The 144179-nt window shown below is 45.4% G+C and overlaps 1 protein-coding gene across 1 annotated transcript; it reads right to left on the reverse strand.

Annotated features, from left to right (window-relative positions):
* Window positions 1-11743: 11743 nt before the first annotated feature.
* Window positions 11744-81560, reverse strand: LOC144824318 (uncharacterized). The gene is made up of 4 exons (XM_078683436.1): window positions 81524-81560; window positions 70328-70419; window positions 49026-49793; window positions 11744-18736 (listed from the first exon to the last, which is right to left on the reverse strand). The coding sequence occupies exons 2-4, from the start codon at window positions 70410-70412 to the stop codon at window positions 13968-13970; spliced, it is 5622 nt and encodes a 1873-aa protein (XP_078539562.1). The 5' UTR covers window positions 70413-70419; window positions 81524-81560; the 3' UTR covers window positions 11744-13967.
* Between the last annotated feature and the right edge of the window lie 62619 nt (window positions 81561-144179).

Consider the following 144179-nt stretch of genomic DNA (forward strand, 5'->3'; position numbering starts at 1 on the left):
GGTAAGCCCACCCACTTTGTAAGGATCTGCCACAGTGATAGCAAGGGGTGAAGGAACACAGCATGGTCCTAGCCCACATCTTCCCTGAGAAAACTGTAGCTAGACGATGATCCTGGTGGCACCCACCACTCCATGCTCCATGTGCCAGAGGAGTAACTCACCAGCAACGAGGAAGAGAAGTTTATGATCTCATATGATTGGGCAGCGCAGAAGGATGTGTGCCCACTGCCAATATGCAAAATCCTAGTTGCGGGGTGTAAAGTCAGTGCCATGATAGACACCTGGGCGTTATTTAATGTTATTCACTGGCATCAATACACATTGCTGGCACCAATGCTACCACTGTCGCCCAGTTCAATGAAAATCTATGCAAACAGGGGGCAGAAGCCGCTGATGCTGGTAGTGCTTTCCAAGTGGAAGTGGCCAACGGAGTGTCAGGTAGATACCTAAGCTGCATATAACAAAGGAAGGAAGAGGTACACTGCTAAGCTGCCACGTGGCAGAAGAACTTGGAGTTAGTGTTCTTTGCCAGAGGCATCCATGAGGCATAAGCCCACAAAATCGTGAAGTACCTTCCACAGCTACTCCAAGGACTTGAGTGCCTCATGGGCACCAAGGTGAAGCTCCACATTGATCAGACAGATAAATCAACTGTACTGTGTCATAAGAGTGCTGTTTTACCTCCACCTGCTGGTAGAAGACGTAATGAGTAAGCTGGATCAACAAGGAGTCATCAAGAAAGTGTTGGGGCAACACCATTGGTCTCTCCATTGGTAGCTGCACCCAAGGTGTAACAGCCAGGGGCCATCAGGCTGTGTGGACATGAGGCTACCCAATAAGGTGAAGGATATATGGCGAGAGTGCCATATATTGTCCGGTATGGATGATGTCATCACCGAACTCACTAGTGCCCACTGGTTCTCCAAACTTGACCTAAATGCCAGATACCACTAGCAGGATCTGGATTGGGAAAGCAGGTATATCATGACCTTCTCCACACAGGTCAGACTGCGGAGGTATGGGCACCCCAATTTTGATATCTCCTCAGAGGTGGAGGTTTTTCAAAATCCATTTGTGAGGCACTGTCAGAACTTGAGGTTGTACTCAACATAAGAAATGGCATCCTTGTCTACTCCACGACCTCTGCAGAGCATCACAGCAGGCTCCAGGCAACACTCCAGAGACTGGATGAGAAGGGATTGACCCTGCATAAAAGCAAATGCTCCTTCTTCAAGTCCACCATTGAGTTTCTTTGGTATGTCTTTCAAAGGGAAATTGCAATTGCAATTGTATTTATATAGCACTTCCTACCCCTGACGAGGCATCTCAGTGCTTTTTCAGTGAGTAGCACGCTACTCTGGCATCCACACAGAATTAATGGGAAATTAGTATAGGAAAATATGAGATTAATTAGCTGTTAGCTGGATTGAAAGGATAGTGGAGGGATAGAACAGGGAAGCTGTTGCATTTAATAGTGCTTGGTACCCCTGATGAGGTGGTGAGGCACTTTTTGGTAGGTAGCACGCTACTCCAGAACCCAAACAGGATTAGAGGGAAATTAGTATAGGGAAATATGAAATTAATTGGAATGGTGGACATGTTAGTCTGTTAGTTGGGTTGAAAGGATAGTGGAGGAATAGAAGAGGGAAGGTTTAGAATTTATATAGTGCTTGCTACCTCTGATGAGTTGTTAAGGCACTTTTCGATGGGTGGCACGCTACTCTGGAATCCAAACAGGATTAGTGGGGAACTAGTAAAAGGAAATGTGAAATTAATTTGATTGGTGTACATAATAGTCTGTTAGTTGGATTGAAAGGATAGTGAAGGATCCACATAAAGCTGATGCCATCCAGCACTCCACAGACCTCAGATGCCAACAGAAGGTGCGAGCTACCTAGTGATGGTGACATACTTTGGAAGGTTCATGACGAACCTTGCAACCATATCGGAGTATCTTTGAGTGTTGACAAAAGCTGAATCTGTGCTGATGTGCACTGAAGGGGCTGAAAGGGCCTTTGAAGAAGTGCAGAGAGTTTTTCTCAGCGATACAATCATGTGCTACTTTAATCCACGACATCCCAGAGGGTTAATTGTGGATGCCAGACCTGTAGTTCTCAGGACAGTACTTACCCATGAGCAAAGCCCAGGAAAGTGGCTACTGATCGCATCCTCCAGATGGGTGTTGATGGTGAACGAGACCAAGAATGCCCAAATTGAGCATGAGGCCCTTACCATCAGGTGGGGGTGGGGGGGGAGGGTGTAAGCACTGCCACTTATACATGTGTGGGCGAGGATTCCATGTGGTGACTGAGCACAAGCCGCAGCTGTAACCTTATGACTTTTCCAGTGCTCTACTGACCTGGTGCCAGCAACCTCATGGATTACCTTACCAGACACTCTCCACCCAAACAGGCAGTAAGTGATCAGGATGCCACATCTGCAGAACAATTTGTTAGCATGGGCCAGTAGGCAACCGGCCCTAAAGCCCTGTCCATAAAGGAAATCAAGAAATCAAGAAAGCCACAGCTGTCTGCAAAATGTAGTCAAGCCTTTCAGAAGTGTCAATTGAGAAGATTCCTAGGGGGAGCCAAACACCGGAGCTCGGTGGACCAGATGGAAATTACACAAATCTGGAGGATAAGGGATTACCTCAGCCCCATAACTGAGGTTGTCAGCTTGTGGGGGCGGATCATCATTGTGCTCTGAGCATTCTGGGAAAGGTTGGTAGACCTAACTCATGAAGTCAACTACAGAGCAGAAAAGACAAAAGCCAGGCCGGTTTCCTAGAATGGATATTAGGGTACAGGACATGGTTGTAGCATGTCACACATGCCATATCACTGGCCTACCACCGGCCCTGGCTAGGATTCAGATGGGAGAGGCCAACACAGATCCATGGAGTGTGCTGAGCATGGACTTCGGCAGTTTCTCAGATGGGCGCGACAAGGTGATGATCATAAACAGCTATTCAAAGCACCCAGTGGTCGAGGTGACCGCTTCACTGCTTTTTGTGCCCTCCAGCCTATACTGGAAAAGGCCTTTGTCACTTTTGGGTTGTTGAACATCAGTAAGACTGAAACAGCCTCCCCTTTCCAAAGCCAAGAACTCAATCATTATCTTCAGTCCCTCAGGGTGATCCACTGGAGATCCACCAGTGAAGAACGACTGAGGGGCCCCATGCCAAAGTGGAGGCGAACGATTAATGAGGATCTTGAAGAAATCTCTACAGATTGGAGTGTCCCAACAGGGGGAACTGGAATGGTGTCCGCACAATTTCTGAAAAGCTACCACAATACACCTCATAACAGAACATCCAAGTCACCTATAGATAGTATTCCAGTTGGGTCTGGTTGGAGGCTCAAATCCATGGATGCTACCACTGGGAAAAGCCACCAAAGACCCGGTCAGTGAGGCCATGTGGGCTTCAGATGCTTTCCTGCATGTGGAAGACATAGTGGTGTTGCATGACAGGAGTCCTAGGTAGAAGTTTAGAACCCCCTTTGAAAGAGGTCAGAAATTAGTCACGAAGCAGAAGGGTACCATAGTAACTGCTGCATGAGGGCAAGAAGTGGCCAAGAGCAACGCCTCCTGGTTTAAGCGTGTGCCAGCTGGAAACATACCACTGTTACTCCCGCGTTGGGACACAGGAGGATGGAGATGAGGACAGTGGAACGAGCTAGTGACCAACCCGCCAGTCCAGGAGACAGCACCGTCCCAATGTGAGGAAGAAGATAACATGTCTTGGGGAGGGGTGTCGAGTACCACACGGGCCATACAGGCATGGTGGTGACGAATGTATGCACCTTTTGGCCGGCCCCGGCCGAGAGTATAAATAAAAGACAGTAAGGTTGCACTGGGCCGCCGTGGACAACACAGTGTGTGGGTATTTGTTTTCTCACCTGCAATCTTTATTGAGGCACAGTACCCCCATGCCGACCGAAGTTTATAGCCAGCAGCATTGAGGGCTGCCATGCGGCAGTGAACCTCCTATCTGATTGAGTGTGCCAGCTGGGCTGAAACTTTGAAAAGTTGCAAAAAAGAGGATACACGGGCAGGGCACAAGTCTGGGGTACAATCAGGTACACAGCTTCCACCCACTATTTTCACAGGATGGACACCGTCCCCCTGCCAAGAACTTGGGCCCCACAGAAATATGCTGAACTTGTCCCGGTGTAATTTTCAGACACCGGGACACGTTCAGCAGCGCCTGTATGTTGTTTGCTTTCCATTCCCATCAGCAACATGCAGACATCGAGGGAGTTTTTTTTCACCTCCAGCTGGGCCGAAGTTAAGGGGCCTTCAGGCCTCCTTTTGTTTGAACATCCTGACTGGAGGTGGCCTGGAACCTCACATTTAAATGTAAATGCCATGGTGGGGAAACAAAGGCGCACAGCTTGTTATCTCTTCACAGGTACTTAAGAGAGGCATGCTTTTGCCTTTATTCAGTCCTTGTATATAAGAAATGCATGCACTGTAAGAATGTCAGGTGTGTCAGTCTGTCCCAGTTTTCAAACAAATAACAATTTAAATGACACAATTTTAATTCATTTTATAGCGCTGCACAACCCAATGTAGAGTGTCACAGCCCTTAATGTAACATACATTATACACTGACGATAAATCATGCACATGTGTATATCAATGTACAAGATGAGTTACATGAGACAGGGTTACAAGGTTTCAAAGTTGTATGTCCTCCATACCTCACTGCTATATTACAAGGATTATAATTTATGAAAAGGATCTCTGTGTTAACCGCATCGCTGCGGCGGCTTTTCCCGCTGTGCGCGGCGGTTTTAAAAAACCCGCGGTTCATGACGAGCTCAGCACGTCATGAGCGCACGGCAGGTAACACTCATGACGAGCTGAGCTCGTCATCAGCCTGGAAGGGGTTAAAAGCAGTAATCCACTTTACTATCTACAAAAAATGTAAATCTGTCATCTGCATGTTACATGATTTGCTTTGCAGGAGATATATAAATGCGATATGCTACTTTGATTCATATCTGGGACTTCACAAAACACAGATCTCTCCAACAAATGCATTAACCTCCAGAGTTATATCACCATTATTTTTATTCCTGGAGATGTAATGCAGACTTTGCAACCAATTAAGCAGAACAGATCTACTTTCATGTTTCTCCTAGTTGCCAATTTCTTTGTGACCGGGTTTAAAAAATAAATATATTAGTTGAGGCCCAGCTCTCGTGTTGGGATTCCACCACTTTTTTGGCACAACCCAATGCCAAACTTTATTTGTCAAAACTCATAATGTGCTTAAATGTACTCATGATATACTTGATAAACATGTGTGAGGTCTTGATGTCTGATATAACTTCTTGTGATGTCACACCTAGTGAGGTCACTTCCTTTTATGTCACATGCAATGTCACACTTCGTGACATCATGCACTGTGATGGCAGGCATCATGATTTCACTTACTTACTACCTAACCTGGTTAGTCCCCCCACTTCTTTCATTAGGAATTTTGCCCTGTACAGAGGCGACAGCAGCCAACAAAGACCAAATGCACTTTTATTTGGAGCCAGCTTGGAGGGAAGGGTGTGCTCATCCACAAGTTGGTACCCCAGTCGGGGACAAGCACGCCCATGCATAAAGCCTGCATACACACATGGTTAGAATGAAGCGGAGGGCTCAGGATCCGACCCGCTCTATGGAGAGCAGCCATTGGACAAACAACAGGCAGATAACAGAGAATTGCCTGGAGTCCAGCAGTGACTGATAAGCTTTGTCGCCCAACAGTGGTTTGCAGCCCTCGCTGTCACGTTCAAAATATGTCAACGGAGTAGAAAATGAAGGGATCTGAAAAAAGCTCAAGGTAACAACAAAACTAGGCCACAACCGTGTTATTTTAGAATTAAGTGTGAGGAGTGGGGGATAAACTGTGTCTTTTAACAATCCAAAATGTAAAATTACATCAATATATTGTAGAATTTGGATATATTTAAGTATTCAAAATCTCATCCAACCTGAGTTTCAGTGCTAGAAAGTATAATAACTAAGCATGGGCGGATTTTGCGGATCCACGATCCGCGGATTTGCGGATTTGCGGATCGTGGATCCGCAAAATCGGCGGATTTTGCGGATTTGCGGATCCGCGGATTTGGGGCGGGGCTTCCATGCGAGTGAACATGCCTCTTGTGTGTTTAAAAGGTCTGGGACCGAACAGAGCAGTAGATGAAGAGACAGAAGTTCCTGGTCACAGGAACAGCAAAGGGATTGCGCTCGTGAAAGTCAAGGATGCAAAGGCCTCTATCCAGCATCACAGCTGATTTTCGACTGTAGATTTGGGAATAAGGCACACCTGCCCAGCCTCGATGACGAGAACGATTGTTTTTGGGCTGATAAATGAGTCACTGCATTTGAGCTTCAACTAGTTCCAGCGACCATGTGTGTGTTACTATGCAATCGCCCCGAAGGGCGCAGGGGTCCCTTGGGTGAGCTGTCCATCATAGTGGGTCAATGGCAGGAAGACGGTGCACACCGCGAGTGTGTGGGCGGGGCTTCCATGCGAGTGCACATGCCTCTTGTGTGAATAAAAGGTCAGAGAAAGGTAAAGAAGCTCCTGGTCACAGGAACAGCACGAGGATTGCGCTCGTGAAAGTCAAGGATGCAAAGGCCTCTATCCAGCATCACAGCTGATTTTCGACGGTAGATTTGGGAAGAAGGCACACCTGCCCAGCCTCGATGACGAGCATGATTGTTTTTGGGCTGATGAATGAGTCACTGCATTTGAGCTTCAACTAGTTCCAGCGACCATGTGTGTGTTACTATGCAATCGCCCCGAAGGGCGCAGGGGTCCCTTGGGTGAGCTGTCCATCATAGTGGGTCAATGGCGGGAAGACGGTGCACACCGAGAGTGTGTGGGCGGGGCTTCCATGCGAGTGCACATGCCTCTTGTGTGAATAAAAGGTCAGAGACCGATCAGAGCAGTAGATGAAGAGACAGACCCTCCTGGTCACAGGAACAGCAAAGGGATTGCGCTCGTGAAAGTCAAGGATGCAAAGGCCTCTATCTAGCATCACAGCTGATTTTCGACAGTAGATTTGGGAAAAGAAAGCACACCAGCCTGGCCTGTTGTAACTATTTTACGATGGCGCCAGCAAGCTGCCAGCGCCATCCTAAAATCGAGCACCTGCTTTATTTTATCTATTAGAGCTTCCTGTTGAAGCTAACTTAGTAACTATTTTAGGATGGCGCTGGCAGCTTGCCGGCGCCATCGTAAAATAGTTACAACAGGCCAGGCTTCAACTTTTGCCCCCGGATCCGCCGATCGCGGATTTGCGAATTCTCGGTAAATTCGCGGGAGTTCGCGGATCGCGAATTTACCGAAAATTCGCAAAATCCGCGAGTGGAACGGATTTTGCGCCCATGCTTAATAATAACGCTCTATAGAGGTCCTAACTTCCACATTTCAAAATACTTCAAATTTTGGTGTAGGCTGTCTATGCTAGAATTGGTGGTACCCTCAGCAGCAGTTGGTGGTGCAGCCCTTGCTCTATCAATTGTTGATGTTAGGGTCTTATGAGCTGTAGTACATTTCTGCTTGCCCTGCTCTTTGTCTTTAATATAGCACTATAGGGCCAGATGTGCTAATATTAGGAATACCTCTTTCCTAATTGTGATTCTCTCCGACTAGTGATTAGGAAATTGGTATTCCTAATGTATGAAACTCTTTTGAGTTTCATTAGCGATTCCTATTAGGTAGAAATTGACCTACCCCATGCTTATTAATGAGGTAGGTGGCAATTTGCGACCCATAAGGAATCACAGCCATCACACAGATGATGTCCTGCTGAGGCCAGCAGGCCTCCATGTCTGTGACTGATATTTAATTAAGTAATCTTTTTTTAAATGCAGCCTATTTTCCTTAAAAGAAAACAGGATGTGTTTAAAAAGAAAAAAATTAAACTTTGCAGTTTCATTTTTTAAAAGTAGGCTGACCACTGCCTGCTTAAAATAAATATTTGTATTCTATTCTCAAAGGGGAAGAGGTCCACTAGGGACCTCTTCCTATTTTCGAATGGATTACCATCTCCTTCAACGAGTCGGTAAAATATGACTGTTTTGCAACTGTAATTCAGTCGAAAAGCATTTATACATCCCATCCAGGGCCAGATGGGCATAAACCATATGATAAGTCTCATTATGAAGAGGATTGAGCCTTGAAAAAGTCGCGGGACAATTTCCCCTCTGGGGACGAAACACGTGTTGGCTGGCTAAAAATTCAACACAATTACAGAAAAAGGAAAAAAAGAATAAAGAAAAGAGGAACACAACAATATTGATTATTTGTTTATATTACACTGCATGAATATCAAGGGCAATTTTGAGCGTGTGCTGGAGACTGTGTTTTTACATTGGAACATACTGTGTTGTCTCCAGTGCTGACAAAGTAGGTGTCTATGCAGGTTAAAAGCAGTGTCCATTGGCAGAAGTGTGTGTGGGTCCCAGTAAGGCAATAAGATGGGATGCTGTGGTTCACAATTGAGGTTCATTGAAATAGCTCATCGTGGGTCCAGACATTTAGAATAGTCGCAGATGGAAGCAGCAAAGTAGAGCGTGAGGTAGCAAAGGACTGCGGTTTATTGACAAGGCTTATGTGTTTTGCCTCAATACTGGAGTGCTAGGGCCTGCTGTAGGTTAGGTTTGGGTTGGTTGGAGAAGCTGTTTTTGGGTCCCAGCGATATTAATCTGCGGAAATGGTGATGGTTGTTTCATGTACATTTGGAAAACTAAAATATAACCGGCAGGGTGTTGTTCCTGGTCCCGGAATTTTTTTTTGTGTGGAGCCATGTATTGGTTTTATGGTGCTTCCATGTAGTAGTGCGTGGGTCTTGGTACTTAATTTGCCACTTCATGCCTCTTTCTTCTACCACCCTATACTTCTTGTCCCTAAATCTCACTCTTGCATGGGGTTGGGCCCATAATATTGCCGGCAAAAAGTGTCCTAAATGGTATTTAGAAAAATATTTTTGGCCCATTAAAAGTAAATATTTAGATTCTCAGGACTCGCTATTTCTGTAAGATAATATTTTTGCTAAGGAAATTCTGTCATACAACCGTTTCCTTATCTTTCCGAGCCTTCTTGTTTCTTTCTTGTGTCTTTCTCTTCTTCTGGGTAAAAGTCTGACCAGGAAAATTAAGTCCTGATTCCCAAAAAATGAATGCCAGACCTACTACCCGCAACTACTGGAACCAATGAAGCACTGATTACCAGGAAGCAAGGTGTCCTTCATGCAGCATCAGGATTGGCGCTGGGGATTCTGGGAGCTTGTCCCTGCAGTGCACTGTAACTGTGACGGAGCCAGAGAGGAGTGTCAGAGAGTCGAACAGGTAAGGTATTTAATTATAATTGTGTTGTTGTTGCTTGTTCCGGTCCCCCCCTCTCCCTCCGCCCTGCCACTTTGTCAAGAAACAGGCTGCTACTGGTATAATGGTTTTAATATAGGAACATGATGAGGTTCTACCGGCATTTGTGAAGCTGTGTGTAGTTTTCTCTGTGGAAAACATCTGTCAATAACAAGGGATGGGAGATTGATGGCATGCGGAAATAGTGCTGAATTCATCACACATTGGGCAGTTGTACGTAGGTAATTGTTTGCGATGACCAAATAGCCAATTTTTGCGATTCACTATTTGGTAATCGCATACGCCCATGTCCAAATGCTCGCATTACACATTTTGCAATTCTCATTGGGTCTCCAATAGACCTATCTCATAAATATTGATGAGGTTGGTCTCGGTTTGTGACCCATTGGGAATCGCAAACATCATAGAGATGGTGGCCTCCATGGGGCAGCAAACCATCATATCTGTGATTGCTTTAAAAAAAAAGCATTTTTTCTTTTAAAATGCAGCCCGTTTTCCGTAAAGGAAAAAGGGATGCATTTTAAAAAGAGAAATGGAAACTTTTCTTTTCATTTTTGAAGTGTGGGCAAAGGTCTGTGGGACCACTGCCTGCTCTTGAAAAATATTTGTGCAAACATTCACAAAGGGGAAGGGGTCCAAAGGAGACCCCTTCCCATTTGCAAATGGGTTACCACCTACTTGAAGTAGGTAGTAAAATATGATTTTTTTGTGACAGCATTTACATCGTAAAACATTCACACATACCCCTTCGATTCGGGATTAGGAAGTGACGCCCTTAACACGCCCCTTCATAATACCGAATTGCAAACCCAATTTGCGATTCTGTTATAGGTTACCGAATTACAAAAAGGGATTTGTACATTTCAAAAAGCCCTTCTGCATTCGCAAAACGTCCTGGTTCTGCGAATCGCCTGTTTGCGAACAGAAATACTGTTTATTGCATCGGGCCCATTATCTATAAATAAATAGCTGCAGGCCGGGATTTAAGAAACTTCAAAAAAGACAATGTATAATCAAATGATTTTACAATCAAACAGGTAGATGAAGGAATAACATAAGGGTTAAAAGCAGTCATTGAGTAAGTGAGACATGTGAATGTCTCACTCACGAAGATGGTAAACTGAGCTTGAAAATTGCAATTAAGGTGGATGCAATATAATGGTAAACTGACTCTTTGTAGGCCATCTTCAGTCATCATTTCTTTCACCAACTGTGCTGAGCCTTGTTAGTGCACAACTACAAACTGTAAAAGCAAAACTACAAGACCCAGAATCCAGAGTGTAGTTGGCTGGAACTGGCTCTGGAGGACCATCATAATGCATGGATAAGCAGAACTACTGAGATGAGTTTTGTTGTGTAGCTGATTATGCCTCCTGCTATGGTGTGAATAAGTGTCTAGGGTTCTTCAAGGGATAGGTGGACAAGACAAGGCCATTTGTTAAGTGAAGCAAGGGAAGCTGCATGGAGGAAAGTTGTAGCTGCCACGTGATCCTGTCTTGTGTGGCTCCTTCCACCAAGCCTGACATTTTCTCCATGAGCACTCTGTATGCTGGGATTTATAATCCCATTCCTATACTGAGGGAAGGGAAACCACAAGTCCTAGAATGTAAAGAACAGGTATCAGTCTTTCTACCAAAAACACTTGCTTTGAAAAAACTCATAGACTTACATGTGAAACATGTGTCAGCTTATTCACGTGCATGCGTTTGAAGAACCATATAATTATTTTTTCACGCTTTGCAAAGAAGAAAATTGAGTTTTATTTTAAATGAGGAGTATTTCAGCCTTGAATTTAACAGAGTGATTGATTGAACTTTTCAGCACATGGTTCTGCAATCTTAATAGATGAGCAGTGCCAAGAGTGGCAAAAATACTTCTAGCCTGCATCACTATCATAACAGCACCGATGTCCTATGGAACCGGCGACTGATGTGCTACAAAAATAGCCAACTTTACATTCACATGTAATGTTATGTGTTATGTTAGGCTATCTTTGCATCTGCACATAACACCATGAGAGGCACATGGAAACAAACGGTTTCAAAATGTATCTTTTTTAACAAAAAAAAATTTCAGATGTATTGGACATTGCTAATACATAACATTAGTTGTAAAAGGAAAACAGAAAAGATTGTTAAACTTCTAACTAGAGAAAAATGCCTATAACATCTTCTAATCACTACAGTCTTAAACCATTACAAAGGCTTTCAATCACAAGAGGCACCACAGAAATTAGTACTATGAGCTGGTTATTGACGGCCAAGAAAGAGACCGCAGCCCTTCATATATGATGCGAGCCCAGCAGAATGCACAGATCTCGAATCTCCCAGGGATGAAGTGGTGGAAGATTCCAGCCAGCGTTCCAGCCATGTTTAGGTCCGAGTGAGGAGTCCCGCGTGATTTCCTGTGTCGCAGTCGGGGTCTTCCCAGCAGCTCTCCCAGTGGCTCTGCAGAGGTGAATGTTCAGTCTGCTGTCAGGTGTCACCGACAATGCACATTTCATGTGTCTATCCGTGAGCCTCGTGCAGTGGACATTTCCGGTGACTGTGGACGTTTCCGGTGACTGTGGACATTTCCGGTGATTGTACGTGTCTCCGACTGTGACGCTGCAGGTGTCTCGAGCAATGAGTGTTTTATGTGACTCGAAGTGTCTCAGTCAGTAAGTATTTAGTGTGAATCTACAGGTGTCTCAGAAAAGGACAATTAATTTCCACGAGCCTTATACAGGGATCATTTCACGTGACTCCCAGACAGTGGAAATGGCATGGGTGTCTACAAGTGTCTCAAACAAAGGGCATTTCATGTGTCTCTCCATCTAGCTCGGACGAGTGCGGGGGGGGGGGAGAGTGACTTTCTACTTGAAGGAAGATGTTCCTTGTGGCAGTGTTTTCAATTCGAAGTCGTGTTTTTTTCCTGGTTGAGAGTTTTAGCAGCGTGGGTAAAGATGGTTATTAGCATGGATTGTCTAGGCAGCTTTTTTTGGCAGGTATTTGTAGGGAGTGTATTGTTTAAGGATGATGGTTTTTGGTGGGGATTACAGTATCAGATCGATTTGTGAAAAGAACTAGTTGAATTTCTGGCTTTTTTATGTTTGAAAAACGTTTATTGATTGGGTCTGTACTGGGAGATGCTTGTCACTGGAAGAAGTTTTTGACCTAATTATATGGCATCTTGGTGTTGAAGGAAAAATATTGCTGGTGGGTGTTGTAGATCTATTTTTTTCTGATGATGAAAATTGGTTTGTGGACGGCACTGTTTGGGAGTTTCTTCTCGAAGTAACACACTTGTTAGCGCACATGTAGGACAAGGGGGTTTCATGCAGCAGAATAGTTTTTTTGTTGGAAAGGAGTTTAACAGATGTTTATTTTTGATAGAAACCGTTTCCCACTGGGTTTTGCAGAGAGTGTTTCATTAGCACTTTCTTGATAATGGGATGCATGGGTGGACGCTACTATGAGGGGAGGCTTGTCACAGGAATGTTGATATGTGTCTATCTACAACTCACTTCCTGTGTAATGGGTGTAGAACGTAGTGAATATGGGTCAGGAGCACTGTGGAAGCCACGAGAATGAACCAAGGTCTCCCAAACCTACACATATTGATTTCAAAAATAGTTTTCACATATATTCCATACATTCTGTGCTCTCCTCAGTGTTCCTGGACTTCAAGTGAGATGGCTACGTTTGATTGCTGGGTAGTGTTGGCAGCAATGAGTATACATATATTTCCAGTGGGCACAAATAGGATCCCTAAAGTGGTTTATGGAATTATCAGACATGATTATTGCGCTGGATCACCAGACGATGGCTGCAGAAAATACTACACAACTATTACTTTGCTCTGGTCTGCATAGACCAAGTGAGCCTACACTGAGAGTAATCTCCCACTGTGGTTCCCAATTCAGGAAAAAGCACCAAGCTCCAGTGTGCATATCTGCACATGGCTTGAATGTGTGTATTACTTCCATTTTAAAATGAGCCATGAGTGGCAATCTCAGCCCCAAGCACCTTTGTGGCCAAGATTTAGAACCCACTTGAGTGCATTTAGCAAATGTCACTGGTGCAGGTCAAGGATGTGCCCTTCAAGCCATGCTATTTTGACATACATTAAGCATCTTGATCATCACAGGAGAAAGGGGTGATGTCTGTAATTGCACCCATCCGGGAGGCTCCCAAACCATTGCTTTCCTTCTTGAACATTTTCTTCACGTGGAACACGCTGCTAAACTCTCCACTACAAACCAACAAACACACTCTCTTAAATGTAGTGGGATACAAAGTAACTCGGTACACTGGGTATAACCTAATACACTACAAAACTGCTTGCAGCACAGTTGTCTGATCTGAACAGTCTGCAGCACTTGATTCAGCAGCAGTAGGACTGACTTTGGTCGAGGAGTCTTTAGTGGCAGGCCAGTGGGCAGCACTTCATATGTTCTATTGTAAGGGAGGCAAGTGCACATCAGCTGGAGTTTTGTTTTGGCTCATGGGTAATAGGGTAACAAGCCTGGATTGTGTGATGTAGTGTTACATATTGGTCTAAGAAATTGCGGAATATGTAGGCTCACAATGTATTTAATTTGCAGGCTCTGTTGTTGTGGACTCGGGGTTTGGAGACTTTAGATAGTTCACTAGAGTTGTCAATTGCTTAGTGACTGTGGTAGTTGTTGTGATTGTTTTTGTGCCGTCCTCTACTGGAGCTGTGGTTGTCTCTGTAGTTGTATTTGATGAGACTGGCTCCTGGATAAAAGGCAATGGAGGCAGTGCCCAGTTATCAATGTTATTATTTGGCGTCTCTTGTGATAAATGTGACTGCTCTGATGAATTTCCGGAGTCCACAGTCACAGATGTGTCTATTTTTACGGTTGTGGTGAAACAAGACTTGGAGCTGATAGTCGTTGTTCTTGTGACCTGCCTAGTCATTGTTGTTATGGTGGAGGTAGTTGTCGTGGTCTCCTGTATGGTGATGATAGTGATCAGCTTCCCACTGACATTTCTAGTTTCAGTTGTTGTTATGCTTTTAGTTTCGCTTTCCGTTTGGATTTTTGTAACAGTGGGTTCTCCTGTTATCGCTGAGGTACTTGGCACTGTGGGTGGGTATGTGACTAGTGTTGTTGACTCAGATATGTGATCCTTTGGTGGCATAGATTTTGGAAGCACAGAAGTACTTGGCCCAGGAGTGGGAGACTTGGGTGTGGGAGGCTCAGGTGTGGGAGGCTCAGGAGTTGGAGGCTCAGGTGTGGGAGGCTCAGGAGTTGGAGGCTCAGGTGTGGGAGGCTCAGGAGTGGGAGGCTCAGGTGTGGGAGGCTCAGGTGTGGGAGGCTCAGGTGTGGGAGGCTCCGGTGTGGGAGGCTCAGAAGTGGGAGGCTCAGGAGTTGGAGGCTCAGGTGTGGGAGGCTCAGGTGTGGGAGGTTCAGGAGTGGGAGGCTCAGGAGTTGGAGGCTCAGGTGTGGGAGGCTCAGGTGTAGGAGGCTCCGGTGTGGGAGGCTCAGGAGTGGGAGGCTCAGGAGTGGGAGGCTCGGGTGTGGGAGGCTCCGATGTGGGAGGCTCAGGAGTGGGAGGCTCAGGAGTTGGAGGCTCAGGAGTGGGAGGCTCAGGTGTGGGAGGTTCAGGAGTGGGAGGCTCAGGAGTGGGAGGCTCAGGAGTGGGAGGCTCAGGTGTGGGAGGCTCAGGTGTAGGAGGCTCCGGTGTGGGAGGCTCAGGAGTTGGAGGCTCGGGTGTGGGAGGCTCAGGTGTAGGGGGCTCGGGTGTGGAGGGCTCAGGTGTAGGGGGCTCGGGTGTGGGAGCCTCATGTGTGGGAGGCTCAGGTGTGGGGGGCTCAGGTGTAGGGGGCTCGGGTGTGGGAGGCTCGGGTGTGGGAGGCTCGGGGGTGGGAGGCTCTGGTGTAGGGGGCTCTGGAGTTGGAGGCTCTGGTGTGGGAGGCTCTGGTGTGGGAGGCTGGGGGATGGGAGGCTCGGGTGTGGGAGGCTCAGGTGTGAGAGGCTCAGGAGTGGGAGGCTCAGGAGTGGGAGGCTCAGGTGTGGGAGGCTCAGGTGTGGGAGGCTCCGGTGTGGGAGGCTCAGGAGTGGGAGGCTCAGGAGTTGGAGGCTCAGGTGTGAGAGGTTGAGGAGTGGGAGGCTCAGGAGTGGGAGGCTCAGGTGTGGGAGGCTCAGGTGTGGGAGGCTCAGGTGTTGGAGGCTCAGGTGTGGGAGGCTCCGGTGTGGGAGGCTCAGGAGTGGGAGGCTCAGGAGTTGGAGGCTCAGGTGTGGGAGGCTCAGGTGTGGGAGGTTCAGGAGTGGAAGGCTCGGGAGTTGGAGGCTCTGGGGTGGGAGGCTCTGGGGTGGGAGGCTCAGGAGTTGGAGGCTCGGGAGTTGGAGGCTCTGGGGTGGGAGGTTCAGGTGTGGGAGGCTCAGGTGTGGGAGGCTCAGGAGTTGGAGGCTCAGGTGTGGGAGGCTCAGGTGTGGGAGGCTCAGGTGTGGGAGGCTCAGGTGTGGGAGGCTCCGGTGTGGGAGGCTCAGGAGTGGGAGGCTCAGGAGTTGGAGGCTCAGGTGTGGGAGGCTCAGGTGTGGGAGGTTCAGGAGTGGGAGGCTCAGGAGTGGGAGGCTCAGGAGTGGGAGGCTCAGGAGTTGGAGGCTCAGGTGTGGGAGGCTCAGGTGTAGGAGGCTCCGGTGTGGGAGGCTCAGGAGTGGGAGGCTCAGGAGTGGGAGGCTCAGGTGTGGGAGGCTCAGGAGTTGGAGGCTCAGGTGTGGGAGGCTCAGGTGTGGGAGGCTCAGGAGTGGGAGGCTCTGGAGTGGGAGGCTCTGGAGTGGGAGGCTCTGGAGTGGGAGGCTCAGGTGTGGGAGGCTCAGGTGTAGGAGGCTCCGGTGTGGGAGGCTCAGGAGTGGGAGGCTCAGGAGTTGGAGGCTCGGGTGTGGGAGGCTCAGGTGTGGGAGGCTTGGGTGTGGGGGGCTCAGGTGTAGGGGGCTCGGGTGTGGAGGGCTCAGGTGTAGGGGGCTCGGTTGTGGGAGGCTCGTGTGTGGGAGGCTCAGGTGTGGGGGGCTCAGGTGTAGGGGGCTCGGGTGTGGGAGGCTCGGGTGTGGGAGGCTCGGGGGTGGAAGGCTCTGGTGTAGGGGGTTCTGGAGTTGGAGGCTCTGGTGTGGGAGGCTCTGGTGTGGGAGGCTCAGGTGTGGGAGGCTTGGGTGTGGGGGGCTCAGGTGTAGGGGGCTCGGGTGTGGAGGGCTCAGGTGTAGGGGGCTCGGTTGTGGGAGGCTCGTGTGTGGGAGGCTCAGGTGTGGGGGGCTCAGGTGTAGGGGGCTCGGGTGTGGGAGGCTCGGGTGTGGGAGGCTCGGGGGTGGAAGGCTCTGGTGTAGGGGGTTCTGGAGTTGGAGGCTCTGGTGTGGGAGGCTCTGGTGTGGGAGGCTGGGGGATGGGAGGCTCGGGTGTTGGAGGCTCAGGTGTGGGCGGCTCAGGTGTGGGAGGCTCTGGAGTGGGAGGCTCAGGTGTGGAAGGCTCGGGAGTTGGAGGCTTTGGAGTGGGAGGCTCTGGGGTGGGAGGCTCCGGAGTTGGAGGCTCAGGAGTTGGAGGCTCTGGGGTTGGAGGCTCAGGTGTGGGAGGCTCAAGAGTGGGAGGCTCAGGAGTTGGAGGCTTGGGTGTGGGGGGCTCAGGTGTAGGGGGCTCGGGTGTGGAGGGCTCAGGTGTAGGGGGCTCGGGTGTGGGAGGCTCATGTGTGGGAGGCTCGGGTGTGGGGGGCTCAGGTGTAGGGGGCTCGGGTGTGGGAGGCTCGGGGGTGGGAGGCTCGGGGGTGGGAGGCTCTGGTGTAGGGGGCTCTGGAGTTGGAGGCTCTGGTGTGGGAGGCTGGGGGATGGGAGGCTCAGGTGTGGGGGGCTCAGGTGTGGGAGGCTCAGGAGTGGGAGGCTCAGGTGTGGAAGGCTCAGGAGTTGAAGGCTCTGGGGTGGGAGGTTCTGGGGTGGGAGGCTCAGGAGTTGGAGGCTCTGGAGTGGGAGGCTTGGGGGTGGGAGGCTGGGGTGTAGGAGGCTCAGGTGTAGGAGGCTCTGGTGTAGGGGGCTCTGGAGTTCGAGGCTCTGGTGTGGGAGGCTCTGGTGTGGGAGGCTGGAGGGTGGGAGGCTCGGGTGTGGGAGGCTCAGGTGTGGGAGGCTCAGGTGTGGGCGGCTCAGGAGTGGGAGGCTCAGGTGTGGAAGGCTCGTGAGTTGGAGGCTCTGGGTTGGGAGGCTCTGGGGTCGGAGGCTCAGGAGTTGGAGGCTCGGGAGTGGGAGGCTTGGGGGTGGGAGGCTGGGGTGTGGGAGGCTCAGGAGTGGGAGGCTCTGGTGTGGGAGGCTCAGGAGTGGGAGGCTCAGGAGTTGGAGGCTTGGGTGTAGGAGGCTCAGTAGTGGGAGGCTCGGGTGTAGGGGGCTCAGGAGTGGGAGGCTCATGAGTGGGAGGATCAGGAGTGGGAGGCCCAGGTGTTGGAGGCCCAGATGTTGATGTTGCTGGTCTGGTTGGTGTTGACATTGGTGTGGTTGTAGTCGGTGGTTTATTGGTAGTTGATATGGATGTTAGCATTGTGGTAGCTGCTGCAGTGGTTGTTGTAGTTTCTGCTGTTTCTGAAGTCGTTGTTCTTGGTGTAGTGGTAATTATTTGTGGTGTGGTATGTTTTGCAGTGGTCATTGTTGATTTGGTTGTTGGCATTATAATAGTAGTTGTTGTTGCTGGTGGTGTTGTAGTTGTGGCAGTTGTCATTGGTGCGGTTGTTGTTGGTGTTGTGGTAGTTGGTGGTGTTGTGGTTGTTGGTGGTGTGGTGGTGGTTGTTGGAGGTGTGGTGGTTGTTGTTGTTGGTGGTGTGGTGGTTGTTGTTGGTGTAGTGGTAATTATTTGTGGTGTGGTATGTTGTGCAGTGGTCATTGTTGATTTGGTTGTTGGCATTATAATAGTAGTTGTTGTTGCTGGTGGTGTTGTAGTTGTGGCAGTTGTCATTGGTGTGGTTGTTGTTGGTGTTGTGGTAGTTGGTGGTGTTGTGGTTGTTGGTGGTGTGGTGGTGGTTGTTGGAGGTGTGGTGGTTGTTGTTGTTGGTGGTGTGGTGGTTGTTGTTGGTGTAGTGGTAATTATTTGTGGTGTGGTATGTTGTGCAGTGGTCATTGTTGATTTGGTTGTTGGCATTATAATAGTAGTTGTTGTTGCTGGTGGTGTTGTAGTTGTGGCAGTTGTCATTGGTGTGGTTGTTGTTGGTGTTGTGGTTGTTGGTGGTGTTGTGGTTGTTGGTGGTGTGGTGGTGGTTGTTGGAGGTGTGGTGGTTGTTGTTGTTGGTGGTGTGGTGGTTGTTGTTGGTGTAGTGGTTGTTCGTGCAGTAGTTGTCAGAAATGGTATTGGAGTTTGTGGAGTAATAGCTGGATCTAGAAGGAAAACAGAAGATGAATCATAAATTAATGATGACTCTCCAGCATTTTAAATAATAAACAATGTTAATTTCTATGCCTTCCTCATCCAAATCTGGACCACAAACAATCTCAGACTTTGCAATTGCTTCAAATATCAACAACACTTCTGTAAAGAGTAATCAAGGACTGTGGGGTACTGAGAGACAACATATATTTGGTGCTGTACCTTTAATTGAATGGGTACTGGGCAACGCCAACATTGGAGACTGTAATATTGTGAGCACGAACAAACATAGGGAATGAAGTTTTTTAAATAGTGGTTAAGAATAACATATGGATAACAGCCTGTAATATTGTGGGCACTGTCCCATATCTAGACCATAGTCTTTAACATCCGGTCACTGATCAATGTCTGGAGCAGAAGACTGAAGATTTTTGGAACTGAATTACATATTGCATTGGGTACTTAATATCATGAGCATTGATTTTCAAATAGATCAGAGCTATTACTACGCTGGGAATTGAGGACATCTGAAATGGAATGTTTTATATTCTTAACACTGAAAATATGTAGTCTATAATCTGTAATGAAATGGGTACTGATTAACAACTGTATTTGAATTGGCAATAATCTTAGCCATGGTTCACATCTGGATTAGAGCCTGAAATAACTTGAGGTCTGGTGCATGTCTAGTTCAAAGCCTGAAGGGTTTTGGCACTGGCTCCCATCTGAAAGTGCTTATTGTCCATTAGTCCAGCTGCAAGATTTGTTTATGTATTCTGAACTCTGAGAAGCTGCTATTACTTTGCTAAGTGTACGTGTTTCAGTTTCCATAATATTATATGATAGGCACTTTATTTTTGAATTTCTCATTAGGCCTAAGTAGATTTGGAATGGAAATGTTCCCTGCTTGATATGTGTTTTATCGGGTCATCTCTGCAGGGTTACCCCATATTTTTGCCTTGCGCTGCAGAACCTATTTTTGTTGGCTTTTAGGAATGTGCACTTTTCCCCTACTAATCAGTGCTAAAGTGCTTGTGCTCTCCCTTTAAAAAAGTTTAAAATTGGCCCGCACTTGAATAATGCATATTCAAAATTATTTGGTACTACATGCTACCAGTGGGCTCAGCACTCATTGTGCCACCCACTAAAGTAGCTTGTAAAACATGTCTCAGGCCTGCCACTGCAAACTGTAGTGCAGTGTGAAACTCTCATTTCAACCTGGCAAAATATACCTTTGCGAGGCCTAAATCTTCCTTTTCCATTCTTATGTCCCTCCAAAAAAATCTCCAAAGTTTCATAGATTTTAGTGCGTGGTATTTAAAAAGTGGAACATGTGTATTTAAGTTTTGCATGTCCTGTCGTTTTTCACTGTTGTAAGGATATCTCTCTCATAGACTAACACAGGGATACCTTATTATAATCATAATAAAGAAAGTGATAACTTCATTTTGGGACCAGATAGAGAAATGCTGTTTACACTCAAAATATTAGTAATTTAAGTTCCTGTCTGATTTTAAGTCACTATTTTGAAAATGACACTTTTAGAAAGTTATAATATAACAACAAGAGAGCGAGGAATTGGCCTTTGTACTTGTCCCTTTCCCCAACAATGTATAGAAAACAACATGGACAAGTCCCTTTGCAGGTGTAGATCAGGGTTGTTCCCCTGTCACCAGTAGCGGAATGCTGACAACAGCTCGTTGTTTTATGAAACCTCTCACCCACCTACCTGGTAGGTGGCATGCTTCATCATCGGGGTCCATCTGGATTGCCGAATGCAACCCAGCTGTGCTTCTACGCCTGTTTACAGTGGAGCGGGATTTGATGTGAAGTGAAGTGCTATGTGAAGTGTGATTAAATGCTAAAAATGCCTATAGGAAATCCTCTTGTAAAAGTTTTAATAGAAGGGTCCTATGGCATGAGTAAAAACATAGGCGGGATATGTGCGATGTAAAAATGTGCCTCAATATCCCTAACAAATGTGTAGGTCAACTAGTTTCAGCCTTCTGTGATAATCGTGAGGCTTTCTTCAGGACCCTAGGAAGTGTCAGTGACCAAAAAGGTTAGGGGTCACTGTGGTGTATATATCAGCGCACACCCTAAAGTTCACTGTGAATGTGGTGGATCAGCGAGACCCGGTCCATGTACTAGGTTACGGCGGAAGCACATGGTGACAAACGGTCCCCATGCAGAAAACCCCAGTGTGACCGGGTCTATGTATCCTGACACACGAAAAGCGAAAATGCTTTTCTCGTCGGATCTGTAAGTAACCTGATCCACCACACTCACAGCGCACTTTAAGGTGTGCGCTGATATATACACCACAGTGACCCCTAACCTTTTTGGTCACTGACTTTTCCTAGGGTCCTGAAGAAAGCCTCACGATTATCGCAGAAGGCTGAAACTAGTTGGCCTACACATTTGTTAGGGATATTGAGGCACATTTTTACCTCGCACATATCCCGCCATAGGACTCTTCTATTAAAACTTTTACTAGGGGATTTCCTATAGGCATTTTTAGCATTTAATCACACTTCACATAGCACTTAACTTCACATCAAATCCCGCTCCGCTGTAAACAGGCGTCGAAGCACAGCTGGGTTGCATTCGGCAATCCAGCTGGACCCCGATGATGAAGCATGCCACCTACTTTTAGAAAGTTGCCATTTTTCTACCTAAACCAAATGTGCCTTTCTGTGAGTGTACAAGGCCACATGACTGTGAATGGCTCTCCTGTGGTGATTTGTGTATTCCTTCCACACATGAAAACAAAAGGGCCTTGGGCGTGGAGCAAGGTGTTCACCTCCTGAGCAGGATATCCGGGCGGATATCCTCAGCCATTCTTGTGCTTCAAAGGATAGCTGCAGGGCTTGCCCATCCCGTTTCTGACTTCTACAACATGTCTTCCCTACCACTGACAAATGCAGCTCACACCCAGGCCTGTCTGCTATTTGTTGCACTAGACGGATTGGAGCCAAACCAAGGAAATGGGGAAGATTAGGCAAAGGTTGCATCCGCCACCCACAGGCTCTTACTGCGGAAAAAAAAAAAAGAATATGAATGGCACCTTGGGAATATCTCATCATAACACTCCTGGACTATGGAAGATTCAGAATAAGGACTGGCCTGCTGTCTGAAAAAGGAAAATCTGACCTACTTGACTTCAGCCTCCTCAGAAGTGACTACAAGTGTCAGTGGCTGACCTCTTATTTGAGCTACAGGGACACAACACGCTTCCACAGCCCTCCCTGCAAGTGCCCAGCTGACCAGCACCAGCTGGACCTGCCTGAACCCTGTTGCTGGCCACTGCTGGAGTGAGTACTCATCTCCAAGAAATGCCTCCAGGTCCTGAACCCTTCACTGACATCAGAGGGTACTCCTTCTGACCTCTAGATGAATATACCAATGTTTTGGGTTCCTCGTGATCGTAAAGTGATCTTTTCACACCAAGAAACGACTGTGCACGATGTCCTCCAGAGTGAATCTTCAACAGAATCTACACTTTGCCCCAGCAGTGACCATCTGCGACAACCACCAATGCAGGTCTCCAGCGAGACCTGCATGAACCTGGTCCCTGTATCCAACCCACACTCCATCATGGTCGGCCAGAACTTGTGCTTTTATCCAGGTCTAGATGATCGCATGTGGCACTTTTTACTGTTTGGCAGTATTTTCACCAAAATCCTTAAAACTCATACGTCTGGGTCTACTGATTTGATGTTTGTCATAATGGGGTCACTTTATTAATAAAAATGTACTCTATATTTCCAAGTTGGCTTACGACTTTTTTTGTGTTATGTTTGCACTTCATTACTGTTTGAGTGCTGCATGAATATTTTACGCATTGCCTCTAAATTAAGCCGGACTGCTTTTGTACCAAGACACCAGAGGTTTAAGCATGTGTTTATTTAGTGAATTGTGTGATTCACCCTCACAGGGATTGTGTTTATTTTTTAGGTGGGGCTGAGATCCCTCTCAACTAATAACCAAATGTCTTCCCGTATGTGGGCATGTAACGCTGCCTGAGTGCCTGAATATGTGTGTATCTTCCACGCTTACTTTTATTTTGGCCCTGGTGTCATGGTACGCTAACACTAACTCACATGCCCAGGACTGTCTTTGGCTAGGTGCACCCCAGGACCTGTTGTATGACCTGGAGGGGTGCATTAAGCATACCTTCATAGTGGATCAAGGATTAGCGTCTGTCTCCTGGGTTTATTAGTTAATGTGGTGGTGGCAGCATACTTTTCTTTTGTGATATCATATAGCTGCCAATACTTTTTTTATCAATGTCAGAGAGAGTGTGGCTTAATTGCTCTTTGTTGAAACTGAGTTTATAGTTGGCACAGGTAAGCACCCTGTCCAAGCAGGAACCACCAATCCAGTTAGGGTAAGCTAGATACACACTAAAAGATATCCTGTGTGCACCCTCTGACAGCTTTTTTTTCCCAGAGTTTTATATAGCGCGAACTAGACCCGAACCGAATCAGGTATCAGAGCGCTTTACATGTTTTCCAGTTACGTTACATGAGGACACACTTTTCATTTTAGGCACGGGGAGATTAACTGATTTGCCCAGAATCACAGGAGGTTTTGGCGTCGTTACCGAGACTCGAACCCAGATCCCCAGTTCTGAGGTCGAGCGCCCTAGCCGTTAGGCCAACTCCTCTCCCCTAAGACACAGAGCAGGCAGGCTTATCTAAAGAGGCAATGTGTTAAGTATTTGTGCAGGACATACACACAGTACCACAGTGGGAGAAAAAAAGAGAAAGATTATCTGAGTAAAATAGGACCAAAATCACAAAGATCGGATAAGTAGAAGTCGAGATAGGAATTTTTTAAGAATAAACCAAAAATAGTGCTTAGAAGTCAAAAGCGCTAAAAGGTTACTTGATGTCACGCTAGACCAGGATAACTTCAAAGTTCAGGCTGACTGTGATGGCGGGCAGGCGGGCTACAGGGCTCAAACAGGTTGTGCTGATAAAGAACCCTTGATGGAGCAAAGCGCTGTCATCGAAAGTCCAATGCGTTGTTTCCGATTCAGATAGTCGGGTCAATATGTCGAAGTCAAGCCACGCAATCAGGACCTCGGATCGGAGCTGCGTCATCACCAAACCTCGCTGTTGGGTCCTGGGTCGTAATTGAGCCACTCAGGTATGTCTTCCGATCGGCATTGTGTCAGCATCGAAGGGTTCTATGTGGTTTCGATCGGCGCAGTGGTGACAATGCTTTGAGTTTCTAGCAAATGAGCTTTAGAGCCAACTTCTTAGGCCTTCAGGCAAGGGTAGGACAAACAGATGGCATAGACCAAACAGCACCAGAAGGGTTGTAGAAAGTCTTTGATGACCCTGAAACATCACAAAAAAGGAAGCAAGCCTGCAAGCTCTTGGTGTGAATCTGGTTCAATTCAGATGGGTTCAGTCCTTTGTCCTCAAGAGTTCTTCACAGGTCTAGGAGTGTACTGATTTGGTAGGGTCAGAGCCCCAGTACTTATACCCAAATGTGCCTTTGAATTGGGGGGGGGGGTGACTTCAAAGCAGCTCCTTGAAGTGACAGGTCCCCTTTTAATTAAGCCATATCAGCCAGGCTATCTGTGGGAGTGGGGATGGGGGTTGTGGGGGTAATCAGCCCATTGTGTGGGACACTATAGCCAGATGGATGATGTGGCTCTTGAATGAAGCCAGTATTGACAAATCTGTATTTGACGCCCACTCAACTTGAGGGGCAATGGCTTCAAAATCATTTGCTTTGGGTTCTAGTTTGAATGATATTTTAATGGTGGTAGATTGGTCATCGGAATCTATCTTTAAATCTTTTTATTATAAGCCTACTGTTGATGTCGCTCTGTGGTGGTGGCTCAGCTTTACACAAGCATAATTGGAGGCCCTGGTCATGACATTGTACAAAAACAACTCTAGCATTTGTGACAAGAAATTTCATTCTATTAAGGACATGAAGGCGAGGATTATCCCACCCATACATTGCATTATGTTTGTACATACTTATGTTTTTTGCTGAATTATATATCCTATGTAATATTGTTGGTTTGTCATACATTTTACTTTGGGGATCAGTGTTTATGACTTGCTTTTCTACTCTCTCCGTAGGAAATGTAGACAAGTGACCTGCTTTTACGGAGTTTCACCTAAAGTTGAGGATGTTCCACACTATTTTCTCGAGTTCATCATGGATGACGATATTCTGCTGCTTCAGGTTCTGGTTTCGACTGTTATTTACTGCATTGGACTGGTGCAAAGAAAGTAGAGTGATATTGGTTGTTCTAAGGTTATATAGGGTTGGGCATGTGTTAGATGTGGCATCATAGGAAATGTAGTGAATTTGAATGTTCTCACCACTGACCACGGACCCTGCCGGAGGTGCATTGCCAGCCTCCACGCTTGCTTCCTGTGTTTATCTGGACACTCTGCCACGCCTCGCGGCCCCCGCTTCGCGGGTGCCGCTCGCAGGCTTGCTACATCGTTAAAGAGCCAACTCCTGGGCTTTTTTTCTGTGCACCTGGGCACCAACGCGCACTGAGGGAATTTGCTGCTGACCCCAGGAACTGAGGCGGGACTGCGAGGACCAGCGTGATCAGCGGCGCTGATCGGCCGCAGCTGGTCCTCTTCCCGCCCCCTCCTCCTGCAGTCAAAATCAACGCGGAGTGAGCTGTTCCTTGGGACTCACCACTGACCACGGACCCTGCCGGAGGTGCATTGCCAGCCTCCACGCTTGCTTCCTGTGTTTATCTGGACACTCTGCCACGCCTCGCGGCCCCCGCTTCGCGGGTGCCGCTCGCAGGCTTGCTACATCGTTAAAGAGCCAACTCCTGGGCTTTTTTTCTGTGCACCTGGGCACCAACGCGCACTGAGGGAATTTGCTGCTGACCCCAGGAACTGAGGCGGGACTGCGAGGACCAGCGTGATCAGCGGCGCTGATCGGCCGCAGCTGGTCCTCTTCCCGCCCCCTCCTCCTGCAGTCAAAATCAACGCGGAGTGAGCTGTTCCTTGGGACTCACCACTGACCACGGACCCTGCCGGAGGTGCATTGCCAGCCTCCACGCTTGCTTCCTGTGTTTATCTGGACACTCTGCCACGCCTCGCGGCCCCCGCTTCGCGGGTGCCGCGAGCAGGCTTGCTACATCGTTAAAGAGCCAACTCCTGGGCTTTTTTTCTGTGCACCTGGGCACCAACGCGCACTGAGGGAATTTGCTGCTGACCCCAGGAACTGAGGCGGGACTGCGAGGACCAGCGTGATCAGCGGCGCTGATCGGCCGCAGCTGGTCCTCTTCCCGCCCCCTCCTCCTGCAGTCAAAATCAACGCGGAGTGAGCTGTTCCTTGGGACTCACCACTGACCACGGACCCTGCCGGAGGTGCATTGCCAGCCTCCACGCTTGCTTCCTGTGTTTATCTGGACACTCTGCCACGCCTCGCGGCCCCCGCTTCGCGGGTGCCGCTCGCAGGCTTGCTACATCGTTAAAGAGCCAACTCCTGGGCTTTTTTTCTGTGCACCTGGGCACCAACGCGCACTGAGGGAATTTGCTGCTGACCCCAGGAACTGAGGCGGGACTGCGAGGACCAGCGTGATCAGCGGCGCTGATCGGCCGCAGCTGGTCCTCTTCCCGCCCCCTCCTCCTCCCTTACTCCTGATAAGCAGCTACAGCCACGCGCACGCGGGACGCGCGCGGGGCAACGACCGGGGCGAAGACCGGGCAAAGAGCGGGCCGTTTAAGGCCGTTCAAGGACGGCAGAGGACGGCCCAGGCCCTGAACCCCTGCTTCATCTCGCCTAAACCACCTAATTGTTAAGGTAGGCGGAACTGTGTCCTTGTGTGTCGTATCATCAGGGGCCGCCTTTTTAACTTTATCATCATCATCTTCTATTGTCCTTGCGCCACAGATGTCAGCTATGCGCAACAGAACTAGAAGTTGTACTAAAAAAGCTACGGCTGTAGCACAGGTGACCGGACCTATAGACCTTTTTATTTCACGGGTGAATGAGACTATTGATAAAAGCATTGTTTTATTGGAAAAAAGAGTTTCCATGGATCTGGCGAACGCAAAGCGCTCGTCTTTGGGCTCTCTTGCTAACGCCAAATCGCCCGCCCAGCAGTTATCGAACAATTGTTCTTTGCCTTTAACTGTTCCTTCTATTAGTGCTCCGACTGTACCAAATGCTGTTGATTTATCAGTTGCACTTTCCGACTCAGATCCGTCTTTTGTCGATCTGGAGACTACTCCAGATTTAGAAGCCTGTCAATCATCTAGCAAAGCGGATCCGAGCCTGGGTGGGTTGGTTGATGTGGAAACGGCACCTATACTTTTAAATTCAGGGGGGAGGGTTATCGTTCCTCCAAAAGATCAAATTAATTGTAAAAACAAAGTAAAAGTTGCAGCTAGGAACCACAATCTGATATCACCTACCCCGCAATTGGCGCCAGGTATACCTTGTTGGGTTCAAAATATGGTAACAGATCTTAAATTGGATCTTGAAGCCACAATAGCAGCACAAATCAAGCCCTTAATTTCAAAACTTGATAGGCTCACGTCTTTAATGCATTCGAAGTGGCCAAATAAGACGAATGGGCAAGGGCCTGTTCAGCCACAAGGGTCTATAGAAGCAGTTTCTAAATGTTTATCTTGTGTCCAACTTTCTAAAGATGTATTAAATAATGCACAGGTTATTACTGCTCCTGGGAATTTAGTTTTAACTAATTTGTCGCAAACAGGGAATAATCATGTTCAATCCACAGCTTCATTTACCCCGAAGGCTATGGGTTCTACTTTGATTCACCAACACTCTGTTGCTACTAACCAAACTATTACATCTCAAGTTAAAGATGATGTAGGTAAAACTAAAACCCTTTTAGTACCTCCCCCTGCACATAAGATTGATGGCTCTAAATCAAAGCAGGCACGTTTTTGGTCAATTAACCTGCCACCAGAAGTCTCTCCTTTTGTGGTCGTGCTGACAGCTGTTCCCCCACTGAAGGAGGGAGTAAAAGAAACCTTTGTTGAGCTAAGAAATAAATGTGCTCAGTGGCTCCATCTACATAAACCCTTACCTAATAATATGAACGGTGAAATTCTTACCGTGCGTAGAGGGGACTGGGTGGGCAGAAGCAAGAAAACAATAGTTGGGGATGTAATTACAGTTAATTTTAGGGATGTAGGGGCAGTTAGTTACATATGTAATGCCCCCAATAGTGGTCCTGCTACACAAATCAATCCACTCCCTCTTTCTTATTTTCTACCGGCGCCCCCAAGACCAAACCCATTGAGTTTTATTAATTCAAGTAATAGAAGATCTGTGTATCCTTTGCAACACACCACTAAACCTTGGCAGCAACCACCGCATCTTTCTTCATTCTTTCCACACCACGCCAGTTTTCAGCAGCAGCCATCACATGTTCCATTTTTTCCCCCACACCATGTTAATCCTCACTGGCAATTACCTCCTCATTTTCCACCACCACCTCATTTCCCACCACCTTCATACCAGCCTGCCCATCAGTGGCAACAACCTCGTCAGCCCCTACAACCAGATAAACCTCATTGGCAACAATCATGGCAGGACTTACCCTCTTCCCAAGAGCTCTCGTACTTACAATTTGCCCATCCTAACAGATATGCTGTGTTGGATGAGGTAGATTGACTTAGCTCTGCGAATGAACTAGACTTAAACATCCCTACGTTTAATTTGGAAATGGAATGCGTCCCATAGGCTACTTCATCAATCACACCATATGTACTCCCAACAAAGTTATCACCTACATCCCTTATGTATACAGGAAGTGGGGACAGTCTTGGTGGATGTACCGCTACTGTTACCCCCAGTTTGGGTTTAGTTGCCAACCTCGGGGTAGATGGTTCAATTCTGCCACGCTTAATAGAGCCAGAGTTGAGGATTGGTGACCCTGGTAAACAAGCAGGACTTTCATTTATTTCCTGGAACATCGCTGGCTTAGCCAGTAAAATAGGTACGCCCTTCTGGTCTAGATTTATTGAGGAGGGTTTTGACCTAATTTTGTTGCAGGAAACGTGGTGTCTGTGATGAAGCAAAGCTTCGCATATTTTGCGGCTTGCCGAAATCAAGAACCTCGTTTATGTGTAATAAGGTAACAAAAATGTATGTTTTACTAACCTTTATTTTGTTTAGGCAAAGTTCCCGAAGCTTGCCTATGCGTATTTCTAATGAATTAATCCGTGTCCTTAAAAATGGCCGCCGCTTGTATTTTAGTTACTGCGCATGCGTCAGCCACACTCACGTGTCCTGACGCGTCTGCAGAAGTGGAGGGAAAGTTATGCGCATGCGTAATTCATAGCTGTGCTTATCATGTGGTACTGCTCGTGCCACTGCTCTTGTGTCCGTGTCAATGTAGCTAACATTTTATGCAATAAGTTTATTTCTTGATGATGATTTAAAAGTACAAACCCTGTGATGTGTTTTCATAATGACATTATTATGTATTAATTTGTTTTCGCTTACTTTTCATGTACCGCGGGAAATGGGGGTCTGAGTGAGAGGAGAGCCATATTGGAGGTCCCTTCTGCGCCTGTGCGACATTCGGCAGCACGAGGGACCTTGGCTGATGGAACATAGCCAGTTGGCAGTGATGGGCGAGATGCTCCTGAGAAAGTCACCTCTGCCCTGCAAGAACAGCGAATGTGGCTCCTTATATGATACATTGTAATGTTGCGCTATTGTTTGCCGTGTAACTTCTCATGGGAACCCCAAACCTGCTAGGCGGTACCCAAATATGTTAATGAAGGCTTCAAATCGTGTATTGTGATTGGTGTGTTACCCAAACCCTACCTTAGGACCAATCGAAATTGAGGGATTCTGACACTTTGCAACATTGGGGGGTGGTACACTGTCCCCAAACTGTATATCTACCCTGGGTTCACCTAGTGAACCGTCCGACTTGTCTGGTTTAGCTGACCTGTCACTGACCCAACGCACTCAATAGGTGACTGAAGATACAGAGCGCTGCGGAGCACTCTGTCCGAATTTGACCATAGACTAAGGTTCTACTGAACCTTAAAGTGCTGGCAAGGCACTTAGCTGGGAGTTCGCTAACCCAATCGGGGTCTTGATCGATAGCTGCAGAGCGGGTGGAGCGCAGGCGTTGCTTCCGAACTGTGGGTTCCGGTCCTGTCCTGAAGAGGGTCCTGTCCTGAGGGTTTGCTGTCCTGTCCTGAGGGTCCTGTCCTGATTCGTTTTCCGAGGGTATCCTGTCCTGTCCTGGGTGTCCACTCTGCACCTGCTGTCCTTTGAGGGGTATCCTTCCTTGAGGGTTTCCTGTCCTTAACTGACCCGTGGCCAGGGTTTGGTTTCCACACTTTTCTAGGTAAATATTGCTCTGAACCTCTTGAAATTCTTGCACCTTCTGAATTTCTAACTTTTGCTTTAATAAAGTTCAACATTGCATATGTGATATTTTCCATGCCTTTCTGCAACTATTGAAAGTCATTTATAATTTTTGCCAAGTTATTCCTATGTCTTCTCATTTGTTAGAAATTATATTTTGCATAGCAGTGTGTCATTTCCTGATATGGTCTAGAACTTCGTTGCCTAGATTGTTCAAAGGCCCCTTCACCTTAAGTGAAGCGTGTTATTCATTATAAGCTCTCCTATAGTCACCCACACTTAGTCTATCCCTGTCTAGATAATACTGACTTGCATAGTATTTTCTCGCTACATTTTATTTAGTACCTTGATGATTACTCTGTCATTATTTCTTTATGCCTATGTGATTTACGTTATCTTGATTATTGATTGCCTTGTTTTATTGTACCTCATGCAAGAAAATATTGAACTTTAGATAAACATTTTAAAACTTCCAGTTGTCCGTGGTCATTTAAACAGTATTTGAATGTTATTGGTTGGGTTTGTATTTTGCTGCCTTTCTTTTACAGCTAGCTCCCTGATTCATTGTAGTCATTAGGCACCCGCATCGGTGGATGGTAAGTCGGGTGCACCGAAAATTGGTAGCAGGGAACACACACACACTCAACCTGGTAGAGCTCGTGAAGTCACCCGATCGATGTATATGGTGATTTGGAAAGTATATGGGCCCTGAAGCCGGAAACGGCGAAAACTATTGGCCGGGTGGCCTCGCGCGCTCTATCAGTTTTCTGGTAGCTAGAGGATGGTTAGGGACTAGTTGAGAGTAAGGCAGGGATTAGTTGGACTAGTTAAGTCGGAAGCTGCTATTATATTAATGCTGCTATAAGAGCGGCTGTTCTGAGGGAACTGATCACTCTCTTGTGAATACGCTGCTGAAATTCATGAATTGCTGTATTGTTATTATTCTTGTTCTTATATTGTTATATGTACTAATCCATGCATTTGTAAATCGAATTGTTACGTGTTGTCCGAACTCCCCGGGGAATTGAAAGGGCAAGTGGTGAATAGAATCCATTGTCCTGAGGTCACAGGTTCGAGGAAAGTTAGGTGCAGGTTAGGATAACCGGGAAGCACTAACTAGGGTTTTCTGAATACATGTGTGAATAAATGACAGTAACGGGGTTCATTGGCAAAATTCCCATAGTGGCGTAACCTAGTAAGGGTCACATCGGAAAAGTAGCAGGTTCTTCGGAGCTAGCGTGAAAGCAGAGGGGTCCGCTGAGAAACCTTAAACTCGGAATATATCCCGGAAAGAAGTGGATGAGTTTAGGGGAATAACAGGTTCACCGATGCTAGAGTGAAGGGTAGGCGGAAGAGATCTGCCCGCAGCGAGTGAAAAGTAAATGGAAGTAGTTTACTTGCAGTAAAAGAATTCTTTCTCTGTCTAGACACTTGAGCACTGTGGCGAATGTGTATTTGTTGTAAAATAACCAAGCACTGAGCACTTTAAAAGAAAGAAAGTTTCCGTTACCTTGTGAAGGGAGGGAGTCAGTCGCGAAGCGCCTCTGACGTCACTCTGTGCCGCGCTGGGATTGGTAGAAGCAGCGGGCGGGTAGCGGAGCTGAAATTGTAAAGGAGGGGTGAGCGCCGGAGCGTGGGAACTGTCTCACGAAGGGGCCGCGCACCCATTGGCGGAGCTTATTTTGTGTCGCGCACCCATTGGTTGCACGAATTTTCTGAAGCGCGTTTTGATTGGAGGTAGTTTGTAAACAAAGTTAGCGCAGAAGTCGTATGTGGCACTCGCAGACTACAGAGACTCGACCTGATCCAAGGCATCTAGGGTTTGAAAGGGATCAGTGGAAGGCTAATAGATACGATATTATGTACGGAACCAAGAGAAAAATGTCCCTTGTAAGTAAGGTGAAAAATTATTTTAAAACGGACAAACCGATTAAATCTAGAGAAGGTGTTCTTGTCCCAGCACCCAATACTCCCGCCTCATTCATGATGTTTGACCGAGGGTACAATACCTGTGTGTGGCTGGAGAATTGGGTGAAGTACACAAAAGATGACGGAGTATTGGCTTTTCCGTTAGATGGTACTTTCAATGGTAGGATCTTATTTAATTTAAGAACCCGAATGAATGAACTGCATCCCAGACCAAGACTAACGCAGTATGAGGCATTAGAGGAATGGGAGATTGAGGCTTTTGAAAGAGAAAGACCCCGAATGGACAAGGGTTTGACCAAGTGGTACCCCAGGCAGAAACAGGAGTCCAGGGATAAAAGGATGAAACAGTGGAGACAGAGCATGATTGTTGAGGGTCTGTTTCCCATGATGCCGGCATGTCATAACATTGGAGCGGGTGAGAAAAGTACTGAAAAATGTAAGCATTGGGGGGCCCTGGGGGATTCAGATGATGACCTAATAGATGACATCTGTACCAGAAGTCCGCCACCTTACAATGAGGGAACCCGACCTTCCAGTGTAGGAGATGTTCCCCGACGCCACTTCCTAAAAGAAGAAGACAGGTCCCTGGGACTGGGAGGGGGTGGTCAAGTATTGCCCTATCCTGAAAAACCCGAACCGACGGAAACAAGGGATATATATCCCAAAATGCCCGCAAGCCAGGAAGAAAAATATTCACGTACGAAAACCTTTTTCCCCCGACCCTTGTATGAAAGCGAAGAGAAACCATCGAATTCAGGACTGCCTTTTGTTCAACCTCCATATGGGGAAGAGCGCAGGTCCTTTATTACTGGAACTTTATTCCCGAAACCAAATTATGGGGGAGGACCAAGTGAAACGCATCCTACTGCCCCGAGTTTTACTCCTCCATTGACCCCCCAGATATTACATGACACAACTTTAAGAAGGGTACTAGTGGAAAAGGAGCAAGAGGCTCTAGCTAGACAAAGAACAGAAATAATTCAGAAAATTTCTCAGTTAAATACCAGTCCTGAGGCATTGACTATTCCAGTAACTATTGGACCGGTGGTCCCGTTATACGGAAATGGTCAGGGAAATCCGATTACTCCAGTTATGACCCCAGTCATGGCAACCCCGAGACAGGAACCGATCATCATAGATGATCAGTCCAGTGAGTGCGAGTCTGAAGTTGCGTTTTTGGAATTGCCAAACAAACAGACTGGAAAGGGAATACAGCAGAGGTATAACCCTTTTAATACAAAAGAAATTAAATTAGAGACAGCAACAGGTACTAGGAATGTCTCTCTGGTAACTCCGGATGAAATTGAGAGTTGGAGTCGTGAATTAGAGAAGCAGACTCCGCAAACAAAACCTTTAGACCTCTACAAGCTGAGGGTCGAAATAGAAGAATTAATGGCAGGAAATGTGGGGTTGGATCGATTGAATACCTACTCTGAGGAAGAATTGTCGTTCATATGTAAAAGCTTTACTAGGAACACCAGAGTGCTCCATGAAAAACTGACCGAAACAGCAGTTAGTATGGGGGTAGATATCTCAAAATCCAAGCCCTTACAGAAACCGTACAGAGCAGACTTCTCAGACAAAGATATAGAACACCTGAATGTGGCAGGGAAGAAGTTGCAGATTAAAGAATTAATGGGGGTACTGCAGAAATGGGGAGATGTGGAAAGATGGAGAAGCAGGTGGGCGAAAAAGAGGGAAGAGGTTCGCTCCCGACAAGTGACTCCCGAGTTTGCTTTAAGAGAGGTAGAAAAGCCTGAGCAGTTATGCCCCATGCGCGAAGTTCCAGGGGGGAAATATGTGCATGTCCCCTGGTCTAGGCAGGATATTGTGTCCTTCACGAACGATTTTCCCAAATTACGAGAGAAACCAGTTGACTGGTACAGGCAGGTGGAGAGGTTCGTGAAGGTACAGAAATGTCTGTGGAAAGACCTGGATGGGTTTTTCGACATTGTGGTTCCAGTAGATTTATGGACCCAGTGTAAAATAAACATAGACTGGCCAAGTGAGGAGTACCCCAGAAACAAGGAAACTGGAGAGCCATCAAAGGATGTCATGCGAAAATATGAGCAGGTAATTCAGCATTTGAAAGAAAAGGTGCCCGCAAAGGAAACTGATTGGACAAAAATAGATAGAACAACACAGGAAAGGGACGAGACAGTGCACTCCTTCTATGAGAGGTTATTGCAGGTATTTAAAACATACAGTGGTATTGACAACATCGACCTGAAAGATATGACGCACTTTATTTACAGGTTTGTAAATGGTTTAAGACCTGAAATTTGTCAGTGGATAAAAGACAATAAAATCTGTTGGCATACTAAGAAAATGGATGAGGTCCTGCGGTACGCTAAGTACTGCGAGGACGAGATGGCAGAAAAGAAAAAGGCCCTTAAGGAGAAGGTTATGTGGGCTCAGGTGAAGCTCGCAGAACAACAGGAAAAACAATTGAGTAACATGGTTAAAAATGCTGAGAACAAAGGTCCTGGGGGAGGGGGTGGAGGAAAGCCCCGGCCCAAATTTAGCAGGGAAGAGGCTATGAAAAAATTTCCCTGCCATCAGTGCGGCGAAATTGGACACTGGCGAAACGAGTGTCCCCAATTAGTCGATGTTAATGAGAAAACTCCTGATTTAACTCCACAGACGCAGAAAGAAAGACCAAGAAAGACTCAACCCCAGGTAAAAACAGTTCAGGTGCCTCGAGCACCCAAGCAGGTATACAGGGGAAGACAGGCAGAAAATGAAGAGATAGAGGTTTGGGAAAGCGGGGAGAACAGAAATACAGCAACTTCGCAGTATCTGCTAAATGATACCTTCCTTTGTAACGATCAGGACTGACGGGGCCTGAGAGGGGAGGACGAGGAGTGCGTACTTGGCGCTTCCTTGCCGGTAGACCAGTCTGGACCATATATTGAAGGAAAGGTTGACGGAAATGATGTCACCTTCCTGTTGGACACTGGCGCTACCCGTTCTACTGTAAGAACAGTGGACGTTCCAAACCTACCCCTCTCGGGAGAAAATATCCAAGTAGTAGGTGTATCTAATCAATTGATTAGTACTCCTGTTACCGAACCAATGGAGATTTCAATTGGAAATTTTAAACAGATGCATAGATTTGTCGTCTGTGACACCAGTCCAGTGAATCTACTGGGACGTGATTTGCTGTGCAAAATGAACTGTACCATCTTTTGCACACCAAAAGGTGTTGAAATACAGACCCCAGATGAAGACGGCATTTATAAATTATTGTTGCTTAGACCTGACTCAGAAATTAAAAGATTGACCCTGCAGGACTTGCCCCAAGAACTACAGGAAGCTGTAAAGCCAGAGGTGTGGGATTTCACTGGAAAGGATGTGGGGTTGATGAAAGATGTGGACCCCATACAAATAGCCATCAAGGACAATGCAGTATATCCTAACACTAGGCCCTACCGAATGAATGCTGAAGTGAAAGCAGGTGTCACTCTGGAAATACAAAAATTATTGGAAGGAAACATCATACAGGAAGTGATGAGCAGCCCATGCAACTCACCGATTATGGGCATCAAAAAGCCTAGTGGCAAGTATAGGGTAGTGCAGGACCTAAGAAAGGTTAACAAAATTGTAGTTCCTTGCTGCCCTATTGTCCCAAACCCTGCAGTGATATTGTACCAGATTCCTTGGGATGCTGAATGGTTCACTGTGATTGATTTGTGTCACGCATTCTTTTCGATACCCCTGCACCCCGACAGCAAATTTCTTTTCTCATTTGCTTTCGAGGGTCACGTGTATTGTTGGAACAGGGTCCCTCAGGGGTATACAGAGAGCCCCTCTATCTTTAATCAGATCTTGAAGAAATGTCTAGAGACTTTGATCTTACCTGGGAACTCTGTGTTAGTGCAGTACATAGACGACCTTCTACTGGCGTCTAAAAGTCACCGGGACTGTGTAGTTGACACCATTGCCCTCCTAAATCATCTGTGTGAGAAAGGGCATAAAGTAGCCCCTGACAAACTACAGTTCTGTGCGAAATCTGTAAAATATCTGGGACACCAAATAGAAAAGGGTGTCAGAAAAGTCACATCAGAAAGAGTGAGAATAATTCAAAAAATGCAGTTGCCCCGTACTCAAAAAGATGTCAGAATGTTCCTGGGTGTATTAGGGTACTGCAGGCAGTGGATTCTGGGATTTGCAGCCTTAGCCAGGCCCTTGATAAAAATGACCACGAGAGGAATGCCAGATGTTGTACAGTGGGACGATGAAAGTCTAATGGCTTTCACAAGACTGAAAAACTGTCTGTGTACAGCCCCTGCGTTGGGAATGCCAGATTATTCCAAAGAGTTTGCCCTTTTCTGTGACACTCGCGATAATTGCGCATTGTCTGTCCTGACTCAAGAACATGGCACGACCAGAAGGCCTGTGGCTTATTTCTCTGCCACACTGGACCCAGTACCTGCTGGGTTACCAGGCTGTCTGAAAGCAGTAGCTGCTACCTGTGCAAGTTTGGAACAGAGTGAGTCCATTATCATGGGACATCCTGTGACCGTATATGTTTCACATGGAGTGGTAATTCTATTGACCAGAACTAAAACACAGTATCTCACCCCTAGTCGGCTGACTAAATACGAGAGGATTCTTGTGGGTGCAGCAAATGTAAGCATTGTTAGGTGCGGTATTCTGAACCCTGCCACCTTACTCCCCGACCCCTTGGAAATGGAAGGTGGGGATGATGATGAACATGATTGTATTGACCTGACAGAGTTCAGTACTAAGCCACGCCCAGACATAAAAGAAGTACCATTGCCTGAGCATGATAAAGAACTATTTGTGGATGGTTCCTGTCTAAGACATGAATTAGGAGGCTTGAGTGCTGCCTATGCAGTAGTATCTTTCACAAAAATTGAACAAGCAGGTTACCTATATAACATCAAGTCTGCACAAGTAGCCGAATTGATAGCCATGATAAAGGCTTGCAAAATTGGGAAGGACTTACGCATAACAGTGTATACTGACAGTCAGTACTGTTATGGCGTTGTGCATGACTTTGGCCAATTATGGCTACAGAGGGAATTCATGACTTCCTCAGGTACTCCCATTCGGAATGCAAAAGTTGTTCATGACCTTTTAGAGGCCATCCAGTTGCCCAAAGAACTGGCAGTGGTAAAATGTACCGCTCATCAAAGGAGCATGGACAGAGTATCACTGGGAAACGATTATGCTGATCGAGTGGCTCAATGGTGTGCCAAAGATCGGTATATTGTAAATCCAAAACGAGGGGGGCCAGGAACCAGCTGCCAGCTTCAGGTGTTTGAGGAAGTGCCTACATGGGATGAGGTGAGAGAGTGGCAGGAGTCGGCTCCTTGGCAAGAAAGAGAGAAATGGAAGGAGGATGGATGTAGACCGAGACGGGTGGATGGTGTCATCTTGGGCCCAACTGGTATGCCTGTGTTACCCCGACACTTGCTTGGCACAATGGCTAGATTAATACATGAAGGATCACACATTGGTAGGGATGCCATGATTCTGGTATTTCAACAGACTTGGTACAGTAAAAAGTTCAGGAAGGTAGCAGAGTCCCTCTGCCAGAGGTGCCTGTCATGTCAACAGATGAACCCAGGCAAGAGGACAATGGTTGAACTGAGCAAGATTGGGAGATCAGGGGGTCCCTTTATAAGGATACAGGTTGATTTCATCACCATGCCCCGTTGTGAAGGGAAACGATATGTCCTTGTCATTGTTTGCGTATTTTCAAAATGGGTAGAAGCTTACCCTACTCCTCAAAGTGACGCACTGACAGTAGCGAAGTGTTTACTAAAAGAACTGATACCTAGGTTCGGAATACCATGCATTATTGAATCAGATAAGGGTGGACATTTCCAGAATGACATACTGGCTGAACTCTGTAAGGCCTTTGGAATAAGGCAGAAACTCCATTGTGCATACCACCCAGAGGCTTCTGGAATAGTGGAACAAGTAAATGGAACTATCAAAAACAGACTAGCAAAGCTGACAGATGCTACTGGCATGACCTGGGTGAAGGCCCTGCCCCTGGTCCTGATGGGACTGAGAAGTGTTCCAGACCGCAAGACAGGCCTAAGTCCCCATGAAATCATTATGGGAAGAGTGATGAGACAAGCATGGGTGCCAGGAAGCAAACTGTTGAGTATTACTGATGATTTGGTGCTTGAATACTGCAGAAGATTGGGTGACCAAGTGCGTTCTATCTCTCGCCAGATTGGAGACGACGGCATCCTCAATCCAACGACTCCTCTCCACAGCTTGGTTCCAGGAGATTGGGTCAAAATAAAGAAGCACACTCGATCAAGCTGTCTGGCACCAAGGTGGGGAAAGAAACGCCAAGTAATCCTGGTGACAACCACTGCAGTGAAGGTCGCAGGTGTTCCTCAGTGGATCCACGCTGGACACACCCAGAAGGTATTGCCAGACAAAGGATTTGAAGAAGAAGGGCAACCAGCAGAGGACCCTGAAGGAGCCAGACCAGAAGCAACTGACAACGAGCAGCCCAGCACCAGTCAGGTTGCAGGAACAGCAGACGTTGGCCCAGGAGTAGTTGACTACGAACTGCCAAGAATCCAGCCTGCTGAAGAGGTCCAGGAAATTGAGCCAGGAGTAGCTGAAGACGAGCTGCCAAGCATATGGCCAGAAGAATGGATACCGATGATTGATCTGACTGAAGATCCTATCAGAACAAGAGAACGACTTAGTGAAGGTAGAGAGTGGACTAGTCAGGAAAAGCAAGGCACAGGCGAAGAACCTCAGCCGCTTGAGATTCAAATCAAAACTGAGGAAGGAGAAGGTCAGACAGGGACAGAGCAGGTATTTGATACACCACCGCGCACACCTGATGCAGATAAGGGAGAGACTAGAAAAAGAGTGATAGTTCGAGCAGAAGAAAATCAAGAGATCGAAGTGCTTGAACAGGATCAGAGAGGGTTAGAAGAACGGGTTCAGGAAACAGAAACAAAAATAAAGACAATCGAAAGCCAAAAACAACATATTCCTGAACAAGGCCAGATTAACAACCAGGCAGAAGAATTTGATGCTAGCCCTGGAACTAGCCAGATAAGGGAAGTAGGAGAAGAAAGTGGAGAAGAATTACCACAAGATAGAGAGAACAAAAAGATAAGAAAAGAAAGTGAAGTCCAAGTACCGACTAAGAGACTAAAGAAAAGAAACAACCTTGAGCCTAGGTTTGTAAAAAGATTGAGACTTAGGATAAAGACAGTGGAAGAAAAACGTGCAGAGGCAAGAAGAAGTGCTCGGATAGCAGAGCAAGAAGAAGACTCTTCCAAAAGAAGGAGTGAGCGAATAAAAAGACAAAACAAAAAGTACAAGTCTCCTGAATGGACACTGGTTTTGGAGGAACTTGAAGATCTTGATATAACTGACGTGAGCGACGGGGAACCTGTCCCAGAGTACTCAGCTGAAGAGGAAGACGAACCACCGTGAATTTGTAAAAAGTAAGCTAGTTGTGTAAAAAGCCAAAAAGAGGGGTGAGAACACTCCTTCTGAGCCAAAATGTCTGATTCAACAGTGAATGGTAGACCTAGTTGCAGCCGTTTTAAGACGTGTTGCAAGGTGTGTATATGTAGTGTAGTAGTACTGATAGTTATCTGGATAGGATTAACAATTTTCATTCCCTTTGCTGTAAGTAAAGATACTAACATTGTCCCTGCTGAAACTGTAAATACTGACAGTGAGGAGTTGACAACACAGAGTGTAGAAAGACATGAAAGAGCTTTGAGACAAACCAAACAGAACTTAGAAGCATCAGATGAGGGAGGACTACATTATCATGGAGTTAAGAACAAGACACACTTAAATGTTTTCGCAAACTTGTTAATACACTATGTAGAGACTATGGAAATTGAAGATTGCTATGTCTGCATGAAGCTACCTACTTCTGTGGCTGAAGGCGTGACATACCATCATCTGCCATTGACATATGGAATTTCCTGTAGCATTTTAGCTAGTTTATTTTACAAAAGGGGACCGTTACAGTATTATTACTCTAACAATGACGTGATTTTTTCTGAACTTCCTATACGTGGGAACTTGAATCCTGTACATACCAAAACTGACACCATAAGATATATGGGAGACTACTTTCTGACTATAGGGAACATTGACATAGCAGACGCACACAGAGATAACTTGACTTGTTCTTTGCGTGAGCAGGAAAAGATGTTCCTGAACATGGCAGAGAAAAGGAGAATTAAAATTCAGAAGAAGGCTAATGACGAAAGTCAGAAAAAGCCAAAGTGGGCAGAAAACATGGAAGGCATCTCATCTGGTGGAGCGGGTCCTGCTCTGTTGCTGGATTTTGAAAAGAAAGGCAAGCTATGTCTTCACCGCGAGAAGACTAGCTATTATAATAATGTTTTCATTGGTTCCAGTGAATGCGAACATAATTACAAGGTAATTGGAGGTTGGGGTTTCAAAAATGGGTCAGAGCCTGTGTTTCCTGGAATTTATTACATTTGTGGGGACAAGGCTTATTTCAAATTGCCGGATCACTGGTATGGGAGCTGCTACTTTGGCATTGTTTTCCCGAAAATATACCATGTGAATGGAAAAGCTGGAAGCAATGAAGATACTAATGGCTTAGTGCGTAGTAAAAGAGAAAGTATAGGTGAAATTATGGGTAGTATTTTCAGTGCACTGATACCTGGAGTGGGAGTGGTTCTGAATACTCACAGAATTTGCAAATTGTCTACTATAGTAGATGTGCTGTCTACTGAAACAGCTCATGGATTTCTGCTGGTCAATACCGAAATGGTTGCGATCAGATCAATGGTTTTACAAAATCGACTTGCTCTTGACACCTTATTAGCGAAAGAGGGCGGAGTCTGCCGGATGTTGAAGGCGCAACATTGTTGCACTTATATTCCGGATAAAAGTGTGCAGATCAAAAGATATGTGAAAAACATTACTAATTTGGCAAAGGAACTCAAACCACTCGAGGTTGATAGTGCCTGGAAGAGACTGGTAGATGGTCTCTAAAATGTAGGTCATTGGCTTGCTAGCATAGGTAAAAGCTTATTATTCAAAATTCTGATGCCAATTGGTATTATAGGTCTTATTATACTTTCCATTTTCTTATGCTGTAAATACCGCAAGCGCACCAAAAAGCACGAGGTAAATGCAAGAGGAGTGAAACGAAGTGTGGATGAGATGGAATTAGAGGAAGTGAATGATCAGATATACAAAAAGGTGAAGACTTCTCACCCTGCTAAAACTGAAAGAGAAAAGTTAGAACGGTTGCTGGAAGAAATAGAACTTTATAAAGTGTGAAAGAAAGTTGGCATCTGGTTCCATTATAATTTGTGATGATAGTAGATATCATCAAAGAGGGGATTGATGAAGCAAAGCTTCGCATATTTTGCGGCTTGCCGAAATCAAGAACCTCGTTTATGTGTAATAAGGTAACAAAAATGTATGTTTTACTAACCTTTATTTTGTTTAGGCAAAGTTCCCGAAGCTTGCCTATGCGTATTTCTAATGAATTAATCCGTGTCCCTAAAAATGGCCGCCGCTTGTATTTTAGTTACTGCGCATGCGTCAGCCACACTCATGTGTCCTGACGCGTCTGCAGAAGTGGAGGGAAAGTTATGCGCATGCGTAATTCATAGCTGTGCTTATCATGTGGTACTGCTCGTGCCACTGCTCTTGTGTCCGTGTCAATGTAGCTAACATTTTATGCAATAAGTTTATTTCTTGATGATGATTTAAAAGTACAAACCCTGTGATGTGTTTTCATAATGACATTATTATGTATTAATTTGTTTTCGCTTACTTTTCATGTATCGCGGGAAATGGGGGTCTGAGTGAGAGGAGAGCCATATTGGAGGTCCCTTCTGCGCCTGTGCGACATTCGGCAGCACGAGGGACCTTGGCTGATGGAACATAGCCAGTTGGCAGTGATGGGCGAGATGCTCCTGAGAAAGTCACCTCTGCCCTGCAAGAACAGCGAATGTGGCTCCTTATATGATACATTGTAATGTTGCGCTATTGTTTGCCGTGTAACTTCTCATGGGAACCCCAAACCTGCTAGGCGGTACCCAAATATGTTAATGAAGGCTTCAAATCGTGTATTGTGATTGGTGTGTTACCCAAACCCTACCTTAGGACCAATCGAAATTGAGGGATTCTGACACTTTGCAACATTGGGGGGTGGTACACTGTCCCCAAACTGTATATCTACCCTGGGTTCACCTAGTGAACCGTCCGACTTGTCTGGTTTAGCTGACCTGTCACTGACCCAACGCACTCAATAGGTGACTGAAGATACAGAGCGCTGCGGAGCACTCTGTCCGAATTTGACCATAGACTAAGGTTCTACTGAACCTTAAAGTGCTGGCAAGGCACTTAGCTGGGAGTTCGCTAACCCAATCGGGGTCTTGATCGATAGCTGCAGAGCGGGTGGAGCGCAGGCGTTGCTTCCGAACTGTGGGTTCCGGTCCTGTCCTGAAGAGGGTCCTGTCCTGAGGGTTTGCTGTCCTGTCCTGAGGGTCCTGTCCTGATTCGTTTTCCGAGGGTATCCTGTCCTGTCCTGGGTGTCCACTCTGCACCTGCTGTCCTTTGAGGGGTATCCTTCCTTGAGGGTTTCCTGTCCTTAACTGACCCGTGGCCAGGGTTTGGTTTCCACACTTTTCTAGGTAAATATTGCTCTGAACCTCTTGAAATTCTTGCACCTTCTGAATTTCTAACTTTTGCTTTAATAAAGTTCAACATTGCATATGTGATATTTTCCATGCCTTTCTGCAACTATTGAAAGTCATTTATAATTTTTGCCAAGTTATTCCTATGTCTTCTCATTTGTTAGAAATTATATTTTGCATAGCAGTGTGTCATTTCCTGATATGGTCTAGAACTTCGTTGCCTAGATTGTTCAAAGGCCCCTTCACCTTAAGTGAAGCGTGTTATTCATTATAAGCTCTCCTATAGTCACCCACACTTAGTCTATCCCTGTCTAGATAATACTGACTTGCATAGTATTTTCTCGCTACATTTTATTTAGTACCTTGATGATTACTCTGTCATTATTTCTTTATGCCTATGTGATTTACGTTATCTTGATTATTGATTGCCTTGTTTTATTGTACCTCATGCAAGAAAATATTGAACTTTAGATACACATTTTAAAACTTCCAGTTGTCCGTGGTCATTTAAACAGTATTTGAATGTTATTGGTTGGGTTTGTATTTTGCTGCCTTTCTTTTACAGCTAGCTCCCTGATTCATTGTGGTCATTAGGCACCCGCATCGGTGGATGGTAAGTCGGGTGCACCGAAAATTGGTAGCAGGGAACACACACACACTCAACCTGGTAGAGCTCGTGAAGTCACCCGATCGATGTATATGGTGATTTGGAAAGTATATGGGCCCTGAAGCCGGAAACGGCGAAAACTATTGGCCGGGTGGCCTCGCGCGCTCTATCATCTGGACCTTATTAATATTGAAGGGTACGCATCCCACTGCCTTAAAGCGACTAAATCTAGCTCGGGCAGGGCTAAGGGGGGTCTTTTGTTGCTTTTGTCCACCAAGTTGCACGATTGTACGGTCAAAAGTAGCACGACAGTTGGGACTCACAGTCAAGTAATAAGGGTGGAGTGTAAGAAGGGCATTGATTTAGTTGTAGTAAATTTCTACAACAATATTTTTGATGCCACCAGAGGAGATATCCTACCGCCTTTAGAAAAGGAAATTGTTAAAGCCATGGGTTTTTCGAAAAGAAAGGCTGAGGTTGTTTGGGCAGGGGATTTTAATCTGCAGCCTTGTAATTTGCTTAATGGGAATATGTGTGGCTTTGGAGTGGCCATGAGTAGTCAATGGGGGGGTCGGGGAACGAGGGTGGATTCGCCTCACTTCCAACATTGTAGTTATGGTACTATACTAAATAATATGTTAATCACTCTAGACTTGACCCTGCTAAAATGTAATATAAATAATCAGGCAATGTCATGTCCTACATTTACAGGAAGAAATGCAGGGTCATTCATAGATCATATCCTTATATCTAGTAGTGGAGACTATACCAACTTGCATGTACAAGAAGAAAGTCTCAGTGACCATAATAGCATTCGTGTAACCCTCCTAGGGCATGGTACCACGATAGATCCAGGTGAAAAATGCTCTACTAACTTAGTGCCCATAAGACCGAAGGGCCTAAGGATTAAATGGACTGGTTCAAATTCTAAGGTTAAGCAGAAGGAGGTCGTTACCAGATGTAAGAACCAAATCAGTTCTTGTCTGGACAATGATTGTGACCCAGGTTGCTTACTAGTCCATTTTGTCTCTATGAACAGCATCATTGATGGCATTTTTTCTAAGGCCCCGTCACCCAATAGTGGTCTAAAGCGGGGGTGGTTTGATAAAACCTGTATAATCGCCCTTAGAGACTTAAAGAAAGCTTTAGGTACTAAACCACGCGTTAAAGAGGACATACAATATTTTAGGACCAGATACAGAACAGCAGTTACCAATAGGAAAAAGGTACTGCAGTCTGAAGCGTGGGAAAAGCTGAAGGAAGCAGCCGAGACCAAAAATAGCAAACTTTATTGGGATACAATTAACAGCTCTTTTCTCAATAAAGAAGATGTACCAGAACTAACATCCTATGTGGCATGCAGCGATTGGGTTAGTCACTTCTCAAACATCTTTAATCCAGAAGGGTTATCCCTTGCACCATTGCCACCTGAGTCTACCCCCTGGTTACCCCTCCCGTTGGGTATAACATTAGAGGAAAGCCATGAGGGAATTTCCATTAGTAAGGGAGGCAAGGCCCCTGGCCCTGATGGGGTCCCGCTTGATTTATACAAAGATGAACCAGTGTTGTGGGCTCCCATCTTGGCGAGGATTTTTAACTGTGCGGCAGAAACTAATTTCCCTCCTACCTGGGGTCAATCGGTTATTGTCCCTTTACACAAGAAAGGTAACAAATCAGAGGCCTCCAACTATCGGCCAATTTCATTATTGGACGCCTCTGTAAAAGTAATGAGTAGGATTTTGCTCAAAAGGCTAGAAGATTGGGCTACTGATTCTAATATTTTAACTAGAGTCCAATATGGCTTCCGGAAAGGCTTGGGCACACTGGAGCAATGTGTTAATTTGGACCTTTTAATTAATAAATACACTGTGGCGAAAAATGGTAACCTTTTTTTATGTTTTGCTGATTTGAGTAGCGCATTTGATTTGGTTAACCACGCTATTCTTTGGGAGGTTTTACTTGATGCTGGGGCACCGAGGGAAATCGTTCATTTCTTAGCCAGACTTTATGAAAAACTCTCCTGTAAAGTCCGCTATGGTACCCTAGGTGAATGTACCCCGTTCTTTAAAGTATCTCGGGGCATACGCCAGGGATGCGTTTTGGCCCCGCTTTTATTTTCTCTTTTTATCAACGATGTCGACTGTTCCTTGGTGGACATCCCAGCAGATGCCCCTCTGATCAGTGGCAAACCCGTCCCGTTGTTACTTTATGCGGATGACGCGGTACTCTTATCTCGAACACAAATTGGCCTCCAGCGTTTAATTGACAAATTTATGCAGTTTATCCAAGGCCGGAGGCTTCGAGTGAACAAAGCTAAGACATATGTCATGTCATGTGGCCAGGCAGTAAAGCAGTCTAAGCATTCCTTTTTCCTGGATAAAGAAAAATTGACTCATGTCAAGTCCTTCTGTTATCTAGGTATTACATATAATGATAGTGGGGCTTGGACCCCTGAATTTGACTCAGTTAGGCTAAAAATGCTGCGGTCTATTAGCAGTATTTTTCGATTTGCCTCTAAACTTGGCTCACGAAGCATTTTAGATATGATGAACATATACAATGTTTGTTGTGTCTCCTCAGCACTGTACGGGGCAGGTGTATGGGGCCACAGCAAGGGTATACCCATGCAAAAGGAGGAAAACAAGTTCCTAAGGAGGCTGTTATGTGTTCCTCCTTCTGCCTCTGTTCAACTGATTCATGAAGAAGTTGGGGTCGAGCTCATCTCCGACTTAGCAGCAGTCCGGCCACTTTTATTGTGGCGTTCTATTTGGGCTAAGCCGGAGACTCGATTCACTCAGGATATTATTCTTGACTGTATAGGCTTGCACCATTCTTCACGTATACAGTGGTTGAGATACATCCATCACTGGTATCTCCTTCTTTTTAATATCGATGTGTATCTTGAGCCAGAAGAGGTTGTCTCTATTTCAAAAAAAGAAATTAAGACAACGTTTCTAAATTTTCAAAAGGCAGAACGAAATAGAATTTCTGATGATCTTACTACTGTGAAATTCTATAAAAACCTGAATCTAATTCCGGGGTTCCAACCTTATCTGGGGTTTGTGACTCGTCCCACTCATCAGTATGTTTTGACACGTGTTAGATTGGGTACTGTCCACCACTTGGTTGCATTTCCTAATGCAAAAGCCAGGTCAGAGTCACCCTGTCCGTGTGATAGTATCTCTCGCCAAAGTAGTTGTCACTTTTTACTTTTTTGTAAATTTTTTCATTTTTTTAGGTTAAAATACCTCAAACCAATTTTTAAAAAATATAATATTCGTACTACTGAAACAGCACTGCTACTCTTATCCTCTTTAGAGAATGAGGAGATTTGCTTTTTTTTGGCCACTTTTATTTTGAAGTGTACAGCTGCCAGGAAAAGTATAGTACTGTAATATTCTTTGTGCTTACCTGTCTGTACCTATGTTATTTAATACAGCTGCCAGGAATTGTATTATGCTGCTATTTTTCTTCTTACATTTCTGTCTGTATATATGAGCTTCTAAATTTTATAACAATACTTTTAATCAAGGTTATTCTTATTTGTTGATGACCACAGTGTGTTATGATTATTTAAATGATATGTACAGCTGCCAGGAAATGTCTATTGAGTAATCTTTATTGATTTCCTGTCTGTCCATTTTCTGAGTGTCTTGTATATGTTAACAGTATGTTGATTTAAATTTGCAAGATTACTTTTTTAATTGTTGCCCACTACCCTTTGTATAGCTTCCTACCTCCTTTCTTATATATGTTTATATGTCGATTTTCGAAGTTTTAACTGTGTATTTCATTATGCTTGTATGATTTGTATGTACAAATCGAATAAAAGCTTTATGAATTGAATTGAATGTTTTGCTTTGATTAGCTCCTGGAAATTACAGTTAGTGAAAGAGAAGCATAATCCTCACCTGTGTGTCCTTAATAGAACGGAAAATTCTTGTTGAGAATGCTAGAAACATTTTTACTCAGTTGCACAATGAATGTTCTCACTTTCTCTTCACTTTGAAAAACATTGCAGGATTTGAGGCACAGTAACGGGGTTGCCATGTTTTTCACAGATGAATTTCAGCCATATGTACATGTTATAAGATTCTGCAAGGGCCAGGAGCTAGTACTTGATTTTTAGGATTCGCCTGCACACCGCTTACACTTGTGCTGTGCTTGAAAAACTATTGTTTTTAATATAAACTTAAAAGGAGTTCCATCCAGCGTCCTCTTTTTCCTGGCTTCTTATTTGTTCCTGTGCCTGCGACCTAAATTTCCTCTATTTCTATTGGTTGTAGCATATTTGTCTGCATTTACCAATTCTTGTTTTTCGTCTGCTTCTCTTATCATTTTGCATTTGCCTAAAGACTGTTAAAATCCGCTTTGGCTGAACTATTTTTTTCATAAAGTTTTGCCTCGTTTTGCTTTTTACTCCTCATCATATTTATATAGCAATTTTTCACCCAGGGTGAGTAAGCGATTTGCATAGAATCACAGGATCTTGCACTGCCGAGACTCAAACTGGGACCCCAAACTCTAGGGTCAACAGCTCTGGCCGCTGCGCCACACTGTCTCCACTCCTGTGTTATTTGTCAGCTTTCTCTTTCTTAAGGAAGATGGTTGATAAAAACAGTAATTTATTCATCACAAAGGCGAAACCAATGCTTGTTTAGAATTCCCCCTCTGCTTTCTTTGATAAATAAAAAAAAAGTGCAATGTTATACACAGCTCTAAAATGCAATTCAGTTTCTTTTTGTGTTTATTGTTTAACGTGTATATCTCAGAACAGAAAAAATACCAGGTTTTGTGGAGATTCCCGTTTATTCCCTGTCCTTGACAGAAAGTACCGGCCATATGGCAACCCTTTTCACTCCACCCTCGCTCTGAGGCACTGCGCATATTGGTACCCTCAATACTCCAAGTCCAAGTCTTCCCCGATCCACTCTTAGATTTCCCACCCTATAGACACTAATATGATTGATTATAGTGCTTTATAATGTTTCTGCTTGGTAATAACTGGATCGGGGAAAAAGAACGAGGTGGTGATGGATGTGTAAATGTGAACATCTGTCAAAACCCTCATGGCGCTCTCTCGCGAAGCAGTGTAAGTGACTTGCCGGGTGTTTTGATCGTAAAGTAAATACCTCATCCACTCATCCACTCATTCATCGCGTCAGTCGTTCACTAAGGGGTACATTCGTCCGCAGGGCCGGCGCTAGGCATGGGCAGCGTGGGCGGCTGCACAGGGCCTCGCACTCAGCCCACCAGCATGGGGCCACGCACTACTGATGTGTCCTGTTGTTTCCCTGGCGATCTATTTAAAAAAAAAGGTGTCGCCTTGCAATTAAGGTCCATTGGAGGGCGCCCCCTCCCTGGGCTTCTCAGGGATGGTGTCTGTCTGGAGGCATAGGGGAGGGACACGTTCCCTCAATTGCAAGGAGACCATTCACAGACACTGTGGGGGGCATTGTCCAGCATTTTGCGCCACCACAGTTTTAACTTTTAGACCACAATCAATTCTCACACCTATCGGGCTGAAGGTGTGAGAAATGCTTGTGGAGTAAAAGTTAAAACTGTGGGGGCACAAAAAATGCTGGACAATGGGCCCCCCACAGTGTCTCTGAATGGTCTCCTTGCAGGGGGCCACTTATCTAAATTAGAGGGGGCCTCGCACGTTGCCTTTTAGCCCAGGGCCACGCAAATCCTTGGACCGGCCCTGTTCGTCCGTCCATTCTGCACCCCTCTTACCCGTGCAGTAAACCTCAAAGGACAGGAATCGCAAGAACTTGTAGACGTAGAACCCGTTGCTCGTGCTCGTGTCCCCGGCTGGCTTCGGGCAGGCCTTGATCAGGATTGAACTGGCCTCTTTGCAGGACTTATCGATTTGGTTTGACAGGAGCTTTGCGGTTGTGATCCCAGATCCCAGGAGCGGGTGGCTTCCTTCTTGGAGGGTGAAGGGCTCTCCTGAGCCACACTTCACTGGTCCAGTGCAGCCCTCCTGCAGCCTGACTCCGGCATTTCCGATGTACCGGAACCAGCCGGATAAATACCGGTCGGTGGGGAACGCGCCTTTGGAGTCAGCATTGGAGAGCCGAGCGACTCCAGATACATTCTTGTAGTTCTCGCAGGGGTCGGCGCACTTGATTTCTGCACCGATCTTCATACAGTCGGTGTCGTCGTCACAGGGAGCTGTAGGGCACTGGAGCTCACGGTTCAGGGAGCACAAGTAGTTGGTGGGAACATTCGTGCAGGCTTGAGGGGGGCACGTGTTCAGGACGGAATCAGCGCATTCATTGACGTCGACGCACCTCTTCTGTGAGGGGCTCCAGGTGGTGCTTCCGGGGACACAGCACTTGGCCGTGGTGCATTTAGAGACAGCGGTGCAGTCGCTGTAGGTGCCACTCCCGGCGAAGCCAGTTTTGCAAGCGCAGCGGACGAATGTCTGGCCGGGCGATGTTCCGACAGTGGTAGGCGGTGATGATGCGTTCGGGGAACAGTCAGTAGGAAGTCTGGCATCTGTGGGACAGAAGCAGTGGGAGTATTAATAATATGTCCGTACAGGGTTGATATCCTGGCCAGCTATACTGGCCTGGCCTATATATTTTTTAAGGACATGCAAGTACAAAAACGACAACAAGCATTGGCAATGGCAATAGGTCTTTTCAGTCATTGAACAGTTCAGGCAATCAATAAATGATAAGACATGCACTCCCTCAACCATCCATGAAGTTTGACTTCCATTGACTTTCACACTAAGCAGGCACACAAACACAACAAGCAGATGCTAGATTAATTATTATTACAAGGTTTAATACACATCCATAACATAGGCAGTGTCTAACATTGAATACAATTAAAATACGTACACAATTCTTATTAAAACAATTAGCTAACGTCTAAGTCATAATTTAAATCACAATTGGTTAACTAAATTACGAAATTGCATTTCAAACGAACGCTACAGCTGATTCCACTTTCGTTGATTAAAACAACAACAAATGTTCAAATGTTACGTGCACGATCCGAATTCCAGCTTAACTTATAAAAAGTTTGAGATAAATAGAACACGCTTCGAACGCTAATGGCTATTCGAGCATTAAGTGCCCTAAATCGTGAGAAAGTTTCACAATGGTATCCGAAATGATTTATTCTAATATTTAAGTTATGATTCTGAAATACCCCGAGCTGAAAAAGTAACAATTGGCGTCATAGCCTTGGATTGATACCATTTAGTATATAGCCCACTACTCAAGGTACACATTTTTAACCCCATAATAGTGGGCCAATGATTTTTGGTATTTATAAAATTCTGTCTACCATAAAAGATTTCTTTGGGCAGTTGCCTCAAAGTGATCCTGCTTGCTTGCACCGGGGTACCTGAAATTATTTATTTGCAATCGAAATTCACGTCATACTTTTCAAACAATAGTTTTGTTTCTAGCGTTTTTTCCATAGTTGGTGGCACCTTGTATGAAATCTTTGGGACACTCAGTAGCCCAACTATGGCTACCTTCACTGGTCAAGAAATCTATACATTCAATCTCAATCTTAAAATGAACTGAACACAGTCCTATTCATAAACACATAGCTCTGTACTTATGCTGGATGGTAGCCCTAAGATATGGCGTCCCACCCATCCCTAAAATTTCTTAAATCACAGATGACCTCCATGGCTAATCCTGGCAGACCATGAAAGAGGACTGACACCATTTTCGCACACTTTAACTTTAATAGAGTCTCTATTGTCAAACCACAATATCTACAATTAGAACTTAGTACAGTCATCATGGCTTCCTTTGTTCTGTCATGTACATTTGCAAAATGTTCCCCCAACTCCATTTAGTATTAAAAGCAGTGGTTTGATATCTATAGTTTCTACCTCTAATTTCATATTATGTGTGGCCTAAATCTAAGTATTATAACCCTCACTTGCATTACGTCTTCTTTATATTAATTGTACAGCAAGAGTCTAAGGCAAGCAACTGGTGTTGTAAACCAGTCAGGGTCTGCTAAAAAAGAAACCAGCCCTCAAAAGACAGTGACGTATTTAAAGTAGCCCCACTTAGAAGTGGGGGCAAGCTCTCTCAGACTGGAGTGAGGATCATAAACAGAAAGAATTACATTGGGGCCAATGCACATATCAGTTTAGTGATTGAGTGATTGCCAGGGGCATAATTTAGTCAATAATGGTAGGGTGGTGTGAGACTTGAGACTTCCCAACAAGCGACATAGTGTGCCCAACCTAAAAGCAGAGTGGGTGACCTGGGGCATGGTTTGCATTGAGGCTGAGTTAGGGGAATTTGTTTGACATTTGGGAAAGTATGGAACATTCTTGGTAGCATTAAAAAAAAACTCCAACCATAAGCTGGCATAACAAACTTGAACCCTAGAATATACTACAAAGACCATTTGAATAATACACCAATGCTTGACCATTGTATAAGTCATACACATGACACAGTGCCTCTTTTACCAAGTGGCACAATGCTACAATCAGATGGAATACACTAGCATGTAGGCACATGAGGCAGGGCACGATGTTTCAGACCTGAGTGATTGAGCGGCGCCACCCGCTCCTAGGGGCGTGGCGCCCTTAATGGCATCCTGGGCGGGAGCAGCATAGATGTCCTCGAGGTAGAAAGAGGACAGGGAGGAGCCAGCAAGGTAGAAGGTGAGGCGTGCCCACGCGAGCCCAACGTCATCAGAAAGGCAGGGTCGACCTCCCCTCCCCCGAGGGTACAAAAGCCTTGCGGGAGGCAGAAATAACCCTCTTTGTCCTCTCTAAACAGCTCCGGCGGCAGCAGACCAGCGATGAATTACCCAACCACCCATCCCTACAACAAGGACGAGAATGGGGGGGGGTCCCAGGCAAGAAAAGGGTGTGGACTTCCTTTTTGGCATGGAATGGCTGACCCTGGACAGGGCAAGCATTCAATGTGGGGCTCTGGGCTTGCGGGAGGGGGGACTGACCTGCTGGTGGTCCTGGACTCTCCTGCCCTACCCAAGATGCCGGTGTGTATGTTTAAGAACATTGGAGGGGGTATACCCCGGTACGGTAGGGCCAAGGCGGAAGCAGTGCCCCAGTGGTAGTGCCTCTCTCAGGAAGAAGGACTAGCACAGAGGTTACAACTGAAACAGTGCGAGTTGGGGCCTGCTAGCACAACAAGCACAGGGGGCCATGACGAAGAGGTATGGCCATGATTGGATGGTAAATAATATTGTGCATACCTTTTCCTGGAACAAAAGGGTCAAGTACCTTAATCAAAATGAATAAAGGATTAATTACACTGCTTTAAGATTTAATAAACGACTAAGCAGTGAACGACAACAACCTGCTTCATGTCTTTTATGGGGCCACATGTTTCAGAGGGTGGGGCGACTCGCACACGGTATGCACACTATACATTTTGCATTTTAACTGTCTTCTGGCAGTCTTCTGAGGGATGGTAAAGAGCATCCAAGAGCTTCGAGCTATATACTCTTATGAAACATGCACTCGATTTTGTGTGACATATTTGGCAGATTGTTAGGATGTCATATACGTTGAGGTTCATGGTTGTTGTAGAAAAGCGGGGTAACTTTTGCAGATAACCTGGCTTCTTCTTTTGAAAATCAACTGCTGCAACATCAAGTTGATGGATGGAATGCCTAATTATTCTCAGTTACATGCAATCAATTGGGGCTGCATCCCAATCCATCAATTTTAACCCATCATGCCACCTATGCACCGAATGCAAATCTGGCAACCGCCTATGCGATACCTCTTTCCACTCAGATACTGCATCTCTACTCTTTCTTGTTAACCCCACTGACGAAGCACTGACCAACCCCTAATAACGGTCTGGTCCACCCAATTCTGCAGCCTGTCTCATTATTTTGTAATGTAGCGAGGTTGCTTAGGATATCGTTCAGGCCCTGTATTATAATAGCCACTTGGCTTTCAATCAGGGAGAGCCGGTGCCCCGTCTCATCAATAATGAAAAAAACAACGTTTTCTTCACCACGCTTGACAACGCGAAAAACAGGCCAAAATAACTCTTTAACATCATCAAGCAACCAACTTCCAAGTCCTCTACAATCCCAGTCCAGGCCTCCAAAGACCTATGTGACAACTTCGCCAACTTCTTCAACGACAAAATCCTCAAGATTGAGCTATCACTTGACATCAACCTCAATCCCGCCTGCAAAAACTTAGCCCCAGCAATCGAAACCACCTCTAACTCAAAGTCGGCCAAGTCACATCACTACTGAAAAAGCCAGGCCTAGACACCAATGACCTGAACAACTTCAGACCTGTTTCCAATCTCCCCTTCCCAGCCAAAATCCTCGAAAAATGCATTCTCTGTCAACTGAACGAGCACATTGACAATATCAACCTGCTAGATCACCATCAATCGGGCTTCAGAAAAGGTTGCAGAACCGAAACCACAATCCTTAACATCGTGGATGACATCCTCAAGTCCCTTGATACTGACCATTGCTGCCTACTCATCCTCCTAGACCTTTCGGCAGCCTTTGACACGGTGGATCACAATCTTCTCATCAAGGCTCTCAAAGACCGAGTAGGTGCAGACGAGGTGGGACTTCAATGGTTCTCCTCCTTCTTTCACAATCGCTCCCAAAGGATAAAAATCAAATCCTTTACATCCGTCCTACTACCCGTCAACAGAGGTGTCCCCAAGGATCAGTACTCTCCCCTCAACTGTTCAACATATACATGGAACTCCTCCCCACCATTCTAAAAAAAAAAAAGCCAATATCCCCTTCCACCTATATGCAGACGACACCCAAATCTACTTGGAAACCTCCTCCATTAATGACATTCTAAGACTTAACAACAGTCTTAGAGAAGTTCAACAATGGTTATCAACAAACCACCTTAAACTCAATCAAGAAAAAACTGAAATCCTCCTCATCTCCAATAAAGAAGAAAACCCGCAAATTGTAGAGTGGCAGAAAGCAATCGATGCTCTCAACGGTAATCTCACCATGCCAAATTTGGTAAAATCACTAGGAATCACCCTTGACCAAAAACTAACTATGACCAAACACATTAAGAACACCGCGAAGAGTGCCTTCCTCAATCTGAAGCTTCTCAACAAAATTAAACCCTTTGACCCCATCCATGGACCTCAAACAAGCCACCCAATCACTGGTGTTGTCTATACTGGACCATGGGAACGCAGTCCTCTCCGGTACAGCTCTCTCACACTTAACTCCACTCAAAACAACTCTTAATGCTGCTGCCAGAATGGTCACCGGAGTTAAAAAATATGACCACTTATCTCCTGCACACAGAGAACTAAAATGGCTCCTAGTGGTAATGCGTGCCAGCTTTAGAACTGCCTGCCTCACGCACAAAGCCCTGCACACAGGGAAACCGGAATACCTGGCCTCCAAACCTAAGAAAGCCGGCCAGTCAAGAAACCTCAGGAGCTCCAACACTCTCTTACTCATCCCTTTAAAAACACACAAAAAAAACTGCGGCATGTTCCTTCGCGGGAAACGCACCCAAAATCTGGAACTTTATCCCTGTTAATATCAGGACTATCCCCTCCTTTGTAAAATTCAAAAGATTGTCAAAAGACCTCTACCCCAACCTTGCCTTCCCGAACTGAAATCTGAAACACACAATCCTCCACTCTGCAGCCACCAGGCAATGCTCCTCCACTCCCTACCTCATCCCCACTCCCTAACCCCTACCTTGTGCACCGCCTCTCAGAGAAAGATTTATCCCAAGACTTTATGCACGCATGGAGACTACCTCTGGACCTCTCTACCTCAATGACACACCTCGGATGCACAGCACACTCGAACTTTTGATCACTTATGTTCAAAAGTTTGTGTGATTTCTCTCCTATCTGCTGTAAAGCGCTCAGATACCTTCGGGCCTGGCCAGCGCTATATAAAACCTCTTAAATAAAAATAAATAGAAATAAAACCTTAGTTTGGACCCAGCCATCTGCAACTCAGTCTTTACCCTGCTCCAATTGGAGCAGTCCAGCCTGAACTGCCAAACCAGATCCTCCTTTTACCAGAATACAGGCAACCAATGACTGGTTTCACCCTGATAAGAGCTCATCATCCAGGTATAGCTTGATTCCAGTGGCACAGTGAGCATTGGCCCCAAATGTAGGCATACCCATTGCATGAAGGGCATCAATTGCAACAACAATGTGGAGAAGTGTGGCTCACTGGTTAGAGGAGGCAGACCTGGAAGCAGAGGTCAGCCCGGGACCAGGGTTCAATTCCCGGCTCGGTGGGGTCTTGAGTCCTAAAAAAATGTCCATGGACTCGACAATTCTCGCTCCGGTGCCTACTCGATTCACGGGTTCACACTTTGCAACTCTGGGCAATAGCTTGCTTAATCTCCACAACGGCCCCTCGCGGCGGGATGCCTGGCTTTCACCTTGCGGATACCCTGCCGGGGTTATCTCACAGGGGAATACCAGGACGGGTTCCCTAAGCAAGCGCTTAGAAACCGCTTGGTGATTTGCGCTATATAAATTCCTGTACATTTACATGGATGGAATGTTTGAAATCATTTCCGGCATTACCAATTGCTCAGGGCTGCATCTTAATCTATCGATTTTTGCCACCCACACCACCTTAGTTTCGACCCAGCCATATGCAAATCAGTCTTCACCCTGCTCCAATGGGAGCAATCCAGCCTGAACTACCAATCCAAGTCATCCCTAAACCTGAATACAAGCAACGTAGGACTGGTTTTGCCCTTGTTATGAGCTCAAACAATGGATGGGATGTGGCCCGAGCGATTGTCAGTGGCTGACATTATTTCAAGCACAGAGCTTGTTCCAAGTTAAGGGGCCATTATCTGTAAAATAACGATGGATTGGGATGAGGCCCAAATAATTACCAGAGGCTAAGATTAATGTAATCATTCCATCCATCATTCTTTGTATACATTAGTGTTAGAACCCGTAGTCTCTAATTGGGAACGGTATGTACCTTTGTCAAGTAGGACCCTTCGTCCACATCAGGGCAAGGAAGTTACACGCTGTCGATAACCCCTGCTAACCCCCTTGATAGCTTGGCATGAGTAGGCAGGCTTATCTCAGAGGCAGTGTGTTAAGCATTTTTGAACACATACAGTAATATAGATGAACCACTACAAACGGACACCACACCGGGATGTATAAAAAAAAGTAAGCTTTATATAATTAACACAAGGCCTTAACGGCAAAAGATTCCACAGTACGAATATGCTTTATGGTTCCTCAAAAATAGGCTTTAGCTTCAAGTGTCTTTTGCAACAGATAACCCCAATGGGAATTATCGCTTCAATGCACAAAAGAGTTCTCGGGGTACAGCCCGCCTGCGAGGAGCTCAGTGTCGGGCCTGGAGTCACAACTAGACTCTCTTGGGACAGTACCTCCAGGAAAACAAACAAAGGCTCTTCTCGGCATCAGGGAGCTGTGATGTTGTGTAGCACGTTGTACCGTCAGTTCCTTACTTCAGGGGAAAGCGAAACAGTGGGGCCCTGGATGTGGATGCAGCAGGGGGCGGCTTCGGTCCTTGCTGGAGGGGAAGTGACATTACAGCAGTGCCAGCACCACAGGTCATTGCTGATGTCGTTGAGTCAGTGAAATGTTGGTTCACTCTTGTCGATGATCGGCTCTGTCCAGATAACAATCTCAGAACCAGTGCAGCACAGCGGCAGGCATCGGTCTACGGGACGAGTCGGAGCGGTGCTCACGGTCTTGTTGCAGAAAGCGGCGTAGTTGGCTGGCTTGAGTTGCAGAATTCCTCTGTAGTAGCTGAAACCGTAGTTCCAGCCCTCGCTCAAACAGAGAAGGTGAAGTCGTTGGTATGGCTGCGTCTTCAAACAGGAGGCTATCTCAACTCTAGCCCTTGGTCAGTATTCAGCAAGATGATGAAAGTTTCTTCCTTGGTCCTTTGTACCTCTCCTTGGCACGAGAGACACCACCACAGGCCAACGCACTACAGCGCTCTGGCAGAGGGGCAGTACATCTCCTGCGGTCTCCAGGTGCTCTTCCTTGGCAGAGGGTTGTCTTGTTCGTTCCCAAAGTGATCCTAAAGTTCTGGGGTCAGGGCCCACATATTTATATACCTTCATCCCTTTGTCCTCAAGGGCAGAGGGTCCTGTACCCAGACCAAACAAGTTTCGGGTGCCTTCGACCAGGTGTGCTCTTCTCCATTGTCGGGGCAGGCTAGGGTCTTCAGACGCTCTACAAGAAGTGGAGCCTGCCCCGGGGGAGATGGCCCTGCCCTATTCAGACCCAGGCACCCGCTCATCCCACCATTCTCGCAATGATCGGCCTAGTGCCGTACCGCCCTGCCTCCTGGGATCCCCCCAGCCCTGTTACTCACAAACCCAGACATACAATACGCACTCTAGCAGGAGCTGGCTGGATGGTTAGGCAAGAAAATACTGTCTTTCTAAAAGAGGTATTTTCGAACACAGAATGTAAAAATTATCTTTCCTAAAAGATGCATCTTCCCATTCTGGGCTCAGGCATACTAAACTCGACTCTCTACCTGGTTCTCTGATCCAGTTAGGATTATAGGATGATATAATCAAAACTGCCCAGTCTGGCCCACAGGGAAGAGGTAGCCTTGTAATAGTGAAAAACGTGCTTGTGGGTAATTCACTACCAGGTCATGCCACACACTCCAAAGCATTACCTGCCTTCTACATACCATGCACCCTACCCAAAGGCCTCCTGTAGGGGTGACTAACAGTTTGCAATGGGAAGGGTCACAGTCCGGCGAGTGGTTTCACTTGCTGAGTCACAGCGGCACATGCTGCGTACGGCGCTCTGCGGTGGCAGGCCCGAGTCATACTTTACGAGCGACTCCAGTGGGTGGTACAATCGGTGCTGCGAGCCCAACAGTCGCTTCTGAATTACCAACCCCGGGCACCCCTGTGCTTGATACGAGGGTCTGACAGTAAATCAAAATATAAATTATGGAATCCCTAATTCAACATTACTTTTCTCAGGGAGCACTTGCACGGCGCACTGGATAGCAGTGACGCAGTACCCAAAGCGTCTAAACCAGCCAACATAAAAAAACAGAGGAGGCAATCCGTCAGAAAAAGAGGAAGTAGACCCACGCCAATGGTACCAGGTGTAACACTTAGTATGTCTCCATTCCTTTGGAAGGCTGTGTGCCAGGTAGATGAAACGTTGACTTTTCATCTTGCATTTTATACCAGTCAGAAATGAAGGGCAGTAACTTGAAAGTGGCTGTAAGCAGTCCTGGGATATTCACCAGTTTATATTTTTAAAGTTATTGTTTTTTAGTCAAAATTGTTTATTCCCCTTTGAGTCTACCAGTCACAGTTGGTCAGTTGCTACGCCAGTGAAACTTAAGAGCCTGATATATTGAGAACCAGTGATCGGGGATGAAAAGATTATTTTGACTGTGGGGCAGTAGGAACACCCTTCTGGATAGGTGCACTGGTTTTCAAGGCAGGAGAACATGGTCTCACAAGAAATGAACCAAAATGCACTTGTTCAGGACTTCCAGGGGATCCCTAATGTTGTACTCTCTACACGTTCTACAGATTTATGGAACTGTGTGTCTCTTCTGACATCCTTAGAGTTCACCATGGGAAGATCTCACTACCTAGGTATGATCCTCAGCATGTTGGAGACAGATAAGGAGACTTTGGCTGTAGGAAGCTATTTACGAGCAGAAGAACAGAAGAGGTTATTTTGGTGATGAGGGCCAGCCTGTCCAACCTATTCAGGGTATATAGAAATGAGAGCACCCTAAATATACATTTGTATGCACCTAAATAGGGCGGATGAGACTTCTCGCTTCTGCCAAACTCAAAATAATGAAAGTTTCTTTTGTTGAAGCAGGAGAGATAGTTGTCCTGCAGTCTCCACCGTGTAAGGCACAGTGGGCAGGAATGTTAAACGAGGATGCTGGAAGAACAGAGCAGGGTTGGTGACCCATCCCATGACTCATTAGATCGGGCTTAGGCAAAAATCTGACTATTTTGAGAGGTAGAGGAAATGCCATCAGGCGCTTCAGTTTTGTCTGTGACTCTGACTATTGTTGACTGTGGTGAATTACACAGGGTTAATGTGACAGCGGCCCAACTGTGCACATCGCCGATCTCTGACTACAGGTGCGCCCTTCCCTGAGCCCTTACATGAGCCTATAACGAGGAAGAGGGCCTTTAACAACCAGTATAGCTGGGCTTATACCAGCCAATGTAAGCCAAGAGCTACTCCATTGTCTTCAGTGGAGCTCTCAACATTCCAGTGTTGTGCTACAGTCTTGTGGCCTTCCAAAGCCAGCTATACCGGTCTTTAAAGACCCACTCCAGCATTAAAGGCCTGAGAAAGAGCCTGTAACAAAGGAGTAAGACTTTTATACAGGTATAAGCAGCTATGGAGGGCTATAAGGCTATTAGAACGTTCCGCCACTAAAGGGCTGAATGTTCTAAGAAATTCAACAAAGGCCTCAAGGAGCTGAGAGGACTGAAATCCCCTTGGGCTCAGTAAAGACTTAGGGGCATATTACCAAGGGCCATTATCGCCGCCTTAGCGGGACTTTTTCCCGCTAAAGCGGCGATAATTTTATCGCCCTATTACCTAGCTGTCGCTAACACCAGTTGGAGCAACAGCATTTGAATGTTGGAGCAGTTCTAATAGCCTTAGCTCTTAGCCATGTTATCCAATGGAGGGTGGATAACATGGCTAAGAGCATTGTCACGATAATGCATGAATATCGCGGATTTTTCAGCGATATTCATGCATTTCGCAGGATTATTACCGCTTTTGAGATAAACCTTGATAATATCCAGGTATCTCAGCGGTAAAAATCGTCGGAGCACGGCGATATAACTTTAGCCGCTAACCATGCATAGCGATAATTATCGCTATTGCTTGGTAATATGCCCCTTAGTTCACAGCAACACCTGTGAACAACAGCATTAGAATGTTGGAGCTCCAGGCTTCTACCGGCCATTGGAAGCCCGGACCACTCCATTGTTTTCAATGGAGCTCCCAAAATTCCAATGTCCTAATATTTGTTGCAGGATAGTCCATCATGTGCTTTGTGCCCAATGTTTAACTGTCTGATTGCTGTTCTTTGCTTAGGTCAGACATAGTTGTGCGGAAGAGAGAATGAAGGTTGGTAGCTCCGGTAACCTCCCAACTCCCTGCCCCTGTACTGTATCACATCCCCTTTCCGTCCTCTGACCCCTCCACTGCACCAAGTAACCTCTTGTTAATAATCATCAGCAGGGCTTAAGGCACTGAAATTTCATTCAGAAGGTGTTAGAAATGGGATTTCTGGTTGGCTAGGGTATGCCCCTAGTCCAGGCAGAACTCACCACTCTAGTCAGGGTAAAAGAGTTAGACACCCAAGATAACCCCTTGCAGTTATTTTGTAGGGGTGGGCGGAATTTGTGTTGTCGCGCTACACAAACTCCTCAAAACGGAAAAAATATCTCTGCGAGCACGCAGCGTTCCGCGAACACGCCAAAATGCTTGTTCCGCCCGTTCGCGCTGCTTTTCAACATTCTTTGAAATTTCTGGTCCATTGGTCCATTGGTGGGTTATTTGAGACTTGAGGAGGTACTGTTTGGTTGATACTGAAAAGGATGATGTGGTGGTCTGACCAGTCGTTTGGGAGAATGTTATTTATGGTTATAATTTCATTTCTGGCTATAATAGCATCTAGGGTAGAGCCCTTGTTGTGGGTTTGACCCTTGCAGTGTTGGGTGAGCTCGTTTGTGAGGAGTTCATTTAGGGACTAGTCAACAGTATCATTTTCATTGTTCCAAGGGAGGTTCAAGTCACCCAGGATGATGGTGTCAGAGTTTGCTAGGGAACACTGAGTTAGTAGGTCTGAGATTTGGTCACTGAACGCCGGAGAATTTCCTGGGGGGTGGTAGATAAGATGGCATTTTATTGTTTTGTTGTTTAGGCGTGTTATGATGGTGTTAAGGTATTTGAAGGTTGAGAAGGAGTGAGTTTTGAGTTCAGGTATGTTGATGTTCTTGTGGATAATGGCAATGCCGCCCGCCACCACGTTGGTCAATTCTGTCTTTTTTAAAGATGGAGAAGCCGGGGGGACTAGGAGGTCAAGGAGCAGGTAAGCTGTTTCATTGAGCCAGGTTTCGGTGAGGAACGCAATGTCCGTGTTGTTACTTAGTATAGCATCAGCCAGCTCTATAGCGTGCGTAGCTGCGGAGCTGCAATTTATAAAAATGCAGTTTACCATGTCGCTGTTGGAGTGGGCTTGGGAGGGGGGGAGCTTGGGGGATGGTTGTGCGTTGGAAGGGACATTTATTGGGCTTAGGTTGGGGGTTGTCTCTACCTATACCGTTGATTACTTGGATGTGAGAAGAGGGGGTTAGGGTTTCTCTGGGAAGCCTTGACTTCTTCACTTGGCAACCATTGAGGAGGCGAGTAAGTGGTATGAGCTCCCCTTCCCACTTGCTACCCCGCTCCCGCCTCCCAGCTGCTCCTCCCTCCCACTGGATACTTAAGGAGGTGTCCGCGAGGCGGGGAGCTGTGACCCGACCTGACCTCGTCAGCGCCGGTTCGCTCCACCCGCCGCGTGGCCCACCCTGAGTGTGCCCGGTCTCCCCTGCCGCCGCCACTGTCAGTAATTGTATTTTGCTTCTTTGTTGTGCCAGTATCTCTTTTGCGCGTCCACTGTTGTGCCCCTGATTTGTTTTCATTGCTTCCACTGTTGTGCCCCTGATTTGTTTTCATTGCTTTCCACTGTTGTGCCCCTGATTTGTTTGTCGTTGCTTCCACTGTTGTGCCCCTGATTCTATTTTTGTGCTTCTACCGCCGTTCTCTCCCGCGTTCCTCCCCGCTCCCTGCTGCTGCTCCCCTGCGGCCCCAGCCCCGTTTTGTTCTGTTCACCGCACCGCTCCCCTCCCCACTCGCCACCCGGCTCCCGCCTCCCAGCTGCTCCTCCCTCGCTCCGCCCCCCCACTCTCCATTTATGGCAGAGTCCGCATGTACGCACAGCGGGCGCGCCGAATGTGTGCCGAAGGCAAGCCCGTCTACGCCTGGACTGCGCCCAACGCCAGACCCCCTGGCCCCCGCAGATGCCAGCCCACCCGCCAGACTTACGACGCCGCCACCCTCAATGCACTCAACACCGGACGGATCCCTGGCTGCTACCGAGCCACCCCAAGACGCACCCACGGACCCTTCCACTGCCAATCGTGCAAGTTTTCCTGCATCCAGACCTGTACCGCACCCGCCAAGACGAGCACCAGCAGCAACCACCTGAAGTGCATCCTGCTCAACACCCGCTCCGTCCACAGACACGCCGTAGAACTCTGGAACCTGCTCGACACCACATCTCCAGACGTCGCCTTCCTCACGGAAACATGGATGAACACCTCCTCAGCGCCCGACATCACCAGCGCCATCCCGGACGGATACAAGATCACCCGGAGGGACCGCATCAACCAGACAGGAGGAGGCATCGCCATCGTCCACAAGAACACCATCCGCATCACGACCAACTCCGATGACACCCTCACAACCGCCAAACATATTCACTTCCAGATACACACTGACCCCAAGACCACTCTCAGAGGCACCCTCATCTACAGACCCCCAGGACTTCGCACACAATTCAGCGAAGACATCGCAGACTTCATCAGCCCGCACGCCCTCCCCTCTGCCGACTACATCCTCCTAGGGGACCTCAACTTCCACCTGGAGAACAACAACGACAACAACACCACCACCCTGCTGGACAACCTCGCCAACCTCGGACTCAAGCAACTGGTGAACACCCCCACCCACTACGCCGGACACACGCTTGACCCAGTCTTCTCCTCCAGCAAGTACATCTTCTTCAGCCACTCCACCGGACTCCACTGGACAGACCACAGCTGCGTACACTTCAGCTTCAGAAAGACCACGACTCACCCCCACCCGCAACAGGTTCCCCGCAGGAGCTGGAACAAGATCACCACCGACCAGCTCACCACATCACTGAGCCAGAACCCCCCCGCCAGCTCAACAGACCCCAACCAAGCAGCCAACAACCTCACACAGTGGATTACCAACTGCGCTGACGACCTCGCACCTATGAAAAACCATCCCAGCAGGCCCGGCAGCAAGAAAGCCTCCTGGTTCAACGACAACCTCAAGAACTCCACAAGAACTGCCGCACCCTCGAGAAAGCCTGGCGAAAAAACCCGACTACAGACAACATGACCGCCCTCAAGCACGCCACCCGCAAACACCACCAGCTGATCCACACCACCAAGAAGACAGCATTCAAGGAACGTCTCGACAACAACGCACACAACAGCAAGGAACTCTTCACCATCGTCAAAGAGCTCTCCAACCCAGCACCGGAAACAAGGACATCACGCCCTCACAAGACCTCTGCGACTCACTCACCTTGTTCTTCCTCAGCAAGATCGCCGACATACACAACAGCTTCGGCGCACAGACCACGCACCCAACCACCGAACCGACGCCCTCCACCACCACCCTCCGCGCCTGGACCCCGGTCAGCACTGACGACATCATCCACATGATGAACACCATCCACTCCGGATCACCAATCGACCCATGCCCCCACCACATCTTCAACAAGGCCGACTCCGTCATCGCACCCCAACTCCGGGACATCATGAACCGCTCCTTCAGCACCTCCACCTTCCCGGAGAGCTGGAAGCATGTCGAACTCAGCGCCCTCCTGAAGAAACCATCAGCAGACCCCACCGACCTCAAGAACTACCGCCCCATCTCGCTCCTCCCTTTTCCTGCCAAAGTCATCGAGAAGACCATCAACAGACAGCTTGCCGCCTTCCTTGAGGCGAACGGATCCCTCAACCACTCACAGTCCGGCTTCCGAGCCCACCACAGCACCGAGATCGCCCTCATCGCAGCCACTGACGACATCCGAGCCCTGCTCGACAACGGGGAAACAGCGGCCCTCATCCTCCTGGACCTCTTCGCAGCATTCGATACTGTCTGCCACCGCACCCTAGTACAGCGCCTCAGCAACATCGGAATTCAAGAGAAGGCACTAGAGTGGATCATCTCGTTCCTCACCGGAAGAACCCAGAGAGTCCGCCTCCCCCCGTTCAGATCCAAGGCCACCGAAGTCATCTGTGGCGTACCACAAGGATCATCACTCAGCCCCACCCTCTTCAACGTCTACATGAGCCCCCTCGCAGCCATCGCACGCCAGCACAACCTCAACATCATCTCCTCGGCCGACGACACCCAGCTCATCCTCTCCCTCACCAATGACCCAGCCACCGCCAGAACCAACCTACACAAAGGGATGAAAGACGTAGCCGAGTGGATGATGAACAGCTGCCTGAAACTGAACTCTGACAAGACGGAAGTCCTCATCCTGGGATCATCACCCTCGGCCTGGGACGACTCCTGGTGGCCCCCTGCCCTGGGCAGCGCACCCAAACCAATGGACCACGCATGCAACCTCGGCTTCATCCTGGACTCCTCCCTCTCGATGACCAGACAAGTCAACGCCGTCTCATCAGCATGTTTCAACATCCTACGCATGCTCTGAAAGATCTTCCGATGGATCCCCACCGAAACCAGAAAGACGGTCACACAGGCACTCGTCACCAGCCGACTGGACTACGGGAACACCCTCTACACCGGAACCACAGCCAAACTTCAGAAGAGACTCCAACGCATCCAGAACGCCTCCGCACGACTCATCCTAGACATCCCCCGACACAGCCACATCTCCGGACACCTGAGAGACCTGCACTGGCTCCCCGTCAACAAGAGAATCACGTTCCGACTCCTCACCCACGCACAAAAGGCCCTCCACAACCTGGGCCCCAGGTACCTCAACAACCGCCTGACCTTCTACACTCCCACCCGACAGCTGCGATCGACCAGCCACGCCCTCGCCGCCGTTCCACGCATTCGAAGAGCCACAATGGGAGGAAGATCCTTCTCCTACCTGGCAGCCAAGACTTGGAATTCCCTCCCCATCCACCTCCGTCTGACCCAAGACCACCTCTCCTTCAGGAAGCAACTCAAGACCTGGCTGTTCGAGCAGTAGCGGATCCCCCTCCCCCTAGCGCCTTGAGACCCTCCAGGTGAGTAGCGCGCTATACAAATTTCTTGATTGATTGATTGATTGATTTAACTTAATTATCCAAGCAGAGTTCAAGAATACTGCACACTGGCTGGAAGCACAAGAGATATGTAGCCGTCCCTGTCATGGATAGTGCACACTAGCCACAGTACCCAAAGAAAAGGCCTCCCAGATGGAGTCCTTTTGTGATTTTGTTTTCAATTATTTACTCAACAATTAGTTCTTCTTCTTTCTTCTGGCTGCACATAAAGGCCTGACAAGGACAGATCGTTGAGATAAACACTTGGGGCCTCATTTACGAGAAGTGGCGCATCACTTGGTGAAAGCAGCGATGCGCCACTTCTCAGTGCGCCCTCCTTGCAAGACCAATGATGCATCATGTTTACAGTATGACGCATCATGTCACAAGGAATGACAGATATGTCAGTATATCTGACGTATCTGTTGGTGCTAAAAGTGGCGCATTGCTGAAGTTGTGTCGGAAGTCTGATGCAACTCCAGCAATATTCCTTTCACATGGGGCAAGCCCCATGTGAAAGGACCTGCGTCACCCTTACGCCTGCCATAAGGCAGGCGTAAGGTTTTGACGCATTGGTGTCCTAGAAGTGGCGCAGCGAAATCACATACATTTTGCTGCGCCACTCCTACGACCCTTTCTTGTGGGGGAATGCCCACCCTGCATACATTATACCTGGCGCAGGTATAATGTAGAGCAGGGGTTTACCAAGGGACTCATATACCTAGATGCGTCACTTTGTAAATATGTCGCAAAATTGTGCAATTTTTACGCCACTGGTGCGTCACAAAAAGTGACGCAACGGTGGCGCAAAAGTGACGCAGGGGCTCATAAATAGGCCCCTCTATATCTAAATAATACAATTTGTAAGCCATTGCTATACTTCAAGGAAGGCGACCCTCAAAATGTTATCTGTCTCAGGTTTCTCAGGTTGATAAACTAAATATTATTTAGTGGAGTTATATTAAAACATTTTCTTAATAGTACTATATGGTTACACATTTGCAGTAACAATCTCTTTATAAAGATAATGCTGTTATTATATAGAAGGGTTGAGAGTTAAAAGATACTGCAACTCCTTCAAGTCAATAAGTTCTTGGGAAATTTATTGAAAGGAGCAGAGAGAAATTTACGGAATGGGGAAAGAGGGTCCTCTAGATATTTTGTTTGAGCCTAAACGGGATTGGCTGAAAGTAATTTTTCTGGCAATGGATATGGGAATGTTAAGAATGTGGTAAATTAAACTCATTAAAATTGATGACGGAGAATTCCACAGAATGGACAAGATTGAGGCCTACCGAAGAGATTATACAAGACCTTACCAAATTTGCTGAAAGTAATTCAGATTATAGGTGCAAATTGATTTGTCGAAGAGAGCTAAACTGATTGAGATAGAGGAATGTCAATGAAAAGCATAAAATAAAGCTTTGTGAATGTAATGTATGAGACACAAAAGTGCTAAACGGAAATGTAGCAGAAGCCATAAAGAAAACTGGAACCCATGAGTGGAAGGGAACTATAGAGAAGTGGTTGAAAGGGACCTTTTTTTATAAATGGTGAAAAGTAAGCGTGGAGAATGTATGCAGGGACCTCTAGTGTATAGAATGTTCGAGAGAATGATGTAAAGGATACGCTAGTGAACTGAGATATAAAGAATGGGGCAAAAAGAAGTCCAGAGAAATGGATCAAGGAAACTCTTGGTAATTAGGTAACGGGAACATTGTTGAGCCCGGTAATTAGAGTTCGGGTACATGAAAATTAGTCAGTGTGGTGAAAGGAAGAATGAGGAATTACATTAAGCACCCTCCTTTTGACAGAATTAAGTAAGACAGTGTTACAGAAATATAGTGAATTATGCTACAAAAGTAGCATTTACTCTTTATATATAGGTCAGACTACATCTATATAACTGTTATGATTTATCCTCCATCTTAATAACATAAAGAACATTATTAAACTATAAAACATCTAAAGAAGGTGTCACAACTAGTAGAGGACAGGGTGAATTAATGAATGCAGATTTTTCTTTTCTTGTTACGTGTACTATTTTGTGGATCAGATGAGAGCAAAGTTTACCCAACATAGGTCTTTTTCACTTTTGGGCAAACAAACACGCCACGAGCTCTAGTCCAAATTGCACAATCGATATATTATAGGGAGAGAAGCAAAGGTAAGGAAAGCACGACACATTTCCAGGCATAATTGTGTCCCATCCTTGAAAAACGATTGCATTTTGGGTGACATTGGGTATCAACATCATAATGGTCTCTAAACATTCTGCTCATACTATTTGAAATTCTAGATACGCCTACCATAATGGTGACTTACCCATGATATATGTAACTATTGTTTGATGACATCCTGGCTAGTCCAGGAACAATACTGGCTCATCCATACAGATTACTGCCACTCTTTTTAGCATTTCGCTATCCCTGACATTGAGGTGACCTAGCTTTAATACAGTGCTGCCAATCTTAATGACACTGTGGCAGCCTCTGGCGCAATCGTTTATGATCATTAACATGCTGTGGCCATTCTAGACAATAGTTTTGCTAGACCTGGTGTAATGGTACTTGTCTTACAATGCATTGGACATTTTTTATCTAAGTATCAATTGCTTAGTGGTGGCGTCGATACAGGTTTGAGATTCCCTGAAATATTGGGGCTGTTCTTTACATATTTCTGTCTATTCCTAGAATGATGGGAGTAAAATGTGCTGCCTACAGATGGACATCCATAGTACTTAATTCTTATAAGTAGACCATGAAATGCAAAATGAATTGGTGCATGTTGGGCATTTGAATACCTCTAAAAATGGCAAGACAAGTTAGGGCCCAAAGAGGTATGCACTAAAAATGAAAATATGGTAAATAAGCTTCTGTTTCGAGGGCATGGGGCTTATTTATCTAAAATTAACATTTTGTATTTTATTGTTAAAATCTCTGCATGTTCAGAGTCCTGCAAGCTGATGTTTGGTTTAAAATTATTGAATGTCTGAAGTATGTTTAAAGCAAATATTTAATGGCTAGTTCATGCTGAGTTTGGGACTTTATTGCTGTTGTTGGCTCGATATCAGGGGCACTTACTGCCAGGGCTTTTATTTCATGACTTGTGTGGAGGCATTTAATATGCTATTTTAGGAAAGCTTTATATCATATTGTATAGTGTTGAAACATTTATATAGCGCTTTTTACCACTATGGGCCAGATGTAGGTCGCCCAATACCGGTTGGTAACGGCCGAAATTACCGAATTTCGGCCATTACAGTCCGGTGTTTGGCTTTTGAGATGTCGGTGGCATGATTCCTGGATTCTGTATTTTACCGAATCGGTAATTTAAGGAATCTGTAAATTACCGAATTCTTAACATACCGATTCGGTAAATTACCAAATCCGTAATGTAGGGAGCACTCAAGTTAGTGCATTCCTGAGTTAAGGATTCGTTATTTACCACCAACTACAAGTTGGTGGTAAATATCAAAAACCTTTGAAAAAGCAATTATTTGGCTTTTACAACAGTGCGATGTGGCAGACATACATGCCCTTAAGGCTTGTATGTGTGCCACAAGTGTGCACCCATGCACTATTCAGGGGTGCAACGGGGTGTCAATGTGACACTCTGCCACCCTTGCAAATGTTCCCCCTATTACCGATTCGGTATTCACCGAATCGGTAATACTGAATGGCTTCCAATTCATTCCTATGGACCTCCAGGCCCATAGGAATGAATGGGAATTACCGAATCGGTAAATACCGATTATTAATTACCGAATCCTACCGATTCGGTAAAATTTACAGAATAATTATCTACATCCCATTTACCTATTCTTAAATACCGAATGAGTAAAATTCTGTATTTAAGAATAGGTAAATTGAGATTACCTACATATGGCCCCTAGTTGGCTGCTGATGCGCTTGCCTTAATGGGTAGCATGCTACACAGTGTTGAGTGTGTGGATGGGTTGTTGTCTTTGTTTTGATCCTAGGTCGGAAGTATTTCTATGTCAGGTGTGATGACCACAAAAGTTGTAGTTATTATATCATAGGTCGCAATGCAATGCAGTGTGATGGATGAAGAAATATGGAAGAGAGGCCCCCAGTTTATAATTTTCAGTAAACTGGTAGTTCTGAACTGCTCTGCATGTTCCTCTATAGTATTTATCATGATCATAGTCCAGTTATCTGGCTACTGCACTTGGTTGTCTAACCTGACATATTTTGTTTCACATTTATAGTCCTGAGCCGGCAGGTTGGAGGGGCAGATGATGTGGAGACCTGCTATGATGTTCACAACTGCTGTCTGAGGCCTTGACATGTATGATTGGCGCACTGCTGTATGAGCCTGTCAGATCTGTCTACCTCTCAGTAGTAGTCCATGATTGTAAAGTTTGTAAAGCTTTTGCTTCCTTCCACCCTGCCCCTAACAAGTAGATTCTCCTCTAACATAAATCAGTGACTACAACCGGCAGTATGGAAATATTTAGGAAAGAACGTTGCTATGTGCATTTTGAGAAATGAAAGGTCTTGTTACATTGTTTTGTGCTGAAATAAACCCTGATTTGCCACAATGTTCAGTTGTGTTTAAAGGGAGACACCAATAGAGGCTTGACTGGCACGCCACAAAAATAATGAAATATTTAATTACAGCCTCTTTATAACCTGTGAGATTTTTTGAGTTTCAAAATGTACTCAGAGGACAAACGCCCCCAAAACCTCAAAAAGGAAGAAAGGCTTGCTTGTGCAGTCCACTTTTAGTTGGTTGTATAAGCCCCACCCTTTCCAAGTTCACCTGCCACCACTGGACTGGGTTGGACATAATGATCCTCTGCCCAGTGGTTCACTTCCTAGACTATGTTTCATTGATCCAACTTCAGGCATCCGCTAGGCAGCTTCTGTCTGCACTGTCAGATCTAAAGTTAGTGTATTCAGAGGCAATATTTATTAAAGGGTTTTTTGCTTACCACCAGAGTATGTCCTTCCAAAACAGGCGAGCAGCAGCGCCAGTCCCAGGAGCAACTTCATTTCTTTCGCAGGGTTTTCTTTCATTTCATAGCTGTGTGAAAACAAAACAAAATATTCCCATATATTGCAGTATTGTTTCATGAGTCTAGGAGGCCTAGCAGCCATATTATTCAAGGTTTTACATTTGTACATAACTGCAGAGTGTGACCTAGTTTCCAGACCTGGCAAGTTGAAGCAGGATTTTGGGAGAATAGTGAGCTCAGTTTCTATTCATGAATTATATCTTCTCCTTAAAGATGTCTTGTATTTCCTTGGGGAGAAGATCCTCCCACCCGCTCATTAGATACGTTTTTGCTGTAAGTAACACCTTTCTGTCACATGATTAGGTTCTATGAACTTGTATTGGGAGGAAACATATATAGGATATTTTAAAATGTATTCATTTTAGTATTATGCTCCAAATTACCTTTTTCTAGTGAGATCTCTTGATGGTTAAAAGGACTAATCTCAAACATTTAAGTTCACATACAAAAGACACTACTCTTGTATTTACAAAGAGCCTGCTGTTACAGACTACAGCACCTGTCAGTCATGCAAGCAAGAGGTGTTTTTGCACATGTGACATCAAAGAAAACAAGTCTTTAAAACACTGTATTTCATGAACAGATGTATGTGGATAAGTGACTTTAATCGAGCCCTATTTCAGTCTGCATACGCTCCAACCGCAGGTCAAGGCCCGCCCTATATTCCCTCTGGAGCTCTTCTTCATAATGTCTCACCCACCAAAATACAAAAATGATAAGTGGAATGATTGAATTAATCTCAGCCACTGAGGCCACATCTCACTCCATTGTTTTTCTCTCCCTTCAGCACTGGTCCTCTAGATCTCACTCATCATCACAGTTCGTGGCCACTCACAACTGGTGCCCATAGGCGGTGAGCTCTCATTATTTCAGAGGGGGGCGCCCTATAACTGCTTTGGGGCTAGTCTTCTAGAATACAAGGTAGTAAATTGGAGAGTAGGGACTAGGGCTATGTTTTACACCAACTTCTCTACTTTGAATATTTCAGTTGTTGCTGTCTGTGGTCTCCCTACCTAAAGTCTCTTCCATCTATTACCCCCACACAATGCTTCACTTCTCCTGCTCTCACCACTTGGTTCATTATTTATCTTCTAAAGTTTTATACAGTGTGACCTCAACTAGAAGGTATCAGGGCAATTTACCTGAGCACCAGTTGCATTACAGATGGACACATTAATTTTGTTTAAGTGATTTGCCCAGAATCACAAAATGTTGAGCGTCGCTGCCGAGACTCGAACCCGGTTCCTCAGCTTTGAGCCCAACCACTCTGGCCGTTAGGCTACATCCTCTCCCGGTTCTTGCATTTATTTTATTTTATTGCACTGTCCTTTCAGTCTAAACCTTTCTCATTCTCACCTTAGTCCATCAGGGTGTATCTATCTTTCACAATCACCTGTTACTACCCTTTCTCCTCTCTTTTCTCACCTTATCTTTCCACTGTCTCCAGTCGTTCCTCTTGATCCTCTCTCTTCCTTACCAATACATCTCTCCTGGATCTCTTTTCACCTATTCCTATACCGCCTATCTTTTCTTAACTCAGGCTGTCTCCCCCTTGCATTCACCTTAACATCAGGTCTCTCCCCTTATCCATTTCTCCTTTTACCCAGCATTTCCTGTGCATTTTCTCTTACTTCTAACACCAACTTTGCTTCTGCCCTTAGATTTGATTCTTGCTTGTTCCCTGTCTCGCTTCCAGACAGTTTCTCGCCTTTTGCAGCCCGTCTCTGTCCATCCCTATGTGTTTAGTCTAACCACTCCCTTTTCCCTTTTACATTTCTCCTATTACTCATTTCTCTTCCATTCTTTATCTCTTTTTTGACTTTCTCTTCTGTTCCTTCTATCTCACCCATTTCTGCAGTCTTTTTTATACACATAACGTACACCTGTCTCTTCACAGTTTCCCTCTCATTCCCTTACACCCGTTCCCTTACCTGACTCATATCCCACGCATAACACCCCCAAACCTTTCCTCAGTTAACCCTCTGTCTTTCTCTTAGATCTCGCACAACCCGTCTTTGATTCCACCACTCTACACTTCCTGTTTCTTCATGCCACTCTTGTAGGTACTTTTCTATCTCTGCTTTTTGCTTTTCTCAAAATGTTCCTATCTTTCTTTTCATTATTCTTTGTATATTTTCTTTTCCTTTCGTTTGCTGTTGTCTGACTCTGGTATGATGATGAAAAGTAAGTCCCAGTTCCCATAAATGAGTGCTGGTGCCCAACACCTGCAATCACCAGTACAAATCAGGTACTTCCTGAGCCCCATCCAGGCAGAGCTCCTGGAATCACACATATGAGGACTGGTGGTGCTACCCAAGTGGAACAAGAACCATGTTTTTGATAGGTACAGTTTCAGGAACTGCCTGAATATGTAGTGACTGATGTACCTTACTGCAAATTTGAACTACCTGATGTTCTGAGAACTTGCCATATACATGTGCACCAAAATTCCCAATGGACAGTCAAGGCCCAAGTTAATTCCATGGGGCATGGAATAGAATATTTCATCTTCACCCCGAGCAGCAGGTGGGGAATGGCCAGGAAGAAGAATGTGTCCAGTACCAGCCAACAAACCCAAATAACTTGGAGATAAAATGGAAATCCAATTGGAATGTCAAGAACAACAGGCATGTAAGAGACCCTTTTATCTAGCATGCTGAAGGGGATCGTCTTAAACCAACACAGTGGTGCGCTAGATCCCGCGTGGGTACCTGCGTTGGCATTCTGCCAGCAGTACCAGGTCACTACATCACTTTGCATATACAGCAGGAAAACGTAGTGATGGAGCCATAGATGAAAAAGGTGTCAGGATGTGGATAAGGTTCACTTAACAGTGGTGAAACCTGACCTCTTTTAATGCTCTTTCAGGGAGAACACCTTATTTGAGTGTAAGATTAACTGGAATGACCCAGGTGGGACAGGTCACCGGAAATCATGCTTGCCCTTTGTCCTCTCTGAGAGTGACAGTCATTGGAGGTTAGACGTGGCCACACTCACACCAAACCCTGCGAGCTCTGTAGCTGTCTCTAAGAAATGAAAGGGCAACTACGAAGAATTGGCCATATACACCACAGAAATTTAAAAACTGATTTGTATGGTGAACAGAATATCGTTCCTGAAAATTAAAGTAATTTGGGGAGAATGACATTGAGGTTTATTTTCTCAGTGCTGCACCGTGGAGTTTAACTTTTAGCAAACGGGTGAGAGTTTACTTACCATCTCAGACACAACTCTTTAATTATTATTAGATTTTGTTGTTGATAAACAAAAATGAGTTTAGTTGAATATATAATTGTTATATTGGCCTTCAATATATTTCTCAGCTGTGATAACAAGGCTCTTAGGGGTGGTTTAGAGGTGGGTGGTAAAGTAAACGGAATGATTCCTAGCAGATGCAGTAAAGTGTTAATTAACATTTGGATAACACCCAGCAAAACTGCCACCCTTAGAATGACTACCTCCAGGTGGTAGAATGGCAGTGGCAATGGTATCAGAAGTAATCCATCTGATACCGGGTTTATTGCATCTGCCAATCTGATGTTATGGCCCACCTTTAAAACAGGCTGTGGTTCTTAAACTACACCCATGTTAACTTACACACTCCTCCTTGAGCTGCTTGAGGTCTTCATCAAAAGATGATGCTCATCCGCAGTCTACAGCCTGATTCTGTATTAAGAAGCAACCTGCTCTGCCACTTTGGCTTCACGGGCATTCATTCCCAGGATTACATGAACACAGAGAGATGTCAATTGTAGCTCAGAGATGGCTGCCTGAAGTGACCCATTGCTACATCTTTGAAGAGACTGATTTAGAGTTGGATGGGTATGAAAACGGCTGCAATTTCTGAAGGAAATGCTAAACCCATGGGCGAATCCACAGGCAGAAATCCTAACTAACATGCAATCTCTGAGCTGGAGGAAATTCTGGCCGTGGATTCATCTGCGGACTTAGCACCTTCAACTGAAATCAGAGGACTTTCCGTTGCCGTTAGGGGTGGGTGAAGTTGCAGTCTCTACTTGCAAAGTTGGGAAATGTTGCCCTTTGCAGAGGAGACGACGTCTGTCCAGTTCACAAAGATCGAGTGTGTGTTTTTTCTGGCCTACCACAGGCCCGGACCACAGTACATCCATTTAGTGCAAGAGAATAGTCAGACATAAAACCATTTCCGGCATAGAGTGTCCTGCCCAGGGATGGGGGGGAGGCGGTCTTCTTGAAGGAGGCAAATGTTTCATGAATGGCTACAGCCATCTAACGTAGGCCCTCATTACGAGTGGCGGCTCTGCAAGCTCGGTCCCCATATTTTCAGACACAAATACAGTAAACCTCTAATGCCAGGAGTGAATGAACACTTGGTGAATCTGCTGAAGGGACAGGGACTAAGAGCAGAACAACTCGTGCCAACACCACCGTACTGCCGCATCACCAGAAGTAAACAGGTAGGCCCTGGACCTCACCTCTGGCTACTGGAACAGGGACAATCCTTGGCCAACGAGAGTCTGGCACTGTGGCCGTCCCCTCGCCCCTCCTGAGAGGGACATACCATGGGAATAGACAGCACTCCCCTTGGAGTGCCATTGGCTTGTCCCAACTCACTCCCCCCCCTCAGACCAAAACTCCCACTGACCTTTTGACCTTTTCAACCCACTCCTGGTAGGTGAAAAAGATCAGCAGATTTGGAAAGTAGGAAAACCACGAGATAAAGGACCTAGTATTCCCCCATCTGGGGAAACAACCTTTACAACGCAACTTTTACAACGCACTACCATTACAACAAAACTTTTACAACGCAATATCCATTACATAGCATGCCATTACCCCCAGGTCCCTTATGTCCTCGTCTCATTCATTACAAAGTGGAGATGCCCATCTCCCGACAGAAAAAAACAAGAGGAATGCTGGGGCACTAATACTGCCCCTCCCCCGGGAGTACATAAGCAGTACTTACCCAGCAGCCCTCCTGTTCTTTTTTTCTGTCTGTCGACAGAATGGATGGTGTGCTGGTGCTGCTCCTGCTGGGCTTGAGTGGCGGTGCTTCTCTTCTTCCCCCCGCCCAGCTGCCTGGCTGTGTGGGCGCGGGGTTCCCTGGACTGCCTCCTGGCCTGCTGGGCTTGCTGGGAGTCAGTCTCTGTTTGGTGCCGGTGATGGGAGGACGGAGTTCCCGGCTTTGCTGTATGCTGCTTGCACCTCCCGGCCCTTTGTGGCTGGTGCTGGAGTTCCCGGTTGCTTCCGGGTCGCGGTCTCGGCTTCCCGGGCCTGGCCGGGGAGCCGTACCTCGCTGGATGGGCTCCTGCTGGCTTCTGGGCAGACGGTGGTGTGGGGGCCGTGTTCCTGGGGTTGGCCCCCGCTCCGGGTATGTACCGTTTTCGGGTTCCTTATTTTCCTGCCTTGCGCACTGGGAGCGTTTGGACTCCTGGTGACTTTTGATGTGATGTTGACATGCTTCTTCGATTTCAATGACTCTTGTTTTCAGCCTGGAGAAGTTCACAGCATGGTGGTTGTGATGCATGCTACGGACGCTTTCACTCCTGCTGGATTCTGGAGTATGGGTGGAGTGGGGGCCTTGTTCCTGGGGTTGGCCCCCGCTCCGGGTGAGTCCCGATTTTGGGTTCTTTTTTCTTCTGACTTGCGCTCTTGGAGGGCTGTTTTGGTGCTGCTGTCGGCCTATGGGTGGTTCCTGCCCGTTTTCTTTCCATTTGCAAAGCTTATGGAGCGTGGCTGCCTGTGCGGGGGTTTGTGCCGGGGTGTCCGAGGGCTGTGTTTTCTCCTGTACGTTTTTTCAGTAAAATGGCTCGGACTCTTGTTTCCAGCCTGACATTGTTTGATGCATGGGGTTGTGATGCGTGCGAAGACCGTTTTTACCCTGTCTGTGTTACAGCTACTGACTCTATGCATGACCCTTCTAAAAGCGCATGTTTAAGTAAAGGTCCGCGCTCGTTCAGCTGCTGGAGTGCTCCGTGGTGGTTGCTGACCCTGGTGTCTTCCGGCTGCTGCTATTCCTTTCCCTCATTTTGGCTACAGCCCGGATGAAGGTCTATGTGCATGCTTATGTGTGACGTTGTGGCTTTTTTGATCTCTGCTGAGTGACGGTGCTCGGATCTGCTGGCTGCGCCTCATGTGTTCTCTGTATGTTTTCTCCCAGGCATGTGTACTTTGGGCGCTGTGTGTGGGTCGTTCCTTTGTTCCCATTCCCTGCTGTTGTACAGTGGAGGCGGGCATCTGTAGTTGTAGGAAGTGGATTACCACTTGCTGTACGGGTGCCGTGGTATACATTCACAGTTCACGACTCCTGCCCTCTGTTCCGCTGCGGCTCAATATATGTCTCGCTTGAGTCCTGCCAGTTCTCGTGTTTTTGGCATGTGGTGTGGCTAGGGGGGTTTGTGCGTGTTCTTCGTTCTCTGTTCACTCTGTTGGATGTCCTGGGTGCAGTGCCTCAGCCTTGGCCTGGTTTTAGTCGCTTTGCGGTGGGGGCCTTGTTGTGTTGTTGGCCCCCGCTCTGGCTGTTTTTCACCCCCCTTTTTTTCTTCTAGGTGCTGCATGGCATTGCCTACGCCTGATGCTCGTGGCAAGTGGGTTCGAGTCTGGCCGCTGCTGTCCTGCTGTCCTGCTGTCCTGCTGTCCTGCTGTCCTGCTGTCCTGCTGTCCGGCTGCTGCAGGTCCTGGGGTGTTGCCTGGCCTACCTTCTGGAGTGTGTCTTGTCATTTATTCCTGGCCTTCGGCCTTGCCTCTGGCCCGCCCCGGATCTTGTTGTTCGCCGGTGGTGGGCGTTCCGGGGGTCTGCTCCCTCTGGTTCTCTTCTTCGGGGGTGCCCCTGCTCTGGGCGGCTCTATGGGCATTCGCTCTTTCTGTTTGTGTGCTGCCTAGGGTTGGCGTGGGTTCCGGTCGCCTCTGTGGTGGCTGTTTCCTTTCGCTGGCTCTGCCTTTGCTGACTCCTGGGATTCCATGTGTTGTTGGGGTTTTCCTGCCTGCTGGCTTGCATCTTGACCTCTGCTGATCTTGTCTCGGTGTGGCTTCTCTCTTCTTCGGCGTCAGCCTGCTGGGGGTGCGTTCTGTTCCCCCTCTGCTTCGGGCTACCTGCCCCACCTGCTGGTGGATTGGTGTTCCTGCTCCTTGGACCGCTGCAGAGGTTGGGGGGTCCTGTGGGCTCCCCTGGTTCCGGTTGGCCTGCGGTGCTGTTCTCCCTCAGTGGCCTTGCCTCCGCTGCGGTCTGGCTCTTGTGGCCTCTGATCCGCTTGGGTGTCCTGGTTTTTCCCTTCCTGGCTTCTGTGTGGATGGTGGGCGTTTGGGGCTCCTGGTTCCTGGCCCTGTTACTCCCGTCCCTTGGTATACGCCTGGTTCCTCTCTTGGGTGATTGCCAGTGTCGTGTCGTGGGCTCTTTGGGGTGCTCTGTCCCCTCGGGTTCTGTTCCTTCCTGCCTCCGCTTGTTCTCGTCTGTTCCCTGCCGGGTGCCTGGTTGGGTGCCTGCCTGGGTCTTCCTGTTGCTGTGGCCTCCGCTTTGCTCCGGCCTGTGGTTTGGGGCCTTCTTCCTGGTGGTTCCTTGTGGGCCTCCTCCGGCTGTTGGTTCTCTTCCCGGACTTGTTTCCCCAGTGTTGTGGGCCTGTGTGAGGTTCTGTGGTTCTGGCTCTGCGGCCGTCTTGCTGGTTCTGTGTGGCCTCGGGCTCCGCCTCCGGCTTTCCGGCTATGCTGACCTTCGGCCTGCTGTGGGGATTTGTTGCCGGTCGTCTCCTATTCCTTTCTTGGTTCTGGGGTCCTGGCTCGCTTCTTCCTCCCTTGCTTCCCCGGGTTCTGTTCCCGGTGTGGGTCTGTTTGGGTGCCCCTCCCCCCTCCCTCTCTGATTGGGGTGTGGTTCTGTGGTGCTCTGGCCTATACGGGTCCCTCCCTCCTGGCTGCGGGTTGTCTTTGATTTCCTGTTGCTTGGTCCTCTGCTTTCTCCTTCTGCTTCCGCTTTGGCCTTCTGTGCGGTCTGGCGGTTTTGTGCTGGGGGTTCCCGTTTCCGCCTGCCCTTTGTCTTCGTCTGGGCGCTGTGTGGGCCCTTCTGGGGTTTGCTTGTGCCTGCCGTTCCGCCTGTGTGGTCTGGTTGCTTGGCTCTGGTCCTGGCTTCCTGGTTCTGTTGGCGTTGTTGCCCTGTTTTTTTTTTGCAACCTGGGCCTTTCTTTTTCCGCTGCTCCTGCCTGTGCCGCTTGTCTGGCCTGGGTGTGTGGTTCCTGGGTGGTCCTGTGCTGTGTGGGCGCCTTCTTTTTGTGCTGCCCTCTTGGCGCGTTGGGCGGCTGCTGGGGTTTCCCGGTTGCTCTGTGCTCCCCTTCTGCCTTGTGTTCCCTCCCTTTGGGGTTGGGGTCTTTCTGGGGTTGTGGCCGTTGCCTCTGTGACCTTCCTGGTTTCTTGGTTTTGTTCTGGTCTTGTTGGCCTCTCCTTGCTTGGTGGGCTTTCGGCTGGGTTCTGGGGTTTTGGGGTTCTTCCCCCTCCCTGTTCTTCGGGACGGGTTCTCGGTCCTGTTCAGCTCCTGGGTTCTTGTTGCTTCCTGGGCCTCCTCGGCTGGGTTTCCGCCTCCGGTGTCTTGGGGTCGTGTCCTTTGGTTTTGGGTGGTTGACCGGTTTTCTGGCCTGTGCTTTCTCCTTCCTTTTTTGTTCTGGATGCTTGTGCCTGCGCTCTGTTGTCCGTTCTATTCTTTGGCTTTCTGCCGGTTTGTCTCGGTTTCCTTGTGGGTCTGCCGGGTCCTGTGGCCTTTTCTGCTGGTTCCGGGCTTGGCGGCCTTCTCCGGTGGGTTGTTTTGGCGGGTCCTTTGTGTCCTGGTCCTGGTCCCGGTTTCCGGTTTCTCGGGTTGGCGGCCTCCTTTTCTGTTTTGGAGCCCTGGCCTTTTTTTTTGTCTCTGGTGCTTCCCTGCTGTCCTGTGCTGGGTTGCGGTCCGGTTGTTTCTCTGCGGTCTTCCTTTCCTCCTTCTCGGTGCGCCCTTGGGTTGCTGCTTTATTGTGGTTTCCTGGGTGTGCTTGTGCGTGCGGAAGGCCGGGTTTCTGCTTTGGTATTTCTCCACTTTGTAATGAATGGGATGAGGACATAAGGGACCTGGGGGTAATGCTCTATTACTTACCAGTAATCTTCATTACTCCGGGTCCCATTGTCCTCGTCCCATTCATGCGCCCCTCCCTCCCTCCCAGGTGGCCGGCCTTCCTGTCTGGGCTTGTTAGTACAGGAGGGCTGCTGGGTAAGTACTGCTTATGTACTCCCGGGGGGAGGGGCAGTAATAGTGCCCCAGCATTCCTCTTGTTTTTTTCTGTCGGGAGATGGGCATTTCCACTTTGTAATGAATGGGACGAGGACAACGGGACCCGGAGTAATGAAGATTACCGGTAAATAATAGAGCATTACAACGCAACTATTACAACGCATGACACTACAAAGCATACCATTACAATACATGTCATTACAACGCAGTCATTACAATGCATACCATTATAACGCATACCATTACCATCCAACACTTACCCTACTGTTGCACCCCCTGGAGTTAGAATAGTAATTTTTACCCTTACACTATCCATCACTTACCCTACTGATGCACCCCCTGGAGTTAGAATAGTAATTTTTACCCCTACTCTATCCAATACTTACCATACATGCAATGTAATGTTATGCGTTGTAATGGTATGCGTTGTAAAGCTAGTATGCATTGTAATGGAATGCGTTGTAAAGGTAGTTTTTAAAAATTCATTGTAATGGTATGCGTTGTAATGAAATGAGTTGTCATGGATGTTGCATTGTAAAAAATGAGTTGTAAAGGTGTGCGTTGTAAAAGTATGCGTTGTTAGGTCATACAACCCACATCTGTGCGGTTATTCCCCATTATAGAAAGCATAACGTGTAATTGCCAAAAATGGGTGCAGGTAAACTGTCTGGAATGGAAGATTACAGCAGCCTAGTAGCCCTGCACCAAATTCCAGCAAACTCAAAAAGAGAGTCCTAGCGATATTCCAGCTGCCAAAAGGTGGGCAACCTTTCTCTTTCTTTTTTATTAACTATGCAGCTCGTACTATACAAAGCTGGTGAAATAAATATGAAAAATCATGCAAAGTTGAGAATTGCAAGCCTTCTTAGCTTTTCAGGCATCTGTTTAGAAACTAAATTTAATGCTGGCCCTAGGAATTTGGAAACGTTCTCACTTAAACTGATCGTTATCCAGATCAGGACGACCCACACTTGATGGACAAGTGATTCAGCTAATCCACACGTGCAAAAGTGCCCCACTCCGCCGTTCACAAGGCACTGATGAGTGATGACCACACCTGATCTCTTTACCGGAGTATATGAAGGAAATTAGCAGATTGTGCTCCCCTCCAAGTGACGTAACAAGGGTGCCACGAGCCTCCATGCAAACAAGTAAAGAGGGCCCTTTCCCCAAGGTTCTGTACAACAAAAATCCTAATTTAGGTGCAGTGGGCCCCTCACCCATTGGGCCCGAAGCCATGCACCCACTGCGCTATTGATACATACCTGAAAGGGTTTACCACATCTCTCCATTTGTACTCCTGTTACCCCTTCTCCCATCTCCTCCTTATCATTTCCCTTGTCTTCACCTTCAGCCGAGGCTCTCTACTTGTCACTCCTTCTACCCGTCTCTCCACTCCACATCTCTGTCTTATCCCTTGCTCTGCCTTTCTCCTTATTACAGTACTTTTTCTTTCTTCCTTTCAGCCTCTGCCTTGCGAGACCACAGTAGCTTTGCGATCAGTTACTTCACCAGCATCAGAGCTTCTTCGCTCTGACGCCGTGACTGACCTGGACGCGCCAGTACGAGGGTGGCACCCTCATCCACACCGTCCTATATTGGTGCATCACAGGCCACACAGCTGTTTCTTCTGTTTTTGTAGGACCTTTCCTGTGCCAGTCAACGCCTCATCTGTGCCTCCGCCTTCCATCCACAGCTGTAGGTAGCCACTAACTGCACAATCGCTATTTTATCTGCTGGTCCATAGCATGCCTTTCTTGGGAAAATTCAGAGTCACTGCAAAAACAAGCGCAAAATACAAATACCCCTTTGAACCCCGTTTCTCTCTTTCTATCCTTTAGCTCTCCTCTTTAACCCTCTCTCTTCTCTCTCAGTGCCCATGCGTATTGTCTTACCTGTCCCGTTCTCTCCCCAGCTCCTCTCTGTGCCTCAGCTACCTGGTGTGTGGTATAAAGGTACAGGTGTCCAGAGTAACGTCTACGGCCAATCGGCACCCCGCCCCTTTTTCCACGCCCCTTCTAGTGGTCGTTTTTAAGCAGCCGTGCCCTAGAGAAAGTGTTAAAAGGGAGGTTACCTGTACATTCCGTTAGTTAAGTTTCAAATCACTAATTCCTTACATTACCGCATGTCATTTACCTAAAGGGCTTCTTCAGGGCATGTCAAATTTCATTTTGCTGTCAGGCAGCCATACCCTGATATATCTGTTTTTTTCTCTTTAGAAAGGTCACATGCATTCCAACCAAATAAAACTCGAAAGGGCAGGGACCACGTGACCCAGAAACAAAAGAAAGATCGGATCAAAAAGGGATTTCTTAAGTATCTTTTCAAAACATGAAACACCCTACTATTTTTGGTAGAGCTGTGTGGCTTGTTCTCTAGTCAGAGACGTTTTAAGGCCAGTGGGCACAGTGGGTTCTGGCCCTGGGCCCTAACTTTTTAGGTGGGGAGCTTCTGTTCTACAGAGACTTGCCCTGATTACCGAAAAGATTACCTTAAATAATTCTTAAACAGATAGTCGTTCTAAATGCCGTTTTCCTTTATCTTGAATGTGGGAGTGGAGTCTATTACAGACATTTTGCAGAGAACTGTTGTGTTTGTGTTTCATGCAACATCCTTAAAAAAGTTTCTTTTAGATCAAAGCAGGACCTCACAAATGAGAAATGGGAGGCGGGTCATAAAGATTATTTGCATTTATATTTGTGAGCTGAAGGTGTTACAATATTGAAAATACACATCACTTTCCCTTAATATTATATGTAAACACATTTAGAATTTGGATGAGTGTGCCTGTGCACTGTCAGTGACTGGGCCAAAGAGGACATGGAAGAGCTGAAACTGGATCATAAATTTAAGGCTGTCCTGAAGAAGGGCCCCCAGAATATGTTTGGCCCAGGCCCCCAAATTCCAAAAGATGTCCCTGCTCTAGGTTTTAAGCTGCTCTATAGTTTTAAGGAGCTGTGTAGCTGGTTTTATAGGCTCAAAGCGCTGTGTCAGCTTGTTAGGCAGGTGTAAGGAGTTGGTTAGATTGTTCTAGGTTAATTACATTTGAGCATCACCAAGACTCATGTTTATCAAAGGTAGGTGGGTCACAAAAGTTTGTCGCTCTAAAAAATGCGTTGTGGTTCTAAAAAAGTTTGGGTAGCACTGTTCTACAGGTTTACAACGTCAAATCGGTTATTCTATAGCCTCAAGGAGCCTGGTGGTCTGTTCTAGAAGATAAGTGAATTGGGTTGCGTATTCAATAGTTTTAGTGAGCTGAGAAGGTTGATCCATAGAATTGGGAAGTTGTGGAGCTTGTCTACAAGTCTAGGAAGATGGATAGCTTATTTTATAGGGGCAGGGAGCTGGGTAGGGTGCTCCATGGGTGTATAGAACTAGACAGATTGTCTAAAACTGTTTATTGAGCTTGGTAGAATTTTCTGTAGATTTAGGAAACTGAGTAACTTGCTGTATAGGCTTAGCCAGCAAAGGACGTTTTTTCTATAGGCTTAGGGCGCTTGGTAGCTGGCTCCATAAGTAAAGAGCTGGGGCACAAACTGCTAGAGACACCTACTCACACTATGGGAGAAATGTTGAAGTTGATAATTTGAAAGGGGCTGATAACAATATTTTATAGAGCACTGAGAACAGACAAACCACTGACGAAAGTAAAGGACAGGGTAAATGACAAGAAGGTGAGAAATAACCTGCTACTGATGTAAAACCTGTTCAGACGCAAGAACTGTTTCAAATAATGCGCGCTTTAAGTTTGTTCAGTACAATCATGGTAATATGACATACAAAACTGTGTAAAGTTTACCCAGACTGCTCTGTAGGCTGACCTCGATGTCATGCGTACGTCATACATATTACATGGCACCGTCAAAGTATACAGGGGTTTTGGATGGAGGTATTGGCCATGCTCAAGCGCTGCACAGCAATGCTGGACCGACTCCTCTTGCAGCAACAAAAGGAGGCCTGATGACCCCTCGAATTCAGCATTTGTTATGGGCCCAGCAGGATACAGAAATAAGAGGCCCCCTCCCGTTGTTGAAGTTCGAAAGCAGATAATGTGCAGGCGCAGGCGCAGCTGAAAGTGTCCAGGTTATTGGAAATTACACTGGGATGAATTCACCATCTTTTTCAGTGGGACCCAACTTCTTGGCAGGGTGGACAGCGTCCACCCTGTGAAAAAAGTGGGTGGACACCGTCCACCTGCTTCAGGTGTGCAACACCCATTGGACTTAAAGGGCTTCAGCCCCCCCCCATCGTGTGTGGCAGCCTGGGATGAGAGGCTTCCCAGGCACACACACAGCCGCACCCGAGAACTTCACAGGTCTTTAAAAGACCATTTGCATATTAATGAAGAATTGTTGTCGTCTCACCCCTTCTAAGAGCCCTTGCAGCCCTACTCTGACTGTTGCTTAAATATTCAGCCCCCCGAAATTTGGCTCTAGTTGCACCTCTGACCTGCGTGTACCCCCGACTCATGCCCTGGGGGGAGACCCCGACAAGCCCTACCTTACAATTACAGGCTCGCTCGCTCGCTGTGCTTGCTTGCTACGCAACGGATGGGGTTCGTCTGACAAAATTTGCCAGCGTGCTATGGGTTCCCCGTCTAGCCCTGCAGCACGGTTAGATTTGTGGTCCTCACAATTAAGCACTGTGTGCTGGGAACAATGGCAAAAAAAAAGAAAAAATCTGCAAAAAACGTATACTGCTGGGCACTGTGTTCGCTAGGAGACGAATAGCCACACATTGGCTAAGTGCTAGCCTCAAAGTTGGCAGAATGGGCCACTGCGGAAGATATTCAAATGTAACAGGTTCGACGAGATGAAAAATTAACAGATGATTTGATGATGTGGGCGAAAATGATCAGGTTATTGACGGCACCAGGTCGCCTTGAGGGACTCAAAATAGCAACAAAAAAAAAGTTGCAAGAAGAGTAGAGGTCTGACCAACATACAATAATATTAATGAGACTCCAGTATTATAGTACAGCAATAGTCCACAGTACTGAGTAAATGACGCCCTGGCTGTAGAATATCTCTGATTGGTTGGGAATGAGGGATGGGATGATAATAAAATGGAAATGAGGATGTTGCTAAAGTGAACCGGTTTAGGTTGTTTTATACTATGTTAAAATTAATTCCGACTGAAATGCAGTGTTCTTTTCATATGCTTGTGCTGTAATATTGTTATCATGAAAACTGTAAAGCTTGGTGTTCTCTGTTTCATTGTAAATTAAAAAAATAAAATTTGGGAAAAGTATTGGGAGCTGGGTCTATTGTTCTGTAGGTTGTTCTGTGTCTGAGACAAACTTGCCTAGCAGGAATAGGGACATTTGTATCTTATTAAAAAGATGTTGCTTGCCCTCATCCACCCCTCTTTGATCAAAGCAATACACAGAAGTATGCACAATTGATTTTATTTCACTCTTGGAAGCAAAGAGAATGCTGCATTCATTATAGGGTTTGGCACCTCCATTAAAACTACGATTCCCAGGGCCGGGTAGACTAGATTCTGGAAAACCCCGTTAGGCCGCAGGGGAAGGGCACCTTTTAGTAATGGATGCACAGAGGGGACAACGAGTTTTTTTCGACTAGAATATAAAACCATTTGCTTTGTAACCTATTATAGAATAAAAAATACACTTGGGAAAAACAATCCACACAATGGGTGTACATAGTTGCAAGGTTTTTCCCCTGCAAACAACGTGATTTTCTTCAAACATTTGCATATTAGCAACCTTTACAAAAGTTGCGAAGTTGTAATTGTAATTTTTTTTTCCAAAAGTAAATTTGGTTTAAAAAAAATCAGCAACAACGCTTTTAGCACACCATTTATTTTTTATTTTTTCAGGAACGCGGGGCACATGCATCAACCTATTTAGGAAGTGCAAACGGTGCGAATCGGTAAATTCGGCCGTTTGCGCTTCCTAAATAAGTTTTTGGGATGCATCAAACACTTTTTCAGAATTCGCATTTTTTTGCATTTCTTAAAAATGCGAATGCATTTAAGGAATCGCATTTGTGCGATTCCTTTAATGCAATGCATCAATTTAAAAAAAAATGCGAATTTTGAAATTGGAAGTGCAAATTAACACGAGGTTGACCCTCGTGTTAATTTGCGAAAATCTTTCAAAATGCAAAAAAATTTTTTACACTGTCATGTTACAGACACACATGTCCTTAGGACATGTGTGTTTGAAACATGCACTTTCAAATACATTTCAGGGGTGCAGGGGGGGTCCTTTGGACCCCCCCTGCACCCTTGGAATGCATCAACAAATTGCGAATTCGTAAATGCCTTCCCATTGACTCCTATGGGTCTTTCGGCCCATAGGAATCAATGGGATTTGCGAAAAAGCAGTTAGGAATTCGGTATTTATTTGCGATTCGGTAAAAATTGCGATTTTTACCGAATCACAAATAAATACCAAAAAAAATGATGCATAGCATTTTGCAATTCTTAATTTGCGATTCGGTAATTTTCGCAAATTAAGAAATGCAAAATGTATGAATGATGCATGTGCCCCAATTTGTTTGGAAAAAAGGTTTTTGCATTTACAAAAATGCACAATCATTGTTATGTGTTCTGTTTGTAAACCTTACCAAAATTCACAGGCAAAAGTAATTTTCCCTCATCCCAATCCCTCCTGGAAACATTCAAAAGTCAAATATGCTTGACCGTAGGGGGAGGCCTTTGACCGAACTCAGCAGATTCATTGGTTGTACAGACCCCTTTCTAGCAAATCAAGACATCAGCATTGGCATTGTTGCTGCCACATTTCACAAAATCTTGAAGTTCTGAGCAGTTGTCTTGAAGGGGCCACTCAGTGCAGAGAGAAAAAATAAATCTCTGTACCTGGTTCTACTGGTCTAAATATTCTGGAATGCTTCTTTGTGACGATGCTTGATTGATTTTTAGACATGCTGGTACATTATTCACCAGATGAACACTCTAAATCCTTAGTCACTGCAGGTGTCTGTGGATTATTTGCAATGCGAAATTCACTCCAAAGACAGCAAGATTTAATTCTTACCTCCATGTCTACCACCATGACAATAATTGTGCTCCGTTTTGTGGATTGAGATTTTTGTCGGTCGCTAAGCCTATTTTTGCCAAGATATCATGACCCCCCTGATTAAGCAATATCTTAGCGAAAATATATCAAATCAGCTTATAAGGGAATATATAATAGTGTAACTGTGTGGTTTTCTAGAAAAAAAAGGTTGAATACCATTTTTGTGAAACCAATACTGGGACTATATGGAGTTCAAAAGTCAAGTTAATCACAAACATTAGTAATTTTTTGACAAAGTTTTATATTTCACAAAGTGTGAAGTTTGTTAAGTTTGAAAATGTGAGCAAAGTAGGGGATACCTATTGTGCATCAGGGCATTGGCTGACGTATCTGATATCTGGATATCTGAGCACATTGTGGCATTGATTGGAGTTGGAGCATGCCCGAGATGATTCATGTCTCTAACTGACGCATTGTGATATCTTTGACACTTCATGTTATTGATCAGCATCTGGGAAAGACCTGGGATACATCACTGAGTTGCACTGTATTGTAGTTGCATTTATATTGCACTCCATACTCCTGAAAAGGCATTGATGGGCTTGCGGTGAACGAGAACACACTCTTCCTTGTGCTTGGCAAGAAGGGTGTGGATTTGTAGTATGGCCTATGTGAGAAGTGTATTAGAGTCACACCTAACAGTTCACTTGTACTGTGGTGGGCAATTTTCTTTGCAATGTGGCACACTGGCACTGTTTCCACTGGGTATACCCAGGGAAGAGGCACTCAGCGTAGACTGGAGCAGTGTGCCATTTTTACACAATACTCCTGATAGAGCGCGCAGGTCACCCGACTATAATTTTACCATATGCACACATGGGCCCATAAATTCAATTCAGCATACTAATTTAATCGGGTATCCTACACATTACTACCAGCAATTAAATTCTAACTGTTTCCTATACCGTGGACTTACCAATCCTTGTCATTTGGTACCTATGACCAGAATGGATCAGGGAGCTAGCTGAAAAGATAAGCAGTCTAAAATAACATTCATAACATTTGCACTCTTTTATAATAACCACAAACTCAAGAAGTTTTGAAAACCTTTATCTATTCTTCTTCGAGGTTTGAAAGCATAAGGTTTACTGCAAGCAAACTATCAATAACCAGAATCATGAAAAAAGTATAACTATGTAGAAAATAGAGTATGCCAACCATTTAGAAGTCTAAAGGGAAGGTAAAAACAGGGAACATGATAATAAGAAGCTTCAGAAATTAGACTTAATATGGTGTTTCTAAAGGACGGGAAAAATAAGGGTCATGCTAGAAATCACAGTTTAATCGTTTATGAAATGGATAAAAGGAAAAGGAGCTCAATTTGTAAATGACAAAATTGTAATAACCATGTAGCTATGGGGAAGGTAAGAAATGGAACACGCTAATAATTCAGTGCAACCACTTTAGTTCGGCTAAAGGAAGGTAAAGAAAGGGAACATCTATACTTCATCAACAGTATTTCGCAATTGACTTAAAGGATAGGAAGAAAATGGAACATGCTAATAATTGACTAAAATATAAGATTTTATTATTTGTCAGAACAGGGAGGGTAAGAAAAAGGAACAATGGGCAAATAAGATTTAAACTGTTTCACGAAAGGAAAGGAAAGGATGCAAGTGGTTTTCCCTCACAGATTTATAATTACCTAGAAAGGTGTGGAGAACAACCCTGGCCACGGGTCAGTTAAGGACAGGAGAAACCCCAAGGAATACAGTAGCCAGTAGGCCAGCAGGTGTAAAATGGATACCAGGACAGGAAGACCAGATTTGGATCAGAACCGGACCACCAACGTTGAGACCAGCACCCGCAGTTCAGTTGCAATGCCTGCGCTACACCCTCTCTGCAGCTATCAGCTGCGCCAGCACTTAAGGTTCCCAAAACCCCGATTGGGTTTGTGAGCCTGTCTGACAGAGTGCTCCGCAGCACCTCTGTTCTCGATCAGCTATTGAGTGCGTTGGGTCAGTGACAGGTCAGCTATTCGGACAAGTCGGACAATTTCTCTAGCAAAATCTAGGCAAGTTATACTGTTTTTCAGGTCAGTGTTCCACCCCCCAAATGTTGCAATTGTAAGGATCCCCAATTTCGATTGGACAAAAGAAAAGGACAGGTCATCACACCTCCTAAGATTTGAGCTTTCTCAAGCCCCTCATTGGATTTTTTCATACACGCCCATCGAATTTTGGGTTCTCATGACATATGCCTTATACATAACAATGGTGAATTTAACATTGTATACAATGTATTTTGTTTGGTACAGTTCTGCTTCTTCGACTAGGTGAGGGTTTTTCTTCCCAGGCGCATCTTGGCTGGGGCTGCCATCTGGCAAAGTTCCAAAGGTCATTGCTGCGTAGACTCGCAGATCTCGCGCAGACTCAGTTTCAAGCAAGATGGAGTGCAGCAAGGGATAACAGGCCATATTTCGTAATGTACCATGCAATGGAAAGAAACAGTTTTAGAACACAGAACAAAATGTATACACTGTATACCATGAATCTCTACTCTATACCCATTACTTTATAATAACTATAGCTTTAGTGATTAAGCAGAACGAACAGCATAGCAAAAGCAGCAATGCAAGCTTCTCGCATGTGAGAACACAAAGCAGCCATTTTAGCTCTAATGTGCAAGTGCAAACAGTTCCCACCAGAACTGCGAGTACGTCACGTCACGTGAGTATGACCGACCCATGCGCAGTAGAAATTCCCGCGTAGCAGCAGCCATTTTAGGTTGCAAGCGTATTAGGATTAGTAAACACATAGGCAAGCGTCTCTCGGACACCCAAAGATGTCGGAAAAAGGGGCAAAATAATAAGACAAACATATTGATTAGTTAATTAATGTTATTTGAGGTTCATGAATTCAAGCAAGTCGCTGTACGTGCAAATCCTTTCTCCATCAATCCTCTCTTTGATGATATTTTATATCATCACAATTAATGGAACTAGATGCCAACTTCTCACATATCACCCAGTTCAATCTCCTCAAACTTTCTATTTTGTGTTTTCTCATTAACTTTATTAGGATGAGAATTTTTCACTCTCTTGTAAATCTGAATGTTCAATTCTTCTAATTCGAGTTCTTCGAGATTTCTTTTCGTCCCCCGCCTATTCACAGTATATTTCTTTTTGTGTTTTCGACATTTGCAGCAAATTATTATTACGAACACTAGTAGTCCTATTCCCGCTATTGGCATCAGTATTTTGCTTACAAGATTTTTACCTAAATTAGAAAACCAACTACCTACAGCGGAGAGACCATCAGTAAGTCTCTTCCATGCACTGCCAACCTCCAGTGGTTTAAGCTCTTTTTCTAAATTTGTAATGTTTCTCACATACCCGATAATTTCCACACTTATGTCGGGTATGTAAGTGCAACAATGTTGCACTTTCAACATTCTGCAGACTCCGCCCTCTTTAGCCAATAATGTATCAAGAGCAAGTCGATTTTGTAAAACCATTGATCTGATCGCAACCAGTTCGGTATTGAACATCAGGAAACCTCCAGCAGTGTCAGTTGATAACCGATCTACTACTGTTGACAATTTGCAAATTCTGTGTGTGTTCAGAGGCACTCCCACTGTAGGTATCAATGCACTAAAAATATCACCTACTATTTCACCAACACTTTCTCTTTTAATACATACTAATTCATTAGTTCTTTCAGTGCTTCCAGTGATTTTCCCCACATGGTATATCTTTGGGAAGACAATACCAAAGTAACAGCTCCCGTACCAATGGTCGGGCAATTTGAAGTAAGCCTTGTTCACACATACATAATAAATTCCAGGAAACACAGGCTCTGACCCATCTTTGAAACCCCAACCCCCATTTACCTTGTAATTGTGCTCGCATTCACTGGAACCGATGAATATATTGTTATAATAACTGGTTCTTTCTCTTTGAAGACAAAGTTTCCCCTTCTTTTCGAAATCCAGCAACATAGTAGCATTAGCCCCACCATTTGAGGTGCTACCTATGCTTTCAGCCCATTTGGGGGCTTTCTGATTCTTGTCTTTTGCTTTCTTTTGGAAACTTTTGCTTCTTTTCTCTACCATGTACAGAAACACTTTCTCTTTTTCGTGTACTGAACAGGTCAAGTTATCTTTGTGTGCGTCTTCTATACTTATTTTACCTACAGTTAGAAAATATTCGTTCATGTATTTTGCTACATCTCTAGTCGTATGTAGAGGGTTCAGGTTTCTTCATACAGGAAGTTCAGAAAATATCACATCAAAGTTTGAATATTAATACTGTAAAGGTCCTCTCTTGTAAAATAAACTAGCTAAAATACTACATGAAATTCCATAGGTTAAGGGCAAATGGTGGTACGTCACACCTTCAGCAACCGAAGTAGGCAGCTTCATACAAACATAACAGTCGTCTATTTCCATAGCTTCCACATAATGTACTAATAGGTTTGCGAAAACATTTAAATGAGTTTTGTTCTTAATTCTATTATAATGTAGTCCTTCCTCATCTGGTGCTTCTAAGTCTATTTTGGGTTGCTTAAGGCCAAATGCTTTTTTTGGTGCATCTACTCTTTGTGGTGTATTTCTAGTCTGCAATTCTACAGTGTCTCTTGGCAATTGATTAGTAGGGTACAGGTTTGGGTCTTTACTCATCATAGAAGGAATAGCTATTGTTAGTCCTATCCAAAGTATAAGTACTATTGCTACACTACATAAACATACTTAAAACAACCTCGTCTCGGTCTCCCATTCACAGAGGAATCAGACATTTTGACTCAAAGAAGCTTCAACCCCTCTTTGTAATCTTCACAGCTTGCTCACTCGGGCAACTTTCAGGTTGATTTCGCTTCTTCGTGGGTCTGATCAGTAATCAATTCTTCATCACTTTCGTCACTTATTTCCAGATTTTCAAAGTCTTCCAATACAAAGTAAGTACACTCAGGACTCTGATACTTGTTATTCAGTCTCTTTATTCGGGCACTCCTTCCCCTGGTTTTTATCACAGACGGATCAGTTTGACTTGAGACTTCATTTATCTGTTCAGGTTCTTCGTTTACTGTCTTTAGTCGCAGTCTCAGTCTCTTGACAAATCTAGGTAATGCGTCTCCTTTTCTGAGTCTTTTAACTGGCACTGTGTCTTGGCTTTCTTCGAACACTCTTTTATTTTCGTTCAGTTGTGGCACATTTGTTTCAGAATCGTCTTCTGTATTTCTCCCTAACTGACTAGGTCCAGGTCTTATATCAGTTTGTTCTGCCTGGTCCCTAAACTGGCCTTGTTCAGGTATATGCTGAGTTTGGCTTTGAATTATTTTGTTTTCGTCTTCCTGAACGCAATTGTCTAGCCCTATCTGGTCCTGTTCAAGCACTTCGAACCTTTGATTTACTTCTGCTTGAACCTCTGCCCTAATGTCTATCTGTCCCTCTTCTGGCTCAGGAGTTTTCGGGGGAGTGTCAATTACCTGTTCTTTCCCATCTGGTCCTCCTCAGAATCAGATTTGATTTGGATTTCGATTATCTGAGTATCTTCCTCTACACCTGTCTCGTCCTCACTATCCCACTGTCTATCTGAATAGGTTTGTCTTCTTGTTCTCACAGGATCTATAGTCAGGTCGATTATTGGGACCCAATCATCTTGACTGGAGCTCGGTTGTTCTTCTTCAGCTACTTCAGAACCGATATCTTGGGACCCCTCAGCTGCACAACCCTCAGCTTCAGTTTCTTCAGGTTCAGTCACTTTCTTCGTATGGCTGGCATGGATCCACCGTGGTACTCCTGCACATTTCACAGCTGTGGTGGTAACCAGAATTACTTGTCGTGGTTTTCCCCACCTTGGTGCAAGGCAACTTTCCGAGTATGTTTCTTTATTACGACCCAATCACCTCGGTTCAGGTCATGTGCTGGAGTTGTTGGTCTGGCGACAGCGTCTTCCCTAACCTGGTGAGAGATAGAACGCACTTTGTCAGCCAGTTCTTTGCAGTATTCTAGAACCAAATCATCAGATATGCTTATCAGTTTGTATCCTGGCACCCATGCTTGCCGCATTGCTCTTCCCATCAATATCTCATGGGGACTCAAGCCCGTGTTCCGGTCTGGAATACTTCTAAGTCCCATCAAAACAAGGGGCAAAGCATCTGGCCATTCCATTTGAGTGAATTCACACATTTTTCCCAATCTTGATTTGATTGTGCCATTCAGCTGTTCTACTACTCCAGAAGCCTCTGGGCGAGATGCACAGTGCAGTTTTTGCGTGATTTTGAATGCTTCACAAATCTGTTTTATCACTTCACTATGAAAATGTTTTCCTCTGTCTGATTCAATTGTGACTGGAAATCCGTACCGAGGTATAAGTTCCCTAAGTAACAACTTGGCTACAGTGAGGCTATCATTCCTGCGTGTGGGGTAGGCTTCTACCCACTTCGAAAATAGGCAGACAAAGACAAGTATGTATTTCATTCCTCGGCAAGGGGGTAACTGAATAAAGTCAAGTTGCAGCCGAATAAAAGGGCCCTCTGCCTTTCCAATCCTTCCTGGCAATACTACAGTTTTCTTTCCTGGGTTAAATTGCTGACAAATCAGACACCTTTGGCAGAGTGCCTCTGCTATGTTTCTGAATTTCGAGTTGAACCATGTCTGTCTGAATATGCGAATCATTGCATCTCTTCCCAAATGTGTGTCTCCATGTATCAACCTAGCCATTGGAGCAAGCAGACAGTCTGGCAACACAGGCATACCATCAAGGTAAACAATGACACCATCTTCCACCCTCCTCTGACAACCACATTTTCTCCAATTTTCCTTTTCGTGTGGCTCTGCTGTGTCCTGTAAGTCTCTCACTTACTCCCATGTATTTATTCCTTCTAGCATCAAAAGTTGGCAGCTGTTTCCGTTCCCCCCAACCTTTATATTTATAGCCATCCTGTACTTTGCACAATGCTGGGCTAACTGGTCAGCATATCGATTACCTGCTGTCACTTTGTCATTGCCAGATTTGTGAGCAGCACACTTGACCACAGCCAATTCTTTTGGTAACTGGATTGTCTCCAGTAAATCCTGCACATAATTTCCATTTCTGATAGGGGTGCCTGAAGAAGTCAGGAACTCCCTTTGCATCCATAATTGGCCAAAGTCATGCACAACCCCATAACCATACTGGCTATCAGTATATATGGTTATTTTCGAGTTCTTCTCAAATTTACAGGCTTTTGCCAATGCAACCAATTCAGCTACTTGTGCAGACTTGACTCCATGTAAATAGGACGCTTCCACTGGACCTCCCAAAGTACATACTGAATAAGCAGCGCTTAGGCCTCCTTCCTCATGTCGCATGCGTGAGCCGTCTACAAACAGCTCATAATCTTCATCATTTAAAGGCTCTTCCTTTATGTCTGGGTGTGGTTTTGTACTAAACTCGGTCAAATCAATGCAGTCATGTTCAACTTCTTCCCTCACTTCTGCTGAGAATGAATTAGGCAGTAAAGTAGCTGGATTCAGAATATTACATCTAGCAATGGTCACGTTTCCTGCACCTACAAGGATTCTCTCATACTTAGTCAGCCGACTTGGTGTGAGATACTGAGTTTTCGTTCTTGTCAGCAAAATCACAACAGCATGTGGAACATACACAGTTACTGGATGTCCCATAACAATGGATTCACTTTGTTCAAGACTCATGCATGTTGCAGCCACTGCTTTCAAGCATCCGGGTAATCCAGCTGCCACTGGGTCCAATGTGGATGAAAAATATGCCACTGGACGTCTGGTTAAGCCATGAATTTGGGTCAAGACTGAAAGTGCACAATTGTCTGGTGTATCAGAAAACATTGCAAACTCCTTTGAGTAGTCAGGCATTCCCAATGCAGGAGCTGTACACAGACATTCTCGCAATTTTACAAAAGCAGTCATGCTTTCCTCATCCCATTCCACAGTATCTTTAGCTCCTTTCTTTGTCATTTTTATCAATGGTCTTGCTAGGACTGCAAATCCCACAATCCACTGCCTGCAGTATCCAACAACCCCTAGAAACATTCTGATTTCTTTCTGAGTGTTGGGTAATTCCGTGTTTCGAATTATTCTTATTCTTTCTGTGGTAACTTTCCTGATACCTCTTTCTATCTGGTGCCCCAGATATTTCACTGATGAGGTACAAAACTGCAATTTTTCTGGCGACACTTTATGTCCTCCTTCACCTAGATGGTTCAGTAAAGCAATGGTGTCAATAACACAGACTTTCCTGCTTTTAGACGCCACCAAGAGGTCGTCTATATATTGCACCAGGACTGATTTTCCGGCCAATATGAGAGTTTCAAGGCATTTTTTCAGAATTTGATTCAAAATCGAAGGACTCTCTGTGTACCCCTGAGGGACACGATTCCAGACGTAGACATGGCTGTCAAATTCAAATGAGAAAATAAATTTGCTATCTGAATGCAATGGAATCGAAAAGAATGCCTGACGTAGGTCAATGACGGTAAACCATCCAGCATTCCATGGTATTTGGTATAGAATCACTGCAGAGTTTGGCACGACAGGACATCAAGGAACAACGATCTTATTAACCTTGCGCAGGTCCTGAACGACCCTGTACTTACCACTCTGTTTCTTTATGCCAATTATGGGTGAGTTACAAGGACTGCTCAATACCTCTTGCAAAATACCTGCTTCTAGCAACCGTTTGATTTCAATAGCAACCCCTGCCTTTACTTCTGCACTCATTTTATACTGTCGAGTATTTGGGTAGACTGCATCTTCTTGTAATTGGGTCAACATTTGCCATTAATCCTACATCTTTTCCAGTAAAATCCCATACCTCCAGTTTCACTGTCAGTTGGAGTTCTTCAGGTAAGTCTTGTATTGTCAGTTTTTTAATTTCTGTGTCGGATCTAGCCAACATTAATTTGTAAATTCCGTCTTCATCTGGGGTCTGAATTTCAACGCCATTTGGAGTGCAAAAGATGGTACAGTTCATTTTGCACAACAAATCTCGTCCTAGTAGGTTCACAGGACTAGAATCACAGACAACAAATCTATGCATCTCTTTAAAATTCCCTATTTTTATTTCCATAGGTTCTGTAACTGGGGTACTAATTAGCTTATTAAAAACGCCCACTACTTGGATCGCTTCTCCCGAGAGGGATAGGTTTGGAACATCTGCTGTTCTCACAGTAGAACGGGTAGCACCAGTGTCCAACAGAAAGGTGACGTCATTTCCCTCAACCTTTCCTTCAATGTATGGCCCTGACTGGTCCACCGGCAAGGAGGCGCCAAGCACGCACTCCTCGTCCTCCCCCCTCAGGCACAGTCAGTAGGTATCGTTACAGAGGAATGTGTCATTTAACAGAAATTGTGAAGTTGCTGCATTTCTATCCTCCCTTCCTTCCCAAACTTCGGTGTCTTCACCCTGTTGTGCTTTGCTCCTATAATTTGGCCTAGGTGCACGAGGCAACTGATTCTGTTTTACCTGCTGCTGGGTCTTCCGTGGTGTCTCATTCTGCTCATTCTTACTCTCGGCTTTCCCCCACTCCCAGAGCCCTGACTCTGATTATTAGTCATTTTGCTCAATTGCTGCTCCTGGTGCTCTGCTAATTTCACCTGTGCCCACATGACCATTTCTTTTAATTCTTTTCGTTTATTTTCTAACTCATCTTCACAGTACTTAGCATATTTAAGGACTTCGTCAATTGGTTTAGCTTGCCAGCAGATGTTGTTATCTTTGATCCACTGTGAGATCTCAGGCCTCAACCCTAACACAAATCGATATATGAAGTGGGTCATATCCTTCATTTCTATATTGTCCAGGCCACTGTACGTCTTGAACACCTGTAACAGTCGTTCATAGTAAGAATGTACAGTCTCATCTCGATTCTGGGTAGTTGTATCTATTCGGGTCCAATCAGTCTCCTTTGCAGGTACCTTTCCTTTTAGATACAACATCACCTGATTGTATTTTATCATTACTTCCTCGGATGGAGCCCCTGTCATTGGGCCTCTAGGGAACTCTTCACTAGGCCAATCAACAGCAATTTTACATTCCGTCCACAAATCTACAGGAACTACAATGTCAAAGAAACCATCCAAATCTTTCAGAAGGCATTTTGAAACTTTCACAAATCTCTCGACCTGTCTATACCATTCTACAGGTTTTTCTCGCAATTTTGGGAAGTCATTTGTAAAGGACACAAAATCCTGTCGGGACCATGGAACATGTACATATCCTCCACTCGGCACTTCTCGCATAGGATATAATTTTTCCAACTTTTCTACTTCTTTTACGACATTTTCAGAAGTCATTTGTTTTGATCTACTCTATTCCTTTTTCTTTGCCCACCTGGCTTTCCATTTTTCTAAATCTCCCCATTTTTGTAACAGGTTTAGTAATTCTCTTACCTGCACCTTTTTTCCTGACACGTTCATGTTTTCCAAATCTTTGTCTGGAAATTCGGCACTGTAGGGTTTTTGCAACACTTTAGATCTGCCAATGTCTATTCCCATACTAGCCGCCGTGTCCATTAATTTTTCATGGTACACTCTAGTATTATGGGCGATACTTTTGCAAATGTATAACAATTCATCTTCACTAAGAGTGTTCAGTCTGTCCAAACCCACATTCCCAGCCATCAGTTCCTCCAATTCTATTCTCAGTTTATATATAGCTAATGGTTTCGGCTGAGGATTTAGTTTCTCTAATTCTCAGATCCATCTGTCGATTTCTTCAGGAGTCACTACCGTGGCACTTCTGGTACCGGAAGATAACTCGATTTGAACTTCTCTTGAACTAAAAGGAGTGTTCTTTCTCTGTGAACTCCCTTCCGGTTCCCTTATCGGTAAATCCATTCGGGAAATCACAGATTCACATTCACTTGCCTGATCGTCTCTTATCAAGGGTTCTTTTCTCGGCTGTACTACAGATGTGGTTATAACTGGAGCTTTTGGACTAGCTACCTTATCCCCGTACAAAGGAACAACTGGGCCAATAGTTACTGGAATTGTCAGAGCTTCGGGGCAGGTATTTAATTGGGAGATTTTCTGGATTAGTTCAGTTCTTTGTTTAACTAAAGCCTCTCGTTCTCTATCCTGAAGTACCTTATCCACGGAGGTTTCATGTACTATCTGCAGAATCATAGGAGGGCCATAACTCGCGGCACTTGGATTTGCCATACTTGGTCCCTCACCATAACTAGGTTTCAGAAATGGGTTTCTCGTGCTTAGGGATCTGGGTTCCTCATTATAAGGTGGTGGATTCTTCATTAATAAATCCTCTAGATAATCATCGTCTGAATCACCACTGGTCATTAAGTTTTTTGTTTTCTTGGTCCTTTTCCCTCCCATGGGCTCTTCTACTGTTATTACATGGTACAGTCCTTCTACCATCATGTTCTGTCTCTATTCTTTCATTCTTTTTTCTCGGGTCTCTTTCTTTACCTTCGGATAAAATTTACTTAACCCTTTGTCAATTCTGGGCCTGTCTCACTCAAAGGCCTCTATTTCCCATTCTTCTAAGGCCTCATAGTACGTTAGTCTAAGTCTGGCATGTAAATCATTCATTCGGGTTCTCAGATTGAACAAAATTCTTCAGTTAAATGTACCTTCTAAGGGAAATGCTACAATTCCGTCATCTTTAGTATATTCCACCCAATTTTCTAACCATACACAAGCATGGTAGCCTCTGTCGATTAACATAAAGGATGCTGGAGTATTAGGTGGTGGAATAATAACTCCTTCACTAGTTTTGATGGGCTTGTCTTTCTTGAAATAATTCTTTACTCTGTCTACAATTGTCATTTTCCTCTTACTTCCGTACATAATGTTAGGTCTATTTGTTCTCCACTGATCTCTCACAAAACCTTGATATCTTGGATCAGGTCGAATGTCTGGATGACTTGGATACCACATATATTTTCACAAAACCGCTCTGTTTACAAAATCACTTCCAATACTAATCCGTCTTTTATTTCTCTGCAACCAACCAAATTTGCGATTTCAAATAATTTCAACCAATGAGTGCGCGGCTTTTCCTCTTAAAACGAGTTCCCACGCTCCTGTGTTCGCCACTCCTTTACAATGCTATCTCAGTTACACGCCCGCTGTCTGGACCAATACCAGCGCGCCACTGAGTGACGTCAGCGCAGCTCCGCAACTGACTCCCTCCTCCACAAGGTAATAAAAAATTAAATTCTTTATTTAAAGTGCAAGTGCTCTGTTTAATTTACAATGCAAAAACATTCACCACTGTACTCGAGTGTCTAGAAAGAAAAGATTTGTTTCACTGCAAGTAAATCCCTTCAGTTTACTTTTCATATACTGCGAGTAGATCCCTTCTGCCTACTCTTCACACAAGCATTAGAGAACCTGCTACTCCTCCGGACTCATCCACTCTGGGATATATACTAAGGCCAAAGTTTCACCAGTGAACCCCTTTGCTATCAATCAAGCTTAGACGAACCTGCTACTCCTTCCGTGTGACCCTTACTAGGTTATATCACAATAGAAGTTTTGCCAGTGAACTCTTTGCTATAATTTATTCATACATTCATACAAAAAACCCTAATTAGTGCTTCCAGTTCTGCACAACCATGCACTAACTTTCCTGCGAATAAGTGACCTCTATGCGACGTGGCTTCCACTTACCGCTCGCTATTCTGCCCCCGGGGATTCCAGACAACATATAACATTCACAAACGAGTTTTGTTAATACATAAATCAATATAGCAGCCAATCAACATTATTTCAAAACATTTCAATACATTTCAAACAATTTTCATTTGATCGATCGATTCTTATTTAGCAGCAAATTTTCTTTTCACTGTTTAGCAGCAGTTTACCTACCTACCTATCTTAACTAGTCCCTAACCATAGTTCTGCTACCAGAAAATTACTGATAGAGCGCGCAAGTCACCCGACTATAATTTTACCATATGCACACTTGGGCCCATAAATTCAATTCACCATACTAATTTATTCGGGTATCCTACACACTACTACCAGCAATTAAATTCTAACTGTTTCCTATACCGTGGACTTACCAATCCTTGTCATTTGGTACCTATGACCACAATGGATCAGGGAGCTAGCTGAAAAGATAAGCAGTCTAAAATAACATTCATAACATGTGCACTCTTTTATAATAACCACAAACTCAAGAAGTTTGGAAAACCTTTGTCTATTCTTCTTCGAGGTTTGAAAGCATAAGGTTTGCAGCAAGCAAACTATCAATAACCAGAATCATGAAAAGAGTATAACTATGTAGAAAATAGATTACGCCAACCATTTAGAAGTCTAAAGGGAAGGTAAAAACAGGGAACATGCTAACAAGAAGCTTCAGAAATTAGACCATGGGGCCTATTATGATTGTGGAATTTCCGCATCCTCCGGGCCGGCGGAAGCCACCGCCGGCCCGGAGGATGCCACCGCCGGCCCGGAGGATGCGGAAAAAACGCAGCGGACCCACCAAAGACCCACCGCCACATTAGGATGGCTGGTGGGTCCTGGTTTCCGTCCGCTGCTTCTCCGCCGCGGTTGGCTTACAACCGCGGCGGAAAAGCTCTAATATGGTGGCGGTGTCTCTCAGACACCGTCCGCCATATTAGGATTACTGCCAAGATATGCTTTTCCGCGGCGGGTTTACCGCCGTTGAAAAGCATACGGATCTTCACTGCAGGGGCCCGTTGCGGTGAAGGGGGGGTGAGGGGTGCACATGGGGGGTACCTATGGTACCCCCCTGTATTTGTATGGAGAAAGCGGCAGGCACCGCGCGGTGCCTGCCCCTTTCTACATACAAATGCAATGCGTGCATTTTTAACATTGCTGCGGGTACAGCTTGAAGCTGCACCCGCCGCAATGTTAAAATAGAGGATGTGACCGCCAGGGTGGCGGTCACATCCTAATAGCACAGGAGGGAACGCCGCAGCCCATGCGGACGTTCCCTCATCCTCGGTGATCGCGGACGGACTCAAGTCCGTCCGCGATCATAATTGGCCCCTAAATATGGTGTTTCTAAAGGACGGGAAAAATAGGGGTCATGCTAGAAATCACAGTTTAATCGCTTAATGAAATGGATAAAAGGAAAAGGAGCTCAATTTGTAAATGACGAAAATTTAATAACCATGTAGCTATAGGGAAGGTAAGAAATGGAACACGCTAATAATTCAGTGTAACCTCTTTAGTTCGGCTAAAGGAGGGTAAAGAAAGGGAACATCTATACTTCATCAACAGTATTTCGCAATTGACTTAAAGGATAGGAAGAAAATGGAACATGCTAATAATTGACTAAAATATAAGATTTTATTATTTGTCAGAACAGGGAGGGTAAGAAAAAGGAACAATGGGCAAATAAGATTTAAACTGTTTCAAGAAAGGAAAGGAAAGGATGCAAGTGGGTTTCCCTCACAGATTTATAATTACCTAGAATGGTGTGGAGAACAACCCTGGCCACGGGTCAGTTAAGGACAGGAGAAACCCCAAGGAATACAGTAGCCAGTAGGCCAGCAGGTGCAAAATGGATACCAGGACAGGAAGACCAGATTTGGATCAGAACCGGACCACCAACGTTGAGACCAGCACCCGCAGTTCAGTTGCAATGCCTGCGCTACACCCTCTCTGCAGCTATCAGCTGCGCCAGCACTTAAGGTTCCCAAAACCCCGATTGGGTTTGTGAGCCTGTCTGACAGAGTGCTCCGCAGCACCTCTGTTCTCGATCAGCTATTGAGTGCGTTGGGTCAGTGACAGGTCAGCTATTCGGACAAGTCGGACAATTTCTCTAGCAAAATCTAGGCAAGTTATACTGTTTTTCAGGTCAGCGTTCCACCCCCCAAATGTTGCAATTGTAAGGATCCCCAATTTCGATTGGACAAAAGAAAAGGACAGGTCATCACACCTCCTAAGATTTGAGCTTTCTCAAGCCCCTCATTAGAATTTTTCATACACGCCCATCGAATTTTGGGTTCTCATGACATATGCCTTATACATAACAATGGTGAATTTAACATTGTATACAAGGTATTTTGTTTGGTACAGTTCTGCTTCTTCGACTAGGTGAGGGTTTTTCTTTCCAGGCGCATCTTGGCTGGGACTGCCATCTGGCAAAGTTGCAAAGGTCATTGCTGTGGAGACTCGGAGATCTCGCGCAGACTAAGTTTCAAGCAAGATGGAGTGCAGCAAGGGATAACAGGCCATATTTCGTAATGTACCATGCAATGGAAAAGAAACAGTTTTAGAACACAGAAAAAAATGAATACACTGTATACTATGAATCTCTACTCTATACCCATTACTTTATAATAACTATAGCTTTAATGATTAAGCAGAACGAACAGCATAGCAAAAGTAGCAATGCAAGCTACTCGCATGTGAGAACACAAAGCAGCCATTTTAGCTCTAATGCACAAGTGCAAACAGTTTCCACCAGAACTGCGAGTACGTCACGTCACGTGAGTATGACCAATGCATACGCAGTAGAAATTCCCGCGTAGCAGCAGCCATTTTAGATTGCAAGCATATTAGGATAAGTAAACACATAGGCAAGCATCTCTCGGACACCCAAAGATGTCGGAAAAAGGGGCAAATTAATAAGACAAACATATTGATTAGTTAATTAATGTTATTTGAGGTTCATGAATTCAAGCAAGTCGCTGTACATGCGAATCCTTGCTCCATCACTCCCAAAGGTGTCTAAGATGTTTCTTGTCTTTGCCTGGAGGGTGTTACATAGATTTTCTGTCTGCGCTGCAAATCTATGTAGTGCTTTAATGGGTAGCAAGTGGGGCACTTAGAGGACTGTTATGATGTGGTCGCATAGGCACAGATGTGATAGTTGTTTGGAGGCGTGGTAAAAGAAGGGGGTATACCCAATTAAGTCACTGGGACCTGGGTGCTATCTGGTACAGAGAGAGAGGGTCCCAGTACGTAATATACAAAATGAAATCAAAATTGTGCAAATATGAACAAAACTACACAAATTGCATCAAAACACTTGTCTTTAATCACAGTGTGTTACGAAATACTGAATGTCATGAATAAATCATTTCAATATCCTCATAAGAGATTGGTGCCCCAAAAAGAAGAGAGGGTGAGGAGGGGTGAGTTGTGAAGTGGGGAGAGATTTGTGCGAGTTTAGGACACAATAAATAGAGTTACACAGTTTGATGTCTAAACATAAGTGCAATTATTCAGACCTGGCTTAACCATAGAGCCAGCTACAAAGACCAATACCCTATGTTGATATATCTTTAAATGCAACAACATGCTACATGCGCTTGTATGAATAACATATGTTGGTTGCGCAGGCTGATGGCAGGTTATGTGGTCTGTCGACGTTTCGACCCCAGAACAATATGTACGTAACAGTTAGACCTTAAAAGCGGGGTCTTCATCAGGACGTGGGGTATGTGCGACGGGACAAGTGATTCTAGAAGAAATAAAAACCGGTTGGTAACCCTGACCCTGATGTTGAAATGATTTATTCATGACATTCAGTATTTCGTAACACACTGTGATTAAAGAGAAGTGTGTTGATGCAATTTGTGTAGTTTTGTTCATATTTGCACAATTTTGATTTAATTTTGTATATTACATGCTGGGACCCTCTCTCTTTGTACCAGTTGTTTGGAGGCTGCACATTGGATTCTTTGAAGTTTTTGGAGAAGGAGCAGTGATCCACCTAGGTAAAGTCCCTCTGTGTAGTTCTAGTGGATTAGGACTCTAGACGTGGTAGCCTGGAACCGCTCTGAAAAACTATGGTTTGGCAAGATGCCTAGAACTAGAAGCTCAGGTGTGAACCATGGGGCCACCGAGCCGGCCATTGGTCCGATTGCACCTTTGAAGTTTACAAAAGGATTCATAGAGTTGCTTAGCCAACTCTCAAATTTGCTGTACCTTTCTGTAGTATCCCCCTTCATCCTAGGTGCGGAGTTACTGTGTACGCTAGTCAACTCTCCAACGTCAAGTTTTGACCAGGACCGTCTGAGTCTGGGGGTGGGCTGCTGGCTGTGGTCCTGGGAATGTCGAGCCAGAAGCGGACAATGCATTGGTCAAACCACAGAATTAGAATTGCATCATCTGAGGCCTTGTTTATGATGTTTGTAAAGACAGGGTCGAGAAAATAGACTGGCCCGTGTGTAGGTGTCTTAACAAGTTGTGTTGATTGTATATAAGCTAGATATTCAGCTAACATTTTGGCTTTGTCACAGATATCCTCCTCGAAATGTAGGGTTAGGTCCTCTGCTCTGAAGTTAAGCAGATACATGTGCACCTGGTGACTGTGATGCACGTTGTTTACTGATCTGGGGTACATAAAGTTTGATTTGTAGTCTCCCACCTTGAAAATGCCTTCTTTGCAAATGATGGGTAGCTTGTGCAGAGCTGTAACATGCATGCAGTTCTTACGCCGTTATCTTATTGGGTTGAAGTTCATCCGATGTATAAACTCATGTGTGTAGGAAGTGTGAGGGACGCGGAGGATGTATCCCCTCAGGGTTTGGAGTGGGGAGGACATGGGGAACAAGGGTGGGGGGAACGAGGGGACAAAAGAATTTCCACTTTACCTTCTGTTATTCGCAGGGCCATTAGTGTGCTTAAGCGCCACATAATGGCCCTTCACTTGACCTGCTTGGAGTAAAAAAAGCCACCCGCCCTCTGCCCTTTGTTATGCTGTAGGAAGACTCTGCTTCTGGGAAGGGCAGAGAAGGAAAAACACTCTGTCTCTTTTCCTTCATGCCCAGAGAAGGCAAGGACAGTGTCAACTTCTGGTCTGCCTCTGGCAGCTGCCCTCCTCCCCTCTCCCTCTCTCTCTCTTTATTCCTCCATCTCTTTCTGTCTCTGTCTTTCTCCTCCTTGCATCCTGATTTCAAGAGGCAGCTCTTGTACTCTCTCTTGCCTCTCCTTTTCTTTATTTGTTCCCCTGTGAAATGGATCCAAAAAAGGTGGAACACTTTGGCTGGAAATGTCCTCATTTTCTGACCGTTTTCTATTCAAACGAAAAATGTCAGGACAGAGAGAAAAAATAATTAAATACCTAAATGAAGCAAAACAGAGTGGTTAGCAAACAGGCCAGATTGTTATTTACACCCACACACATTAGAAACACTTTACAGAGTTTGCCAGTGAAAGAGCTACTTTTGTTTTATCTTCTTTCTTTAAACAACATTGTTTTCCCAGGGTGGGGAAGTGCAGCATTCCTAAAGGGACTGCAATACCTAGTTGATGGGTGGAGTGGAAACGTTTAATATGATCGTTTTCAACTGTTTTAATTATTTTAGCTTATAAAATGTGACTCTGTGTTCAAGGATATGGTCTTTTTTAAACCAAACTTCTTACATTTTGAAAGGATATAAGCAATGGACATTGAAATGGGTCCCTTCCTGGTCCTGTAGCCATGTCCTGAACTTTTCAGGCAAAATTACTTACTGATTTCTGAATATTTAGTTTAAAACCATTGTTGTTACTGATTACAGTTCACATGCTTTGCTTATTTTTGCATTCCCTATGATTGTTTGCTTTTTCCAGGGTGGTGTTAATTTTTTCCAGGCAGCATTTTACTGTTGTCTAGTGCATAATTTGAAATTAGTCGCATCACAATTGAGTTGTTGCAGAAGGTAGTGCGAGTTTCTCTCAGTGGGGCAGTAATGGTGTTCAGTGTGGGAGAGGATGTGGCACTCCGGCCAGAGAAGCTGGATTTGGAACTGGAGAACCATGTTCAGCCTCCATGACCAGTCCACCAGACCAGCTCCTGACAGAGCTCATTCCGATGCTACATCTTAGAATGCCCAATAGACCTTAGAAGCCCTGGTGTCTTAGCACCCGCAGGTGGACCCTAATGGTGGCAAGTGTGAGTTAACCTTGAAGGCCTGTCCACCATAATCCATACTGCAGTTCACCTCCAGTCTTGCGAGCAGGCATACGAAGAGGCACACCCTAGACTGACAGTGACTCTGTCACCGAGGTCACAAGACCCTTGAGGCCAGTTAACCTCACCCATTGGTTCCTTCATTGGCCTTTTTCAGTAGTAGTAGTGCAACTTACCTGGGGTTGGCAATGTAGGACTTGCATGCACACCAAATTTAGGGGGTGAGTATAATGGTGGTGAGAACGCCATGTTGCCCCGTCAGTGGCGGTTCCCCCCGCCATCGGTGACTGCTTCACGACCCGCCATATTACAATGGTGGGTGGTTCCCTGGCAGTCGGAAAGACCAACTGCCACACACCCGACGGGCTCCTTGAGCCCAGCAGTGCGGCAGAGGGGCTTGTGGTTCCTACAATGCAGGTGGTGCCTACCAGGCACTGCACTAGGGATTATGATGTCCTTTACCCGCCAGCCTTGCCATGGCGGTTCACCCGCCATGAAAAAGCTGGAGGACAGAGACATTGGGGGCCCATAGGAGGTCCCTTTCCCCCCCAACCCCCAGACATGGGACCTGGGGGGCATCTATGATGCCCCCTACAAATCACTGCACCATGTGGTAGGCACCGGATTGTGCCTGCCACGTAGTGCAGTGATGTCTACGTGTAACATGTCCTTTTTTACATTGCGGCGGATGATGCTGCAATGTAAAAGATAGGCACTGCTAACGCCGTAGTGGTGGTCGCACTGTAATGCCTATCGTGAGGAGGTCACCTTGAAGGCCATCAGTCCAATTCCCCAATTCCAATGAGGACGGACTGAGTCCGTCTGCCATCATAATTAACCCCTAAGTTTGCAAACTCCTTGTTCTCTGCTTAATGCACAAACACTTTTAACATGTGCAGCCTGCTTTCGGGCCACTGGAGGTATGAAGCAATGGAGGCCAAAATTATGTTGCAGTGTTGACTAAATTGTGCAACAATAAAAAGGCTGCATTTTATGATACTTTATTATTTTGACATATGTATCCATACTAACAGCCTCTGCAAAGCTTTTGCCTCATTAGTACCTGAGTAACACACAAATGCAGCAGTGGGAAAGGTGACCAGTCACCTTTGCAAAGGGCCCTACACTTCACTGCAGCATAAGTCACATTTCTTTTAGTCATGTTTGATCCGTTTGAGCTACAAAATAGTTGTGGGTGAAATTGTTAGATTATGCAGCAGATGATGTATTATGTGGCAAATATGATTCAGCCAAAGTTAAGTGGAAAACATTTTTACACTTAACTTCATTGCCCCAACATTGTAGTTGATGGATTTGTAAGTTCCCCAAACCCAAAAGTCAAGTTTGGGCACAATTTGCGTTTTAGAAGCAGTCCTACAACACAGGGCTACTTTTAAACTGACCTCAGGCTTCAGCAGTGCACACATGCAAGCGCAGAAAGGGCTGCTGGCCTCTAAACTGCATGCCCTATTATATTCTAGGGACTTAAAGGTAGTTCTAATCCCCCTGCCCTATTATGTACTAGGGCCTTATAGGAGTGGTCATGCCAATCATAGGGGTACCTTAACCCATAGTGCACCCTGGTGTATGTAGGTTATTCCACTGTATTTTTAAGTGTCTCTTTCAGAATCTGGATGGTTTGTTTGACATAGTGGTACCTACTGATTTAAGTGTAGGATTACAGTTGATTGGCCAAGCGAGGAGTATCCAAGCAACTCGAAAACAGGAGCACCTTCAGATGAGGTGATGAAGAAATATCACCAAATAATTACTTTTCTGAAAGGGAAAATCCCTCCCAAAGAATCTGATTGGGTAAAAATAGATAGAACAACTTAAGAGCAGAGGATACACAATATACAGCAGCAGACCAAGGTCAAGCACATTGATTCTATATGTTTCAATTATTTGGTGGTGCAGCCACTACCAAACACCCGCTGCCGAAGGGTGTACAAGACATCACAATGTTCACAGTAGAAGGAAGGTGCACTCCAGAAAAGTCAATTAAACAAGAAGTTTTTAAGAAGCTATTTTCTGTATTCACAGTTCTTCTTTTCAAAAAAAGGCACAGCCAACGCGTTTCGTTCCCCTATTGCCACAGGAACTTCGTCAGGGCTGCAATATTCAATACATACGAACCTAAATATACATAAATAAAATGTCACTACACGATTCAGACAACATTATAAAACACTAAACTGTGCACCACATATATAAAAATTCTTAAACAGACCCAAAACTGAAGAAGATGAAAGACATTATCTCACATATACAATACAAAGTTATATATTTTACATATATATAAAAAGATAATTCAGATTCATTAAAACCAAGAAACAGGGGAGACTCAAACAGTAGAGATCATAGATACAAAATAGTAATAACCAAATTGTCTCATTACTAGTTATTGTAAATTAATGCTGTTAATAGCAGACATCATTGGTGACAACGTTATTATTTGTGTTGATTTTTGTCAGAGGGACCTGGAGTAATTGGTCATTTGATACAAACATTCAAAAAACTAAATTTATAGATAATTCAGAATTTGAAAGGAGAAAACAAACATGATCCCCCAACAGGAGTAGTTGAGAGACCATAGTGAAAGAGGATATATAATTAGGTGAGGGTTTGACACAGAAAAGAAGAGAAGAGGAATACAAATTCAGTCTCAAACGGACATTAAAACTGAGACCGAATGCAAATCAAATGCCTATATGTGGGATGAAAAAAGGACATACAATCGCATCTCACCTTACGCAGAGCGCACCAAGAATAAAGTGGCCTCCGTCAAATTGGTGACAGACCTCACTTTGAGGTACCGCCAACGGATGTTCGCCCCGAGTTCGCAGTCTACGGTATAGAAAATATCCCTAATTTAGTCTCAAACAGGTAACTACTATGATTCAATTCTAGTAGTCAAATCTGGTTAGGTGTGGTCCAAAAATTTGATGTACCTCCGACTAGAAATAACAATCCATATCGGTGAAGACTTCAAGAGTAGGTGTCCTCGTATGTTTAGGATTCAAACAGTCAGGAAGACATAGGTTCCACAGTATCTAGATAATCAAATGATTGTATATCAGTAGACAGGCTACATCAAACTCCATATTATAACAGTACCCGCATAGTGCAGATCAATTGCCAGTGCTGATTCAAATATTTAGATATACTTCATAGTAATTGGAGTATGTATACCTGAAAACTGGCAATGCGATTGAGTACTTCAAGGATAGATGTCTTCCTATATTTTCTGAATAGTCAAGGTGATCGTACAATTCTCGCCGTATCTAGATAATCAGACAGAAGCTAAATACCAGTTTGGAAGTTCATTAATGAAAAAGATTTTAAAATGCCATATTTCTTCAACACAGAGAAGAAAAAAGGGGCTCCCTCATTTAAAGTTAACATCGGTCATGGTGATATGTTACCCGTGGTAATCTCCTCCTTATACTACAAAGTCATAGTTCATCTTATTCATATATGATAATGCTAAGACTGGCCAAAACATGGCCGACTGGTAGGAGCTCCCCGAAGGAGCTCCAAGCGCTTGGGATCCCCATCGGGTAAATATCCCTGTTAGCGACAGCCATCAACCGCAATCTGTCCCTTAAGAGTAATTGGATTGACATTGCCATCATTTTGAACAATTTATCCTACCTCACCCCGCACCGGATAATGGACGACGCTCCGATGACCTCCGGCGGAGCTATCTCTCTTCTGGCAATCTAAGACACAGCCCTGTGTTCACCGCTGAGTTGAGGGCCGTCTGGTGAGCGGAGCCTTGCTGAGATGGAGCTCTATCGTGGAAATGCCGTCTGGTGAGCGGAGCCTTACTGTGACGGAGTTGGATCGCGGGAATGCCGTCTGGTGAGCGGAGCCTTGCTCAGACAGAAACTGGATGTTCACTAGGGCATGATCCCCCACAGTGCGTCTGTGATTCCACGGTGCCCCCCTGGATGAGTACCCACGCTTCCTATTGCACGAAGGGAAGTTACCCTGTTGCAGCGTTCCCCCAGGAGGCCCCGGTGCAAGTCTCTGAGCCTCGGTCATGGTGGGCTCATTGAGACTACGATCGTCACAGAGGTGCCTCGGGTCTAGACATCAGCAAGCACTCGACGGCCCTGAAGGCTGGTGAACATCGAGAGCAAGGCAGCGGGGGGGCCCCCATCGACCCCATGGAGGGGTGCCGATTCCCCCTGGCCCCGTCGCAGATACGTCTGCGGCGCACTGAGAGGCGGGCGTGCAGGCGGCGAAGACAGCACGCAGGCATGCCTCCGAGACCAGAGAGTTTCTGCGTTACCAACTTCTTCGCCCATGGAAAGGAGAGGCGCCGGTGACACGTTTGCGCTACCTCATGTATATGGGCCACACTTCTGACGGTCACGAGATTTCAACAGCGGCCTCCACATTGGAGGTCATATCACAGCGCACCGGGGAGGCACTGCCGAGCGATTGTATTGGACCCACAGCGGAGACACCTTTTAGCAACGATGACAACTGCGAGGTAGTTGTTTCTTCGTGTCCTGTTTCGGTTCTCTTTGCTGGTCTCTGACTATATTTAATGTTTCACATTGACTTCAGTGCTGGATTTTTTACGTTTACTTCTGCCTTGATTTTTGGTCCCTGATTACATTTATTGTTTACAATGACTTCAGGGCTGGATTTTTACGTTTACTTCTGCTTTGAATTTTGCAATATGGCTGAAGGGGGTGTCTCGCCTTCTCTAAATGGCTGCTTGTTTTTATAGCAGTGACAACTGGCTCCGATGGTTTAGGGGATCTTCACTCTTGTAAAATGGATGATGGGGTGTTTGCCTGATGCAAAATGGCTGTCTGTTTATGATTCATGGACAAGAGACCCCCTGCTCCCTATCTGACCACTACTTGGTGGGCTGCTACATCACTGCTGCTTATTTTTTGCTCCATTGTAACTGAAAGAGGACCTTAAACATCACAGAGACCTGACAGTGAAACATGACTTCCTGACTCCCCCACAATTCTCCCTCAGTCGGTTGATCTGGCTCTGGAAACAAACATAGGACTATATAATTGCTCAGCAAGTCCTTGCCTAAGGTTTCAGCCATCTTGGACTGAATTATTATTTTTTTTTCCATGTGGTCCCTCTGGGTAATAGCAATTAACAAAAATTAATATAGTGTCTCAGCTAGACCTCGTCTAAGGACTCGATCATCCTCAACTGTCATTACCACGCTGCTATAGCCTTACCTACCTTAGGCCCAACCAGTTCCTGACACCACCAGGTCATTTCACTTCTGACATTGGTTACAGACTTCCCTCTCGGTATCCACCTCTACTCTTCCCTCCTACCTCTCTCACTCTACAACACATATCATGGAACTCACAGGCACACATACTTACACTATCATTTATCCCCCGCACCTCTCAAAAAAATCTACCAAACGTTTCAAGTACAACTTCATAAAATCACACCCTGAAACCATCTTCGCTGATCCCTACTTCTCCATACTCAACGGGAACATAACCACTGACATCATCTTCCACACCAAACGAAGAGCCCAATGGCGTAAAGCATTCCTATCATTACTCTCGATCTCTTCCACTAGAAAATCCGCACATGGCCTAGCAATCTCCATCTCACCATCACAGCTCTTCCAAACGACAGCAACCATCACCATCTACAATAACGGAACTATTCTCATGCAATCCACAGATCGTAGCTTAAAGCTCTTAGAGAACATCTTCCCCATCATTAAAGACCAGGTATCTAATCCCCCCACTACTATCCAACCTACCCCTGCCGCCAACTTACATATAGTTGCATCTTCATCCCCTTCGGACACCCTCCGCCCCCCTCATCCCTGTCCACCACAGGCATCTGACCCATACGCCCCTTCCTCCCGGATTACCCCCTCCAACACTCCCCATTCCAGTTCTACCTACCCCCTCACGTTTCTGCCACTTAGCACGACTGAGACATTACACCCTTCTACCCCTACCACCAACACCGTCCATACCACTCTAAGTAACCCTCACTCAATATCGTCAACTAGAATGACTGAGTCTACATACGCATTATCTCCACTGAGCATGACTGAGACTACATACGCATCCCCAATAGGAATTCAACCCACCCCGAGCATGGGCATCACCCCCCCTGCTTCCATATCCTCCTCCATAACCTTCCCCCCACCACGAAGCCAGTACCTCACAATACCACCTCTAACATAGAATACACACATACCAGCCAACCCCATACTGGTCAATCAACATCACATGTTAAGACACCCCACCACCACCATACAGATTATTCGCGGACACATATGTTGACTCCCCTCCATTACCATCTCAAAAACGCTGCCACATCAGCCCACACTCTGCTCACATCTACTCCTACCACTCCCACTTAACAACAATCCACTACAACACCTCAGCTCTACGCACTAAGATCTCCCTCATCCACATACACCTCATCGTCTACAACTCTTTTTCTGCCTGCACCAGATCGCACACCCAACCAGGCCACGGCTCAACCACCAACACTAATATTACAGCCTTCAACCCCTCTCACAACTGCTCCAGATAACACCCGGGATGAGTTATCGCATCCACCTTCCCCACACATAATCACTCCTGATACCAGACTGGATGCGATTATGTCCGCACTTCACCAAATCAAAGAGGAACTCCACACTGTTAAAGAGATGATAGCTAGACAATCTCGGCACAGAAGATCTTCCATAACGACTAGATCAAGCAAGCCCCCAACTCGCCTTCCACTCACCCCATGTCGTACCCCTCCCAGTTGGAACTCTATTCCATCCCCTAACCTCCCTACCCGCCCAATCCGTAGCATCAACCCATTTTCGGAGAGTGATATATGCTCCCTTCTCCATTCCTTCGAACCCCCTTTTATAACCCCCATCGCTCTCGCACACATGGCCATACCTACGATTTCCCCTAACCCACACAGGTCATCCACGCACAATAATAGAGGAATCATCAATAATAATCTTAGTAGAATCACACTCATACAAAATCCCACCCCTTCCCACATCACACCCCGTCTTAGAATCACACTTCTGAACTGCAGATCAGCCTCTAGACACGCAGCTGATATAGCTGACCTCATCACCTCACACAATCTTGACCTGATTCTGTTAACAGAAACCTGGCTAACAGAATCCTCCTCGCCCCTCCTTGACATTCTTGTACCCCCTAACTATGACATCATCAGTGTGGATAGGACTGATAAGTCTGGGGAGGAATCGCCTGCATACATCGTAGCAGCATCTCAGTAAACAGAGCACTATCCCCTGTGTTCTTCTCTTGGGAATACATGTGCATTGACATTAACAGTAATGGTAATCCAGTATGCTCGTTACACATCATCTATCATCCACCTCGTAACATCCTCATTTTCACTGAACATTTCATGGATATGGTCACAACGAACACCGGACGAAAAAACACCCAAATATTCCTTGGCGACGTCAATCTCCATTGGAACTACCAAAACGACTCAGTGGTTAACAGTCTCAAAAACTTCCTTGATGCGTTAGACCTCACCCAAATTTGCAACAGCCCCACTCACAACAAAGGCGCATCTTTGGACCTAATAATCTCCAAAAATGACTATATTCAGCTTGAATCAATCCTACCCTGTGATTGGTCAGAGCACCATATCATAGCCTTCTTTATCAGGGAAACAGTTAAACTTAACACAGCTCAGTCCACTAAACCTAAGATGTGGAAAAGAGACTTGAAAAAACTCAACACTTTGCCTGCATACAGCCACAAACTACTCCAGCCTCCGGCAGGTCTCTTGGATGTACATGAGCTCACCAACCACTACCTCAACTCTATGACCTTGATTATTAATGAGGTGCCGCCCCTTCAACTTAAGAGAGGTGCCTCGAAAGACTCTAAACCCTGGTACAACGATCTGCTGAACGATGACAGACGTTCTCTTAGATCTTCCGAACGCATTTGGAGATTAGCCCCATCCGCAAAACACCTCCAAACCCTAGAAAAAAGAGAAATAATTACTATAGAAATATCAAGTGCACTAAAGCAGACTTTTTCAGCCACCAACTAGATCAAGCAAAAAACCGTCCCCAAAAACTTTTTCAATTAATAAAAACCCAATGTAAGGATGAACCTCAGCGACTACAAGACATAGTTCATACACAACCCTCTTGTGAAGAATTCTCTACCTTCTTTAAGCTAAAATCGGATAACATCAAGAAAGACCTCCTCAATGACCTAATTTTACATTCAAGTGCTTACACCAAAACACCCCTTACTCCTCCAACGTCGTTACCACAAACCACCTCAAAACATGAACTAAAAAACAACGCTGCTCAGTCTTCCTTTGATACTTACAAGGAAGATGCAATAGGCAAGATTCTCAACACCCTGAAGCCGTCCAATCACACCACCGATCCTCTCCCCGCTAACGCTGTTAAAGACCTAACCCCACTGATTCTGCTGCTCTGAGTCTGGACCAAAATCATCAACAGATCACTCCTTCAAGGCTGCATCCCGGACACCCTCAAAGTAGGACAGGTTTCACCCATCCTAAAGAAACCCACAGTTGATCCCACGGACCTAAACAACTATCACCCCATCACTAATAGCCCTACCCTGGCCAAGCTTTTGGAAAAATGTGTACTCCACCAATTGATAAAACACATTGATCACTTTGGCCTTCTAGACAAACACCAATCAGGCTTCAGAGCACGGCACATCACGGAATCAGCTATGACACATATAATTGACGATGCTTTACAAATACTTGATCAGAATGGTTCATGCCTACTCATCCTATTAGACCTCTCCTCACCTTTGATACTGTCAAGCACAAGAACCTGATGGATCTGCTCAATCACAGAATGGGCCTATCATGGTCAGTGCTTAACAGGTTTACCTCTTTTCTTCAAAACCGGACTCAAAAATTCAAGGTCAACAACTCTCTGTCCAAAGCCGTGCCAGTAACTTTGGGAGTCCCACAACGGTCTGCACTATCCCCAACATTGTTTTATTTATTCATGGAACCACTTACTGCTCTGCTGCAAGCATCCAACGTGCAAATTCACATGTACGCAGATGATACACAACTATACCTTAAGATTCACACACCAGAAGACATCAAATTGCTCAACACAACACTTCTGAACACCCAATCATTGCTAGCTGAGAACCATATCAAACTGAACGCATTAAAAACTGAATTCCTCCTTATAGCTCCTCCCGCCAAAATAACCCTCTTACATGAATGGTTCAAACATCTTACGGCATTCAACGTTCAACCAACTATTTTGGACTCAGCAAAATCATTGGATATAACCCTAGATTGCAACCTCAACATGCATAAACACATTAGCAACGCAACAAAGGGGGCAAACTAGCAGATAAATACATTGAGGAAACTGAAACCTTTCTTACCGATCAATGATCTCAAGACGGCAGTTCAAGCGCTAGTTATCCCTAGGGTGGATTATGGAAGTATCTCGCTCTGTGGCCGCCCCAAAGCAACAACAGCACCACTAAGAGCCTCCATCAATGCTGCAGCAAGACTCATCACGGGCTCAAAAAGAAGGTCCCACATCTCCCCTGACTTAAGATCCTTGAATTGGCTAACATTTGAAGCCAGAATTCACCTGAAAATTGCCTACATGACCCATAAGGCTACACACCACAATGCACCCAGCTATTTCACTCAGAAATTGTCTTTCTCTGGCGGTACTAGATCCACAAGAAGTACTGAAAACCTGTTACTGACACCTTACCGATTCAAGAAGACAAAAACTTACAAATGGTCCTTCTCAGGGATGGCACCTAGGATTTGGAACGCTCTACCCCAGAAACCAGACGTATCACCTCCACGGCATTATTCAAAAAGGAAGTAAAAGTGATACTCATGAAACAATTCACATGATCGATAACTAAAGAAACTTTGAGTCCACCAGTACCTCCTCCAGTTTTAACGTTTATGACACTGTTCCAACTAGACAATCTTGTCACCACAGTTGCCATTACCTTGTCCCAATAGGGCTTTTCTGTTTAGCACCTTTTTGTTTTACTTTTCACAATATGATTTGTATACGTAATCTATCTGTCTCTATGTTTTGTATAATTTTCCTCACTGATTGTAAAGCGCTCCGATATCCACAAGGGCATTGTTCGTGCTCTATAAAACTTAAAAAAAATATATATGTTAACGCACCCCAAGGGGCGAATTTAAACCTGGATATAACAGGGTAATGGGGCAGTGGGCTCCCAATATCAGTACCAACTCACCTTTACAATCAATCAAAAATTAAACCCGGATTGCTGGGGAAATATTTCAATCATAGCTAACAAATCTACAGATGAAAGGATATACGAGCTGATTAGAATGTAATAAAAATCTCAAATTTTCACATGTCAAGGCAAGGCTGAAAATACATTAGAAGAAACATTAGAAAGGCAACCACCATGTCCTAATTAAAGACCTACAATGTTGACATAACAGTATAAATATTCCAGCTTGTACCCATCTGGCACAGTAAAGATATTCCCAGTGGTGTAAACCTATCAAGGGAAAGGACACAGGAATATTACAACAATGGAATTTATCACAGGGTGGCTCTCCTAAATATCGAAAAAGTCACAGAGGTATACTGCCTCCAATTTGAACGTATTAGTGTTTCATCTTTGCCGCCCACCAAGGACATTGTCAGGTTTATACATATAATAAGTAAAGGGAAATAGATGTGCATATAAGGTTACCTCCAAGTGTCTGCATAAGGTTTCAACAATTTGTCAGAACACACCCACTTCAAAGGTCATAGCCGCCATTGCCTGATATGATACACAATAAGAAGAACATCCGATGTAATATATTGCACTAATATGCAAATTAAATATAACCGGTTGTGAGCAGTTAACCATATCAGCAACATACCTTAAATATGGTACCGTAGACCCAAACAAGTGGGAGAAAATGTCACTCCCACATAACAAAAAACAGAGTGTGCTATATTGATGTCACGTCCGAAATGTAAAGCGATGAACCCCCAGCACCTGTTGTGACCAAACCCACGATATGTATAAGGATAACGAAACACACTCGTAACGAGCAAGAAGCGGCAGCAAAAAGACAGAGGTTGGTGCTGTCTACATGCCTGTAGTAGGGTGAGCGAGTCCGACGTCTCAAATAACCGGCACAAACAGAAACAGGCGCTGTTTACAAATTTTTATATATGTGGTATATACATTATCCTGTCAGTGACCACTATAACGAAACACACCCGGACGACTTGTCCTTTTGGTTCCATGGAATTGACCATGTACCCCAAGACAAGAGAGGAGGTGACCGGGAACTACTAGTTAGACAGAGGGAAGCAAAATAGATTTGCCGTTGGAAGGCAACCCAAATGGGTCACAATACAGACAGGGAACTTCACTATTTCTTGAGATAATACGTGAAATGCTCCTGTTTGCATATTGATATATATTCAGGTGTGTACCAATGTCTTGGTACAGGCTTTGGCCTATATATATGAAAGATGCTTCCTTTGAGGATGAACTGATGCGCATAACCACACTGGCAATGTTGCATGTTGCAGAAAACACAGTACCTTGTAGGATATTTCAGTAATTAACATTATATGTTTCAAGATGTATTTAATTTCGCTGTAAATATCCATTCTATCTCACTTTTTCTATATTTTCAGAATTTCTATAACTTTTCCTATATGTTTTCTTTATTGGTTGCTGTCTCTGCCATTTTTAGATGGGACATGTGGTTTGGTGCTTCTATCAACTTAAACTGTCCACGTATATGAAAATGAGGGGGATTTATTTATTTATTTATATTTGCGGTGATAGGATTCTATATATCTTGACTAAACCGTAGACAGGTCTGCAGCTGTACAGTATGCAAGCTTCTTTTTGTCTAATATGGACCCGATAATTTGGGTCTAGATAATGCTATTGTGAGGGGATCCCATCAGTATCTCTAGCCATTTTACTTTTCTTCTATGCACATATTATAATCACGTTTCTTCAATCAAAACACCTTTTTCCAATGGATATCGTTTACTTCACGGAATTTATGTGGCAAATATCTTTTTCCTCATGGAATTTATGTGGTAACTACCGTGACTTGAAATTAGTCTGTTCAAGTCAATTATGGTTCGCACTTTATCAGATTTTAAATTGACAAGAATGCTGATAAAATTTTTTGTTACTGGGGACTCGATATGAATCTTGTTTACGGACATGTCCCAATGTCATATATAACTGGCAATACTAGGCTCCATTCCAAGATGGCCGTCACTTTGGGCCCCCCTTTTTAGGTCGAGCCTTTGTAGCGCGCATGCGCTACAAAGGAAAACAACCTCTTCCGAGGGGTAAGGCTTTTCAGCCAAGCACATGTACGCGTTACCATTGCCTTCAGTGGCAACGCGTGCACGTTAGGAGATCCACTCGAGGGAGCGTGCGGCCCATCTGGTCGCAATTAGAGCTCCCGCGAGTGAATGGTGCCCGCCCCACTCCACTCCCCTGTTTTTAGCACAAGCCCACACACAACATCAGGGCTTGTTTTTTTTATTTTTTTACTTTAACCATGAGGCGTGCATGTGGCCAATGCTTGTTTTTTTCTAGTTTTAAAATAGAGACAATCGTCATTTTCCGGACTGCTCGCGGGATTTCTTTTGTTTTGGCAAATGCGTTATTGACGTTCTTGTCTTTTGTATGTAATTAAAGTTGTTTTCAACATCACATAATTAAAGATGCATATATTAGTGATTATTTATTCTGTGTTTTTGTTCTGTCTCAATCTCATTCGTTTACATCCTTTTCTTTCTCTCTCACGCACATACGAGCAGCACGGCTCAGCTTTGTACAGCACAAGGCAATTCAATGTATAACACACTATAGCAAAAGGCACTCTTATGCAATGTACCCCATTGAAATTACAATTCAGGTAAAGCGTGTGAAAGCAAAACCGTGCCCATGGAAAGGGCAACGACTAAATGTCCAATTAAGATAAAATTATAAAGCAACAGTTAAATGCTTAATTACATAGCTACCTAACCTAACCAAGAAAAATACCTCAAACAAAATGCCAGAAGCGTTGGGTCTCCGAAGAAGCTAATAGCGCTATGAGGCTGTGTTCATTACATAATGTCCGCTATACAAATCTGGCTAATATAACACTGAATTTTGGGCAACGTGTAAAACAGACAACAGTATCATTATTATCAAACATTTCAATGCATGTAACATCAACAGCATTCTTAATGAATACTTATATCAACAATAATATATATTGGGGTGGCAAATTTGTGTCCATACATGGGGATACAATTCTAGAGTTTGGGGTAGCACACATTTTTTAAGTGCTTGTGGATCACTCCCCCCCCCCACTGAGCACAAACACAGCATTTCTCCCCCCCCCAATGTATCAGAGCGCTTTACAAGTGCACCAGTTACGTTTCGGACGGACACTTTAATTTTTGGTAGGCACGGGGAGATTACGTGATATTGTCACTGCCCGGTCCTGCACAGTCTTTAACCATAGTTTTGTAAAACGCTTCAGAATAATGCTTGTTTTATTCTATCCGCATTTAACTCCCTCCTTTCCCAACCTCATCCCCCCATTCCGGAGGCTGTCCCTTTCTACCTCTCTCTCCTCCGCGCCTGCCATGAAGCCCAACGTACCCTACACCGATGGCCCCAGTATATGGAGTTAAGGGCCCGGCTACAGCTCCCCTTCTCGGCCGAGTCTGGTGCGGTGCAAATAAGGTGCTTTCTTTACTCAGGTGTTTCCATTCTGTGCAGTTAAGCATGGGCGTAAAATCCGCTCCGATCGCGTATTTTTTGGATTTTCGGCAAATTCGCAATCCACGAACTCTCGCGAATTTATCGAAAATCCGTGAATCCGCTCGCTGCGGATTTTTTGCTTGGTTGCTGCACGGCGTGGTGCACGGCGTTCACTTTCCGTCATTTAGCGTTTGCCGAGTTGTTTTTCTTTGCGAGTGCCGCTCAATTTTGGATCTTGCTGCGTGATCCCGCGGGAGTTTGGCGCCCGCGAATACGTAATCGCGGCTTGCCACCTTGCACAGCACACCTCGCGAGAGTTCGCAATTGCGAACACGTAGTTGCGGCGGAAAGGAACAATCTCGCACTCGCGAAATAGAGATTTTGCAATTCTGCACAAGAAAATCACCAGCAAACAGGATAAACCTTCAGAAAATTATGATTTTTATCAGAATCACTGCTCAGGTTGACATTTGCATGGCCTTTTTTTTTGCAAGGAGTCCATTTTTTAGGGGGGGGGAGGAAGTGCCCCACAGTCTCCAACTTCCTGTTCCTGTCCAGCAGGCTCCTCCCAGTGCTTTGTCCATCTCCTGGTCACTTTCATTTGGATCTGGAGCTGGAAGGATTACTTTTTGTGGGTGCGGCTGGATATTTGGATTTGAGGCCTTTTTGACTGTCTTTGGATCACTTTTGGATTAGAAATCAACTTTCACAAGTAAGTTTGTTTGGGGCATTACAGTTGCTGCAAGTACAATTTTGGAACTTTTTCAGAACATTAAATAAATTATATTGTGGGTAGCCACAGTATCCAGTAGGACCAGGGTTGGTTAGGGGTGCATGATACAACTGTTTTGTTGAATTTAAACACCATTGAGGCCATGGATGGGCTGGGATTGTGCTGATTTTATTGTTTTTTGTCGTTTTTTGGGGGCTGCTGGTGTGGCCTTTTGCCCAGGGGTGGTGGTGCATGGACTGAGTGTGCCTGTGGTGTGGTCTCACTCTCTTTAATGTAAACATCATGGATGGCATTGGATTGTGGTGATTTCTGGCTGTTTTTCTGTTTTTTGGGGGTGTACTGTTGATGTGGACTGGCCATGTGGGTGGTGGTGGTGGCCATTTTGAGTGCTGCTGGCTGGTACAGGCAACATGTGCTTGGGGTGTAAGGGGCCATTTTGAGGAGAGGCAGTGTCTGAGGCCTGCACTTATTTTGCCTACTTTTCATCCATTATGCCCAGGGGTAGTGAGTGTTGCATGGGCCTAGTGTTTCTGAGGGGTGTCTTCTTGAATTTAAACACCATTGAGGCCATGGATGGGCTGGGATTGTGCTCATTTTATTGTTTTTTGTCGTTTTTTTGGGGCTGCTGGTGGGGCCCTTTGCCCAGGGGTAGTGGTGCATGGACTGAGTGTGCCTGTAGTGTGGTCTCACTCTCTTTAATGTAAACATCCTGGATGGCATTGGATTGTGGTGATTTTTGGCTGTTTTTCTGTGTTTTTTGGGGTGTACTGTTGATGTGGACTGGCCATGTGGGTGGTGGTGGTGGCCATCTTGAGTGCTGGCTGGTACAGGCAACATGTGCTTGGGGTGTAAGGGGCCATTTTGAGGAGAGGCAGTGTCTGAGGCCTGCACTTATTTTGCCTACTTTTCATCCATTATGCACAGGGGTAGTGAGTGTTGCATGGGCCTAGTGTTTCTGAGGGGTGTCTTCTTGAATTTAAACACCATTGAGGCCATGGATGGGCTGGGATTGTGCTGATTTTATTGTTTTTTTGTCGTTTTTTGGGGGCTGCTGGTGGGGCCTTTTGCCAAGGGGTAGTAGTGGTGCATGGACTGAGTGTGCCTGTAGTGTGGTCTCACTCTCTTTAATGTAAACATCATGGATGGCATTGGATTGTGGTGATTTCTGGCTGTTTTTCTGTGTTTTTTGGGGTGTACTGTTGATGTGGACTGGCCATGTGGGTGGTGGTGGGTGGCCATCTTGAGTGCTGCTGGCTGGTACAGGCAACATGTGCTTGGGGTGTAAGGGGCCATTTTGAGGAGAGGCAGTGTCTGAGGCCTGCACTTATTTTGCCTACTTTTCATCCATTATGCCCAGGGGTAGTGAGTGTTGCATGGGCCTAGTGTTTCTGAGGGGTGTCTTCTTGAATTTAAACACCATTGAGGCCATGGATGGGCTGGGATTGTGCTGATTTTATTGTTTTTTGTCGTTTTTTTGGGGCTGCTGGTGGGGCCTTTTGCCAAGGGGTAGTAGTGGTGCATGGACTGAGTGTGCCTGTAGTGTGGTCTCACTCTCTTTAATGTAAACATCATGGATGGCATTGGATTGTGGTGATTTCTGGCTGTTTTTCTGTGTTTTTTGGGGTGTACTGTTGATGTGGACTGGCCATGTGGGTGGTGGTGGGCGGCCATCTTGAGTGCTGCTGGCTTGTACAGGCAACATGTGCTTGGGGTGTAAGGGGCCATTTTTAGGAGAGGCAGTGTCTGAGGCCTGCACTTATTTTGCCTACTTTTCATCCATTATGCCCAGGGGTAGTGAGTGTTGCATGGGCCTAGTGTTTCTGAGGGGTGTCTTCTTGAATTTAAACACCATTGAGGCCATGGATGGGCTGGGATATTGCTCATTTTATTGTTTTTAGTCGTTTTTTTGGGGCTGCTGGTGGGGCCCTTTGCCCAGGGGTAGTGGTGCATGGACTGAGTGTGCCTGTAGTGTGGTCTCACTCTCTTTAATGTAAACATCATGGATGGCATTGGATTGTGGTGATTTCTGGCTGTTTTTCTGTGTTTTTTGGGGTGTACTGTTGATGTGGACTGGCCATGTGGGTGGTGGTGGTGGTGGCCATCTTGAGTGCTGCTGGCTGGTACAGGCAACATGTGCTTGGGGTGTAAGGGGCCATTTTGAGGAGAGGCAGTGTCTGAGGCCTGCACTTATTTTGCCTACTTTTCATCCATTATGCCCAGGGGTAGTGAGTGTTGCATACTTGCATGTCCCTAGTCTTTCTGTGGGGTGTCTTCAATGTAAACATCATGGATGGCATGGGATTGTGCTCATTTATCTGTGTTTTGTCGATTTTTTGGGGTGTATAACTGAACTTATGTTCCTCTGTCTTCCATTGCTTTTAGGTGCACAAGACTCAAGAGAACCACCAGTGCCAGGAAGAAGTCCTGCAGCGGTGTGTGTGTGCAGCATAACGTCACGCGACGTCACGTCTGGACACAGACAACTCTGCAACTCGTGCAACTGCTGCCTGCTGTTCTGACCTGCTCTGAAGAAGATGGCCCCCAAAAAAGTAACCCGTAGCTCCTCTAGCAAGAAAGGTGCCAGTAAGGAGCAGAAGAAGCAAGTTACCAAGGAGACTGGTGTGCCGCCCGCCCCTTTTTTTGGTGGTAAAAAAAAAGTATGCCTGCAGCAGCAGCGGGATCTGCTGGGGACCAAGCTGGCAGCAGCACCCCCGCTCCATTGGGCTCAGTGCCACCACCACCACCACGCCAACTTAAGTCCAAGCCCTTGAGTGCTGCAGAGGCAGCCAGTATAGTTGTTCAATCACCATCGACCAGTGATGTTGGCTCATCGCAAGAAAGCAGCAGCAATGTCCCTCAATCAACACAGGTTGTTGTAGCTCATCTGACGAGTGTTGAACAACCACAGCCGCAACAACAATCACATGTGCAAGTACAAGCCCAAGTACATGTGGAAGGAGAGGCAGCGCAAGGAGATGCGCAAGCAGAGGTGCATGGAGGGTCACAAGTGCCCACAATAGTTGTCCCTCCCGAAGTAGGGGCACATCAGGAAATCGACAATCAAGGCGAGGTATCATTTGAGGAAGCCACTCCTCCTGATGATCCTTCATTGTCTTCCACACCCCTAGCAAGGAAGAGATCAAGGGTGGTGTCTACATCTTCTTCAAGCACACCTCCTTCTGATGATACGGATCAAACTTGGGAACCAGCACCACTGCCGTCTGAGAGTGAGGCACACCATGATCCGACAAAGGTAGTTAAGCGTAAAAGGAAGCTCGTCCAAAGTCTCAGAGTTATGGAGTGTGATGAGGCTCAACAAGAAGTGGCGGATACTGCTGCTGATGAAGACTCTGCCAACGACGACCCAGTCATCATAAAGGTCACTGCAGCCCCAGCGGGCATGCAGCAAACAGACATTTTGACCCTAGCCCGAAGAGCTGCTGAGCGTGATGATGATGATGTTGTCGATGAGGAGGCAGTGGAAACACCACAATCATTGGAGTTAAGTAGTACACCAACTCGTCCCGCTTCCATATTTCTTTCTGGCAAGAAGAGACCTCCATCCACCTTGACCTTAATTAGTGGCGGTGAAAGTGCACAACGTACAAAAGTTGGGCAATCCAAATCCTCCACTTCATCTGGCATTAGCTTCATGACCACCACCACCAGTATCGCCGCCTCCTCCAGGTCCCACAGACACTTCAAGTCCCCAGTTTGGGACTTCTTTACTGTTTGTCAAAAAAATCCAAAGTTTGCCATTTGTACCCTTTGTAAGGTTGCAGTTAGTCGTGGTAAGCCAGGTACCAACTATGGTACCGGAGGCCAGAGAGGTCATCTTAGGAGACAGCACACTGTCCAATGGTTTGCGCACCTAGATGCGATCAAGAAAGGCCGAATTCAAGGAAACGTTGATGTTGCATCTGATGATGACGAGGAGGAAGAAGACGTGTCAAACACTTCCCTTACACCCAGTACCCCTGTCAGCAGCACACCCAATGTGAGGCACACTAAGAGTGTTGGAGCGAGTGAGACACCAACGCACAAAAGTTCACCAGCGAGCAAAATTGGGTCAACAAAGTCATTATCAGCCCGTAAATGCTTGGTCCAGGGCAACATTAGAACAATGCTTACTTCAGACGTGCCATATGAACGCAACCACCCACTGACGCGTCTGTATAACACTAAGCTGGCTAAAATGCTAGCTGTGGACCTTCTCCCTTTTTCTTTTGTAGAAGCGGTAGGTTTTCTAGAATTAGTGGCAACGCTCTGCCCTAAATGGAAGGTTCCTAGCCGGTTCTATTTTGCCAGAGTTGCGGTTCCAGCACTACATGAAGATGTGCTGGAGGCGATTGGGGCAGCTTTGCAGAAGAGTGCTGTTCACACAATACATCTGACAACAGACATGTGGACCAGTGGCGCAGGCGCTGATTACATGTGCATCACTGCACACTGGGTCTCTTTTTCAGGTGTTAAAGCAAAGCTAAACGCAGGTGTTGACCCGGACAAAGTTTTCAAAGCTGCTCGGAAACATGCAACACTAGCCATGTTTGGCTTGGAGAAAAGTCACACATCCCAAAACATTTTGGACGAGTTTGACAAAAAGGTCTTGAAAATGCTATCCCCAAAAAAACGCCAGATTGGTTATGTTTCCACGGATAATGGCGCCAATGTAGTTAAGGCCATGGTGCTGGGTCGCTATTTTAGAGTGCCGTGTTTGGCGCACTGTATCAACCTGGTAGTTCAAAAATTCTTGAGTGATAGAGACAGTGCAGCGTTCGCGGTAATGGCCACCTGCCGCAAAATGTGCAACCATTTCAGCCATTCTTTTAAGGCCCGGAAGCATCTGAGGAGGCTGCTACTTCAAAGTCGAATGCCAGTGAAAGCACTCATCCAGGAGGTGGCAACACGTTGGAACTCAACCTTCTACATGCTTGAGCGTCTGTATGAGCAGTATACGATACTCGATCACTATTTCTTCACAGAGGGTACATCTCAGAAGGAGGACATGCGGATGGGTGCGGCGCAATGGGACATAGTTAAAAGCCTGACAGACATGCTTCGTCCTTTTGAGTTCTTCACGCGTGCAGTCAGCCAGGAGGACTGTAATTTGGGAAAAGCTATCCCATCGTTGTGCATGCTGGAGCACCAACTGATGGCGGTGTCTTCTGAGTTTGAAAAAGATGAAAAAAAAAAAGACCATTTTATTTTGTCTGAGAAATTATTAGAGCGCCTACGTGGTGATGAACGTCTTCAAAAGATCAAGTCAGAACAGCATTACATTTGTGCTACTATTCTGGATCCACGCTACAAAAAGGCGCTGGCAGGCGAAGCATTCTTTCCTTTTGCTGATGCAGATGTTCAAAAGTACAAACATTGGTTAGCCTGGTCAGCCAAGAGGTTTGAAAAAGAACGGCAGGTTATTGAAGGAGAAGACAGTACATCAGCATCAGCATCAGCAGGCCATCCCCAGTCACAAGAATCCACTTCTGCACCTGTGGCTGGGGCACAAGTGACCTCTCAGCCGTTAAAGACACCGGCAAGTGGATCATCTGCACCACACACAATGACAACACTAACAGTGGCTGCGGAGGAGGATTGGCTAAGTTTGATGGGGTATGGTTCTCGAAAAAATGTCACAGGCACAGCAAAAAGTAAGCAAAGTGGAGGAACAGTTGATGACCTTGAGTCGATGGTGCAGGACTATCTGAATGACTCAACAGAGGTCTTTCTTAATGATGAGCCATTGCAGTATTGGCATGGGAAAAACAATTGTGGCCAGAGCTCTCCAACCTGGCTATAAACTATTTGTCTTGCCCACTCGCAAGTGTGTCTTCTGAACGTGTTTTCAGTGCTGCTGGTGGCATTGTAACTCCCAAACGGAGCCGCCTCTCGCCCCAAAATGTGGAGCGGCTGACAATGATCAAGATGAATCAGCACCTCATACCACCAGATTACAAAGTACGAGAAAGCACGCCGCATGAAGACGAGGAGGACGGCAACGTAGATGAGGGGATTTGTTCTCTGTTCGGTGGCACTGACCTCATCCTGCCTGAATTCGCAGAGTATGATGACGAAATCTTCTTTTTATTCCCTGACACCGAGCCCTGAAAATGAGACAATGAATAAAGAACTTTCTTTTTCGTCCTTATTCACTTTTATTCCTGTGTGTCTCTCTTTCTTTGTTTTGCACAGTTAATTTAACTCAAACTTTAATCACCTAATCCCAAAAACAAGACCATCAGCAGAACTGTCTTCACTTGTTTGCTTATTGATTTGAAGGTGCCGCAGTCTACATTCCTCAGGTTCACAAGTTCTGAAGAACATGCTCCTCTACCCTCCTCCTCCAGACTGCGATTTCCCTCAAAGCAGAGTGCTGGATTACGCCCAATGAAGAAAGACTCAGCACTTGTGGGGGTGTTGTACTTCTTTGCGGGTGAGTTGACGGATTTGGGCCCATTGCTATGAAGCTCTAATAATGGACAAAAGTGTTTTGGACCAAATATGAGGTGGAAATTTCTTGCCGTTTTTGCTGACTTGCTTGCCTTTGAGGTGCTGTTTGGCGGGGTTCCGGGTGTTTGTGGGTGATTTTTGGTGTCTGGGAGCACTGCTGCGACAGTCTAATCTTGATTGCATTTGCTTTTCAGGAAATCCGTGGTGGAAAACAGGAGTTATGATGATTGATGATGACCTAGCTGCACAGCGCCGCGTTTGGACCGAAGGCCGAGAGATATTGTAAGTATGAGATTTAGCTTTTTCGCTGTTTGGGGGTGTTGTCGGGTGGTTTTTTGCAGGTGGGTTGTCGGGTCTTGCCTGGGGCATTCCTGGGAAGGCCTAATACCGGATAGAAGTGTTTTGGACAAAATCCTTAAGGAACAGCCTTTTTTTTGCTATTTCTTCTGACATCTTGTTCAATGTAGCATTTTGGGGTGCTTCCTGCTGTTCGTGGGTGGGTTGCGGCCGGGGTCTCTGTCGTAGCACTGCTGCGACAGTCTAATCTTGATTGCATTTGCTTTTCAGGAAATCCGTGGTGGAAAACAGGAGTTATGATGATTGATGATGACCTAGCTGCACAGCGCCGCGTTTGGACCGAAGGCCGAGAGATATTGTAAGTATGAGATTTAGCTTTTTCGCTGTTTGGGGGTGTTGTCGGGTGGCTTTTTGCAGGTGGGTTGGCGGGTCTTGCCTGGGGCATTCCTGGGAAGGCCTAATACCGGATAGAAGTGTTTTGGACAAAATCCATAAGGAAACACCAGTTTTGGCACTTTTTGTAAGTTAGGGTTCGTTAGGGTTCGCCCTAGCAGCAGGATTGCATGTGTTTCGGGGGGTTCTATTGCAACGCAGTTCTGGGGTTTTAGAGAACTGTTGGAGCGATGCTGGCTATGGATACTTTTGCTTGCTTGCAAGTGGTTTGAATACAATTCACGGTCTGTATTTTGGGTCTACTGTTACTTTCAAAGTACGTTTTGTCACCATTTTTCTGCTAGGCATCGTTTTTGGAGATCTGATTGGGGGTCTTCTACATTTTTGCGACTGGCTTTAGTAAGGGTCTTGGTGGGAGCATTGCTGGGAAGGTCAAATTTTGTTCTAAAACACAGTTTACAGTACACCTACCTTGAGGGGAAAGATCCGCTATAATATTTTGGCCATACTTATTTATCCTTAAAAAGGTGACTCCGACAGAGCACGCAATTTCAAAAATATTGTACTGTCTATTAGGGAAATCAAAGTGTCACTTTTTGCACCACACAGCGTACATACCTTTCATTTATTTATCAGTGGTATTGTAATAGCACTTCCTGTTTTCCGTTCAATAATTACAGGCCGGGTTTCAATCAACATCCGCCAGGCAGGCAGTGGACAGGGTGTCTTCTGTCAGTGGTCACCAACATTGATGGACGAAGCGTCAGCTGGAATGGAGGAGTGCCGCCAATAGGAGGAATTGTTTGCTGCATGCAACTTACTTACCAAATTCAACAGGACAACTCCAACAACATACGCAATACAGATACAGTATCCATTGTTTTATTCTATGAGTGTGACTGCATGTGCTTAGCTTTAGTTTGTACCCAAAGATTCTCTGTATCTTCAATTATTGTTTGTCCATGCTGTGCTTTTTTTTTCTTCTCTCAACAAAACCTACCCAAAAAGAAACCCCCATTCCCATCCATTTTCCAAACCCTAACCCTCTTCCCCCGGGCTGTGTTGTTTTGCTTGATGTCTGACTAAAATGACATCAATAATTCCACACACTTGCTGGGGAGGATAAGGTCATAGCAACAGGCTGGTGAAGGAATACGAGGATATCTTCTAGACTTACTCAGCTTCAGTACTATATCTTCTAGTAGTAGGAGCCAATGTCAAATAAATTCAACGCAAGTACTAGTTATACTTGCAAGCAAATACTTTACCATTTGTTAGGCTACATTATGGCACTGTTCTAGTGTACTGTCACCTGCTATATTCTCGATGGTACCGTAACCGTTGTAATGCTACAGTAAGGACAAACCAGGTTTCGTTTTCTTTTTTTCCATAGGCATGCAACTGCCACTGTGTCACACCACTAGTACCACCGCAATGAGGAAATTTCACCCGCCCAGGATTGCCAACGTTAATCCCCATTTCACGTGGAGCCAGCCCTGGGCCTAGCCCTAATTTCTAACACAAATTACAGGTAAGATAAGCGTTTGGTGGGAGGTAGTATAATGGAGTATTATTTAGGACTAGACGAGAGATTGACGGTAGTACTACTAAAGTCCTACGACTGTTCAGGAAAACAAACTTACTGTTACACCCCCGTCCCCCACCCACCAGACTGAAAAGCAATAAAAAACAGGTATGGTCAGATAAAGTTTAAAAATGTATATTAATGTAGCCCTAACAAAATAATCTCCCTCAAGACCCACCCTAACCCCAACGATTGTCTTTGAAAAGTCCCAAAACGATCCCAACTCCCAAATCCCACCCCCCAAAAGTCTATAAAAAAAGGGCAAGGGACACTCCACTACTGGAGGGTGCTGGACCTGGTGCATTTTGCGGCATGGGCATCATACTCCTTGCGGAGGGTGGCAAGCTCGAAGCGGAGGCCCTCTACCAAGTTCTTATAGTTCTGGACCTCCTGCTCCAGGTAGGACATTCGGACTCCTAGGCGGCGTTGGCGTGCCTTGCAGCTCCTGTGGGGGGCAGCTGGTCTTTCTGTTGCTTGGCGGTGGCGGTTGTCTTTGTTAGCCCGGCTCGGTCCCGCTGGAGCACTGCGCATGCTGGCGTCCCGTGGGGTCACGGAGGAGGATGCAGCGGTCCCAGTCGAGGATGTTGTTGTTGCACCGGTCGACTGCGTGTCCTCCTCCTCCTCCAGGGCCACCAGCCGCCGATATTCGGCGACAGTGGCATCCAGCCTCCGTTGCCGGGCCATTCGCGCCTGCTCCCTCCGTGATGTTGATTTGGAAGGAGCAACTATATGAAGAAAGAAAGACATAGTCTGTAACCAATGCTCCTTAGCATTAATAACACAAAGTGATTGAGCCGAAAGTTGGGTCACAGTACAAGTAGCAAATTGAAAGCACAGTACATAACTATTGAGGACAGTATCTATGTAACCTCCCACTTCTGCATCCTTGCTCTAACATTAGTGGTAGTTTAATGAACAAATTCTACGACCACTATGGACTTCCATTACAGTCGACTATGACAGTACACCAGTCTTATTCTTCTTCTTCTCTCTTGTTTAGGAAAATTGGTACGTTATCTTATGCAAGCCGGCAGAATGGCAGCACAGTGAACTTGCACCCGAGAAAAACAGTTGCACACCATGATGAGTGAGACAGACTTGCGTTACTGTACCCGTCCAGTACATGCGGGTGGTGAAGCTATTACTTTTCTATTACGGGTGGCACTGAGAATACTCTGTTACAAGGGCTACTGCTTAATTAATTTACCTTTCACCCTACAGTGCAAATGAGTACTAGAAAAGGAAAATGAAGAAGCTAAATAATTTGATTATCTATCACTTCACATGGGACGTATTTGATGACATATGGGATGACTTTAGGTGCTTTGCTTAATATTGAGTGAACAGTGATACACCCACACATGAATGACGCACTACAACTAAACTAAAGTTATTAAGAGAGGTACGGAGTGTCCACCGTAATAACCAGATATATGCTGTGCTTGCAGTTGCAATACAAAGTACTGCTACTATTCATGGTAGTATTGGACACATTTACAATTTCTTTCCCTTGCCTTCCCTACACTGGAACGGACGTGCGGGTGCGGTGGTACATGCTCTTCAAGGTAACACTTAGTTCATCCAGCGACCATCTACTCTCTATAGATACACATGTGCTATCTAAGAGTCAGAGAATACCATGCTCCAGGCATCCATTCATTCAAAGTATACACACACATACAGTTTCTGTTTCACCCACCCAGGCTGATGTCCTTCCACCCATCCTTGCTTCATCATTGACCCAGCCATGCACCATACCATATTCTTTCCTTCCCAGCCACCTCGGGGGCCAAGCAAACACATATCGTTCTTCTTTGCCAGCCATCATACAATTTCGCGTCCCACTTACTTACACCCTTCTTTCGCTTTTCGTTCATCCCATCCATCACGTTCGTCTAAGAACTTATTGGGATTCTTCTCACCCAAAACTTCACAGCTAAGTCAAAGTACATTTCGAGGAGGCTACTACCTGGTTGATTTGTAATACACCCGTGCAGAAAGCACACTATGCAGTCTTCAATCTCAATAAGTAAGGAATATATAGCTTACCTGTTCCCGCCACCACCGTGCGAACCCCCACAGGACCGTCCGCCGGCTCTTGCACCGCCTCCTCCCCAGAGTCCTCCGAGTCCTCGCCCAACACCGCCACCTCCGCGCTGGCCCCGTCACCAGATGTTACACCTACAAAGTACATTTAAGAATGTTAGAATACATCACTCACTACTATATAATATTTGGTCTAGGAGAAATGTTAAAAAAACAGAATACAATGTAATAATTTGTGACTGTCTACTCTAAAGTAAAAATGTCCCTTTTTCCAGGGAAGGCTGTTGTCTTGCTGCACTTTTATGCACAACTGATGAATGCTTGCTTTTTATTTTTAACACGCACCACTTTTTCTCCTAACAGACAGAAGCTTGACTCCTAAGAACACGACCAGGATCAAGTTCAAACCAGGTGAGAGCTCGGCTCGACCACAAGAAATGTGTCCAATTAATCGTCAGCACTAAGCACTTTTCCGTTTTCAGTTAAATAGTTTTATGACAAAGTAGATTTTAATAAATGTGTTTACTTTTAATAAAGCTTTTAAACTTAAATAGACTCTGTGGTTTTTGGTCCTCCAGACTAGAGTGGATGAGCTAAAGGTTTTGGAATTTTTGCAAGCATGAGTGCCTCTGACACTTCTTGACTGTGCTGTGACTCCGTACTCTCTTGTCCTGCGTACGATAATCTAGAGATCATTGGGGATCAATCATCGGTGACTTCGGGAGCTGAATGACTCTGCCACACTATCTAGTCAGTAAGGAGACAGTGCATAGAGCTATTGCTGAATAGAATGGGAGTCCAATGGAATTGCCAAATGTCCAATCTTAGTTAGCTACACAGACAGACTAATAAGAATAATCTACTAATACCACAGGGAGTCATATTCGAGCCAGGATAAGAATTTATATCCAGTCTACAAGAAGATCAAAGACGATTTAGAAAAAATTGAATGAGGAACGCTAGGAAAAAATAGGTACTCTTTATTACAATTAAAACTTACTGGGGCCAGCAAAGGAGCCCTCGCCTGCCCGATCCTGGCCTGCATCCTGAACAGCACCCTCCTCCTCCTGTGTCCTCTTGCCCTTGGGGGGAGCTGATGTACAACATGAAAGAAAGAAAGACCAGAAAACATGGATGAGATTTGTCAACCAAATCAACCATTTCAAAAGAACAATAACAACATTTTTTGGAGAAATAGCAAATAGATAGACAACTATTCCACGGGATCTATCTCATGTGGTATACTACGTTATTCGTATTGCCTGATTTGCGGACCGTTGACTTAGAAAGTTCCTATGTAACTCAATAAACAGACTACTAAAGAGGTTTGCCTAGGCCTGGCACTGCAGGCAGCAGTCCGCAGCACGCGAAGTGACAGACAAAGTCCATCCTGCTTGCAGATCAGTGAATACTCAAACTATCAATCCACCCACCACCACCACTATTTCTTCTTATAGCCATGTGTCTAAAGGAAGGACTGGACTTCAGTCTGTTGGGGCTGATTTAGAAGTCCCTTGCGGCTCATTTTCCTCCATTGTTGCGTGACTTTTATGATGCAGCGGCAGAACAAAAGACTCGCCATGGTGTTGGTGCGGCGTATATATTAAAAAAAAAATATGGGCGATGCATCACGTTGTAAAGCCCTGCGCCATCAGGGGGCGTTCCGGCGCAAGGGAGGGCGTACCTGCGCAGGGTCGAATCCTAAAAGTGGCTGAGGGAAATCTACAAGATGTCAATCAGTCACTTTTAAGACAATGATGCATGAGTCAAACCCTGCGCGCTTGAAGCCGACGTACGGCTTGATGCAGCATTGGGGAGATAGGGTACCCCAGAGCATTGCTGGAGCTGCGCCATCGTTGGCACGCAACTCCAGCAATGCGCCGCCTTTACGGCACAGATGCATAAGGCTTCTGTGACGTTTTGGGCCAATGGGTGGTGGTGGCATGGCACACAATTAATGCCGCATCCCTGCTACTTTGCAGGGATGCGCCAGTAATTGAAAATATGACCCTTAGTGTCTAGCATTACGCAGTTCTTATCTTTACACTACACTCATACATAATTTCTCAGGCCAATGAAATGAACACAATTTACAAAACAAATAAGCATAGTAGCAAGCAAGGCTACTGAGAAGGAGAGCAGTGCACCTGAAATGCATAGAAGATTTTGAAATATAATTTACCTACAATGTAATCGGCAGCATTATTGCTCTTGGTAAAGAACAAAGATTTGCAAATAACAGAGCCGGATAAAACAGAGTAGTGATGAATAGCTACTACTACTCACCAAGCCCGGGGACCTCTACGCCGAGCGCGTCCAGCAAGTCCCGTTCCCGGTCCATGACATCGGTCCAGCGGTGGGTGGCCTGGTTATATGTGCGCCGGACCCCAGAGAGCTTATACATGGCCCGGCACACCTTCTCCCACCGCTTCCGGCGCTCCCGGATGCCATAGCCAGTTGCGATCTTGCCGCCTCCCAGGATCGTCTTGGGGAGGCGGCGCTGGACGTGGAAGATGAGCGCGGCCACCTCCTCCGCGCTGAAGATCTCCCGTGGCACCACTTGGTTCCCCCTCAAACGCCCGCACGGGAGCCGGGCACGGGGTGCGGGACCCTTCCCCTTCTCAGGGTGCTTCCCGGCTCCCTTTACCATGGTCTGGGCAGAAATAAACTTAAATGATAAAGAAGAAATAGAATAGTGAAGAAGAAAAGAAAAGAGTTTAAAAAAGTAGTTTAAAAGTAACTAAAAGTAGCAGAAAACACAAAAATACACAGCTAGAAAAATAGAGGGATAGATAATAAGTAAAATAGATTAAATAAACTTCAAACAAGCAAAGGATGGCAGAGATTCAGAGAGGATACAGAAAGCATGCCCAGAACCATAGCAATGAATGAGAAACAAGATGGCCGCGCCCGTTCACGACCGCGTGGGTAAGTTCGCGCGAGATTTTCCTCGCGAGCACGCGCAAAATTGTACTAGCGAGCAGCACAGTTTGCGAGATTACACATAGCGGCCGGAAACGGAATTACGTCACGCAAACAAGATGGCCGCGCCCGTGTACGACCGCTAGGGTAACTTGGCAAATGTATAGCTACAAGCGCCTCGCGAACACGCGCAAAAGCACGCGAACATACACATCGCAAAAAAAAATTAGTGTATTCGCAAGCATTCGCGGCTTCCGAAATCGATCTCGCACGGATTCGCGCCCCAAAAAACGCGCGAAATTGCAGAAAAAACGATTTTTGCTAAACTGAAAGCAATGAGCAGGTGCAAAAGTTCAAACTTAACATTTGTAACATTCACTGTAGTGCTTCCTGAGGGGCCCCTCCAGAGTTTGCAACTATTCTATGACCCTGCTATGACCCAAACAGCAGGCTCATAGAATAGCTACAAGTAGACCATAAAGGTCCTGTGAAAAAAAAATTCACTGCAACAGAAAGCAATTTAGAGATAAGGAAGGAAGCAGGTGCCAGCCAGACTGGAACTTTCTAAATAACTGACACATTAATCAACCCCAAATTAATTCATGGCAGTTGAAGTAGGGGAGGTGTGCTTGCTTTTTTCACCCCCCATAAACTACAGTGATAAACAAACCTAATGGGTGGCAGTGAGGATGTACCAGAGGGTGGCATGGGTGTCCCAGAGGGTGGCAGTGGTGAAACAGAGGGTGCTGTGAACCTGTGAGATAAACCAGACGTAGAAACAACATAGTCGCGGCCGTTGCGTGCCGAAAAGTAAGTTCGCAATTGCGAAATTGTCCCAAAATCGGCGCGAACGCCTTCCAACACAAAAAACGGGAAAATCCGCAAATCCGCAAGAGTTCGCGTATCTTCGCGGATTGCGAATCCGTAAATCCGCAATTTCGCGTACGCGAGATCCGCTAGATCCGCCCATGCTTATGTGCAGTGTACACATTGTGCATTTTCACCATATTTCTTAAAGTGGTCTGATTTTAGGTTTTATGAAAACTGATTTTTTTTGTTTTAGAAGACCATGCTAACAGATCAACGTTCAACTACCCACATTTTTTTTCCACGTTTCATTTCTTTTAATAACGTTAAATAACAGACATGTTTCTAACTGTATGTAGAGAAGCTTTTGAATATGTTCATTTGGACATTAAAAACTGTCCAGACCATTTCTCCATGTCATCATCATCATTAATGCATTGCTTCTTTGCAGTACGCTCGTTGGACAGCTTCGATATTCTCCCTTTCAAGTACGGCTTTACGCTTCATGTGAGCCCAGGATCGGTAGCAGACGGGGCCTGAGAGCTTCCCGTCTTCCATGTTAATGGCTTCTCCCGAGGGGGTCAACGTACCACTACTTGTGCAGTTGACTCCCTTTCTCAGTACCTGCAAGTGGCCACTGCAGCAAGGTGTGTTCTAACGATGAAACAGGCATTTTTTCCGTATTCTTTTGTACACCACACAGGAGAGACATTAATACTGAACTTATGTAATGCACAGAAATGTCTTTTCGCGGTGCTCCATTGATATTACATGATTTAGCAGAACAGGGAAGATGAATGCCTGAATTATCCCAGCCAAATTTTTAATGGTTGACTTTTGTTGCCACCTGGCCCCATATACACATGATACAGTAGGCAAAGTGCATGTTGAACTGGTGGATTTGTTATTTCGTGTCTAAAATGAATTACTGACTCACATGTACCCATATTCGGAGGACTGTTAGCTAAAAAACAAAAACAAATACACACACCTAACCTCCCACCCCCAGTAATATCCGGCTTCATGCAAATTCAATATAGATTTCTGCAACCGGCAGTGAGGTGGCTTTCACTTACAAAGTTCCAGAATGCATAATTCTTTCTCCAAGTTTCAATCTATTTTGGGGACAGTTTGTCTCTTGCATTTCGTTTAGTTAAAGATCCTTAATTGCATGAATTTCATGTTGATCATGTTGATCAAATAGCATTAGCTTATTTATGGTTTTGGAGTGAAAGCTCGCAGGTTTTAAAAATCCGATTAGGAACTTAACCAGCCTACAGGAACCGTTCTGTAGATACACCATAATGTGTCCGTCTATCTCGGATGAGAACACAGTACATAATGTGAGGAGCACACTGTACAGCTGTTGATATTTTTACTAGGTCGAACCTACAGGCAGATCGTGAAGGTAAGTATTTGTTCACATGTAATGTTGCTTCAGGGCCAGTTTATCAGTGCTGTACATATATACGCAACTCACATCTATTGTTTTGTCTCTTGTTCTTGAACAATGACTTGTTTTGTGAGATCAGGGTCCTCTTTCTCACCACCTCAGCATCATGTCAGTATAACTCAGTATCACCTCAGCATCAGCACAGCATTACCTCAGCACCAGGATAGACAAACTGGAAGACATTGTATGTGTTAAGTTTATTAATAGGGTCGGTCGTTAGTTTGTACATAATGTTTAATTGGTTTTATATATATATAAGGTAACAAAAATGCTCATTACACTATATTATAACTTTTCGACATGCTGCACAGTATTTGAATTTAAAATTTGAATTTAAAAACATTTATTGAGCGCGCTTATACCCAGCGGTTTCATGGTGCTTTAAGGGACTACGACCAGCAGTACCAACAAAGAAGACAAGCTAGGCAGCAAAAGCTCTGGAAAAAAGGAAGGTTTTCAGATTCTTCCGGAACTCCAAATAGGAGGTTGAGGATCTGAGTGTCATAGGGAGGGAGTTCCAGAAGACAGGTGCAAGGGCCGCAAATTTCGCCCCACCTGCTTTCTTTTTCTTAAAGCGAGGTGTGGCCAGGAGTGCCATGTGGGTAGAGCGGAGTTCTCTGCCCGGGAGGTAGGGTTTGATGGCTGAGCATATGAACTCAGGGGCAGTGCCCATCCTGGCCTGGAAGGTGAGGCAGCCTAGTTTAAATAAGGCCCGCTCCCTCACAGGCAGCCAGTGCAATGATTTCAGCAATGGGGTGACTCAATGGAATTTGGGCAACCCGTGGATCAGGCGGGCAGCCTGATTTTGCACTAGCTGCAAGCGGTGTATGGCATAGGCCGGTGCGCCGTTATAGATTATGTTCCCATAATCAAGGCGCGAGAGCACCATTGCCATCACAATTATTTTCAATGATGGAAGGGAGAAGAAGCGGGATATCTTCCTAATTATCCGGAGGGAGAAAAAGCAAGAAGAAACCACCGAACTGACCTGGGGGTTTACAGATAGTTGGGAGTTGAGAAAAATCCCGAGGGTTTTAACTTTGGGAACCGGGAGGGGGGGGGCACCAAGTGAAAGGGGCCAAAACGAGGGGGACCAGGGACTGCAACCACCTCCTGTCAAGACCAGCTCTGTCTTGTCAGGATTAAGTTTGAGGTGGTTGCAGTTCATCCAATCTTGGATGAATAACATAACAGTTTGAAAGTTCTGGACAGAAGAGGGAGAGTGAGAGAGGTTAAAAATAAGCTGGAGGTCGTCGGCGTAATTAAACACCGTGACCTCGAGCTGCTGCAACATAAAAATGAGGGGATAAATGTATAAATTAAACAGAAGGGGGGATAAAGAAGAGCCCTGAGGGACGCCGCACTCCACCTTTCGTGAGGGGGCAGCAAAACCAGCGAGATGGACAGCCTGTGCCCTGTCACACAGGAAGGAATTGAGCCAGGAGAGGGCAGAGCCCTCTATGCCCGCCGCCCTGACACGAGTGAGAAGGATGGAATGATCCACCGTGTCAAAAGCGGCGGACAGGTCCAAAAGGACAAGGGCTTGCGGAAGGTTGGTGTCAATACCCTTGCGGAGTCCATCCATCACTGAGATCACTACCTTCTCCGTGGAGTGCAGGGGTCGAAAGCCCGCCTGGCAGGAGGAGAGGCAATGATTTGCCTCCACATAAGTGCTCAGGGTACTCGTAACGTGGGTTTCTAAGACCTTTCCCAAGTAGGGCAAAAGGGAGATAGGGCGGTAATTAGCTGGGGACGAGGGATCAGCGCCGGCTTTTTTTAAAATCGGGATGATGACTGCTGATTTGTGACAGTAGGTACACTGCTCTACAACATAGCATAAACACATTGGCAAAGCCAATAGCTTCGGCAAAACACTTATAAGGTCCCAAAGGCGAGACCTATTGGCTATGCCAATGCTTGTTATAGATACAATTGATGTTCCGACCGGAAGTACCCATGACGCTTTTCTGGTCCTTGCGAAGACGCGAGTTGCTTTAAAAATGGTGCGCTGCGCCTGTTTCTGTTCTTGCCGGTTATCTGAGACGTCCGACTCGCTCACCCTACTACAGGTATGTAGACAGCCCCAACCGCTGTCTTATTGCTGCCGCTTCTTGCTCGTTACGAGTGTGGTTTGTTATACTTATAAATATCGTGGGTTTGGTCACAACAGGTGCTGGGGGTTCATCGCTTTACATTTCGGACGTGACATCAACAGAGCACACTCCATTTTTGTTATGTGGGAGGGACATTTTCTCCCACTTGTTTGTGTCTTCGTTGCCATATTTAAGGTATGTTGCTGATATGGTTAACTGCTCTAAACGGGTTATATTTAATTTGCATATTAGTGCAATATATTACATCGGATGTTCTTCTTATTGTGTATCATATCAGGCAATGACGCCTATGACCTTTGAAGTGGGTGTGTTCTGACAAATTGTTGAAACCTTATGCAGACACTTGGAGGTAACCTTATATACATATCTATTTCCCTTTACTTATATGTATAAACCTGACAATGTCCTTGGTGGGCTGCAAAGATGAAACACTAATACGTTCAAATTGGGGGCAGTATGCCTCTGTGACTTTTTCGATATTTAGGACAGCCACCCTGTGATAAATTCCATCGTAGTAATATTCCTGTGTCCTTTCCCTTGTTAGGTTTACACCACTGGGAATATCTTTACTGTGCCAGATGGGTACAATCTGGAATATTTATACTCTTATGTCAAAATTGTTGGTCTTTAATTAGGACATGGTGGTTGCCTTTCTAATGTTTCTTATAATGTATTTTCAGCCTTGCCATGACATGTGGAAATTTGAGATTTTTACTACATTCTAATCAGCTCGTATATCCTTTCATCTGTAGATTTGTTAGCTATGATTGAAATATTTCCCCAGCAATCGGAATTCATTTTTTATTGATTGTAAAGGTGAGTTGGTACTGATATTGGGTGCCCACTGCCCCATTACCCTGTTATATCCAGGTTTAAATTCGCCCCTTGGGGTGCGTTAACATATGGCCAGTCTTAGCTTTATCATATATGAATAAGATGAACTATGACTTTGTAGTATAAGGAGGAGATTACCACGGGTAACATATCACCATGACCGATGTTAACTTTAAATGAGGGTGCCCCTTTTTTCTTCTCTTTGTTGAAGATATATGCCCTTTTAAAATATTTTTCATTAATGAACTTCCAAACTGGTATTTAGCTTCTGTCTGATTATCTAGATACGTCGAGAATTGTAGGATCGCCTTGACTATTCAGAAAATATAGGAAGACATCTATCCTTGAAGTACTCAATCGCACTACCAGTTTTCAGGTATACATACTCGAATTACTATGAAGTATATCTAATTATTTGAGTCAGCACTGGCAATTGATCTGCACTATGCGGGTACTGTTATAATATGGAGTTTGATGTAGCCTGTCCACTGATATACAATCATTTGATTATCTAGATACTGTGGAACATATGTGTTCCTGACTGTTTGAATCCTAAACATATGAGGACACCTACTCTTGAAGTCTTCACCGATATGGATTGTTCTTTCTAGTTAGAGGTACATACAATTTTTGGACCACACCTAACCAGATGTGACTACTAGAATTGACTCATAGTAGTTACCTGTTTGAGGCTAAATTATGGATATTTTCAATACCGTATAATGCGAACTCGGGCGAACATCCCTTGGTCGGTACCTCAAAGTGAGGACTGTCACCAACTTGACGGAGACCACTTTATTCTTGGTGCGCTCTGCGTAAGGTGAGATGCGATTGTATGTCCTTTTTTCATCCCACATATAGGCACTTGATTTGCATTCGGTCTCAGTTTCAATGTCTTTTTGAGACTTAATTTGAATTACTGTTTCTCTTCTTTTCTGTTTTCAAATCTTCACCTAATTATATATACTCTTTCACTATGGTCTCTCAAATACTCCTGTTGGGGGATCATGTTTGTTTTCTCCTTTCAAATTCTGAATTATCTATAAATTTAGTTTTTGAATGTTTGTATCAAATGACCAATTACTCCAGGTCCCTCTGACAAAAATCAACACGAATAATAATGTTGTCACCATGATGTCTGCTATTAACAGCATTAATTTACAATAACTAGTAATGAGACAATTTGGTTCTTACTATTTTGTATCTATGATCTCTACTGTTTGAGTCTCCCCTGTTTCTTGGTCTTAATGAATCTGAATTATCTTTTTATATATATGTAAAATATATGACTTTGTACTATATATGTGAGATAATGTCTTTCGTCTTCTTCAGTTTTGGGTCTGTTTAAGAATTTTTATATATGTGGTGTACAGTTTAGTGTTTTATAATTTTGTCTGTAGCGTGTAGTGACATTTTATTTATGTATATTTATGTTCGTATGTATTGAATATTGCAGCCCTGACGAAGTTCCTGTGGCAATAGGGGAACGAAACGCGTTGGCTGTGCCTTTTTTTTTAGAAGAAGAACTGTGAATAAAGAAAATAAGTTCTTAAAAACTTCTTGTTCAATTGACTTTTCTGGAGTGCACCTTCCTTCTACTGTGAACAACTTAAGAGCTGAATGAATCTGTACATGCATATTATGAGCGATTGCTACAGGTGTTTAAGCAGTATGGTGAATTTGAGAACATTGGAGATAAGGATATGGGACATTTTGTGTATTGGTTTGTGTATGATCTGAAACTGGAGATTAGTCAGATGATTCAGCAGCACATGTTGTGCTGGCAGAGCAAGCCAATAGATGACATTTTGAAATACGCAAAATACTGTGGCAATGATATTGAGCCCAGGCGTAGAAAATAAAAAGAGAAAATGATGTGGGCACAAGTGAAATTGGCAGAACAGCAAGAAAGTAAATTAAATAGTCAGACTGATAATCAGGGGCAAGAGCAAAATCAGAATGATCATGCGGCGAATGGTGGTAAATTTAGAGGACGAATGAATAGAGCGGAAGCAAAGAAGAAGTTTCCTTGTCATGAGTGCGGAAGGCTTGGGCATTGGAAGAACGAGTGTAAGAGTATTCAAAATAATAGCAGTGCACACATGCAAGCGCAGAAAGCGCTGCTGGCCTCTAAACTGTCATGCCCTATTATATTCTAGGGACTTAAAGGTAGTTCTAACCCCCCTGCCCTATTATGCACTAGGGTCTTATAGGAGAGGTCATGCCAATCATAGGGGTACCCTAACCCATAGGGCAAGTAGGGTAAAAGAAGGTGCAGTTTATCACAACACCAGCAATACAGAATGAGCCCAGAGGTGAAAGCAGGAGTGGCTTCAGAAATTGACCAAATGATCAGACAAGGCATTTGAAAGGAAATAATGAGTAGTCCTTGTAATTTGCCTATAACGTGACTAAAAAAGCCAAGCTGAAAATACAGGATAGTGCAGGATCTAAGAAAGATCAATACAATTCTGGTGCCTTGTTGTCCCATAGTGTCAAATCCAGCAGGGATCCTTTATCAGATACCCTGGAATGCAAGCTGGTTTACAGTAATGGATTTATGCCAAGCCTTTTTCTCTATTCCTTTGCACCCAGACGGCCAGTACCTTTTCGCATTTAAGTTGGAAGACCATATCTTGGCATGGTGTCGAGTTCCTCAAGGGAATACAGAGAGTCCCTGAATTTTTATTTAAATCCTGAAAAAGTGTCTGCAGACATTAGTCATGCCCAGAAATTCAGTCCCAGTACCATACATGGATGACTTAATAATAGCATCCAAATCACGTGAATATTGATTCACTGATTCCATTGTGTTGTTGAACCATTTGGCTGATGGAGGACATAAAGTGTCTCCAGAAAAGTTGCAATTTTGTCGACAAGTAGTTAGATATTTAAGCCACAAAATAGAAAGAGGAGTGAGAAAAGTGACCCCGGAAAGAATTAAGATAATTAAGCAAATGCAGTTACCACAAACGCAAAAGGAGATAAGAATGTTCCTCGGAGTGGTTGGGTACTGTTGGCTGTGGATTGTTGGGGTTTCCCTGCTGGCAAAGCCATTGATTCAGTTAACACAAAAAAGAGTGAAGGACCCAATTGTCTGGAACGATTTATGCGTGGGAGCATTTGTGAAATTGTAAATTATTTGTGTGAGGCCCCTGCTTTAGGCATGCCTGATTATACGAAAGAATTTGCACTGTTTTGCTGTGAGAGAGAGAGTGCACTTTCAGTCCTGACTTAAAGGCATGAATTAAGCAAACATCCAGTGGCATACTTTTCTGCTACTTTGGATCCCGTGGCTTCAGCCTTACCTGGCTGCTTAAAAGCTGTAGCTGCTACTTGTGTGAGTCTGGAGCAACGTGAGTCAATTATAATGGGACATCCAGTCAAGGTTTATGTCCCACATTCTGTTGAGATTCTTTTAACAAGAATTCGGACACAGCACCTTATCCCTAGTCAGATGACTAGTATGAGAGAGTGATTCTTGGAGAAGAGAATGTGACAGTGATTAGGTGTACAATGGTAAATCCTGCCACGTTATTTCCATATCCATGTTGTGAAGAAGTGAAAGATGAAGTGGATCATGACTGCTTAGATGTGACTGAGATGTGTACCGAGCCCCGTCCTGACATAACAGAAGAGCCCCTGAAAGAGCCAGATCATGAAATATTTGTAGATGGTCCTTGCCTGAGAATAGAGAGAGGAGGATTCAGTGCAGCGTAAGCTGGGTGCAAAGTATCTGGGGATGTTGAAGCCTTCTGTTTATTGGGAGTCAAGTCTGCACAAGTAGCCGAATTGGTGGCCTTAACAAAGGTATACAAAATTGGGAAAATTGGTGTATAACCATATTTACGGACAGTCAATATGGTTTTGGGGTTGTGAATGACTTTGGGCAGCTCTGGATGCAGAGGGAATTTCTAACTTCTTCAGGATCCTCCATAAGAAATGGTAAAAATGTGAAAGAACTGATGAAAGCAGTGCAATTGCCAAAAGAAATAGCAGTGGTCAAGAGTGCTGCTCATCAGTGAGGAAATGACTAAGTGGCGGCAGGTAACAGATACGCTGACCAAATTGCTCAATATTGTGCGATAAATAACATGGCGTTAAACAGAAAAATTGAAACAAGTCAAATCAGCTGCCAACTTATGTTTTTCTCAGCTTTAGAAACATGGGGTGAGGTAAGACAGTTGCAGGATGAAGTTGAGGTAAGCGAAAAGGATAACTGGATAAAATCAGGATGTGAAAGAAGGACAGAGGATTATGTATAGGTGTACCCTGATGGCAGACCAGTCATGCCAGACTGCTTACTCTCTCAAATGGCAAGAATGTATCATGGGGACACACATGTTGGTAGGGATACCATGATCAGACTATCCAAAGTTTAGGGTCGTCGCAGAGAGCCTTTGCCAAAGATGCTTAATTTGTCAGCAGAAAAATCCAGGCAGGAAGACAGTGGTTAGGTGGGGAAAAATTGAAAAAGCAGAAGGGCCATTCATGAGATTGCAGCTTGACTTCATAGAGATGCCTCCAAGCAACGTAATGAAGTATGTCCTTGTCATAGTGTGTTTGTTTTCACGATGGGTAGAAGCATACCAGACAAGAAGAATTGATAGCCTAACAGTTTCCAAACTACTGTTGAGGAAGTTGATACCTCGTTTTGGTTTTCCAGTCACTTTGGAATCAGATAGAGTTTAATCTGTGAAGCATTCAAAAAACTGCACTGTGCATACCACCCAGAGGCTTCTGAAGTGGTTGAGCAATTAAATGGCACAATCAAATCAAGGTTAAGTAAAGTGTATGCATCAACATCTCTAAAATGGCCAGATGCATTGCCTCTTATGTTGATGGGACTCCGAAATATTCCTGACTGAAAAACAGGATTGAGTCTACATGAGATCCTCATTGGAAGGGCAATAAGACAAGCATATAGTCCTGGTCACAAATTGATGAATATAACTGATGATCTAGTGTTGTATTATTGCAAAGAATTGGCTGACCTAGTGCGTTCTGTCTCTCACCATGTTGGAGAAGATGCAGTTGCCAGGCAGCCAGCGCAGGCGCATGATTTGAATCATGGAGACTGGGTGGTTGTGAAGAAACACACCAGAAAGTCATGCTCAGTACCCAGGTGGGATAAACCATGTCAAGTTATACTGGTCACTACTACAGCAGTGAAGTGTGCAGGTTTACCCAATTAGATACATGCGAATCATACCAAGAGAGTTCCAGGCACCACTGGAGAAGAACAACAACTGAGTAAACCAG

This window comes from Lissotriton helveticus, chromosome 3_1, assembly GCF_964261635.1.
Source record: "Lissotriton helveticus chromosome 3_1, aLisHel1.1, whole genome shotgun sequence".
NCBI classification, from domain to species: Eukaryota; Metazoa; Chordata; class Amphibia; order Caudata; family Salamandridae; genus Lissotriton; species Lissotriton helveticus.

Bases quoted from the DNA above. Each gene is read 5' to 3' on its own strand.
- LOC144824318 (XM_078683436.1), bottom strand. From the start codon at position 70,412: ATGAAAGAAAACCCTGCGAAAGAAATGAAGTTGCTCCTGGGACTGGCG. The intron at 49,794-70,327 runs GTAAGCAAAAAA...TCTGTCCCACAG, and splicing joins TGGAAGGACATACTCTGGTG to ATGCCAGACTTCCTACTGAC. The intron at 18,737-49,025 runs GTAAGAGGGGTG...TTTTCCTTCTAG, and splicing joins CTTTGAGGTTTACTGCACGG to ATCCAGCTATTACTCCACAA.